The sequence below is a fragment of the Bactrocera oleae genome, chromosome 3, assembly GCF_042242935.1.
Source record: "Bactrocera oleae isolate idBacOlea1 chromosome 3, idBacOlea1, whole genome shotgun sequence".
In the NCBI taxonomy this organism is placed as follows: Eukaryota; Metazoa; Arthropoda; class Insecta; order Diptera; family Tephritidae; genus Bactrocera; species Bactrocera oleae.
The window spans coordinates 57,213,296-57,357,474 of NC_091537.1; the positions used below are offsets into that span (position 1 = coordinate 57,213,296).

General features: G+C 36.7%; 2 protein-coding genes, 1 long non-coding RNA gene and 1 pseudogene across 7 annotated transcripts in view; 1 reads left to right on the plus strand and 3 right to left on the minus strand.

Annotated features, from left to right (window-relative positions):
* Positions 1 to 7,148, minus strand: part of LOC106623909 (U6 snRNA-associated Sm-like protein LSm4) — a 15,431-nt gene extending 8,283 nt beyond the window's left edge. Inside the window, exons 1-3 of the mRNA XM_014243545.3 lie at positions 6,990 to 7,148; positions 6,892 to 6,933; positions 6,734 to 6,832 (exon numbers count right to left, since the gene is read on the minus strand). Of these exons, the coding sequence (XP_014099020.1) occupies positions 6,734 to 6,832; positions 6,892 to 6,933; positions 6,990 to 6,992 (144 nt within the window). The 5' untranslated portion in view covers positions 6,993 to 7,148. The remainder of the gene's footprint in view (positions 1 to 6,733; positions 6,833 to 6,891; positions 6,934 to 6,989) is intronic.
* A 9,704-nt stretch (positions 7,149 to 16,852) lies between these two features.
* On the plus strand, positions 16,853 to 101,647 carry LOC106623288 (uncharacterized). Of its 5 annotated transcripts, none has more exons than XM_036375830.2 (5): positions 16,853 to 17,119; positions 62,491 to 62,568; positions 64,173 to 64,707; positions 93,393 to 93,604; positions 101,468 to 101,647. In XM_036375830.2, the coding sequence occupies exons 1-5, from the start codon at positions 16,868 to 16,870 to the stop codon at positions 101,528 to 101,530; spliced, it is 1,140 nt and encodes a 379-aa protein (XP_036231723.2). In that variant the 5' UTR covers positions 16,853 to 16,867; the 3' UTR covers positions 101,531 to 101,647. The 5 variants fall into 5 exon arrangements, with proteins under 5 accessions (XP_036231723.2, XP_036231725.2, XP_014098215.1 ...); XM_036375832.2 differs by lacking the exon at positions 16,853 to 17,119 and adding an exon at positions 17,145 to 17,255; XM_014242740.3 differs by lacking the exon at positions 16,853 to 17,119 and adding an exon at positions 41,535 to 41,693.
* On the minus strand, positions 39,000 to 40,112 carry LOC118683381 (uncharacterized). Its single transcript, XR_011395358.1, has 2 exons — positions 39,336 to 40,112; positions 39,000 to 39,262 (listed from the first exon to the last, which is right to left on the minus strand). It is a non-coding gene; the product is annotated as an uncharacterized lncRNA (long non-coding RNA).
* On the minus strand, positions 48,171 to 61,876 carry LOC138856430 (uncharacterized; annotated as a pseudogene).
* Positions 101,648 to 144,179: the final 42,532 nt, after the last annotated feature.

The window sequence follows — 144,179 nt, forward strand, 5'->3', positions numbered from 1 at the left end:
CTTAAGCAAAAGAAATTTAAAATAAATAAAGGAAGAAATCCCAACCAATACACTTTAGAAATTGGGATAAAAGATGTACCAAAATTTTGCTCAACTCCATCGAACGAGAACCCTCGAATTTAAGGGCGGAAGAGTTAACACAAAACAAATTATTACAGATACAACAATTAAAGATAATTCCAGGAATCAGCAAAGTAAATTAAACCATTTAATATTTCATACTAATTAAGCAGCTGAAATATCTCTTAAATTTTTTTTGATATCTTATCTTTCGTTTTCAATGGCTTTCATTATTTTTTTGCTTTAAAAAATTATCTACCTTAGCCTATTAGCATTTTCAAAGATCTTGTGAATTCTTCACAATGGTTCCTAACATTTTTTGCTCCAATCATGTCTCTGAATTATTTCTTCAGAGCTATAGCCGCTTTTTATCAGTTTTCTTGTGACATTTTGTAGAAAAACTAATGAAAAATTAAACAAATGAAAAGGCAAAACCATTTTTTTAAATCTTTGTTTCGAATTTCCGAACCGAATTTCTCGATAAATCGTCTACTCACTCACTCTTGAGTTCGATCACTGGATTGTTAAATAAAAGTAATAATTTAATGGCTATACACTTATTTTTACTTCTAATTCTAACAACTTAACACTTATTGCTCGTTATTCGAGCTTACAACTTCTTGCTTATGTCTCAATTGCTCTTAACACGACAACAACTAACTGTGTGTGCTGCACAATCTGGCAGTCCTTATAAAGTAGATCTTTCACAAAACCTCTAGAACATTCTGGCAACTACGAATTCGCTGTATAGTAGCTTCTGGCAATTTATCGTTGATTCGATTTTGTTCTATCATCCGTATTCGTCACAATATTGAAGGTGTAGCATTGGGTGCGTTCGAGATGGCAATCATGACAGCAGTGTTGCAAATTTGTCAATGTAACACATTTCTAGCAAAACTTGCAACAGCATCACGTTTTACTGTTTTTTTGGGCGCAATTTATGCTAATAATTGGCAAAACTAAATTTTTGTCTGCACATCAGCAGAGTATCAGTAAATATGCAACACAGATATTACTGATGTCATTATTAGGTTGCCCGAACGCACCTATTCACTCGCGATCCATCAATTCTCAATAAAGATCTAAATATCACAATAAAATTTGAATGTGACTGGTACCACATCTACACATTTACTATTATTCTCAATAAGCTAAGATACTAACGGTACTAATCATGCCACACAAACAGGTGACGCCATAGATAACGGGACTCTTGTTGCCGCAACAAAGAAATACATGTGTCAAAAGTGTACACTCATCTAGTTTTAGTTCTAGTTATTGTATCGTACACACCTCGAATTTAAAGAGAAACTCGTTTTTATAGTAAAAGCAATCTAACTTTAGGCCTTTATTGTGCAATTTAATTTGCCTCCATTACTGCCAAAACCGGAAAATGTTTAAAAATCTACAAAATTAGACTTTAAAAAGATTGCGTTTACTATAAAACTATATAAAAAAAACTATACTTTTTATTTAAATTCGTGGGGTGTACGATACAATAACTAGAACTGAAACGGATGAGCGTAAACTTTTGAGACATGTATTTCTTTGGTGCGGCAACAAAAGTTTCGTTATCTATGGCGTCACCTGTTTGTGTGTCATATTATTATATATATATTGCACAATATTTACCAATGCAATTTGAATATGAAAATAATGACAAAACGGACAAAAAAAAAACGGTACCTTGTTTAGTTATAACAATATCCGTTATATAATATAATAATTATAAATATTCTTTATCTGGAGAATCTCCTCTATCCAACCATACCCGTCTTCACCCTAAAATCGTGGGATGGTATACTAAAATTTCCTCATTCAGTTATTTTATTTTATGGTTGCCTGCCTCTAATTAAAAGGCTAAGAGCTCCGAATTTTGCAAAACTATTATCTAACACATAGATAGATAGATACATAGTTGGTATGAGGTTTACACCGTGACCTAGGGTCTATTGTGCCCTCTCCTTCAGCAGTCCCAGCACCTTGACAAACTCTAGAAACCTGCTGGGTGCTATAGAGGTAATGGGATCCCTGTTCACATAAATGAAACCGAGGGCCTTGAGCCTGCATCTACAAATTTCGGTGCAGAACCGGCAGTTATCACAAGAAGCTATGCCTAAATTAGACAGATGTTTCTTGAGCCAGCAGTGCCCAGTGTAGAGCACGACAAGGAGCCGAAATTTGTCTCTGGGGAGGTTTATTATAGCTCTGAACTTTTCCCTTTTCCATACCCCCTCTGCTATCATTAGCAGCATAGTATGCTTCGCAGTCTGTTTAATAACTAAATGGAGCGGTGTGAGCTCTAGCATGACCTCAAGTGCTGCGGTGAGGCAAGAGCGCATTGCCCCAGTGGCGCAGACGCATGCAAGTCTTTGCATTTTGATAGTTGAAGGCCTATCGAAGTCTGCCTCACGATCATGGTGTACAGCCACCTGATGGTACTTGGCTTGCTTTCCCCATGATCTGCCGGCCAGGCGTCTGCACACCATGATGCCTTTGTGGCTTTGAACAGCGTTAGCTCCACGTGCCGATTCCACCACAAGGTGGAGTAGCTCTCTGCCACCAAGGATAGAGTTCTAAAGCCCGGAAGAGATCTTCTTTTAGTAAAGGGATGACGGTCGTTTTTGACGGGTTGATGTTGAACCCTACCGAATCACACCATCCCTTTGCTAGACTTAAGCCCTTTGGACTATATCGCAGAGAGTGTTCTCAAATTTCCCTCTTGCCATAATGACAATGTCATCGGCGTGGTCCTGGCGCCGGATTCTGTTGTTCGTCAGCATCTCAAAGAGTTCACCTACTACGAGGCTCCATAGAAAGAGGGATAATACCCCACCTTGAGGGCAGCCTCTCGTAGTACCATGACGTATCTTGCTCTCCCCCACCGTGGTTTCTGCAATCCTAGTATGCTATGTATGATGTCTAAGAAAGCACATATCGCAACCTCATTATTCTCCAGCGAGTTCTGGATGTCAGCCGTTAGTTGGTACAGAGCAGTGTTTATAGGCCTGCCTGATCTGTACGCGTGCTGTTTTCTAACGCATACTTTACAATAACAGTGAAAATGAAGAAAATCGGACAACTATAACATATATCTCCCATACAATTTTTTCCGGTATAATGCCTTAAGCTTTTTTTAACAATTAAATGAAGGATGTAATTTGTACCAGAAAATTTTTAAAATTGTACCAAACAATATTAAACAAATTTTAAATAAGTAAATAAACTGTGACCACTAAAAGAAACGATTCATAACACAGCGTTTTAAAATATCAGAAGTTTATTTTTGTAGAAAAAACGAGCACAATTTTTTTATATGTAAAGTTTTATCTTGGAGAACCTTAAAAACTGGCACAATGTTATTGATATTCTCAGATGTAATTATCAGATAAAGACAAACTATATCCTCGAAAGATTCATTTAAACCGGAATATAAAGATACATATGTATATGGTACCTATGTATATACAAAATGTATGTATGTACATACATATATCCAATGCAAGTAGCGTAGTAGTAGGCCAACATTTTGCCTTAAGTTATAAAATAATAATAAATTTGCAAATGAATGCATTTTCTTATAGTTTAATTAAACTTGTAATAAGCAAAGACAAGTTGAGTAACAGGAAAACAAATTCGGCTGAGGCTTAGAATAGAATCCCCCGTATCCGGGGTTCAAATGGATATGGGCGGATTAAAGTTCTCTAGATTAATATATACAGTGGCGGTCAAAATAATAGTAGTGCGCACAATGAAGAAATTAAATAAAGAAAATGTAACTTTGCTATTTGCTAAATAATTACTCTGCTTTTTATTTTGGCAAATTATTTTATTTACATGTTATACATGAAAGAAAACTTAATTTATTAATTCATTTTAACATTACTTAAACTTAATTTCGAAAGAATTTGCATTTATTTATTATTAGTTGGATTAGCATTGGCAACTGCCTCCTTTACGTCGTACCACAATTTTTCAACAGGGTTGAGGTCAGGAGATTGTGCAGGTCAGTCCATGACCTTAACAGAATATTTCTGAAACAACTGCTGAGCCAACTTGCTTGTTTGCTTTGGGTCACTGTGTCGTTGAAAGACCCAAAGTAGTGGCATTTCTTCGCAGGTCAAGGGTACCATTACTTCCTGCATAATTCAACCATGTACTGTACGATCCATTCTTCCCTTAATCCAGTATATCGGTCCGATTCCATAAAATGAAAAATATCTCCAAATCATTATAAAGAATCACCCATGTTTAACTGTTTTGGTGATGTATTCTCGATTGTACTCCGAGTTGACTGGTCGTCTAACGTATTGACGAGCCCCTAGCACCGTATAGCACAATTTTGGATTCATCTGTCTGTAAAATGTTTGCAAACTTCGGCCGTACAGCCACATGTTTTTTTGATAACAATGGCACTCTTGGGCTATGAGCTGCTGAATGCCAATCTCGCAAACTGCTACGTATTGATTCTATTCGTACCTAAAGTCCCCGTTCTTTTTTTAATTTTCGTTGCAGGTGCAAAATAATTCTGCTTTGAGAATCTTACTAAGCGCTTAACTTCTCAGCCAGTTATGTCGTCCGCCACATGTTTCAGCATTCGGTTTGTGTTTTAAAGCATTTCGATTCATCGTCGGTGAATAATTAATTAAATTTTCTTTATACGTTTTGCCCTTTAAAATAAGTTTATTTTTATGAAATCGCGCTCAGGGGCCGTGCAGTGCAATAGCAATACAGTTATAGTGGTACTTTTTTTAGTGCATAGGATCTACATATCAGTATTTTAAGAAGAACGTCAAACAAATTAGGCAACTTAAGATATTATAAACACTAAACTTTATGCCACAGTAACACTACTATTTTGACCGCAGCTGTATGTATTTACTTGTATATACCAGCTGCTGGCTTATGGTTTTTAGGAAATTTTTATTAAGTTGAAAAGTTCAACAATATCTTCTTAACCTGGAGAACTTCCTCTATCACCACATAATCATTTTAACACTTATTCTAAATTTACCCAAAAATTCAAACGATGCGATTGCGTACCTTTTGAATTCCAATTAATATTTTAATTGGCTCGGATTTAGACCCCCTAATCGAATATGGGTATGAACGGATAGAGGAGGTTCTCTAGATTAAGAAAATATATACAATTAGTTATCGCTGTTTTATTGGTTTTGAGATATTTCTATATAAAGTTAATAAATTTAAATATTTAAAGTGCGTGTTTCTTTTATTTATAATGAATTTTACACTTCTATTTTAAACTTTTATATGCACTAACACTTCACTATATGATGCAAATAACTATAATTCAATATAAAAATTTGGTTCAAATCCATTTATTCAAACAATAACAAAATGGTTGCATGCAAACAATAAATAAGTATTGCCATATCTTGCAAACAAATAAAAATAAATAAAAAAAAAGAAAGATTATACCGTCACAAAATTCATAAGCGTGTGATGAGTAACACAAACTCCTTTAGAATTTCCTTTCGCTTCATTAATCACGGTGTTGGATCGACCAGTTATTTTATTTTTTAGCGGGGTCGAAGGCCGCCCACGCCTAATGGATCAGGATTATTTTTTTTTTAAGCGCGGCCGATGGCCGCCAATGCAGAAAGGAATTGTACGCGAAAAACTAATAACGTGGTATTTCTTTCCTGCTATTGGGGTATTATTTTTTTTATTCCTTTTGGTGCCTTTGTAAAATATCTAGATAAGGTAACACTGATTATTTGTTAAAAGAAGAAGTTAAATATTGAATGAATGTTATTCTTGCACCATTTAATATAAAATAAATGTGTAAAACGAATAAGTGAAGTGTAAGTGGATATAAAAGTTAAAGTTAGGAGTGTAGAATTCATTACAAATCAAAGATGCAAGCATTATAATTAGTTGATTTTCTTAACTTTAAATATAGATATAGCCACTCGGAAACTTAGTTTTCGAGATATTTGTATTTTAAGTTGAAAATTGGACAAATTTCATCTTGCAATTTCTCGATTTATAGGTAATTTTTATTTTATATTATGCACCTATTTTTCACCAACACTTCATACTATACTCGTCTTAACACCGAGTCCGGGGAGATACTATTCTAGAATTTACCCTTTTACTTTCTATTTGGCACAGTAATATTCAATTCTAGGTTTACTCTAAAATAAAAATTTTGAGAAAACTTTCGTATACCATTCCACGATTTCAGCGTTAAAATGGGTATGGAATAAATAAGGATATGAAGAGATTCTCCAGATTAAGAATATATATTCTTATTAAAAGTTAAAAATTGTATCTTGCAATTTCTCGATTTATAGTTAACTTATTAACACACTTATTTTATGATGCAAAAATTGCTTTATTTCAATATTTGGGAAAACTTTAGTATAACGTCCCACGCTTTCGGGGATAAAATGGGTATGGGCCGCGGGAAACTTATAGTTTTCGAGATATTTGGGTTTAAAGTTCAAAATATCGACTATTTAAAGTACGCATTTTTCCCATTTCGAATGAGTTATACACTTATATTTTCCACTTTTATATCCACTAACACTTCACTTAATGTTTCCAGAAAGTCCGCCTAGAATTATTTACTGCATTATTGCATTACATCGCGAACAAAAAAAAAAAGTTAAATACTAACACCACACAAAGAACTAAATTCTATTGTTACCTTAGATGTACAAATAACATCACGCAGATTTATATTCATCCATGAATCGCAGCTAACCAAATGTCCATTATATGTTTCTCCATTCTTTAATTCTACTAACTACAATAAAACACTCAATTAATAATATTTTTAATACATGATAATAAAATAGCATTTACCATAGGATGGCTTTGAGCCGTCTTTAGAAGCGTAAGAGGGAGCTAAAAACACTATAAATAAAATTAAAGTATAAAAAAAAATATATATTATATCATACCATTAGAGTACTTAGCGTACAAAATTTGTGTTAGAATATACTGTCACTGTGCTTTATATTTTATTATAAGCAGCTGAACCTCACAGGGCATCTTGACAGGCAATTTAAGATTGTAAAAAATCTCCATGTGCCATGTAAATTGCTAAATAATTGTCAAACACATTGCCATTGGGTTGGCAATGTTCTTAAATGGGCATTTTCTATAATGAAATATTCGTTCTCAAAATGGTCTCGGTTAGGCACCATTCAAAAGTTTTGTGAAATTTTTACAATGATCCTTAAAATAAAATGAAGATATGCATGAACATGTTCCTCTTCAAAATGTCTCTGCAAGTTAAAACAGCTCTGACAAACCACCAAAGTGACAGTTCATTGCAAGCAATGTATGGCATGACAAATATTTAGGCATCAATTGCTAAACATTAATAGCGGCCTTTACACGGTCATTCATGTTTGCAAGCATGTGCGGCGTGATGAGAAGAATGAGCGTGTAAACATAATAAATTCGTGTTCGTCATACATGTGCGATGGTTTTTAAAATTTTTTAAAAACATGAAGTTGTTATGAACATGTTTTAGGGTGTAAACGCTTGCATCATGCACGCAGTATATTTTTTCAGTCTTAAGCAAACAGCTAATGACGTCACGGACAAACGAAGTACTGTGGAAGGACTTCTTTGAAATTTATCTAAGTGTTCTGGATGGCTGGATTATAAATTTTTAAAAAAATCATACAAAATAAAACAAAAATATACATAAAAAAAATTATAACAAAGAAACAATACAAGTCATAATAAAATATCATGGTTATATGATGAACGTTTTAAATTAAATTAGCAAATAAAATTTAGTTGCACGTTGTTCAAAAATATTTGTGTCGTTCCCTGAAACCAGCTTTTTTGCATCATACCATGTTTGCATACAAAAATGATCGTGTAAATGCCGCTAATGATGACTCCGGGACTAAAAACGACTCCGTTGGCAATATTACTAGCGATTTAGATATTAGCAAACTTAAAAAGCCTGTCGAGATGCCCTGTACATATTGTGACGACCATGAATGCCAGGACAAAATAGGAACCAACTAGATACCGAATTTCGTAGTTGCCACAATGCTCGCGGGTCGATGTTTTGGTAACAATCTACTATATAAGAGCTGGCGGATTTTGCAAAAGAAACCGTTCTAATTAAAGTGTTGTCGTGAAAAGATCAATTGATATAGAAGTGAGTAGTAAAACATAAAGTTGTTGGAATTAGAAACAAAGATTCATCATCATTAAATTCAGCTTTTATTTAACAATTGTTCTTAATAAATATTGAGTGTTTTAATTAAAATGTCCAAAAGTTATTAGTTTGGCTTGGCCTTTTGAGGCGCTCTCACACTGAAATAAGTTGGGCATCCTTTTATCCCTGTTTATAGGTTAGCAGTAACATATGCCAACGAAAACAATATAACTTTAGATGTGTACCAAACACTAGAAAAATTAAACTTCTGACAGATGCAAGTGAAATCTTGACATTTTTTGTCCTGAAATCGATTGCTCAAGAGATAGGTAAGATTTTGACAATTTCTAGATGTTAATGCAGATATGCATTCACGAAGAAACGAAATTATATGAGCCACCGCCAACATAACAAGGAATTAAAAATAATAAATTCATTGCGGCAGTACGATATTGACCTTGGGGAATGGAATTTATATCATGTGTTTAAAAGTAAATAGTAATCTCACGTTTCTTTTTCGATTCTTCTCTACAATGAAAACTGTACAAAAGAGTTCTGATTTGATCTTAATATTACAATCATTCGCAGCATTTGGAGAAATGATATAGCCACGTTATCGGCAACTTACAAAGGCAATCGGCCGGTCATTAATTTTAGAGCACCAGTATGATCGCCTCAATGCAGGACGACAAATACGAGGAAGCTCCCATATACTCCTTCCCCCTTATTCCTTGATTACGTTGATAACAACAACAAATTACCGACCAGACTGCGGACGTTACTGACTTCATGGATACACGCCATTCACTGTAGAGCTATTAACACCTTCACGTCTAACTTACGCCTTGCCACATAAACAAGGTCTAATAAACTATTGTAGCCTGTTTCTATATACCGATCCCGTCGGAACTACACGCTTTCTGAAGCTCAATTTAGATAATTTTGATAACAATTAACTTGCGGGTTGAGGCCCAAACAGGGTGTGGATAAGCGTTAAAACAACAAGAACAGTCACTTTCGCCAACAGGACGTAAATATTCGCTACAACAACAACGGTAGAGTAAGTATCTCAAAACGCTCCTCTCTCCTGCTTAACTGGCAACTCTTATTACCATCAGAGGCAATTCCAATCAATATATATCCTGACTACTGCACTCTCTCAAGACTTCTTTCGCAAGCCATTCTTCCTACCTGAGAGGATAGCGAAATTCCTTTGCAACTTGATTGTAACGGTTCGCGAAGACGTACAAATGGGCACTCAAGATTAAGTAATGTAAATGTTTCCTCGCTTTAAGAACAATTGTTGAATGTTAAACTTTATTATTGTTATGAGGTAAACTTAAGGTAAGTCAGAATTAAGGCTTTGACTTTCCGTTCTTCTCTCTGATATTAAACATTTAGTATTTTGTTATTTTAATATCTATTGTATATAATATTTATTATTGTGTATGTATTTATTATTATATATTGGGACTGTATAAGGCGACTTCCTCCTCAGGAAGTGGATAGCGGATCTGAGTGGGCACCCTTGCATCATGTATAGTTATGACAAAGTAAAATGAATAAAGGATAAAGGATAAGGGAGAGGGGAGGACGGAACCGAACTCAATGGACAGTCTCTCGGGCGAGATGCCATCATGGACGATGAAAACATGGCTTACCGGCACAAGGTGTGGGTTAGTGGAAGTCGGTGGGCATCTGCCCACAGAAAATAAAGGTAGGGCTGAAGCCGAACATTTTACCCTGTAAGAAATTGAAGAGATGTTGGGTTATTGCAGTCCTCACCTAAAACTGACGGGTGTCCTTGCACTGTCGCAAAAGTGGCTGTTAGTTTTGGCTCGAGCGGGTGGTCCTAATAATACTTCGGACGGAAGCCAGGGCGGCTCACCTGCTACCTACAATGGGGTCGGAGGAGAAGGGAGAGGGGACTAAACTGGAGATAGACTCCAGCCTCTCGGTCGCGGTGAGCACAGGGGGCGGATCGTCAGTTGATGAATCCATCTTCAGTCTCGAGCGCTTATTTGAAAAGGATCGGTTCGGTAATGACTTCGAAATTCACACTTCTGGGGAAGAGTTTGGAGGATAAAAGTTCTTCTTTCTCTTTTTATAGGTATATTAGTTTTGCTTGGACGCTCTAAGCTCGGATTGCAAAACTTCAGAAATACCAATTGGGACACGTATTGCATGAAGTGAAGCTCTTCCAACTTGGCCCGACAAGGACTCGCTCTTATCCGAAGGGCGATTGATGAGCTCGTCGAGGTCTTCATTATCAGTGTAAGGCTACTCTTGAAAGCTCCTGTCCTCTGAATACTTAGAAAGGTAAATTGAAACCCCTTTGCTGGACATTATTCTTCGAGCTAACGGAGATCAGGTCTTCGAGCAGAAGACTCTTTAACATAGCCAGTAGAAGTGGCTCTAGTGACGATTGGGCGCTGTATAAGGAAGGACAGGCAATACACAAGTCCAAGTTAAAAAGATATAAGAATTCCTCTAGAACCTTCTGCGGAAGTGCAGAAGCCTGTCATGAGTCCTCACGGTTTAGGCGCATACTCCTGGATGCTCACTTGGCGCAGAATCATTCCGCTGAGGGAGCTTCGGGAAGGACATTCAGCCTTTTTGGATTTTTAAATAATCGTTACCTTAACTTGGCGCTGAATTCATTCAAACCTTTCAAGCTGTTAATTGTTTTAAAATGGCAAAGTTTAACGTTATGAAGATTCACAACTTAAAAAGGAGCTGGAGCAACGTGGTTTGGCAACAAATGGAATAAAATGCGAATTGCAATCGTGGGTACGAGACGCGATGGAAGCTGAAAATATTGATATTAAATATAAGTTTCAATCGGAATTAGAGGAAGAGACTACGAAAAAGGACATAAATATGTTTTTTCCTGCAATGTCGCAGATGTCAACGCAAATATCGACATAGAGGAGAGAGTAGTCGACACAGTTGAAAGAGCGGGAGGTAGGTATATCGCAGGTGACCATACAAATAGCAAAAATGTCAACACAAATGATGGCACAACAATCACAATTGTACTCGCAGTTAGAAATGCGGTTGTCAGCACAGTTGGAGGCGCACGGGGCAATTGTGTAAAAATGTTTAAGGACGAGGGAGGAAGCAGGTCGAAACCGACCTCTGCAAAAGTGGACGGTTCCCTCAAGGGGACATCTTTATCTAGGGGGACGAAATCGTCCCCGCTAAAGGGTGAGTGCAAAAATTCTGGATAGCTTGGCTTACCGTCGCGAGGGTCGGTAGGGCGGGAATCTGCCGACTGATATCTTAAGCCAAAAGAGAACCTCTGCTAAGTTCATGAGGAGCACGGGGTTCTAAGCGAACGCTAAAGGTCCCGTGGGGAAACGTGTGACCGCAGCTAAAACGCTGAAGTCGGACCGTCTGAGGCTGAGCGACACGAATGGCGGGAAAGTGGGGCAGAGCGAGCCCCACAGGATGAATCATCCTCCAAATGAACCTCCAGTAATCGAATGCGACCTCCGCCGATCGATTGCTACGTCTAGGACGGGACGAAGCCGACGTTGTCCTTATCCAGTAATCGTGGCTTAGTAGCAACGGCAACTCTGGTTTAAGGACAAAAGCTCCTGGCGGAGAGCAGCACAGGTAGAACCATAGCCTGCTTGTTGATCAGAAACGAACTTAACGTTTTTCTTTTGTCTAATTTCAGCAACGTGAAGTCGTCACTGCTAGGCTGGAGGACAGTGCTGGAGAACTCTGGCTTGTCTCAGCCTACATGCAGCACGACGACGAGGTGGAGTCACCTCCGGACCTGCTGAAGAGGGCTCTGGCTGAGGCCAGGCACAAAGAAGCCGCAGTCTTAATAGGCTCGCGTGCCAATTCAAGGCACACCGTCTGGAGGAGCTCGGACATCAACGCAACAGGTGAGTCACTTTTTGATTTTATTTGTAGTGTAGACAATTCTATATGCGATAGAGGAAACTGTCCTACCTTTGTAACAGCTAGCAGGGCGGAAGTCCTTGACGTTACGCTAGCCTCTAGCGAAATTGCTCCCTTGATTTCGGAATGGAGGGTTCTAGACATCCATTCCTTCTCCGATCATAAATATCTTGGGTCCAGCTTGAACACCTCGAGCTCAAAACCTATAGAAATTTCAGGAATACCAACTGGATCCTGTACTGCAGGAAGCTTCGACCAGTTCTTCCAACCGCTCCCGACAAGGATTCGATCCTATCTGCGGATGCGATTGATGAGTTCGTCGAGGCTTTCAGCTCTGTTAGTAGAACTACTCTTGAAAGCTCCTGTCCTCGGAGAACTCAGAAAAGCAAAGGGAAATATTCTTGGTGGATTTTGAAGCTAACAGAGATCAGATCTTCGAGCAGAAGACTTTTTAACAAAGCCCGTAAAAGTGGCTCTAGTGACGACTGGGCGTTGTACAAGGCTGGACTGGCCATTTACAAGTCAAAGTTGAAGAAAGCCAAGAAAGTCTCGTGGAAAGCCTTCTGTAGAGGATTGTCATGGGTCTTCACGGTTCAGGCGCATTCTTGCAAAAAATCCTACTGAGGCATCTGAGAAATGCCGATAGTAGTTGGACAACGAGCAGCGGGGAGTTGGAGAGACTTATGATCTGTACATTAGGAGCAGAATACCGAGGGTAAACTGTTACGGATTCAGCATGCCTATATTACAGTTAGGTCGGTCGACTAGAAGCGGCCTAGCCGTCAACCTAAGTAAAACCGAAATGATTTTATTTAGAGGTATAAGATCCCAAATGTGCTTCTCACCTCTTTCGGGGTTAACGGCTTCAACATGTTGATAAAGTGAAATACCTACGGCTTGTCCTTGATGGAAAGCTTGCCTGGAAGCTAAACATTGAAGAGAGAGTGAAGAAGGCATCGGTCGCCTTATATTGCTGCAAAAGAGCTATAGAAAAAAGGTGGGGACTCTCACCTAAGGGGGTGTTTGTCTGGTAGAGGCGCTCGAAAGAGCGGCGCTTATCGGTATATCCGGTGCACTGCGGACCACACCAACGATAGCTCTTAATGCAATTTTAAACATTGCCGGCAAGGGTGGTCCGAACAAGGGCACGCCGAAATTCTTTCCTCCTTCAGCTGCATTCCGGAAAATTTAGATTTACTGCATCACTGGGGCCACTTGAGGTGGCTTTTTCGTTGCTCTGGGCGGCAATACTAGCCCTGAGCGCGCGAACCATGCAATTAAAGCTGGTAAAGGAGTGTTTGTCCTTCTAGCTCTAGATCAATGGACCTCGCGTGCACTCAGCAGACGTTGGTCGACGACCAACACGTTGCTCTAGCTCCTTTTCAATTGTGAACTCTTTAAATCATTAAAGTTATCCATTTTTAAACAATTCTTTCTTTGGGAGTTTATTTGACAATCCCACTTCTGACACTAATTGTAACGGATTTGTCGATATAGAAGATTTTTAAAAAAGAAAAATGGAAGTATAATGCGTAAACATGTAAATAAAAAAAAATTAAATAAATTAAAATTGAATGAGAATTTAGATTGTTTTATTTATAAAGAAAAAAGGTAACCGATGCGTTAGTTGTATTCAATAAATAACCAAACAAAAAACCCACAGAAGCGTTCGAGGTAACCGATCAACCAGTTTTCTGTAACCAATGGATAACCAAACAAATAACCTATGAACCAGTTGAAACAATAGCAATAACCAAACAAATTATTTTCAGTACCAGATGGCTAACCAAACAAATAGCCAATGAAAAGGACGCGGTTAACCAAAGAGCAACAGAGAGTTTTCCAAAATAGTTGGCAAAGTAGAGTAGTACAATTTATGTAGCATTTGCGCAGCAGCAATGAGAGAGAGCGAGTAGAATAATCACACCGACGTGTAGTGAAAGAACAAAAATAGGTGTAGATATAGATAATACTAGAAAAAAGTTACCTATCGGATAACTAATGCATTAATATCTGATAATCTTGTGAGAACTAAATACCCATACGGAACTTAGCCCACACAGCGCATGAAGACGCACCCTGTTAAACAAATACCACATAGCAAGGGTATACAAGAAGAAGGAAAACGAAACATGGCAAGCGCGGTACGATACGGTAAAATCACGCCACGTAAACCACACAACAAGTATTGGGCTGCAACGGGAAAACCACGCCACTTCTAGCAACACATGCCATCCCAAAGCAACATGTTGCGAACGCGAGTTAATATCGTTTACGCGATATGAGTAGAAAGAAATATACTTTTGAGCTGCACCGAAATGTGTGCTCATTATTGATACTCTTAAGACTAACTAGTTTACATAAATCTTAGTGCTATTTATACTATTGAGCTGTATTGATAGTTATCTGTTTACTAACAGATAAAACTATTAGTTTCTATTGTTATATTTGGGTTGTTATTGATAGTGCATTTCTATTGTTATATGTTCTTATCTCTAGTATTTATATTTTACAATGTGTGTTAACTGATAGATACTTGTATGTTTACATATGCTTATTTTGATTTTGTGTATTTATGTCTAATAAGTGATATGCTATGTCACTTATATATAAGTATCTATGATATGTATGTATGTATGTACATATGTATATGAAGAAGGGCACAATAGACCATAGGTCGCGGTGCATACCTCGAAACTAATCTAATGTACATATGTTTATGTACGATGTGTATGTGAAGTGTAGAGATCACATATTGTATACAGATATGTATGCGGTGTGCGGCTATGTCGTTAACTCGCGCGAACAAGCAACACACGGCTTGGAGGAAAGCAAGCAGGCCCATCAGCAGTGAATCAGCACAGGACTGTAAAAGCGATCACACGCATGACTAGACTCAGCAGTGAGTCGATCCTCTGGGTAGTCTTAAGTTGTGAACGCCGTTCGTTAAGGGTGAGCTCGGTAGTGAGTTGATCCGCTGACCGACTCAACCGTAAACTTTCGGTCGCCAACCCAGTCTCCTGTAGTCCGGGATCATTTTTAAACTTCTATATACGAGCGCCCGGCAGAAACATCCGGGCGTCGTCGTCGTAGCACCCACGAGCGTCAACGCACGCAGCAGGACGTCGTCATCTAAGCCTAAACGAGCGCCGGCAGAAACATCCGAGCATCGTCGTCGTAGCACACACGAGCGTCAACTCATGCAGAGGTAGAATCGCCGTCGAAGCCATCATCACCACAGGACGCAAACGTAAATCATCCTAAGCCGCTTAGCAACCCCAGAGCGCGGCAGAGTAGAATACGCTATCGTATAAAAGCTATTCAACGGGAGCGCGGAGAGGCGGATGACGCTACTGCGGTAAGGAGTAAATGCCTCGCAGTGAGTCGATCCTCTGGCAGGCATTTCACTCTTAACCGTACGGAGGCTGGAAGTCACGAGTGAAGTTGATCCTCTGACCTACTCCACGCTTGGCATCGCGGCCGCTGCCACTGCCCTCCGCAATTCTGCGTGATAGTGACGCGCTAACGGGCCACGCAAACCGCGCCTCTGCCATAGCGCTATCCTCGGGTGACTCCACTACAACGCGGAGGACACCATTTTGTATAGTCAAGTTAAAGAGAAATTGTGGATGTATGGTAATTTTTAATAAAATACGATTTGTAAAAGGCACCATCGTCTACAAATTTATTGTAACGAACCCTGGACACGGCGAGTATACCTCAGCAAATCACAAGAAGCAGGGGTAGCAAAAAGCTTCGTTACAATCTATCGGTAGCCAGTTAGCTAACTTTTACCCGTCTTGTAAGGAAGCCGGCAAAAGCGCAGTCTTGTGGATAATTTTAGCAATTAAGAAGTCGGAAATATTGTATTCACTCAAGAACTGAAACCATTGGACCACGGTAAACTTCGTAAATTTCCTGATTTTGTTGTGGAACTATTTGAAAACGATCACGATTTTTTTAAAAAAATCATCTTCTCCGATGAGGCTCACTGTCATCTGAGTGGTGCGATAAATAAACAAAATTTTCGATTCTGGTGCGAAAGAAAACCACAAATTATTCATGAACAACCATTCACCTAAATTGACAGTTTAAAAAAAAAATCTGGTTCCAACAAGACGAGGCAACGTGCCACACAGCACATGAACCACCGAATTATTGCGAGAAAATTTTGGAGACTCGATAATTTCAAGAAATTTTGACATTGAATGGCCTCCAAGCAGTTGTGATTTATTAGACTACTTCTTATGGGGTTATTTAAAGTCATTGTTCTTTAGCAATAAACCAGACCCTTTTTCAGCTTTAGAAGTCAATATTGAACGAGCTATTCATGACATACGACTTGATTTAGTGGAATAAGTACTTGAAAATTGGGTTAATCGAATTCGTTCCTGGAACGAGGTCAAAGGTAAAAAAAAATGAGTTTTTCGCGATTTTCAGCAAATTAGTGAGTTTTTCGCAAAATTACCCCAGACCCAAATTGTAGATCATAAAATTCTTTACAAAAAACATATTAAGAATTTTTTTCCGAAGAGCCGCCATTTTGAAGATATAACGGATTAAAAGTTTAAATAATTCGTAGTCGTCATAATTTGCATAAGTATGTTACGTATATACATGTCAGAGTGCCTTATAAATGAAATAGATACCGTTAGTCTTGTGCGCAACTCCGTTGTGAAAACATGTGCTTATCCTAACCTCTTTTCTAACCTATTTCGTGCTGTTTTGAGTTTTATAACAAAAATGTCAAATTATTGTTTTATTTGTACTCATCTTTTAACTGAAGGTCAAACTGTAACTGTTAATCGTGGTATGAAGACATTGATTAATGCGAGTATTGAAAGAGATGATGGATTTTCGAAATATCTTATAAAACAAAAAAGTGTAACAATACATGAGGAGTGTCATAAAAATTATACACGAAAGTGTTCTATTGCTGTACTCACCAAAAGAAAACACGAAGAACAAGAAGCCAGTACATCTACAAGGTCATCAGTAAGTCCTCCTCGTACTAGATCACGTTTAAGTGATTCAGCTTTTTCTTTTAAAAAACAATGCTTATTTTGCGGCAATGAATTGAATGAAAATTCTGAGAAAAAAATCCCTACATCGTCGCAGTAGAATTTGTGAGGTAAGTACACTTCAATTCAAAAATTCATTTTTGGAAATTGCTTGGCCTCGTTCCGATGCTATATCAAAAGCTACTGTAGCTCGAATGGAATTTGAACATGATTTAGTTGTTGCTGAAGCTAACTATCATCAAGATTGTTATACTTCATTTTTAAAACCGACCACTGGGGGTAAAGTCGGACGTCCCAAAAATGAAAGTACGAATCTGGCAATGGAGGAAATATTCACATATATAGAAAGTAGCAATGACTGTCAGTTCACTTTAAATGAATTAAGTAATGTTTCCAAAATAATAACTTTAGATAACAGGACAATTAAGGTACGACTTAAGCTGAAGTATGGCGATAAACTTATTATCACTGAAAAATCGGGAGCATCAACATTTATATGTTTGATAGACAATCATCATGTCATTTTGAATCAAGCTTGGTACGAAAAAAAAAATTAATAAGCAAGAAGAACGATTAAGAATTTTGGAAGCTGCAGGATCTATTATTCGTGAAGATAAAAAAGGGATGTAATGCTAAATGTGGTTGCAAAAAAATTGGACTGTTTTGTTCCCTGGCCTGTACACATTGTCAAGGCCGGTCGTGTTCTAATTTTGAGTCACCAACTATAGAAGACTCCTATGATACCAACGAGGAACCGCTATTGGGGAAATTTACTTGCACCCAAACTGTAGAAGAAGATGAAGAAGAAGAAGAAGAACGAGAAGAAGTAGAAGAAGCACAAGAGGAAACAGAAATATTAGAAAATTATGATTCAGATGAATAAAGTATGCTAATTTTTTTTTGTAATTACACCGCTTTTATTTTTACCAAACTTTTTTAATAGATATTATTTTGCAATAGTTCTGGAACAAACAAAATCACAACAGATCCGTGGAATAGGCCTACTGGGGAAACCAAGTTAAAAAAAACGAGCTCATAGGAGGTAGCGTGGAAACGTGTGCAAATTATGACGACTACGAACTATTTAAACTTTTAATCCGTTATATCTCCAAAATGGTGGCTCTTCGGAAAAAAATGATTAATATGTTTTTTGTAGAGAATTTTATGATCTACAATTTGGGTCTGGGGTAATTTTGCGAAAAAACTCACCAATTTGGTGAAAGTCGCGAAAAACTCATTTTTTGACCTTTGACCTCGTCCAAATTTTTTTGCACACACCGGAATGATGAGGAGTTTTGAGATTTCTTTTATAATTATATTTAGAGCAATTTTGCAGAGTTTCAGCTTTATGTGAATTTATGTAACATTCCGTCTGATTTTAGGCGTAAATTGACCGGACTACATGAGTTTAGAATAATTTTATATCTTATTTTAAGTATCATTATGCAGTTGGTTTTTTAGTGCATTCAATAATTTTGTTTTGGTTTCCATATATAATACATATGTACATATGTATATGCATGAATGTACTTTGAGGTTGCTGAACAGCCAGAAGTCTCACCGAGCCTAATTAGAATACGGTGGTTCCGAAAAGATACGAATCGAGTTTTTGGCAAAAAAATAACGGGAAGAACTAATACAGTATGACATGGGGCAATATCGTGATGAAAGAACCAAGAGTTGTTAGGCCATAATTCCGACCGTTTCAGGCGACTAGCTGGACGCAAACGCCACGCTAATTAGCAGTATGACATACCTATATTGGTTACCGAATCAGTTAACAGTCTATTAAATGTAACAAATGCATGTGTTACCGAACATGTTAGCTATATGTTACCTTGGCCTTTTACATGTGTTAGCAAATGAGTTAACTATGTGTTATTCATAACAGCAATACCAGTTACCCTTAGAATTATTGTTTTGGTCGCCAATTTGTTTCTTTAACAAACATGTTAGCGCAATTCTTACCTATTTGTTAACAATAACAAGCATATCTATTATTTTATTTTCATCGACGTATTACTCTGTTGGTTATCATCTGTTACCTCTAACAAACGCATATGCTAGTTTATGGCGAATATTTCGTTCAGTGCATAAGTTATATACTTAGAAAATTGCTTGAAAATATGTTATCAAGTATACCTAAGCAATCTCCAAATTAATGCAATTAGACCGTTTCTTTCTTTGCCCCTAATATACCTCATATCATGATTTCCGTCTTTCCACCTGACTTTAAACCGTTCATGTTAGTCAAAATGTAATATTTTATTGAAATAAAATGGTCAAGTTTTCTTTGGAATTGATATAAACCTCATATCCTTAATATAATGAATTCTGATCCTCTGGTTGACGTATTCCACATCAATTCAATATATATTAAATTCAGCCTCTTTGGTTGAGTGGATATCACACGTATCTAATTGTAACGAAGCTTTTTGCTGCCCCCTGCTTCTTATGGTTTGCTGAGGTATACTCGCCGTGTCCAGGGTTCGTTACAATAAATTTGTAAACTGTGGGGCTCTTTACAAATCGTTCTTTATTTGTCTTCCAATAACACAATATGTAGATCCACTTTCAATCACTCAATATTTAGATCCGCGTTGTAGGAGCGTCACCCGATGCTGGCGTTCATTCCACTTTCAATTACACAATCTCGAGATCCACGTTGTAGGAGCGTCACCCGATGCCGGCGTTCATTCCACTTTCAATTACACATTCTCTGGATCCGCGTTGTAAAAGCGTCACCCGATGCTGGCGTTTCGACAGGGTAGTCGTTCACGTAACCCGTTAGCGAGTCACTCTCACGTGGAATTACGGAGGGCAGTGACAGCGGCCGCGATGCCAAGCGTGGAGCAGGTCAGAGGATCGACTCACTACCAACTTCACGCGTGACTTCCGGCCTTCGCACGTTAAGGAGTGAAATGCCTGCCAGAGGATCGACTAACTGCGAGACATTCACTCCTTACTGCCGGAAAACGTCGTCTGCCTTTCCGCGCTCCCGTTGAATAGTTAGTATACTATCGCGTATACTACTGTGTCGCGCTCTGGGTGTGCTACGGGATGACTTACGTTCCGTGTCCTGCTCCGATGATGACCTCGACAGCGATTCCACCGCTGCGTGAATTGACGCTCGTGGGTGCTACCGCGACGACGCCCGGACGTTTCTGCAAGCGCTCGCGTAGGCTTACCCCGATTCCACCGCTGCTCGCGTCCTACCGTAGAAGATATTCTCCGATCACCCGTCCATCGTAGTGCTCGCTGGCACAGTCCTGTCCTGAATGCCTGCTGATCGGCCTGCTTGCTTTCCGCCAAGCCGTGTGTTGCTTGCTCGCCCGTTCGCAACATAATGCTTAGGACGGCGTGTGTTGCTAGAAGTGGCGTGATTTTCCCGTTGCAGCCCAATACTCGTTGTGTTGCTTGCGTGGCGTGATTTAACTGTTCTGTCGCAACATGTTGCTTCAGGATGGCGTGTGTTGCTAGAAGTGGCGTGATGTAACTGTTGTGTCGCAACATGTTGCTTTAGGATGGCGTGTGTTGCTAAAAGTGGCGTGATTTTCCCGTTGCGGCCCAATCCTCGGTATAGTTTATTCACGATTTCTTCGAATAATTAATGCTAAATTCTTTCGGAGTATTTTTATACTCTCGCAACCTGTTGCTACAGAGTATAATAGTTTTCTTCACCTAACGGTTGTTTGTATCACCTAAAACTAATCGAGTTAGGTATAGGGTTATATATATATAAATGATCTGAAATCCGGGTGACTGTCTGTCCGTCCGTCCGTCCGTCCGTCCGTGCAAGCTCTAACTTGAGTAAAAATTGAGATATCTTTATGAAACTTGGTAGACATGTTTCTTGGTACCGTGAGACGGTTGGTATTGCAGATGGGTGTAATCGAACTACTGCCGCGCCCACAAAACGCCATTAATCGAAAACAAATAACTTGCCATAACTAAGCTCCGCAATAAGATACAAGACTGTTATTTGGTACACAGGATCACATTAGGGAGGGGCATCTGCAGTTAAAACTTTTTTTTAATAAGTGGGCGTGGTCCTCGCCTCTAATAGGTTTAATGTGCATATCTCCTAAACCGCTAATGCTATAATAACAAAATTCACTAGAAGCAAATGTTTTTAGCACTTCTATTGACGGTGTGAAAATAGTTGAAATCGCCCACTCCCCATATAACGGTACTGTTAAAAACTACTAAAAGCGCGATAAATCAAGCACTAAACACGCCAGAGACATTAAATTTTATCTCTGAGATGGTATAAATTGGCTTTATAGAAACCGCGTTCAAAATTAGTCAGTGGGCGTGGCACAGCCCACTTTTAGGTGAAAACCCATATCTTGAGATCTGCTTAACCGATTTCAACCAAATTCGGTGCATAACGTTCCTTCTATGTCATAGTGCGAAAATGGGCGAAATCGGACTACAACCACGCTTACTTCCCATGTAACACCATTTTCAAGTCCATCTGATTCTTTTACTTTCCACTATGCAAATCAGGTAACAATGATTATATCGGGGTAAAACTTTGCGTGAATAATGCAATTAAAGTATGCCACCTTGCGGCCAAAAATTGTCTAAATCGAACCAAAACTGTTCAAACCCCTAAGTACTAAATATGTGGACCCCAGTGCCTATAGTTGACCTTCTACCGAAAATATCAGTCAATCCACAAAGAAATCTCAAACGAGTATACCATTTGACTTTGCGAGAGTATAAAATGTTCGGTTACATCCGAACTTAGCCCTTCCTTACTTGTTTAATATAAAGCTTTTCCAGCACCTGAAGGCACTCGATTTTTCCTTTTACTTGTTTGCATTATTTTGCCCACTTTTATTTAAAAAAACGTATTTACTTAAACTAATTATTAAAATAAATTATAATTAATATAATATTTATATAATATTATAATTAATATAATATTAACAATACAATTTTATAAACAATTACTTATATTACAGATATATATAAATATGAACAAAATGTATCTTGATAACTCTGTATTTGTAATATTTGCTGCTGCAACAGCACTAAACATCTCGAGAGAATTACGATATATATTCGTATATTTCTCCTGCTACGTACTTCCGACTATCTATGATATAAATACAAAAAACAGGTAAGGAAGGGCTAAGTTCGGATGTAACCGAACATTTTATACTCTAGTTAATTATAATTGAATCATGTTGTTGGGTTTTCTGCACCGTCAGGGCAAGTTCTTTTATTCACACAAAAACTAAGACTGATCACATATATATATTATAAAGTTATTTATACTATTTTATGGTACTAGTTTTTATTTGCTGTCTGCTATGCTATTTGAAGATAGACACACTATCTACGGTCGATTGTTGGTCGTTACAAACGGTCTCGAGAGGATAGCGTGTAGGAGATAACACTCGTTATGTGTGATACCATTTCTATTTGACACCATGTGTGCAGCAGATGTTGGGATTTCTTATCACTATTTGTTTATGTGTGGTTCAGCATAAACAAGAGATGTTTTGGTCATTTCTGTTTAATGAAACGTTCCTTAACTCTCCCCTGTGTTAAGATGAAATGTCCTCATTTCAAGTCATCTGGGCGTGGAGTTGACGAAGTTCGATCTCGTATGTTTGGCGGAATAATCGTTCTTTTTTATCTTCTAGGTGGGCTCGATAGCATTCACATAATTTTACAGGAGCATAAATTAATAAAGCTAAAGATATTACAATAAGTATTAGGTACAATATGAACTTTTCTGGTTGTTCTTCAATAGGAATCATGTATTTATACATGTTTTGAATATTTGAAAATGTATAATCTGAATTGGAGGTTAATATTTTCAGAACTTCTAATTGTTCACCTTGGTGGGCATGAATTACATCTTTAATTTCCTGATCGTGATTGAAATATACCTTATTATCTAAATTAGTACTATGATTAAATTGTAACAGGTTTGGACCATAAACACGTTGTCCGTTCCACAAATGTTTTCCATCAATAATTATATTTCCGTGATCTAATACAATAAGTGGTCTATTATTTTCTTGAAGAACATTACATTTTGCCTTTTTATTTTCAAGCAATGGGATCGTACAGTTGTCCAAAGACTCCTGTTTACAAATATTTAATCCCAGATAATTTTTAGTTCTTGAATGTCTTTGAGGTTTAGAGTACCAGAATAAAAGTTTCCTGTTTTTGCAAAATTAATGGTATTGGTGATTGTTTCTAATTCCTTGTAAACTTCTGTAATAATTAATTCTTCAGTAATTGACTTTGGGTCTAGAGTTTCTAGTATTTTTTCAAATTGACTGTTAATTTTCCGTTGTTGATTATTATTTTCTATCAACTGTTCGAGTCCTGTCTTGATCTCTATAAGGTCGTCATGGTCACGAGTACCGGTGACAAACTTGAGAATAGAACCTAAAAAGTTTAATGAGCGTTGGAGTCTACGATTAGAAGGTATAAGCTGTGTCTTAAGTGTCTCTATTTTATTAATAATAATTATTTCTCCTTTGTTCCCTTCTGCAACGTATTTGGATTTCATGATATTCTCGTATGGACCTAGGATAATTGACAAGTTTGCTACGTGGTACAGATAAGTCGTATTTTCAAATAGGTAGACCGGATCGGTCTCTGTTAAGACATACTTCTTGAATTTAAGATCAGTGATTAGATCGGAATGGGATACAACAAATGATAAAAATAGATTAATTAATACCGTGCCGGATTTCATTGTGTGGCTTGTTTGCGGATGCTATCTTTATGAATAATTTTCCCTCTCGCTGTAAGGATCGTGTCCCCGCGATCTTCTTTAACTTTGTGCTGATTATATCGTTTAGCAATTTTATTCCTGCGATCCGTTCTGGAATATATGATATCTCCTGGTTTATACGTGATGTTTTTCCGTCCTTTGTTGTGGTATAGCAATAGCTTCTCCTGATTGTTCTGAAGGATTTCTTTAATCTCTGGATACTTTTCGCGATTAAAGAAAACTACTTCAGGTTTGAGTCCTGTAGACGAGTGGATTGTAGAATTATACTGTCGGATGGCGTTAAAAAGTTCTTCACCCGGAGTCGTATTATTTTCACTAGCTAAACTCGTACTGATTTTAATCAACGTACTGTGCAACCGTTCTACTTGAGCATTAGTTGTCGAGTGATTTAATGGTGTGGCAGTATGTTGTATATGTAGTCGAGTATAAACGGCCTTTGCTGATAAATACATTTTCGTTATCAGTCATTAAATGTTTTGAATTTGGATACACTTGTGTAAGTATTTCTTCTATATGTTCGTGACAGTTTGCTTTGGTATGAATTTTTCGGAGATAGCAGTACTTCGAATATTTGTCGTCAGAGCTTATATACATACAATTATTCATGTGAAATATGTCCATTTGTATATATTCTCCAGTTTTTGTTGGTATTGCTGTTTTTCCAATAGGTTGTCTGTTTGGTTGTCGTTCGTATTTGTTTGTCAAACAACTTTGACATTCTATCGCTTCTTGCACATTTCTTTGATGTTAGGCCAAAAGTAGTTAAGCAATATTTCTTGCACATTGTTTTTATAATTTCGGTGTGAACGTCTGTGAGTTTTTCGTTCGTGCTGGTCGGTAATGTCAATTAGCAAGTTTGGTGCTATCACAAAGGTACAATTGGGGAAGTGGGAAAGAATGTCATCCTTAAAGTGGAATATTAACTCTTCATCTATTCTTAGCGCGTTAGTTACATTGGGTTTAGCTACTTGTTGTAGCTTTGTTAAAAAATCTTGGTTATTTTTGTAATAAAATGTGTAACGCGTCCTACCTGGAAATGTGGTTTTGGAGTCAATTGTCTCTTTTGTGGGATCTAGAATAGGTATTATTTGATTTTTGAATGAGTTCAAAGGTTGTTTCACCCTATTTATTTGGTCAGTTGGAGAGCTCTGTGCTGAATTTTGAGAACAATCTGCTGTATTGTTTATTTGTTGACGTTAGAGTGCGTCAGCTACTACATTTTGGTGACCAGGTTTGTAGACAAGTTTGGGACTAAATTCCTCAATAAAGTTCTTCCATCTTTTAAGTTTAGTATTCGGATTTTTTTCCGAAATAGAATGAATGAGTGATTGGTGGTCAGTATAAATGGTTAAATCAGTGATGCCGTATAAAAAATTGCGGAGCTTCTGTAGCGCCCACACGATTGCAAGAAGTTCTTTTTCGTTTGTGCTGTAATTTTTTTCAGTGTCGGTTAACGTTCGAGAAATAAAAGCAATAAGTTGAAGAAATTGGGAGAAAACTGCTCCAATTGCTTGGTTACTGGCATCGGTAGTTAGTACAAATGGTTTGGTGAAGTCAGGCTGATAAAGTTCTACCTGTTCCTGCAGAGCATCTTTTATTTTTTCTATTGCGGTAATTGCCGCTTCATCGAGCTTTACTTCTACTCGCGCACTTTGATTTTTTGAAATCATTCCTGAGTCACCTCGTAGGTGTATAGTTAGTGGTTTAGTGATTTGTGCGAAGTTTTTTTTACAAATTTCCTATAGTAACTAGCCAATCCTAAAAATGATCTGAGTTCTTTTAAGGTTTTTGGCATTGGGTACTCTTTTATAGCTTGAATCTTTCTTGGATCAACCGTTACTTGGTTATGTTTTAATTATGTGGCCAAGGTACTCAACGGAGTCTTTCAAAAAAATGCGACTTTTCGTCCGAAATTTTCATATTAGCTTCATGCAGTGCATTGACTATAGTTCGAATATGTTCTATGTGTTCTTCAGGCGTAGAAGAAAATATTAAAACATCGTCTATATAAACGTAAGCAAATTTACCGATATATTGTCGCAAAATATCGTCCACGCATCGTTGAAAGATTGAGGGTGCGTTCCTAAGTCCAAACGGCATCCTAACAAACTCATACTTTGCGCCATTCGCTGCAAATGCGGTTTTTTCGCGATCGGATTCCTTTATTAAAATTTGATGGAATCCTGATTCTAAATCAATGGTCGAGAAAACTTTAGCTTTACCTAAATTTTGAACTATCGTATTAATATCAGGTATAGGGTAGCGGTCGTTTGTAGTATGTGCGTTAAGTTTTTGGTAGTCGACCACCATTCTCCGTTTAGGTCTACCATTGTCGTCTAATCCTTTCTTTGGAACAGTCCAAATAGGGGAATTGTACGGACTTTTACTCGGCTGAATTATTCCATTTTCTAAAAGCCTATCTATTTCTTTATTGACAAAATCATGGTCTGCCACGGGATAAGGGTATTGCTTCTTCCAAATGGGATCTTCTGTTTGCGTCCTAATCGTAGCTTGGATAGTGGTTGTGAAGGGTAGGGTGTCACTAATATTTTCATTTGCTTTCATTACTTCCTAAAATTCCTCCTCCTACTTGGCATTATCTACAGTATAATTAATGGAAGGTTCCTTTTTTCCTGCTACTTTCTTCTGGTACTTTAAACTATAATCAAAGAGGTTAACCCTTAATTAATCTGAGGCCTTGTTTCCTAAGATCATGTCGAATTTTTAATTCGCCTATTTCAAAGAATACTAAATGATGCCCGTACATTGTGATCACTTGTTTTGAATCTATAACCGAATAGCCATGTAGAGTTTTTGTTCTAAATGGTTTTATTGATACTGACTTACCTATGTTGCAGTTCTTATTAATGTAGTTATTTGTGGATCCAGTGTCCACTAGTAAAGTCACGGGTGTGCCTGTTAGTCCGCATTTCGTCTGGATGCATGGCAACCCGTTTATTCGCCTAAAAAAGTACTCCCAGATTCAAAGTTTTCCTCGTAGTTGGAGATTTTCACAGATTCAATGTCAGCTTGTTTGGTTTGGTTGATACGCTGTAGTTTATTGTGGTTAAAGTTTTGAGATGATACGTTTCTCTCCCTTTTTAATGGATTTTGTTGGTGAGGCGGATTTCTTGTTGAGAGTTGATGCGTTTGCTTCACGTATTGGTGTGAAAAGTCCACTTCCATAGGTATAGGTTTTGGTGGCTGTTGGCCATTTCGCTGGATGTAGCTACCGGAATTCTTTCGCTCTTCATACGTTGGTTGCCGTTGAGTATTAACGCGATATGCTGGTCTCAGTTGACGATCATTTCTTTGGTGATGAAAGGTGGTCTGACCTTCATATCTCGAATCATGTCGACGATGAACAGTGCTCTCGAAGTGTAGATCCTGATTGTCATGGTAGATGGGGCAAGCAATCGCATATGCTTCACCGAGGCTCTTTGGTTTATTTGAATAAAGTATAGTTGCTCCGGAGTCCCATAATAAATGTGCGGATGGATGTCATCACTCACGTCTGATAATCTTCCAGCTCGCATATTTTCTTCCATTGTTTCTATTTTTTGTTGAATCAATGTTAAGGCCTGATGTATTTCGTCGTGGAATTCGGTGAGAGTTTTACTTCCTTGCTTTTTCTTCATCATTATTTCTTTCAGAACATGTAGTGGTCGTTTATCCGAGTAGGTATAATCTAAGCGGTTGATTATAGCATAGAAATTAAGTTGAGTTCCGTTAACTGATAGAACTTTAGAAGCGGCTCCTGTTATATTTGCTCTGACTATGCATACACAATTGTAATACTCAGGGCTGTATATAAATTCTTTTATATTCTCCATCTGTGTCCACACCAGGGTGCGCCAAGGATTATATTCGCCCTCTGCTCCGTCAAATGTTGGTAGGCATCTACAAATTTCTGTATTTATTTGGCTAGCCTGTGTGATTTCTGGTTTTAGAGCAGGCATGGTTGGTACCGTGTTCATCGAAACCTGTGGATGTGTCCTTAATGCATCGAAGTCGGTTTTTAACGAATTGAGTTGAGCCGTAAGGACATCAATGTGTGCTTTGAGTGTTGCTGCTTCAGTCATCTTAATAGCTTTCGCTTTCAATCGAAATGTATTTAGTTTTTTGTTGTCGTCAAAGGCTGCTTTCTTTATGTTTGATCGAGGTTTAAACATGTAATCTTCTTCCTTAGATTACTGTTGTTTCGTTCTTGTTGGATTCGGCGCTGTCCGCTTTTTCAGGATCTGCTTTGAATCGTACGCTACTTTTTCAAGCACTCTGTACTGGAAGTCCTACTTACCGTGGTATTTTAGTTTTATCCTTCTATAGGATCGCGGAGCTCCTGTCCTTTCAAGGATGTCTCCTGGCCTTTTTTGATAGCAAGTAAAATTTGCTATCCCGGTTGAGCCCCCAGTTAATATTAATTGAATCATGTTGTTGGGTTTTCTGCACCGTCAGGGCAAGTTCTTTTATTCACACAAAAACTAAGACTGATCACATATATATCTTTTAGTGTTATTTATACTACTTTATGGTACTAGTTTCTATTTGCTGTCTGCTATGCTATTTGAAGATAGACACACTATCTACGGTCGATTGTTTGTCGTTACAAACGGTCCCGAGAGGATAGCGTGTAGGAGATAACACTCGTTATGTGTGATACCATTTCTATTTGACACCATGTGTGCAGCAGATGTTGGGATTTCTTATCACTATTTGTTTATGTGTGGTTCAGCATAAACAAGAGATGTTTTGGTCATTTCTGTTTAATGAAACGTTCCTTAACTCTCTCGCAAAGTCAAATGGTATACTCGTTTGAGATTTCTTTTTGGATAGGCACTGGGGTCCACATATTTAGTACTTTGGGGCTGGAACAGTTTTGGTTCGGTTTAGACAACTTTTGGTCACAAGGTGGCATACTTATAACGTATTATTCACGCGAAGTTTTACCCCGATATAATCATTGTTGCTTGATATGCATAGTGGAAAGTGAAAGAATCAGATGGAATTTAAAATGGTGTTATATGCGAAGTAGGCGTGGTTGTAGTCCGATTTCGCCCATTTTCGCACTATGACATAGAAATATGAAAAGAACGTCATGCACCGAATTTTGTTGAAATTCGTTAAGCAGATCTCAAGATATGGGTTTTCACCTAAAAGTGGGCTGTGCCACTCCCACTGTCTAATTTTGAACGCGGTTCCTATAAAGTCATCTCATACCATCCCAGATAAAATTTAATGTCTCTGGCGTGTTTAGTGCTTGATTTATCGCGCTTTTAGTAGTTTTTAACAGTACCGTTATATAGGGAGTGGGCGGGGTTGTCCCTTGATTTCACCCATTTTCACACCGTAGATAGAGGTGCTAAAGGCATTTGTTCCCAGTGAATTTTGTTATTATGGCTTTAGCAGTTTAGGAGATATGCACATTAAACCTATTAGGGGCGGAACCACGCCCACTTAAAACAAGCCGCAGATGCCCCTCCCTAATGTGATCCTGTGTGCCAAATAAGAGTCTTATATCTTATTGCGGAGCTTAGTTATGGTAATTTATTTGTTTTTGATTAATGGCGTTTTGTGGGCGTGGCAGTGGTCCGATTACGCCCATCTGCAATACCTACCGTCTCACGGTACCCAGAAACATGTCTACTAAGTTTCATAAAGATATCTCAATTTTTACTCAAGTTACAGCTTGCACGGACGGACAGACAGTCACCCGGATTTCAACTCGTCTTTTCATCCTGATCATTTATATATATATAACCCTATATCTAGCTTGATTAGTTTTAGGTGATACAAACAACCGTTAGGTGAACAAAACTATTATACTTTGTAGCAACAGGTTGCGAGAGTATAAAAAGAAAAAGAACATTAATATAATACAACAATAAGAATAACTAAGCAAGCCAAAACCTATCTTGCATTTTTCGTTCTGGGACAGACTTTCGGCGGATGGAAGTTATGGTTTACTCCGATTGCGTAAATCTGACTGTTAACCGCCTACGATATATGTAAATGTTAAATTAAAAAGGAAAATAATAATAAAAGGAAATAAAAATCATTATATGCCAAAAATACATGAATTCTAATAACTACACAATAAAAATATTAATGAATAAGAAAATATAACATATTTAAATTTGTAAAACAACTTTTATTATACGTATTTAACTTAAAACTAAAATATATGCAACATATAACTACACTAAAAGTAGTTCATATATAACTTAAAATTAAACCTACTTAACTAACTTTTTTATTTTACCTTAGATCTAAGCTTGTGTTTTTTATGCTTAACCCATTGAGGCTTGAAGCCACAGAACGCCGTAGCTCCCCACAAACCGAATTTTTATCCTTTCCAGGAAATATATCTAGAGAGAAAAATTTACTAATTTAATTCATAGAGATATATTTTGGAAAAAATTGTTACAAAAAACTTATCCTATGCATTTAAGTTTTAGTATGGTTTTTTGATTTTTGCGACCCTCCAGGGTGTATTTATACATGATACATTTTCGCTTTTTGCCATCAGCAATAACCGCATATGTTACAAAATAAATTATTGTGGAAAATTTCATTAAAACCCTATTATATTTAAAAATCCAATATTTACCATAGCATCTTTAAAATTTCGTTGGAAGTGTTGTCAAACTTCAACTTTTTTTTTGATATTACGGATTTCAACCCTGTGTCGTTGGGGTTGATTAGAGTATCAAAAAATTTCGACTGCTAACAAGCAATTGTAGTTAAACATTATTGAAATTATTAAAAAAAAATATCAATAGAAAATGGGTAAAAAGAACTATTTTATTTATAATTTAAAATCATTTTAGTCAGTTACTATGTACAAATACATAGTAAGGTTGAAAATTTGTTGGGTGAACGAGGTAAGCTACAATTTGGAAATATTAACAAACATATAATTAAGGGACCGTGGGAAGTGTTTCGAACACAAAGAGTCGATACAATCTACTATTCCTAGGAATATACGTTTTGAGAAAAATTAAATTTTTGAAATATTTTGATCGTCTTCAGTTATTGGTATTTTATCCACAGCGTGTTAATAATATTTAAAAGCATATTTTGTAACAACCATAGACATCATAAGTTGCTTCAGAGTTTGTTGTAACGTTCCTTCATCTTATTTAGTAAAAAACAAAATGATTCCTCATATAAACGAAAATAACTTATGAATATGCAATAAACATTATTTGAAAGTCATTTAATTTTCAATCAAATTTTGGTTTACCTCGTGTTAACAAGTTTGAATGGATTTTAGTGATTACAAAGGGCTTATGCGCATTACATCAGTTTTGGCCCCAACATTTTTATCAACAAAATTAGTAATTAATAATCTTTTCGTGAGCATTAACTAAATTAAATTGTTTATAATTTTTCGTTCAAAAAATTTCAGCTGTTTAATTATCTGTAAAATCTTAATTTTTTGGGTTAGCAACACCAATCCAACCTCGACTGAAAATAGTTGAAAATCGTAATACCATAAAAGAGTTGGGTTGTTCTGAAGTTATATTGCTTCAACTTTAGCAACATCTACAATAACAACAACTACAAAAAACTGCTATTATTCTTCCAAATTCCAAAGTCTTTTTCACTATTGCCGCGCCGCTGGTGGTGCTAGGCGGGTGGTTGATGGTACTAATGGAAGCCCATAGTGTTTTTAAACCATACCCGTTTCGTGTTGAACGGCTCTTGCCGTCATGCCACTTAATGAACTTCGCCAAAAACGGCAATGTCCGTTAACGTATTAATCCATATGTTCATAAACAAATAGATTTCCCTGCCTTTTAATGAAAATATATGTATAATTGTAAACAAAATTATAATAAATAAAAATGGCAATAAATTATCATTTAGTAATGACATGAGTCGTGTTAACTTCTGCTTTATTACAGACTTCCTTAGCTATTTCTCGGATTACGTTAATCAGTTCCATTTCAGATTCTGCAGATGTATTTCGAAGCATATCCTTGCAATGGTTTGATGCCTGAAAAGTGAGTCTATTTCAGTTTTAAAAATGTATATGTTTTACATGTATATTTATTTTTTGAAATTTTTGGTTGTAGTACAATTGTTTTTAAGGCTTAACTACATTAGAACCATGTGCAAAATACTTGAAAATGTATGCCCTACCAAAAATTTACTTTTTGACGCAACGAACTAAACATTGTTCCAAAAATTCGTTCTCATAACGTATTTAAATAATAAAATTTTTCTTTGAACGCCAAGTCTTTGTAAATTGTTCGCTTTAATTAAGACGACTTGATTAATTTTCAATTGATTCGTTTTTTATTCATAGTCTAAACATAAAAAATTAGTGATCACAACAATAATAATAACAAAGCTTAGATTATACGCATTAGTGCATAGTTCATTTAGTCTTTTGAACTCGGTTTAAGCGTAGTTGCCCCTCAATTGGTGTACCAAAAGTGTTCAACCAATAGTATTACTCTTATGTCATACTTATAACGTTAAATTTCTAAGCGAAAATTTTTTAATTAAAATTACTTAACATTGTAAAGTAGCTTAATGCATCAAATTTTAGTCATATTTAATTTGTGTTGTGCAGTAGGTAAGTTTAATTTAGTAACGCAATGTAGGAAACAATATAACTACCATTGTAAACTACATCTTTCATATAGCAATTGCTGTATACAATCTTAGTTATAAATTATATCTTATATATTTCGTATATTATTTTTTGAATACAAGGAAGTAAAAGAGATGAACGATCACAAGTCCACAGAATTCTCATTTGTGATTTTAGAAACACATAAAAACTTTAACAGAAATGTCTGGGTGCGCGGTTGGGTTATTAAAATTGCAGGTTACATTTTCAATTTACATAAGGGCAGCTGATACACCGAAAAGGAGATTTCAGCTTTGAACACAAAGACGACTGCACCAAAATTTTCTTGTCTGCAAATGTCGTTTTGAAGCCAGCTTCTTTAACATTTTGAAGACGGTAGCGACATTTTAAACAGCTGATGTACAAAACTTTCTTGTTGTCGTACTAAAGCCTTACACTTTAAATTCAAAAATAAGTAAATTGGTCGATTAATTTGTTTTAAATTATCAATTGTTATTACAAATAATATATCAGAGCTATTTTATGTGTCTGTTGGTAAAATAACGTAAGACAAATGCAAGCCTGCTGCCGTGACGTCGTGCTGCAGTCTAAATAACTGTGCCCATAAGAACGAGAAGGAGAAAAGCAAAATTCGCCCATCTGGTGGTAGCCCCTCGGTGTGGAAACAATACCTTGCTGTACACCGCACCATAGGGTCTACTGCAGTTAGCTCGGTATTATGTATAGAAACATATTCTATCACTTATTTTGTAGATACCTTTAAAATGTTAAATTTTTTGAATTCAACAATGTCACAGTCATGATCGCCATCCAAACCATCACCCTCTTCGCTGCCATCATTATCATCTCCGCTTCCACATTCGTTGCCGTCACCGTCACCTTCATTGGTGCCAATGCCGTCAGTATCACAGTTGTCGCCGCTTGACACTTCAGCAACTAGAAGATGTAATTACAAAGGTGATGTGTTGAAGATACTGAAGCAGCAAACAGATATTTGTTATATATATTGTTGGAGCGATTCGAGAGCATAATAGCATATGACAAAAGTTTTTAACTCCTATGGAGAAACTTACAGAGAAAATTTAAATTAGTTGTAAATTTTTTTCAAAAACAATTATTAAATATACGTTTCTAGTCCAATATAAAATTAATTAAAATGTAAAGTAATACCAAAGAAATGAGTTTAATAAAAAGATACATTTATATGATTCCTTTAATGTTTGTAATTATTTATAATAATATATATAACGGAAGTGCATATGTTTTTTGGTACTCTGCTATAAATGTATATATGGATATATTACGGGACATCAATACTCACGAAAACTCAGAGCTATTGTATTTCTAATAGCCGAGGCTGTTACATTCTTTTCCCTAGCTCATGTAGTATAATGAGTTCGATTTTCTGTAGTTATTTTTGCAGCATCTTGAATCCACAAAAAAGGAATTTCATCATTTTCCATTTTTTAAAAATTGTGTTAAAAACTGCATCCAATTATAATAAAGTTAACTTTGTTGGAGCTACTGGTAAAAAGTTTGGACAAATGGTAGTTAAATATTTATTCTACCATTGGTTGATTTGGTAAATATGGAAAAGTTTTCATCATATAACGCGACAACCGAAAAGCTGAATCGCCTATAAGTAGCACAGGAACATTATCATCTGGAGTAAGGAAAAATTTCAGGGCTTTCATGACATTTCCTCAAAGAACTATTTTCCAAAATGGGGGAATCATAATTTCTTCCGATTGATCCAACATGTTGTTATGTAGGTAAATTTTGATCAATAAAAGAGTGAAATAATTTATATAAATATTTTCAACATGATATTCAATAAATTCACAGTTATTCGGAAAAAACTCTGGCGTCTGTCAATTCTATAATACTGATGATCATGTTAGTTCCAACTAGAGGAGACTCAATTGCACCATCAGCCTAATAAATCACGATGCCTAGATATTTGACTTCATACGAGATGGCTTTTCACCACCGCTTAGAGTCATGATCCTTAAGCCTGGCAGGAATCTTCTATCGGCCTGAAGTATTTTTCCAGTGAGTAGTAAGTATAGAAAATACCCAACCTGAGCGGTTTGGCTTTTGCGTAATCATTTGTGGAGTTTATTCATTAGCAGTGAAAAACTGCTTGGCTGAAAAGCGACCCTACGCATGTTTCTGGGGCCTAAATAACGCCTTAAGTTCCAGTGACAATCTGCTTACCTGAATAAGTTTTGCCACGAGTATAACCCACTTTCTGGTTTTTGATAAACCCTAGGGGAATTGAACGCTCCAGGGAAGGAAAACTGTCATGATTTGCATAAGGGAAGTTTCTCTACCTCTCCTTGTGCTTAGGGCAGGACCCGAATTTTTTCTCTCTTATCCTTATCTACCGGAGGAGTTTGTGGAGCATAGATTGAAGAAACTTTAGTATACCATCCCACGATATCAGGGTTAAAAGAAGTATTTTTGGATAGAGGAGATATTTAGATCAAGAATATATATAATAATAGCCGCCGGAAACTTATAGTTTTCAAGATATTTGCATTTTAATTTAAAAATTTTATCTTACCATTTCTCGATTTATAGTTAATTTTTCTTTTATGCACTTATTATACAATAACATCTCATACCCCTGATAGAAAAAAATGTTGCACCCGGCACAATCATTTGCACTGATTGTTGGAAGGCTTATGATTGTTTAGCAACTTACGGGTATAAGCATCGTCGCGTAAGCCATAGCGATCCTGACAATAAGATCGTGGCAGAAGACGGGACACATACGCAATCAATAGAGTCCCAGTGGCGGGTTATAAAGAGGTTTTTCACCAGCGATAACTACAAGTATAATAATCCGGAAAACTTTGCGGATTTGATTATTAAATATGTTTGGCGAAAAAATATAGCAAAAAGGTATGAGGATCCTTTTGTTAAATTGATTAAGGGAGAATACATACATATAAGCCATAAAACAATTTCGTTTTATTTTATTGGAATAATTTCTTAATATTTTATTTTTATAGGTTTTGGATTCATGTATTTGGGTAACATTCTGTTTTCATTTCTTTCAGCTCATTTACAAAAGATGTCGATAAGGTAACACCGGTTATTTGACGTTTTGCAAAATATATTAGTATGGCAACACTGCTGATTTGACATTTATATTAAATCGAAAAAATACGTACTCTAATTAGTTGAAATTTTCAACTTTAAACGTAAATACCTCGAAAACTATAAGTTTCCATACCCATTTTATCCCCGAAAGCCTGGGACGGTATACTAATGTTTTCTCCTGATAATTATTGATCGTGTAGCAATCGCTCTAGAACCACCAATCACAAATATGTATCACGACCGAAATATCACAAAAAAAAGTTAAACGCCTGAGCAGTAGAGCTGCAAAATAATTGACCGGATATCAATATTATCGTGGTTTTCTTTGCATCTCAATATAGATAGTTTATTTTGACACTATCAATAGTTTATTTATAATCACATAAGGCAAGGATGACATATTGCGAGACTCTCTCATTTTCGCTGATTTTTCTGTTATTAAGATTAGGGAATATCGAACAAAAATAATAAAACGATCATCATAAAACCATGATATTTTATTATGACTTGTATTGTATATAACAGAAAAATAAAGTATTTTATTTAAAAAATTTGGAATTGCTTATGGTAACAAAGAGGTAACCTATACGCTAACATGAATTTCTTAATAGCAAGAAATGGCTACTAAATACCATAACATATCGAGGTAATAGTTATGCGTGTTAAAGCAAACATGTTTTTATGTTAAAGGTAACAACTGCTAACCAATCAATAACATCAACAGAAATTTAGGTAACAATTACTTTAGTTATGGATAACACATAGGCAACCTATTCACTGACAGAAGTATTTGTTACCTTTAACAGACTGTAAACAGATTTGATAACAATGTATCTCATTCTCTTAACCAAGGATAAAATTATACGAAACTCTTTGAATCCAGAGAGTGCTGTCAAAGGCCACATTTTTTATATTATAACATTTGACAGTGGTGCCACTAAGGAAAGAAATACTTTTTTTAATTTTTTAAAGTATTTCTTGGCTATTTTTTGGTTTCCATATAACAGAATAATATACATAATTAATATAAGTTTAAACAAACTTAATATCCTATATGCGGTCTAAATATAGCCATATATTTTCATCACAATGATTTTAAAAATCAACTTTATAAAATATTTTAATATATCAAAACACTTACAAGTTTTAAATAACCTAAACATGAATATTACTTTTGTTTATACTCAATAATCAAATATCATTTGATAATTTATTCGCAAGTCAAAGTTTACAAAACATAAGCTGGACATTCTAACCAAAGTATGTATATACGTTGACTGGTACTGCAAAGCAAAACAATACTTTGCGACAAAATAACCGCTTTTTCTTACAATCAAAACTATATTAAATCTCTTTAAATAAAGACTAGCAACACACGTCACTAAAAAATATCTGATCTCACAAATAACCCACTGATATCGGAAATTATTTCTCCGGGATTCTTAGTGGTAGTTCGTTGTTTTGCTTGTCATCTGTTCAGTAGCTCATGAACTCGTGGTTAAAAAACTAAAAGTTCATGAGCTCTCTCAGAAGGCAAAGAGATGAGTTTCGGATCATTTTATTCATGACATCCAATATTAATGTCCAAATGGCGATGTGTTACATTTTCCCACTCTCTGCACATAAGGAAAAATAGTTTAATAACAAGTCGTTGACACGCTTGCAGCAGGGATAATGGGATGCCCAACTCTTTCCAGTGTGAGAGCGCCTCAAAATTAGCGTTTTTTATAACATTTTGCATTGTAGCCAGATCAGTCAAAATAATAATTTTGGGGCATTTCCGATATCAGTGGGTTATTTGTGAGATCAGATATTTTTTGGTGACGTGTGTTGCTAGTCTTTATTTAAAGAGATTTAATATAGTTTTGATTGTAAGATAAAGCGGTTATTTTGTCTACAATGAAAAATGTTATAAAAACGCTAAATTTGAGGCGCTCTCACACTGGAAAGAATTGGGCATCATATTGTGACGAACACGGATGATAAAACAAAATCGAATCAACGATAAACCGCCAGAAGCAATGTTTTGTTACAGATTTACTATATAAGGGCTGCCGGATTGTGCAGCAAACACAGTTCTAGCAGAGAACGTATATTATAGAGAAGGTTCAATTGCGGACCAGCATGTGAATTGTCAAAACCTAACAAGATTTTAATAGTGGACTTCACCACTTTTGGCTCGGAAGGAGAAATTTTAACAGTGGAGAGTGAACAGAGCTGAGCATTGTATGAAAATTATGCTCAGAGACTTGCTTTGATATTACAGCTGCATGTTAGCCTTTTGGCTTATATTCTTATACGCTTATATGCAAACATATTTATTGATATGAATATCATTTTGCGAATTTTTATGAATGCATGCAAAACTGATAAGACTCTAATTAATTAATAAAATCTAAATATAATAATAGAGATTAAATTTATTACAATATATGTATATGTACATATGGACATCTTTTATCATATTAACAACAACAACATTTTCATTTATGAACGCAGGCGTAGTTTTAATAAGCAACCTCGCTTCATTCATAAAAACAGATACCCTCACATCTCCCCGAGCATGCTTTTGTCTACAAGCGTCTTTTCACGACGATGGCAAAAGCTAAAAATCATAAATTGAACAAATTTCTGATATTCCCTCTAGAAGGGAAAAGTGACAGCCCCTCAAATATGAGTATTAAAATATTTTAGAATAAAAGTGACAACATAGTATATTTGTCGATTTACAATTCAAGAAACTTTTTAAAGAAAATATTCAATATTCCTCTGATTTATATATACAGTAAACCCCGGTTAAATATCACTCCTCCAATCCCTCTTATCTGCCTGTGTCTTGCTGCATCACACGTTTTTTTTTCTTAATATTTTAAGGAAAACGTTAATTTTGTTTTAAATACATAGAAATTATTTTGTTTGGTACCACTCGCTTAAGTACCACAATCGCTTATGTACTACAAAGCACAAAAAATCTCCATCTTTGGTTTTGGCACTTAACCGGGTTTGACTGTATTTGTCAAAGAATGTGCGTATGTAAATATTTCAATTTTTTGTACACACATCTGCCCGTATATATGCACATGACCTGTTGACTTTGTTTCCATTTACGCATGCCACGTTGTATATGAATAAGGGTTGATTTTGCACTTGTCATATGCGATGTATGTTTGTAAAAGTGAGTATGGTTCTGTTGGTCAAAGTTATGTAAGTTTTTTTTTGGCATATTGGCATATGCACGAAATTGTATTCCTTCTAAAGTAAAGACAACTTTATTGTTTTAAAATAAAATATGTAACTTTTATTACTTATATTTTTCTTAAAACTAACAATTGAAGGTTTTTTATAAAATTTAAATAAAAATTAAGTACAATTTTAAAATATAAAAACTGATTTACGAAATTTTCCATTTCAAATGGAAATTTCTCACACGACTTAATAATTAAATTAAGTCAATTAATTTCACCTGCTTTTTTAAACACAATTTAATCCATCTTGATTAAGTGCAATATTAATGTTTAAAAAAGCTAGGCTCAGTTGAAACAGTAATAAAAAGAAAAATGAAAAAAACCTGGAAATATAAAATAAAATTGAAATTAGAAGAAAAGCTGAAAATATAAAGGAGCTGAAAAGAAAAAAAGAACCTGTAAATAGAATAAATAGCAAAACATTAAAAAAACGTAAATATTCTCTTCATTTGGTTAGTTCATTACTCACCCGAAAGTAGAATGTTCGTTAATGAACAGGCTCTCTACTCGTTTTAGATTTCACCTATTTTCACACCGTCGATAAAGATGCTAAAAGCGGACGGACAGACAGTCACCCGGATTTCAACTCGTCTCTTCATCCTGATCATTTATGTATATATATCTTCCTATATCTTACTCGATTATTTTTATATGATACAAACAATCGTTAGACTTTGCACAGCAGTTTTAAAAAACCATGGATACTTCACTAAATATTAATGTAACACCAACAATAAATATTATTGTTTTACCATTATCGCACATCACTGTATATACTTATATTAGAAGTATCAGCAAATATACTAATGTTTATATATGTACACATGTTAATATATGTATGTAATATTGGATGTCATGAATAAAATGATCCGAAACTCATCTCTTTGCCTTCTGAGAGAGCTCATGAACTTTTAGTTTTTTAACCACGAGTTCATGAGCTACTGAACAGATGACAAGCAAAACAACGAACTACCACTAAGAATCCCGGAGAAATAATTTGTATGTATATAAACATTAGTATATTTGCTACCAAAATTATACTCTCAATATACATACATGCCTACATACACATACAACTGTATGGATGTAATATATTATATTGCTACCATACTAATAATATATTATAAATTATACACATGTTTCTAATTAAAATAAAGTTCTAAAGTTTTTCTAATCCTAATAAAGTTATCAAATGTATATTTATATAAACTACTCTATATAATTTTATATTATTGAAAGAAGAAAAACTTACCAAGGTTGAGGGTGGGCACAGCATGTGCCTTCAGTCTTCTCACGCCTACTGCACTTCGCTCGAAGTGTTTAATGCAAATGAATGCATTGTGGGCGGGTAAATCCAGCGGTGGTGGGATTTTCAGGTTTTCCACCCACTTTTGGAGGTCCTCCTCGTTTTTGGGAAACGAAAACAATCTTTCTGATTCTGCAACACATTCGCGAACGCGACACTTCCTTTTAAGTAACATATATATTATATTTATACGAAAAATAGTAAACCCACAACGGGTTTAAAACTAAAATTCCGTTGACCCTTCCTCCTTTTCATTCATTTTGGCGTAATTTCCAGACTAAAACATATATTAACTACAATTAGAAAAAAATCTAACTACTTGCGCTTTGTACAAGTACTTTTCCAATCAAAAACCACCTGCATATATTGTCAATACACATGTATTAACTTATGTGGTTCGTTTTGGCGGGATTTCCCCATTAAAACATATATTAGAAAAAGTTAAAAAAAAAGCACCTGCATATATGGTAATACATATATATATACTAGCTTTTCCCTTCATTGGCTGTCTCTCATATATATTTTTCTTTTATTAGCATTATTTTTCTCATTTAACACTCAAAATGCTCAATTCTGTTATTTTGCGCTCCGCAGGGGTAAAATTCTGGTGAAATCCCCTTATAATTTGTTTGTGGTGAGATCCTCTTAAGTCGGCGAGTAACCCTCCGTCAGGAGGAACATTTTGACAATCGGCACACCATGAACCTTCTCTATGATATACGTTCTCTGGTTCTAGTTAGAGTGTTGTCGTGATAAGAGCAATTAAGCTATAAGCAAGAAGTTGTAAGCTCGAATAACAAGCAATAAGTGTTAAGTTGTTGGAATTAGAAATAAAGATAAGTGTGTAGCCATTAAATTGGGACTTTTATTTAACAATCCAGTGATCGAACTCGAGAGTGAGTTACAGGTAGACGATTTATCGAGAAATCCGTGACAATATTATTCCTGTTTCATACAATAAATTTTTGACATCGCCACTACAATATTGTGACGAACACGGATGATAGAACAAAATCGAATCAACGATAAACTGCCAGAAGCAGCTAGTTAGCGAATTCGTAGTTGCCAGAATGTTCTAGAAGCAATGTTTTGCTACAGATTAACTATATAAGGGCTGCCGGATTGTGCAGCAAAGACAGTTCTAGTTAGAATGTTGTCGTGATAAGAACAATTGAGACATAAGCAAGAAGTTGTAAGCTCAAATAACGAGCAATAAGTGTTAAGTTGTTGGAATAAGAAATAAAGATAAGTGTGTAGCCATTAAATTGGGACTTTTATTTAACAATCCAGTGATCGAACTCAGGAATGAGTTACAGGTAGACGATTTATCGATAGTTGATTATGGCAATTCATCGTCGATTCGATTTTTTTCTATCATCGGTGATCGTCATTAATTGTCCAGTTTACCTTAAATCGATTATTTTTTTATTAACGCGTGAGCGAAGTTAAGCAACGTAGGGTGTATTTTGAACAATTGTGAAAAATATGTCGACTGAAAAAGGATATCGGTCAGATTTCAAGGTTTCGTATATACAATTTTAAAAATGTTAATAATATTTAAAGTTTAGTAACGGTTGAATTCGACTGAGAATAGAATCCTCCCGAATTCGGGGTTAAAATGTGTACATATAAAATATGTATGTATATAGCTGTAGCTGGCTTATGATTTTTGAGCATTTAAAATTTAAAAATAATTAAGTGCGTAATAAAGCTTATGTTAAGTGTAGCATCCCCTGCAGTCGGTTGTGAAATGTGTATGGGTGGAGTGAGGATGTTCCGGCCGAACAAATTTTATTTTACAATTTCTCGATTTATGGTTAACTTTACTTTTATATTATGCACTAACACTTCACTACAAAGTTTCTACATATTTATTTTATATTAAATATTTGGGTCGGCTTTAGAATAATGTCCCACGCTTTCGTGGATAAAATGGGTATGGCCGGATAGAGGAGATCCTCCAGATCAAGAATATATATAGATATAGCCGCGTTTAATTCAACTATTTAAAGTACGTATTTTCGCGATTTAAAATGAATTATACACTTATATTTTTCACTTTTATATCCACTAACACATTTATATCCACTAATCCGTTTTTAGAAATTTTTTTTATATTAGATGCTGGAAAAATAGCATTATTTCAATATTTAAATCATTCTTCAATTTTATTAATTTTGACAATAACAAAATGGTTGTGAATGTCAAAACATCAGTGTTGCCATACTGATATATTTTTTAATCGAAGAAAAATAAAATAAACAGAGATTGTACCCTAGATACAGGAAACAACACAAAAAGGAGTTCTGCGCAAAAAAACCTTGATACACCCCGGTGTTGGACCGACCAGGGTTATTTTTTTAAAACGCGTTTGAAGGCCGCCAACGCAAAAAGAAGTTCTGCGTGAAAAATATATTGATACACCCCGGTGTTGGACCGACCAGGGTTATTTTTTTTGAAGCGCGGCCGAAGGCCGCCAACGCAAAAAGAAGTTCTACAAGAAAAAAGTAATATTGCCATAGAGGGTATAACATAATACTTAACATCAATGCTTTGTAAATGTTTATTTCTCTAGGTTTTGGATTCCTGTATTTGGGGTATTATCTGTTTTAATTTCTTTCAGTTCAATTACAAAAGATGTCGATAAGGTAACACTGGTTATTTGAAATTTTGCAACCCTTTTGTTATTGTCAGAATTAATAGAATTTAACAATAATTTAATGATTGAATTAAACTATTTTTGCACTATATAATGTAAAATAAATGTGTACAAACGAATTAGTGAAGTGTTAGTGGATATAAAAGTGAAAAATATAAGTGTATAACTCATTCGAAATGGGAAAAATGCGTACTTTAAATAGTCGAAATTTTGAACTTTAAACCCAAATATCTCGAAAACTATAAGTTTCCCGTCTATATCTATATATATTCTTGATCTGGAGAATCTCCTCTATCCGCCCATACCCATTTTATCCCCAAAAGCGTGGGCCGTTATACTAAAGTTTTCCCAAATATTTAAATATAGTTTTCGAGATATTTGCATTTTAAGTTGAAAACTTCACAAATTTTATTTAACAATTTCTCGATTTATGGTTAACGTTTCTTTTATATAATGCACTTATTACACACTAACACTTCACTGCAATGTTTCTTCATGTTCATTTTATATTAAATATTTAAATATTTGCTTTAAATAAGCATTTTGTTTTTACACAATTTTCGTAATATGAACAATAACAAATGGGTTCCATGTTGCCAGTAATAAGTGATGCCATATCCAAACGAATGAAAGCAATCAAAATAAATAAAAAACTCAATCACCCTCTACAAAATATTATGAACTTAATTTTCCATTTTAATAAAAGAAAAAGGTTTTATGGCTTAAACGTATGTTTTATTGCATCTGATAATTTCACAAATGGATCATGATGCTGATTTGTTATATTTTTAAGCCATATGTATTCATATATCAAAATTTCAAAATCTTCACTGTTATTATAACTATCCTTAAAAAAAATTGAAGTTTATAGAGAGTGATATACCCTCTTTAACATTACTTTTTTTTTGTTAAGATTTCTTATTTGTACTGCAAATAACCCTGGTCGGTCCAACACCGTGGTGTTCATAATTCAATCGCGTCAAACTTCTTTCTGGCGGCCGCGCTTCAAAAACATAACCATGGTCGGTCCAATACTGGGGTGTTCATAATTCAATCGCGTCAAACTTCTTTCCGGCGGCAAATATCCAACCATACCCCTCTTAACCCTGAAATCGTGGGATGCTAAACTAAAGCCCACCCTTAAGTTTACACAATTTTCGTTATATGAACAATAACAAATGGGTTCCATGTTGTCAGATAATAAGTTTTGCTATATCCAAACGAATGAAAGCAATCAAAATAAATAAAAAACCCAATTACCCTCTACAAAATATTGCGACCTAAATTTTCCATTTGAATAAAAGAAAAAGGTTTTATGGCTTCAACGTATGTTTTATTGCATCCGACAATTTCACAAATGGATCATGATGCTGATTTGCTATATTTTTACGCCAAATGTATTCATATGTCAAATTTTCAAAACCCGTACAAGCTGTAACTTGATTAAAAATTGAGATATCTTTATGAAACTTGGTAGACATGTTTGTTGGTACCATGAGACGGTTGGTATTGCAGATGGGCGTCATCGGACCACTGCCACGCCCACAAAACGCCATTAATCAAAAACAAATAAATTGCCATAACTAAGCTCCGCAATAAGATACAAGACTGTTATTTGGTACACAGGATCACATTATAGAGGGGCATCTGCAGCTAAATTTTTTTTTTTTAAAGTGGGCGTGGTCCCGCCTCTAATAGGTTTAATGTGCATATCTCCTAAACCGCCAATGCTATAATAACAAAATTCACTGGGAACAAATGCTTTTAGCACCTCTATCTACGGTATGAAAATGGGTGAAATCAAGGGACAACCCCGCCCACTCCCTATATAACGGTACTGTTAAAAACTACTAAAAGCGCGATAAATCAAGCACTAAACACGCCAGGGACATTAAATTTTATCTGGGATGGTATGAGATGACTTTATAGGAACCGCGTTCAAAATTAGACAGTGGGCGTAGCACAGCCCACTTTTAGGTGAAAACCCATATCTTGAGATCTGCTTAACCAATTTCAACAAAATTCGAGGCATGACGTTCTTTTCATATTTCTATGTCATAGTGCGAAAATGGACTACAACCACGCCTACTTCCCATATAACACCATTTTAAATTCCATCTGATTCTTTCACTTTCCACAATGCATATCAAGCAACAATGATTATATCGGGGTAAAACTTCGCGTGAATAATACGTTATAAGTATGCCACCTTGTGACCAAAAGTTGTCTAAATCGAACCAAAACTGTTCAAGCCCCTGAGTACTAAATATGTACTGTTAAAAACTACTAAAAGCGCGGTAAATCAAGCACTAAACACGCCAGAGACATTAAATTTTTTCTCTGGGATGGTATGAGATAACTTTATAGGAACCGCGTTCAAAATTAGACAGTGGGCGTGACACAGCCCACTTTTAGGTGAAAACCCATATCTTGAGATCTGCTTAACCAATTTCAACAAAATTCGGTGCATGACGTTCTTTTCATATTTCTATGTCATAGTGCGAAAATGGACTACAACCACGCCTACTTCCCATATAACACCATTTTAAATTCCATCTGATTCTTTCACTTTCCACTATGCATATCAAGCAACAATGATTATATCGGGGTAAAACTTCGCGTGAATAATACGTTATAAGTATGCCACCTTGTGACCAAAAATTGTCTAAATCGAACCAAAACTGTTCAAGCCCCTAAGTACTAAATATGTGGACCCCAGTGCCTATAGTTGACCTTCTACCGAAAATATCAGCTAATCCACAAAGAAATCTCAAACGAGTATACCATTTGACTTTGCGAGAGTATAAAATGTTCGGTTACATCCGAACTTAGCCCTTCTTTACTTGTTTTTATTTAGATTTCTTATTTGCACTGGCGGCCTTTGGCCGCGCTTCAAAAAAACCACCCTGGTCGGTCCAACACCGGGGTGTTCATAATTCAATCGCGTCAAACACCTTCAAAATTAGTTTTGATTCCTCCTTAGTTGGGGGACCTAAACTACACATTTACCACATTTTCTTGTGAAAAAAAATACTGAAGAAATGTAACAGTCACAATTTCTTTTGCGCCGCGATCTGATGGTATGGACGAATATCGGAGATCGTCGAACTCCTTTCCGCACTGGCGGCCTTCGACCGCGCTACAAAAAAATTATCCTGGTTAGTCCAAAACCGGGGTGTTCATAATTCAATAGCGTCAAACTCCTTTCTGTACTGGCGGCTTTCGGCCGCACTTCAAAAAATTACCCTGGTCGGTCCAACACCGGGGTGTTCATAGTTATTTTGCACCGAACTCCTTTCAGCAGCGGAAAAAAAAATTAATTCTAATGTATCACAATTTTTTATTTAAATTGCATATGAATTAAAAAAACGGTTTTTTTTTTTTGGTTTTTTTTTGACAAAAAATAGAAATGTTGAAAAAATTCACTTTCTGCTCACGGATTTGTAATATTCGCGTCAAAATAAGACGATTTAAAAAAAAATTCGTTTTGAGGCCTTCTTAGTTGGGGGACCTAAACTAAAAATTTACCTAGGTATTGTTTTAATTTAAAATAAATTTTACTCTTATATACTTGACTTTTATATCCACTAGATAGATAGATTAATTTTGAGGTATGCACCGCGACCTATAGTCTATTGTGCCCTCCTCTAAGTCATATCGACTCATCTAGCCCCAGCATGTTGATAAACTCTAAAATTCTGCTGCGTGCTAGTGAAGCGATACAATCCCTGTTTGGAAACATGGATCCCAGGGCCTTGATTCTGCGTCTGCAGACTGCTGTGCAGTTCATAAGCAGATGTTCTGGGGTTTCCGGCTCCATGTCGCAGAACCGGCAGTTTGCAGCAGAGGCTTAGCCCACGTTGAAGAGATGCTTCTTGAGCCTGCAATAACCGGTGTAGAATGCGACAAGCAGCCGGAATTTGTTCCTCGGGAGATTAATTACGGTTTTAAACCGTTTGAGGTCGTAAACCCTCGTGAAGTTGTTGCCAATGTCTGTTGTGGTTGTTGTAACGGTTACCTAGTTTGGGTGATAATTTCCAGATTCGTTGTCGTCGAGGTCATCTAACGGGAGGCCCAGGAAACGAGCTGTTTCGACGGGGTCGGACCATAGGGAGAAGGGTGCTAGATGAGTGGGGTTTGTTGGGCATGCAAAGAGGTGGTTAGTGTTAGTAGGCTCCGCTACAAGCAGGCGACTACAGGGGTGGTTTCTACGAAAACACCCCAGCAGAAACTGCTTGGAGAGGAGTTCGTTGTGTTCCTTAACCGGAAGCATACGGGCCTCACTATGTAGGTGTTCGATTGGAGACATCAAGAGGCATCCCGTGATAGTCCGGAGTGCAGTGTTCTGACAGGTCTGAAGCTTCTTCTTCTGCTTGTCACTACATCCAGGCGACCATATTGGGCTGCATAGTTTGGGACCGGCCGGCCGATTGCCTTGTATGTTGCCAACAACGTTTCTTTGTCTTTGAGGATTTTGCTGCGGCTCTGTACTTTGGCAGTTATCGCGGTAGTGGGAGAGGACACCACCCTGCGGAACCCCCTGTTTAATTCTTCTCAGTTTGGAGTTTTGACCTTGAAACAGTACGGATGAATGCCGACCGCTCAGGTAGTTCATAGTCCACCGCTTCAGGTTCAGGGAGCGTAGATTGTTCAATGTCTTCAAGTAGCGTTGTGTGGTTGACTGTGTCGAAGGCGTTCGACAAGTCCAACGCTACGAGAATTGTCCTCTCGCAGGGTGGCTTCTGGTTTAGGCCATGAACTATCTGGGTGTTTATGACACTAAGTGCTGTGGTGGTGCTGTGTACTTTTCGGTAAAGAAAAGTGAAGGCGATGATATTCCAGCAGTTGCAATTTACAGACACTTGCAACATTTAGTTAACAATTTGCAAAGAACCAACCAAACAAATACTTTCCGAGATCCTGTAAAATATATACATAAATGACCAGCAGGATGAGCTGAGTTGATTTAGAATTATATACAGAGAAAAATAGTGAATTTTTCAGAAAATTTTCTGAGAAAACTTAAATTTATTGATCCAAAACTTTTTACACATATGATATCTTTTAACTTTATTTTAAGACTTAGTTCTAGTAAAATTATTTTTTTGGAAAAGAGCTACAGCTGATCTCAGGGAGCTCCTCTCAAAAAAGACGTTTTATGGTAACCACTATATCTCTGAACTGGATCATCTGAAATTAAAAAACCAAACAGATTTCGTTAAAGTAATGTAAAATCTAGTAATTAATCGAAGGAAAGCAAAATAATATTTTGTTTTTAAAAAATACCGGTTTCTCACAAAAAAAAATCGAGTTTTCACCGAAATTTCGGCCTTAAGTTGTTTATAAAACAAAAATATTTATCGGAGAGAAAAACCTTTTTTCTTTGAAATGCACTTTACATGGGATACCTTTTTTAACTTGCATGAAGTCGTCTATTCCAGGCCCATATAAGAGAACATCCGCCGATTCGGATGCTCTCACGCGCTCTGCAATCGGAAATGTTCACGCGCTGCTCATCTTCTTTTTCGGCATATAAATGCGCATTAGGCCCAAGTGTAATACCTTATTACCTTCAAAAATATAATACAATAGTCATGCCATTGCTTCATTGGATATGCCGGCAGTTATGTATGGAGCGATTTTCACAGTTTTCGAACCGTCCGGAAGAATTTTGGGAGAGATTTTCCAAATCAGTTAATTGTAGCCCTCGTTGTTGTTTTGGTTAAAATCACCTACACATCTTTCTAATAAATTCTCACTGCTGAGATCTGTAAAAATCGGACGTATAGCCTCAGCAGCATCTTCAGATATTAGCTCATAATCATGTTCGAAAGTGGGGAATTGATTGACTGCTGCAGCCCTTTGCCGGCTGCACCATGAGTCCGGTGCATCCGGCCATTTGTCGTGCTAAGGTTTTTCGTCAGTTAAACAATAATGGTAATATGTGGCCCAGATAGCATTATACATTTTTTATGGAATCACAATTTCTCCTGATTGCTAAGCCATAATAAACTGTCAACTTATGGATAATTTTTCCAGTAAGTTTGTCTTTTCTACCGAGAGTGTTTTTTTGTTTTCAACTGTTTCAACATTTTTTTTGACACAATCTTGGAGTCGCGTGCTCATTTCTGTCCGTGTCCAATACATTATTTTTCCAAGTTTTTCCAATGAACGTTGGAACATTTCAACGACTGATTCAACTTCCATTTTCCCAGAAGAATTAGCATGATTTATAGTCCAAGTATTTTCATGTTCTGCATGCCATTCATTATATTCTCCGGTATCGAGTTTCTTCCAAGTTTTACACAGTTTGCAGTAGGCACTTTTTACATCAATATATATGATTTTACCAGAATAGAATCCAATTAATGATGTCACACCGTACAAAGAAGTATACCCTCGCTTTTTTCATGTGCCATCGCCAGATACAGTTAATTCTGTCGAATGTTCGTCACCTTGATGTTCGAAAGTCAAATTTTTTTCTTCAGAACAAGCCTCTTGAATAAGTTTAATATTATTTACTATCAAATCGTAAGTGGGCTGTGATATAAAAGCTCGCATGCCGATTAATCCACAAAATTTTGCTGCACCTTTTAATCCTAATCCGAGGACTCTTATGACAAATAAAAATCGTCGATTTATTTCATAAGAGTGCGAGACACAGCAAAACAATTTTAAAACCAAGTCCTCGTTCAGAAGCAGTCTGAAACTTGACATTTCCGTCACAGATCTTACATTTCAAATATTTAGAAATTGCTGAAATTGCTGCGCTCCGGCCTTATACTTCCAAGCACTCTGAAACGCCTTTTCAAATTTGCGTGTAACTTCGAAAATAATCACCGGAACTATACAAAAATAAATAAATAAACAATTAAATTACAAAAAAGAAATTCTAACTGTATGTAACCCCTTAGCAATGTCCGTCTGTCTGTCTTTATATACGCGAACTTGTCTCCTGTTTTTAAGCTATCGATCTGAAATTTTGCACCTCTCCTTTTTTCACTAAGATGCTGCTCATTTGTCGGAATGGTTGATATCGGATCACTATAGCATATACCTGCCATAGTAACTGAACGATCGTTGTAAAGTGCTTGCATTGAAATCTCTTTTATTTGACGAGATATATTCACAAAATTAGGCGTGTATTATTGTCTAAGGAAACAATGTAATCTAAGAAGAAATTGTTCAGATTAGATTACCATAGCATATAGCTGCCATACAAACTGAACGATCGGAATCAAGTGCTTGTATGGAAAACTCTTTCATTTGACGAGGTATTTATTCGAAATTTGGCATAGATTTTTATTTAGGGCAATAATGCAATCTCCGAAGAAATTGCATAGATCGGATGACTAGAATAATTTAAAATTTTCTTGTTTGGAATTTTTCAATCACTTAAAAACGCACCACGAGATTTTCAGTGAATGGGCATGGGATAGCATTCGTTTTCCTGATCAAAAAATCGGGGGAATCTTATAGTTTTCGAAATATTTGCATTTAAAGTTGAAAATTTCTACTATTTAAAGTACGTATTTTTACAGTTTAAAATTTTTATTTTTTTTTTACTTTTATATCCACTAACACTTCACTAATTCGTTTGTAGACAATTATTTCACATTAAATAATGCAAAAATAACTTTAATTAAATCTGTAACTGATTGTTCAATTCTATTTATTCGTACAATAACAAAAGGGTTGCATACTGATAAATAACAAATGCTATCATACAAATATACCGTTCCCACGAGAGTCGGATCTACTAACTAGTTGAACATTACTGCGTTTATTTAGGAAAACTATTAGTAGAAAATGGGTAAAAAAACTGTTTTAGATATATAGAAAGATAAAACATTTGTTGAGCCTATGACGAAAAAGCTGGTCGAGGCAAGCTACATTTTGGAAACAGTAAAAATATAAAGTCCTCATATGGAGAACCTCCTTTATCTGCCCATATTCATTTTATCACCGAAATCCTGTAACGGTATTCTAAAATTTTCCCAACACCGGTTATATTTTAAAGCTCGGCCGAAGCCTGCCAAGGTAAAAAGGAGTTTTACGCAAAATAACTAATATTGAAGGCATTCACACCAATAAACAGAATACATCCCGGTGTTAACCGACCAGGGTTTTTTTTTGAAGCGCGACCAAAGGCCGCCAATACATAAAAGAATTCTGGGCAAAAATCTAATAATGTGTTATTTATTTCCTGTTATTGGGGTATAATCCGTTCTTTTTATTTCTTTCGGTTCATTTACAAAATATGTCGATAGGGTAACACTTTATATTCTAGTATCTAGGTATTCCCTTTTTTTTTACTAATTTTTGAGCAAACAAATAAAAATTAAAAATAATCATTATTTATCATATTGTGACGAATACGGATGATAGAACAAAATCGAACCGACGATAAATTGCCAAAAACCACTAGACACCGAATTCGTAGTTGCCAAAATGTTATAGTGGGGACATTTTTTTTAAGATTTACTATATAAGGGCTGCCGGATTGTGCAGCAAACACAGTTCGAGTTAGAATGTTCTCTTGTTAAGAGCAATTGAGACATAAGCAAGAAGTTGTAAGCTCGAATAACGAGTAATAACTGTTAAGTTGTTGGAATTAGAAATAAAGTGTATAGCCATTAAATTGGGACTTTTATTTACCAATCCAGTGATCGAACTCAAGACTGAGTTACAATGTAGACGATTTATCAAGAAATCCGTTACAATATATAATATAAAACTCATTTTTAGATTACAGGCTTCTTATGAAGGTTTTTGCTATGTAGGTAGGTAGGTAGAGTGGCTGTCTTTCGACAGATCTAGGCCTTTAGGAGGCCTATTGCACCGGGACTAAAGTCCCCTCTTCTACCTCCTGACAGCTTCTACAGTAGTCGTTATATGGCGTTCCAAGTCTACTTGAATGTCTGCCTATTAGACAGTGCTCTCTTGGTACTCCTACTAGAGTTCTTCATGCCCCGTGTGCCTGCTTGTTGAGTAAGTCAGGGATTGTAGGATTTCGAAAATCCGTGGTTATGGTGAAAAACGGGATCTTCCTAAGTATCATAGAATGCCCCTTTTTACTGGCGACTAGTAGAAAGGATTCTCTCAGTCTAAGAGCAGACTTCGCTGCCATTTGCTTGCAAAACAAGTCTGTTGGCAGTAAGTGTAAAATTAAGTTTAGTGCCTGGCTTGGCGTTGGAGAGTTTCGCTCATGCAAATACTGGCTGCTTTTTGTATGCTTTCCATATTTCTAATTTCGTATTTCTTTTCCGTTATTGGCCAATATACCGAAAGTCATAAGCGGCCTTACAATTGCTGTGTAGAACCAGTGAGCTAACCGAGGCGTTAGTCCCCATCTGGGCTCCACCATTCTTTTACACGTGTAAAGTGCTGTAGCTACTTTCTTTACCCTAGATTAGTCCCAAGTAGCTTGCCTTATCTCCTAGCCTGGTGCTACTTAATAATGGTAACGTGTTTTCTGGAGTACTGTGTTTCTTAGTGAACAATACTAGTTCTGTCTTGTTAGCATTTAGGTTCAGCGATACGGCCCATCGATTATTATCATTTATTATTTTTTGCACAACGTTAGTGAGGGTATTCGGGAACTTGCCTCTAACCGAAACTGCCGCATCGTCAGCGTAGGCCACAACATGTACCGCCTTCTTTTCCAGATCCACCAACATTTTGTTCATTGTTAAGATCCAGAGAAGTAGGGACAATACGCCTCCTTGGGGTGTACCCCTTCGGACAGATCTGCACATCGTTGAAGCTCCCAGCGTTGAAATAATTGACCTGCCCGAGAGCATCTAATCAATTCATTTCCTGAGAGGCTCAGATATGCCCAAATATTTAGGCACGCTCAGTATGGCCTTCGCATACTCAGCGATAGTCAGGCGGCACTAAAAGCAATCTCGGCTTTTGAGGTCAAATCGCTACAGTCCATCAAGCCACAATAGAATGCACTTCATCTGGGTGCCTGGTCAGGTATAGCAGGGAATGAACTGGCTGACGAGTTTGGCCCGCTCTGCAGCCTCCACAAAAATTATAGGCCCAGAACCGTACATAGCGGTTGGTCCACATGCCATTAAAGAGCTGCTGCGTAAAGAGTAAAGAGCAGGCAGGAAGAGACATTGGCAACATCTCCAAGGCATGCGCCATGCCAGGTTGCTGATGGGGTGTTATGACCTCAGACGGCTTAAAACCGTAATCAATCTCCCTAGAAATAAATTCCGGCTACTTGTCGCGTTCTACACCGGACATTGCAGGCTCAACAAGCATTTATATAACATGGGCTTAGTCTTTTCTGCAAACTGCCGGTTCTGTAAAATGGAGTCGGAGACCCCAGAACACCTGGTAGTGGTCTGCACAGCAGTCTGCAGATGCAGAGTTAAGACCCTGGGATCCATGTTTTTAAACAGGGATCGCATGGCTTCACTAGCACCTAGCAGTATATTGGATTTAATCAATATGCTGGGGTTTGATGAGTCCTAGGGGAGAGCACAATAGATCATAGGTCGCGGTGCATAGCCTCTTCAGCTGACCTTTGTATTTTAGCTGCCGCTGCTGGCGCATCCAGCTTATAGTTAGGCAAGACAGCTTTCGCGCAATCAATGGATTCCAGGAGCTCCTCATTGGTTGGCAGTTGCAGTTCTACCTTCCTCAGCAGCTATGCAGCGCACGGCTTCTCTGCATACTTTGCCTTTGCTGGGTATTCTGTTATAAAAAAGAGCCATTCTCTGGCTGACGCACTACTAGCAGCAGCACTTCCCCTGCTTAGCAACCAAGCCTTGGCCTTGCTGTTGCTTTCTTGGAGTCAGCTTTAGCTTCTGTTCCTTTACTAGTGCTTGCCTTTGCTCCAGGACCAAGCTTCGCTCCTGCCCTGGCCCCGACTGTTGTCGAGCTCGTACCATTCCTGCTCTCTTCTGGGAACAACTCGCTCCCTCCGGCCTCTTTACAGGAGATCCGAACTCCTTTTTGTTTTTTGTATTTTTATTTAATCGGTTCATAGCTTGGAACCACGAGTGTAAGGGATAGTATGTCCGCTTGCGCATAGCCCCCGCTACCCAAGTAAGGCTATCTTATTAAGGAGAGTACCAGGTATCCGTAAGCTCCTTTCGAGACTGGGCTATTTAAGGGCTCCCAGTCAGATTGATCCTCAGCACGGGTCGCATGACACCTTGATCCAGCCCTTTATGCAGTAAGACTTCCTATCTGGATGCTGTATTTTTGAGGAGCAATGAACACCCTGGTAGGAAGCATGAACTTAGATACCTCACTACTACAATAGTGGCGAACTGCTGCCAGCTAGTCCTTGCCTACGTCGTGAAACTTTGGCATCTATTACCAGTTGGCACCCTCGGAGGGTTATGCGTGGGATTTTTGCCGACCAAGGGTTTGCTTACTTTGTTGCATGCTCTTTTAGAACATCTGTTCTCTTTTGTAAGTAATACAAAAATTTGGGAAAAACAAACCTACAATGCCGACAGTAATTACTTTCTGAATAACTTTTATGTTTTGAGTTCGATAGCGGTGAAATTTACGATAGTCATGCAAACCAAGACATGTATATCCTGTATGTGAGATTTCGTAGTAATACTATAACATAAATTTGATCCTTGAGGTGTGTTCAAATTGACCTGCAACGAAGTTAGCAAAAACCTGCATAAGAAACCTGTGATCTAAAAATGATAAAAAAAAAAATAAAAATCGAATAATGATTATTTTTATTTGTTTTTTGCTCAAAAATAATGATTATTTTCGATTTTATTATTGCGGGTGGACCACACCGACTTTTAGTCAAAAACACCATTCTCTACTGTGATTCTGGAGCCTATTATAGTTTTAAACACAAGTTTTAAAAATGCCAACAAACTCATTGGTCATACCTATTATTGAGCAAAACAAAACTGATCGATTCTTTATAATTAGTAGATAAACTTCATTCAAAAACAAAACATTTTCTAAACACATAAACATCGTCTGAGCATATTTCAGCCTTACGTTTTGAGAAGGAAAGAAATTGTTGCACTTTTTTCAGGTTGGAAGGCAACATTTTCAGAAATGAACATGCAACTTTGACCGCCCGGACTTAGGGTAGAATAAATGCAACATATTTGTGAGAAAAGAAAACTCCAACTGATATCGTAGGTTGCGTCTGCGGCTGATGGTCAGCTTAATATTAAAATCATTCAAAATGCATTCTTGATAACTACCGTCAGCAAGGAAACAGAGAGTAGTAATAGGCGTGTTTTATTTGACCAGCGTGTACCCACTCTCTCCTACGTGCGGAGCAGTTCCTTTATGATGTGGGACCCCATGCATGGTTCTGGCTCCATCATCGTAGAAGCCGCAGCAGAGCGGGCAGCCAACTCGTTGCCGGCTACTCCTTTATGCCCCGGCACCCAGATCAGCTGTACACGGTTGCAAACTGATAGGCCGTTCAACCTTCCTATTCACTTCTCCACTAGTAGCGATTTAATCTCATAGGCTGAGATTGCTTTTAGCGGAGCTTGACGTTTGAAATTAATTTCTGCACACTGACTTATGGCAAATACTTCTGCTTGAAAAATGCTCGGAAAACATCCCATGGGTATGGAAAGCTTGGTATGCGGTCCCGCAAGGCCTGCTCCAATGTCCTCCGGTGTTTTCGAACCATCAGCGCAACACTGTTGTGGAGTCACTCCAGTCCGCCTTACTCCCGAGAGTAATTGTAAACCTCTCAAGTTGACCCTCCTTCTATTCCCGTCTCTTGGAAGATGTTGGCTAGTGGTGTATTTTCCTCTAAGACCTTAATTTATTCGGACGAGATTAACTTCCTTTTTCCATACCCCCCTACTGTTATGAACAGCATGGTATGCTTTGCAGTCTGTTTAATTACGAGATGGAGCAGTGTAAGCTCTAGCATGACCTCTAGTACTGCGGTTGGGCAAGTACGCATTGAGCCAGAGGTACAGACGCAGGCAAGTCTCTGCAGCTTCGATAGTTGAAGACCTATCGAAGTCTGCGATGCTTTCGATGCCCAAACCAGCATATGTAACAGTACGCCTCACGATCATGGTATACAGCCACCTGATGATACTTGATTTGCAGCCCCAAGATCTGCCGGCTAGGCGTCTGCACACCATGAGTGCCTTTGTGCCTTTAGACAGTTTTAACTTCATATGATTATTCCACCGCAAGGTTGAGTCTCATGTGAGACCTGAGTAAATAACTTCTTTAGACACCTCTAACTCTCTGCCACCAAGGGTGAGGGTCCTTTCGCAAGGAAGAGATCCTCTTTTTGTGAAAGCGAAGATGGTTGTTTTTGACGGGTTGATGTTTAAACCTACCGTATGGCAGCATCCCTTTGCTAGGCTTAAGTCACTTTGATCCATATCGCAGACTGTTCTCAAATTTTCCTCTTGCCATTATGGCTACCCTTGACACCGAATTCCGTTTGTTCGTAAGCAGCTTAAGGATTTTATCGACTACGAGGCTCCATAGAAGGGGGGTACAGTACCCCGCCCCGAGGACAGTCTCGTAGTACCAACAGTACTCTCTCTCTCCCACTATTATTTTTGCGATCCTGATACGCAGTACAACCTCCATCCATCAGCATATATAAGCTGCCACATTTTTTTTCTTCAGTGCTCTGATCACCCTTGCGTAGGACACATTGTCAAAAGCACCTTCAATGTCTGGGAAATCACATATCGTCGCCTCACTATTTTTCAGCGAATTCCGGATTTCAGTCATTAGTTGATACAGAGCAGTGTTAGTAGACCTACCTGCTCTGTATGCGTGCTGATTTGCATGTAGGGGGGCGACTTTCAGCGCCTTCGATCTTATATAGTTGTCTATAATCTTTTCTACCTATAGGCCTGAAAGATTTTGGCAGAGAATAGTCTTTCTTTCCTACCTTAAGTGTGATGATTACCTTTGCATTCGAAAGGCTATCTCTCAGCCCCAAAACTTTTGAAAATAGAGCTTGCTCTCCTTGCTGCAGAAGTGCTAGGAAGATGCCATCCGCCCCTGGTGACTTAAATTGCGAGAAGGAAGCCAGTACCCACTTTATTGTACCTGCAGTGAATAAATTCTTTACAGCTGTCCAATCCGAGCGATCTGGCTTGTGTGCGACCACTGGTGGTATTTGATGGTCCCGAATAGTCCCCGGGAAGTACGCAAGCAAGATTGCCATTGTTCTTTCATCTGCTCTGGTCGTATAGGTCCCATCAGATTTTTTTTATGGCAAATGCTGTGTCCTCTGGCCAGAGTCTTGTGCAATCTGGCTACCTCTGGGGTCACATAATTTCTTGAAACTATTAGTTTTTGCAGACCAAATTTTTTTATTATAAGTCAGGTGCTGATTATATTCCTACCAGTTGCCAGAACGTTTGGCTTTGTTGAAAAGCCTGCGAACTGATATCCTGAGCATTGAGAGTTTACTGAACCATCACAAACAGCTTTGTTTTCTTGTGGTTGTCTTTAGTGGGCAACCGAATGGTACGCATCTATTATGAATTGGTTTGTTGCAGTCAGCATGCTCTCTCGTCCAAGCGACGTAGCATCGCTCCCTACCTGCCTCACTCTACTTATGTTTAACTCTAAAGTATCTGTAAAAGTATCCCAGTTTGTGTTTCTAGGAATACGAGTCGGCAGAAGGTCCCTGACCTCCACTTTCAGTGCGAACCGTTTGATCCTGTGATCTGACATGGAAGGATCTTTCGATACCCTGCATTGTTAGATCAGCCTAGACATTGGCTTATTGCACAAGGTTTGTTAAGGACGACCTCTCTTCTAGTACTGGTGACGACTATGGGTTTGCAATCCATATTCTCAATGCTTAAATTACTACCTAAAATTAATTCAAGGAGAGACTCACCCCTCGCGTTGTAGTCCGTGCTCCTTCATTCAGTGTGGTGCGCGTTGGCGTCGCACCTTAGTATATAGGAGAGCTTACTCCTCCTACAGTATTCCGTTAGTTGGTGAATCATTGGACACTTATATTGTCCTCGTCCTACGGCAGCGGTCTCTCCATTCGGTGTCCTCTATGCTGCTGCTGACTACGCTCCAAGCCGAGGTATTGAGGCCCTCAGTTTGGTTTCTGGTGAAACCAAGTGCAAACTTGTAAGGTTTACCTGCGCTCCTGGGAAGAAACACTGTCATGCTGTGAATGGGCGGTATTTCTTCACCCCTCTTCACGCATAGGACCGGGCCTCTCCGACCCTCTAGCTTCGGAGCGACTTCCACAAGCCAGGTAGCCGTCTTTTTGTCCTTACAGTCGACTTCTAGCATACCTGATCTAAAATAAACACCATGGAATGAGCCGGCGTACCACACCCATTATAGATCTCAGCTCATTTGTTGCATTCAGTCGTGCAGCCCTTTCGCTGCCTCATCTTCATGACATGGTTTCGTTAATCTGGCTGCGCCTTTGATTTCCGCATACAGCGCCGGTCGCGGCGTTTGCTCCTGCTCGTCTCTTTGCGGCCAGAGGTGGGTTTCTCCTGCTTGAAGAGAGCATCAATACTTCCTGTAGAGATTTGCCATCCTGCAAGTGCCTAAGATACTTTTTTAGAGTGGCACCGCTCATCCCCTTCATACGTGGATCGCCAGGACCACCGGGACATCCCGCAGCTGGTTCTGGGATCTTTTCGCCACCCCGTTTTCTCTTCCTCTTACGCGCACCCTCGGTCCCGTTCCGTTTGTGGTCTCCTGCCTGTGAACAGCTGCGCCTGCTTGAAGGGGTTGTTGTGGGGCCGAAACTGCATTACCTGCATCAGTCGTAGCACGCGCGCTTCTCTGTCGAAAGAGCGTCCTGAAAGCTAAACTTGCGCATAGCTGTTGTTGTTACGGTTATCTAATCTCCGCTTGGGTGCTAATCTAACCGAAGGCCCAGGAAACGAGCTGTTTCCACGGGGTACGACCATAGGGAGAAAGGTTTTAGATGAGTGGGATTTGTTGGCATGGAAAGTGGTGGTTAGAGTCATGCGGGTGCTAATTGCACGCGTAACATATAGTTGGTATATCGGGGGGGTCGATTCTGGATAGGTATGAGTTTAGCTTGCTACAATATCCAAAAAGAGGTTGCGCAAGGGTCACTCTAGATTCTCGTGGCACCTAGAGCTCTTCGTCTGCGATGGGTAGTGGTTTGACTCCAAGTACGCCATTCACTGAGAGGGAGTCGGTGAAGGTGTTAATGCCTTCACTGTGAATGGCGGTCAGTGCATGTCTGAAGTTAGTTGCTTTCGAAATCTGGATTTAGTGGGGAAGTATTAATCTTCTTGCAGCGAAGAAGCCTTTTGGTCTTGTCTTTTGAAGGGTGCAGTGTGAACTACCGGCTAAAAAGGCCAAGGCTTTGACAGTAGACCAAAGCTTACTTACACCCATGGAGAGGTTAAAATACTTCAGGTTTTCTTCCCATTTAGTCCGCTTATGTTGATTACCATTAGCCGAATCTCCAAGTTGAGCATCCTTATTCGGGCACAACAAGAATCAGTCGGGATGCAGAGAGCGGTACCACCTGCGATCTCCTTGCGGAATTGACGTTCCCCAACAATTACTTCCATAGGAATGGGTAGTGCAGTGAAGATGTCATCATAAGCGATAGTAATATCCGTTGAGTTGCTACAGTTGCTCATAATTCTGGTGGGGGCTTCGTCATTCATTGTGCAGAATGTCGAATTGGCTATCTGTTCCGCTATCTCCACCCCCCTATGATTTGACAGGTAGGAAAGCCTAAGATCGTAGGGCGCTTTAAAGTCGCTTAGTATCAAATGGTTTTACCACCTATGTAACTGAGAAGATGTACATATACCGGATAGCTATGCCCTGAAAATCAAGGGTAGTATCCGTGATGTCGATGTCGCCATCGATACGACGATATTGCACTGTGTTGTGCAGTATGAAGACTAGGCCTCCACCATTATATCACTCAAACTAATTTTTCAACATTAAAAGATTATAAATTTTCTTTGCTCTACACATATGTAAAGTACGTAGCGTTCTTTATTCTGTCACTTCACCGTTACAAACGTAAAATACTAAACAAAGAGAAGCCATCATATGGTATAACTACTATTTATACTTTTGACTAAAACTACATAATGGGTGCGTTCGAGATGGCAATCACGACAGCAGTGCTGCAACTTTGTCAAAGCATCACGTTCGGCGTGAGTTTTTGGCAACATTTGCAACAGCGTCACGTTCTGACTCACTTTTTGCACGCAATTTATGCAAATAATCGGCAACACTAAATTTTTGTTTTGCACATCAGCAGAGTATTAGCAAATATGCAACACAGTAACTGTACTGATGCAATTATTACGTAGCTCGAACGAACCCAATATGTTGGACGTTGGCTGCTACATATTTGTGGTTATGTAGTAGATTCAATCGTAGCGTGATATTATCAGGTATTAACCCTAGCGGCCCTTACGTACAATGTTCAAACCTGCATAGCTTAGAAGATCTAAGCGGCGATTTAACTTGGTTTCTAGGACCACAGCTGTCGATACGTGTTCCCGGCTCATGTCTCATTTCTTCGATCTTACTCTGAAGTCCGTTGCAGTTGAATTGTAAAAGTCGAGTTTGTCGCGGGTGTCTAGGGGTGATCCTGGGAGTGAGAGAGTGGGTGGTGGTTGTTGCAGTTGTAGAACCCGCAGGGGGCGGTTGTCGCACTGTGTTGTCGTTTGGCGAAGCCACTGCAGGGTGTTGTGGGGGCGTAATTCTGCAGCACCGAGTAATGTACGCCACGCTCCACTCACACGTGGTGAGCAGTCTAGAACACGTAGGGAAATGACAACAGCTAGTACAAGAATCGCACTTGACTGATATGACATTCGAGGTATGACTGTCTGATACACGGAACAAACTATGGGAGGAACCAGGAGTTGCCGAGTGGTTCTCGCACGAGGATTGGAGTGGGATGAAGTTTCGGGGACTGGTCAGACTGGGAGTCATGCTGCCTACTTGACCTCCTTGGGACCGTACAGGTCCTTTGTTGGCCACTCGACTGAAGTGGCCGCGCGCCGGATAAAATCCGGCTCAATTCCGGTAACGTAGAACCGGCTGTTGTGGGAACCTACCTCCTGGGTCGCTCTTACCGGCAACGGACATTGTCTGTTTCGTCGCCAGTTTTGATAGTGGTTGGTGTTTGGGATTTGGGTTTTGTTAATTTTGTTTGTTCGTGCTAATTCTGTTTCTTACGACCTTTGGCTCGGCATGGTGAGCTTCCAGGTCTTGCATATGTCAGAGGGAACACAAAGGTCCCCCGCGCCAGAGCCCCTGGACTGCTAAAGCCACCGTTATTTCCCAAGGCGGCCCGGTGTTGGGAAGCCTTCCTTAAAATACAGTCGAATTTACCTCCTGTTTAAAATCATCCAACTGGTACGAGAAAAACATAAATCCCTGGATTAGGAGGTGGCAGCTCGTGGTCATCGTACGCATGCAGCCTCTGGCGACCCGTCCGAGGAGTGCTGTACGGTACCCCTCACACCGGTTGAGAGGGACTGCAAGACCTTGCGATTAAACCCCTGCATCAAGGTACCTACCAGTCGCAGGAGGTGGAAGATTTAGCCAACATATATATGTATGTAGATTGGTTTGTCAAAGTTTTTTTTTTTTTTTTTTTTAAAGTAGGGGGAAGCACCGAAGTGCGGAACTTTAATCCGCTAAACCCAACCTACTCCAACCTCAAGACTCCCACGGAACCACCTGATTAAGTATTACTTCGTGGGAGACGTGGTTTGTCGAAGTCTATCTTAGCTTATATGTTGAACTAGAGTCATTGTCAGTTCATCTTTTTTTTTTCTTTCATTTACAATAGATACATTTTTTCAGAAAAAATAAGTTGGCAATAACGATAAATCTTATTCTAACAGACTAAAATGTAAACAAACCAAAATCACAGATATTTGTGGATGGGTATTGAGTTAAAATTAAGACAAAATAAGAACATTTGTTTTCAGTTTTTGTATTATAGACCTCAAATGAACAAAATAATTATATTTGTATAGTAAATTAATATTCTTTTTACAAATTTAAAAATTCAAACTTACCTATTCGCCATATCAGACATTTGAAAATAAATTGACTGTTCTGTTTAGTTTTTAAGCGAAAATATGGAATAAGCTAAGTGAGTTTTATTTGTCAAAGAATAAGTTGCTAACTTATGACGGTCAAAAAAAACACGCCTAATGTTTCTTTATCTCATTTAGTAAGAAACAAAATGGTTCCTATTTAAACGTAATTGTCAATAAAACTTTGGCTTATTTGGATTTAGGAAGTTCCAATGTATTTGAGTGGTCACGAACGATTTTAACAGATATTATTCTTTACGTGAGCATTTGCTTCAACTTTAATTCAACTGAGCGGAGTTGAAAACCGTAATAGCGGTATCTATATATCTCAAAATTATGTAACTAGTAACACGTTCTACCACTAGATTAACTATTGATGCTGTCATTTGAATAACATACAATACCATAATACTTGCGTGCTAATAAAGTCAAATATATTTGCCAATTAATTTATTTCATCTTCGTTTTATTTGAAGTAAAAGTTCTATACTTCTATGAAACTATTAAAAGCTTGTATAAGCAATATATTTATTCAATTCATTTGCATGCGTGGCTGAACTCCTAAATTAAAAAAAAAATATTTTATTTTTCTTTGTATTTACAGGGTGTTTTAAAGTTTTTATTGGATCATACGAAAAATGAAGATGTTGAGGGGCCGAAAAGCCAAGAAATGGATGTAGAGGTATGATATACATTTACTATTAATTTTTCAAACTTATGGGTCAAATTAGATTATAGAGTAATAACTTTGAATATTATTATATTTACTCCATAAAGATTTAGTAAGGCCAGGATTCAACCCACGTATTACGCATCTATAATTGCGCGAGTACAACTTTGCGAAATCTTAAGTATGAGTATCTTTTAAGAAAATATGTTTACTTTATTTTCTACGAACGTTTCTAATTGAATAATTCACCAAAATTTATTTTCAAACAAATCGTTCCTCTTTTAACACAGGGTTGTTATCTGCGTTTTCAAGTAGATAGATTCAAAAATGTTTTAGTATTCAAGCAAGCATAACGACAACTAGAATCCACTAGTCTTCTGCATTGTGTGTAAATTTGTACACATAATTTTTGATTATTTATTTGATTTAGACTGATGGCTAGAATACATAATTACGACCATGACTACATGGGCTGACCTCTAAATTGCCACAAAAAAAATCTATTTCTTTGCCCTAGAGGACTGGTCTTAATTAGAATACTATTAAAGTGACTTTTCATAAATTGTATAAATTAACGCCACCTCTAAAATATTTGTTCAACATACTCGTACAATGGAAAAAATTGAATTTGATAAAACCTTGTTTTATAAGTGGAAGAACAGTGTTGATTCAAAGCAGTAGGTGATTAACATAAGTGTCATCGTATCAACGTAAATGAGGAACCCTGTTCAAAAAGACCACAAGAGATCTAAATAAAAAATATATATATGTATATAAAAAATTTGACAAAATTAAAAAAGTTTACAAAAACCTCGCGAAAATTCTTGAAATTTTGTTAGGTGACAGTAAAATGAAATGGTGTGAGGTAGACGGAACGGAATAATCATATAATTCATGAATTTTTGCATATGAAAAAGCTTTTCACGGATGTAGACCGCATTTTCTATTCGCCAAATTTAGTCCCAGCGACTGCTTCCTGTCTCTCAGACTCAATTAATGGTTCACTGGAAAACGATTTTATTGAAATGAGACGGTTAAGATAGAAATGTTTTACGACTCTTACATCAAATACATTATTCTAGATGAAGATTATGTAAAGAGTAAACCCATATTTTAATTTAAAAAAATGTACAATGAAAGCACTGTCTCAAATAAAATGTACAAATTTAACAACTTTAAATCAAAATCGCGCAAATGAACCGCTACGTGAGGCGTTTCCGGACACGAAATGTCCTCACACTCCGGATAGGCTAAGTACTAAATCCTTCTCTCAAATTTTTGTTGAACTATAAACGTTTATACAAATTGGTTTTTGTTTTTGTAAACAACCCATTTCAACAAAATTGATTAAAAATCTACGATATTAAATTAAAATTCATTGATCGATTAAAAAACAAAAACGATTTAAAAAAGGGCCGTACTAGGTCTGGTGCACTGCTTCGAGGTATTTCTTCTGCTGTAGAAAACCGTTAGGTACTAGTTTATTTTATTTCGATCTTCTATCATTGGTTAATCTTATAGAAGTAATGCGGGTAAAGTCTGCGTGCGTCAACTCAAAATTTATCATATATGCAACATTTGCAGTTATCTATTTTTCATATTTTTTCTTTTTTCAGAAAAAACAGTTTCTTGAATCAGCTTTAAATACTATGACCACAGACGTAATGAAAGAGTTTCAGATGGCAATATTTATTTTAGAAAACCAAGAATCAACAGTTGCTGACAAAGTTAAGGCTTTGCATATAATCAGGGAGAGTATTGACGACATAGATTTTGCAAATAGTTTCGTGAACGCTGGTGGTTCTGTATATTTAGTTCAAAACCTAAATCACATAGATTGTGAAATAAGGATCTTAACTGCCTACATAATTGCAGAAATGTCACAAAATAACCCAGTATGTCAAAAACATTTTGTTGATGCAAAAACAATTCCAGCGCTTATAAGATATTTGAATCAATCGAATGAAGTTGCAAACAGTAGCTTACATGCAATATCATCTTTATTACAAAATTTTGAACCTGGTATAGTGGAGTTTCTGAACGTAGATGGAATACAAATATTATTATCCTGTTTGGATGTAAGCAATGCAAAAATGTTTGAAAGAGTTTGTTTTTTAATCGGAAAATTAGCAGAGCGAGAAGATTTGCGAGGTAAGGTTTTTGTAATAATAGGTTTAATTTGATTTTCTATATATTATCTAGATTTAGCTATACTTTCGATAGGGTGCAACGTTACTTTTTCCTAGCCCCAGTTACTGCCGGCTAGCGACTTGAGGATCTTATTACGACTCTGTACTTTGATAAATATCGCAGTGGTATGAGAAGTGAAGAAGTACAGATTATCAAACGTAAGACCCAATATTTTTGGGTTATTAACTGTCGGGATTTTAAAGTCATCGACAAAAATTTTGAGATCTAGTTTGTATCCTTCGTTCCCCCAGTTCCATCTCCATACGATCATTTCACAGTCTATAATCCCTAGGATCGTGGTGCGTGTTAAAGTCTCCTAGTACCAAACGGTTCTCAACACGAAACTAATTTCGGGTGATATTCTGTTGAGCTACTTGTAACTGGGGCTGTACATATCTAAATTTCGAGCTCGACATGCCTGACCAGAAATGACACCAGCCGGAGCAGGAATTGCACTTAACGGATGTAGTATTCCGACGTATTTCGGTATTATCGTGCCAGTGCTTTATGATTATCACACGAGGATTGGAGTGGGATTAAGGTAGAGGTGGGGCTGATCAACCTGGGAGTAATGTTGCGGAGTACAGCACTTTGCGACCGTGAACTTGGTTGGCGTCTCGGGAGTGGCGGTACAATGCCCGAACTAGGTGCAATTCGCATAGCCGTAGAAACCATATAACTTGTGGTTTACTCATTGTGTATTAAAGTCAAAACAGGCTTTAAGATGGCTCCATCGCATACACCTAACCGAGGTCGAATTGGAATGGAGCGTTTTGCGCAAACGTAGGACAAAAATTCTTCCGGGCCTTGGTTGGGCTCAATACCAGCACGGATCAAGAGAATATAGAGTAGCCCAGCTGCTAAGAGTTGCACTGACAATGCTAATTTTTTACTTACCGATCCAAACAGGATCACAATAACAGCCCATGGCGGGATAAAACCCGAGTTTATTTTATAACGTAGAGCCATGTTGTGCAAATTGAATTAAATTTTTGGTCAATCAATTTAGCTTAACTTTGATCTAGACGCCCAATCGAGATGCTAAAACCTGGTTGCGTGGCACTTTCGACGACTTTCATCGGGCAACAATCATTAAGCAGACTGGCGATTAGATACCGATGTTTAATGATAATTTCATGTATCATTTATGTTGAAGCAACGATATGTATTGATTGGACAAGTTTGCCCCAGCACGTTCAACATACAGTTCTGTCTGAAATAATATTAAGGGGGTTTTAGAATTGGTTTAGAAGCCCAAATTTTAAGTTTTTTTTTCGGACCCGATAAAAAAAGAAAAGAAATATTTTTTTTATTCATTTTCTTTTATATGTTTTTTATTAATATTTAAAGTGTACAAATCATTTATAATATATAAAAAAAAAAATTAAAAAAATTCCAGGCCGGCAAGTGGGGACTGATAAAAAAATGGTGTGTCCTGGTGTGCGGGATATCAGGATTCCCAGTAACCCGAAATAGAAATGGTTGAGTGATTCTTAAAGAGGAAGGATTTAGTTATAGCACATGAGATATCATGCACACCGTTTTTAAAAAAATAGTTCAGAGAAAAACGACTTTAAATCTCGCGCCGAGCTGCCAGTCGCTTTTGTCGGCGCATAACAAATTGAGCTGTAGCTCCGAAAATAATTGAAATTTGAAAACACCTTTTTAGAGACATATTCTTAAAGGGTTATACTACAATAATATGCACGAAAAAAATCGATTTTTTTAAATTTCTAAACCAGAAAACCCCCTCAAGAAAAATCAAAGTGAACGTAGAAACACATGCATAAAGTTTTTTGTTTCAACTTGTCTAACTTTCTACCCGATATGTTAGGGATTATACCAAACTTTGTCAACACTCACAGCTTGGACGATTGTCAAAAAAACTGAAAACGAGCGTTCGTTTGGTAGCAGAATTTAGTTAATTTTTCGAGTTTCATTAGTACAATTTTGAACACTAAATTCCAAAATGTATACATATGTAAATTTACATACGGTAATGTGGCGCTCCGAATCGTTGAGGAATAGATCTGTGGTTGAATGTGGCGTTTCTGGTGTGGGGACAATTATTTTGGTTGCTTGGTGGTGTGGGGTGTCGTCGGTTTGGTGACATCTTTCTGAGTGTGATGTGTTGTAGTAGGGTGCTCCAGATTTTTTCCGATTATAGTGATGTATAAGTACGAGGCTTAGCTCATTTAAACATCCTGGGCCCCCTAGGAAAATGTTTTGTCTAGTATTTCACGTGTATGTGAATGTATTTTGGCGCGCTGAGGGCCCAGATTATTAGCTGTGAAGCGGTTTTGGTTGTAAGTGCATTTGATATATTATGATGTAGAATATGCGGCTTGAAAAAAGCAACTTTACCTATCATGTTTATTGAATTTGCGGCTTTTTTTTTCTTTTATTGCTTTATTATTTGTATAGTTTATTTTTAAATTCTTTACTGTCGGCTCTGACTCAGATGTGGCCAGGATGGATGCTTCTTTGAAAACATGCCCTGTGAAATCGGAGGGATCTTGCGAGAGTACAGTGATTGGCCGTAAATAGAGACGGCTTCGATTCGGGTTAATAATGTTTACAATTTTTTATAATTAATAAAAGCTTTTTACCGCTGATTCCCATAAACCACCAATATTAGGAGCGCTTGGGGGGGTTAAATTAGAAATTAATGCCTGGAGACTGCTGAAATAGCGTGCTTAAGTGGATACGGTAAGGGTGACTTTTACTTTGTAAGTAGTCTAGGTGCGTTTCTGTATCGCATTGTGGGAGTACGGTTTGTTTAACTTTATTTCTAAATTTGTTCTTTTTAGCGACAATTATGAGTTTGTAATTGTTATCGGGGGAGGGAGTTTTTCTAACTGTAAAACTTTCTTTAATTGTGAACTACGGGTTTTGTTTAAATCTCTTCAACTTGCGTTGTTAACATGTAAACTTTTTCTTTGACCTATTCACTTAATATCCAACCGAAAATTGTATTTTGCGCCAATAGTGTGTTTGAGATTTTTTAAACACCTTCAAGTAATATTTGTGGTATGATATAGCTTCTGCTTTAACTCGCTTATTCGCTTGGGGGGGAATTACAGTAATGGGACATATTGTATTTGAGTTTTGGATTACTCTTCCACTCATTCCCATAATTTCAAAATCTGATTGTTTTGTTGGTAGTTTTAGCTTATTTTGTGTCCTAGACGCTAGGAATGATCGTTGTGATCCGTTGCTTATTAAGGCTCTGGTCTAAAGAGTTTTCCTTGGTGTTCGATGGAGACGACTGCTGTGGGTAGTAATACCCTACTTTCAATTTCATTGTGTAGCTTTAGAATTTTTAATGCAGCATGGTGCTTTTTGGTAATTTTCGCAGTTGAAACTAAACCCATGGTTCTTTCTGTGCTGTAAGCGGTGTTTTGGGGTGAGCTGGGGTATGTGCTGCAATGAAGCATTGAACGATGTCTTTTTGACAATAGATGTAATTAGATTTGCTTTTACAATTATTATGACTATGCGCATCTGACAAGAATTTTGTACAAACTTGACGAAATTGCTTCTTTCGTTCATTTATAATTATTTAAACTTTTCGCAGGATTTCAATTTATCCACTCTTGTACATAGTATGCATGACGTATTTTTATTTTTGTTCGAAATTAACGATTGCGTTTTGTAAAAGCTTTGGTTTTAATTGTTTTTGCCACTAATTTGGGGTCTATTGAAGTTTCGATTTTGATCGTGTTGAATACTGAAATGTTGAACGTCTATCCTTTTCGCTATTTTATATTGGGTAGTCAGAAAATCTTTCATTTATTGCCATGTTGGGTATTTTTACCGAGATGAGAGCGATTGCTCCCACAAATACTAAATAAAAATAAAAATATTTACCAATATTGGGTCCCAGCTGTCTGTGGAAATACTTTGTGTCAATAGAACCGACAAACAATTAGAAACAGTGGATTGTAGTCGTATAAATTCTTCGCTTGTTCTTTTTGAATTTCAGACAAGTTTATTAGTGTCGTTACTGGTTTATTGACCAATATTCTTTTATTTTCTCATTAAGTGCGAACGGTTTGACTACAACGCCTGCTTGACATTTTTTTTTATATCGGAGGTGATACACGTTTTGTGCATTTAATATTTTTGGGTGCTTGATGTGAACGGCGGTAAACATGTCCCGGAAGGACGGCCATTGTTCATAACCACCATGAAAAATTTCTGTGTCACGTGCGAGCAACTCGAGGTCTGAACTTGTCTCCTGAGTTTGTATTTGTGGCAGCTGTAGGGCAGCTGTAGCCGTTAGGGTTAGGTACAATTGATTTTATTAACTTTAATTGATCGTAAACCATCGTTTTTGTTTCTTCATACTGGTCTAAGCAGTTTTCGTATATTGCGTAAGCCGATGATTTAAAATTTTGTGGGAGATCTGAGTTATCAGTTTCTACTACTGCGTCATGAGCCGCTTGCAGACAAGACAAAAACTGTCGAGATTTTTAATTTTGATTTCTAGTACCGATTCAGAGTAGTCTTGACGGTCCCAGGGGTAACCTACAGGAATGTTTCTAATACTTTATTAACTATCTTCCTACTTAATACTTCAAAGTTTTTGAAGATTAAGCCCAGGGGTAGGTAGGTAGGTAGGTAAAGCGGCTGTCATTCGACACAATTAGGCCTTTAGGAGGCCCATTGTGATACCACTGGGACTGTGATCCCCTCACTCTATTGGCTCCTCTCTGAACCACCCCGTACTTCTGATGAACTTCATCAGTGAGACAAGTTTTATCTGTGCAACCTCCGAGACGTCGTCAAGAAACCCACGACCGATGGTTGCGATTCTTTTCCTATATAGTGCTGCGCAATCGCATAGAAGATGTTTAATGGTCTCCTCCTCTTCTACTTCCTGACAGCTTCTACAATAGTCGTTATATGGCGCGTCAAGTCTATTTGCATGTATGCCTATTAGACAGTGGCCTGTTAGTACTCCTACGAGAGTTCTTATATCATTCCTCTTGAATTTTAACAGTCGGCATGTGCGGCTCATATTCCATTATTGCCACGTTTGCCTGCTGGTTAAGCAGGTCAGGGATTGATTCCACTGACACTCGGCTATATTAATGACATGTTTGTCGATTAGGTATCTACACGTAGCCAGAGGCATATTTATGTCCACCTTACCAGGATCTAGTTGTAGGGTGGTGCCTGTTCTGGCTAGTTCATCTGCTACGCAGTTCCCAGGGATGTCACTGTGTCCTGGAACCCATTGCAGATTTACCGTGAAATAGGGTGACAGATCCGCTAGAAGATCATGGCAATCCTTAACTGTCTTCGACGAAATCCTATGAGACATCAGAGATTTCAAAGCCGCCTGGCTGTCTGTATATATAAATACACTTCTTGTTGTGATTACGCCTTTTGTTAGTACAAGAAGGCTTTCTTTAATTGCAGTGACCTCTGCTTGGAAGACACTGCAGTGGTCTGGTAACCGGAAGGCGATTTTGGTATCTAGTTTAGCCGAGAAGACACCGCCGCCTACTCGGTTATCCAGTTTGGAACCATCCGTATAGAAGCTTATCCCTGCTTCCTTGTCCACTACATCCCTTTCCCACTCCTCTCTGGAGGGAAGGCAATATTGAGGACCGGATTTAGGGTCAGCTCCCTAGGATTGCGAAAATCCGTAGTTATGGGAAGAAAAAGGGAACTTCCTAAGTATCATAGAATGCCCCTTGTTGCTGGTGACTAATAGGGAGGATTCCCTCAGTCTTAGAGCTGACTTTGCTGCTATTTGCTTGCAATACAAATCTGTTGGCAGTAAGTGTAAAATTATGTTGAGTGCCTGGCTTGGCGTAGTTCTTAGAGCTCCACTGATGCAAATACTAGCTGCTCTTTGTATACTTTCCTTGCTTCTAATCGCATATTTCTTTTCTGTAATTGGCCACCATACTACTATCCCGTAGGTCATGATCGGCCTTACAATTGCTGTGTACAGCCAGTGAGCCACCCGAGGTGTCAGTCCCCACCTGGGCCCCACCATTCTTTTACATGTGTAAAGCGCTGTAGCAGCTTTCTTTACCCTCGCTTCCAAGTTTTGTTTCCAAGAAAGCTTCCTGTCCAAAATTAGTCCCAAGTAGCTTGCTTTATCTCCTATCGTTAGCCTGGTGCCATTTAAAAGTGGCGGCGTGATTTCGGGAGTACTGTGTTTCTTAGTGAACAATACTAGTTCTGCTAGCTAGCATTTAAATTCAGTCCGCATGATACGGCCCATCGATTAATCTCATTTAATATTGTCTGCATAAGACTAGCGAGGGTGTTCGGGAACTTGCCCCTAACCGAGACTGCCACATCATCAGCGTAGGCCACAACATGTACCCCCTTCTTTTCTAGATCCACAAGCATTTTATTCATTGTCAGGACCCAGAGAAGTGGGGATAACACGCCTCCTTGGGGCGTACCCCTTCGGACAGATCTGTGCATCGTTGAAGCTCCCAGCGTTGAAATAATTGACCTGCCCAAGAGCATCTGTTCAATTAATTTCCGGAGAGGCTCAGATATGCCCAGATCTTTAAGCGCGCACAATATGGCCTTCGGCTGGATGTTGTTGAAGGCACCTTCTATGTCTAGGAAGGCTACGAGGGTGTATTCTTTTATTTCCAGAGACTTTTCAATCTCTGCTACCACTGAGCTTAATCCCGTTTCTGTGGATCTACCCTTCGAGTACGTATGCTGCGAAACTGCCATTTTTCTTGGGTTTAGTATGTCCTTTATATGTATTTCTATTAGTATTTCCAGCGTTTTTAAAAGAAATGATGAAAGACTAATTGGTCTAAAATCCTTTGGATTAATATGTGAGCTTTTGCCAGCCTTTGGGATATATATCACCTTAACTTCCCTCCATATCGAGGGAATATAGTTCAATTTCAGTGCCCCTCTAAACATGGTTGTTATCCAGTTTGTTGTGTAGCTCAGGGACTGCTGTAACTGAGCCGGGAATAAACCGTCTGGTCCCGTTTATAAGGCTTGAAGCTGCCTATTGCCCAATAAACATTGTCATCTGACACTATGTCTAGCGGAGGGGACTCTGAGCCTACTTCACTCTCCATTATATGCTCCCCTATGAGGTTCTCGGAACTGTCTGGGAAGTGAGTATCCATTAGTAGGCCCAGAGCCTCTTTACTGGATTCCGTCCAGCTGTGATCTGGCTTCTGAAGGTATCCGATGCTATGTTTCGACTGTGTCATTATCTTTCTCAGTCGGGACACTTCTGCCGTATTTTCGATGTCATTACAAAAAGATTTCCACGAATTTCTTTTTTGCTTTTCTTACCTCCTTTTTGTATGCCCGAAGGTGGTTATGATAGTTATCCCACTCTATATCTTCTTGGGATAGTTTGGCAAAATTGAATTGCTTCCTGCAATTTTCCTGCATGTTCTTAAGTATTGAGGACCACCAAGGAGGTCTAATTCTTCCCCTACCGTACGTTAATGGACAAGCTACCTCTAGTGCTTGACGACAAGAATCTGTGAATCGTTTAACGAGGATGTCTAGGTCCTCTTTCTTTTCCGGTTGGAATGGTGGAATCATAGGAATACGCTTTTTTAGCTCCTGCATGTGCATCTGCCAGTTCGTTTTCCTATGATTCCTAATTTCTCTTCCCTAACTACATTTTCTTCAATTATACACTCAATGTAGCGGTGGTCTGAGAAGGAGTGTTCTTCCAATACCCTCCAATGTGTTATTTTATCCACCAGTTCTTCCGATACCAGTGTTATATCTAATACTTCCTGTCGGTTTCTGGTTATAAATGTTGGCGTACTACCTTTGTTACATAACAAAAGCTTACTTCCTATTAGATAATTAAAGAGCAACTCACCTCTTTCATTAATATCCTTGCTTCCCCATAGAGTATGGTGCGCATTGGAGTCGCACCCAAGTATAATCGAACACTTGGATGCTTCGGCGTCTCGTACCAGCTCTTTGAACAGCTGCGATGGTACTGCTACCTCGTCGTACGGCATGTAGCATGATGCCAGCCGGTATTTATTCTTGCCCGTCTCCCAGCTTACCACCGTAGTGTCGTTAGTACTGTAACTGTGTAATAAAAAGACATTAAGCTTTTTGCTAGCCAATATACATGTCCTAGGCTTACCTACACAATCATTCGCGTATAGATTATATCCTGGTGTCCTCAGACCGCAAATACGCCCTCCGTTAACCCATGGCATCTGAATGAGGACAAAGTCAGGCCGTTCTTCTGCCATGCGGTTAACTAGGGCTAGAAGAGCTAGTTTGCTGTGGTGTAGATTAATTTGGAGAAGACGCATTAGTTATTGTCTTCTCTGCATCATCATGAGAGTCGCTTAAAAGCTCACTCTTAGTGTAAAGTTTAGAGAGTCTGTCCGCAAGCTCAGACCCCGAAGTACACTCACCTTGATCTGTGATCTCTGCGTCGCTCGAGGACTCCTCTGGATCTTCCTCGACTTCGCACTCCGATTCCGATGCCAAGTTTTTTCCTGCATCGGCGTCTGATTTGTAGGTCATGACCTTTACTTTTGTGAATCCGTAGTTGATCTCTCCGCCACTTTTCGCTAGCGGTTCTACGGATTCTTTTGTTAGAAGCAGCAGAATCTGCATTGTGGCTCGTTTCGTCTCCACACCAGATTCCGCTGCGGGGTCGTCAAAGGCCTTGACGAATCTCCATCCCCCAGTTGGCAGATTTGGGTTGCAGGCTCTTATGAGCTGCATTATTTGGTCCGGCTGCGATGGTGTAGCCGGGATCCATACCCTTGCCCTCGGTCGGGATGGGATATCTTTCCTGTATACCGTTACTAATTTGGCTCCGGGGTAGACCTCCCCTACCTTAGCTATTGCTGTTTTATATAGCTGGACCGATCTCTCGTCGTCACACGCTATCATCTTTATCTGCCCTTGATACCATCCGGCATCCGCACATGACGGGGGTGGCTGTTGTCGAGCTGTCCTCGCTTTGGCTGTTGTCGAGCTCGTGCCAAACGTTGCTCTTCTCTGGGAACAACTCGCTCCCTCCGGTCTTTTTAAAGGAGGTCCGGACTCCTTTTTGTTTTTGTTATTATTGTTGTTAATATTTTGGCTCATATTTTGGACCCACGAGTGTAGGGGAAAGTATGTCCGCTTGCGCATAGCCCCCGCTACGCTAAGTAAGGCTATCTTATTACGGAGGGCGCCAGGTATCCGTAAGCTCCGTGCGAGACTGGGCTATTTAAGGGCCCCCACCCAGGTTGATCTTCGGCACGGGTCGCATGACACCTTGATCCAGCCCTTTATATACCTCCTACCATGGTAAGACCTCCTATCGGGATGCTGCACTATTGAAGAGTACCGAACACCCAGATAGGAAGCCTGACCTTAGCTAGATACCTCACTACTAACGTCGTGAACCTGTGGTATCTATTTCCAGTCGGCACCCTCGTGGAGGGTTCATCGGAGGATTTTTGCCAACCAAGCCCAGGGGTAACCTACAGGAATGTTTCTAATACTTTATTAACTATCTTCCCACTTACTACTTCAAAGTTTTTGTAGATTATGTCAAATACGCAGTAGTGTTCTATGCTCTGATCACATCTGTATTAAATTTGCTTTCATGCTGATGTTGGGTGGAAAAAATTTATTTTGTACGATTTTGAAAATCAATGATGTACAAATCAGTTTATACATAGATTTTCAGTCAAAAATATTTGTATACTCTCGCAACCTGTTGCTACAGAGTATAATAGTTTTGTTCACCTAACGGTTGTTTGTATCACCTAAAACTAATCGAGTTAGATATAGGGTTATTTATATATAAATGATCAGGATGAAGAGACGAGTTGAAATCCGTCCGTCCGTCCGTCCGTCTGTCCGGACTTGAAACTTGGTAGACATGTTTCTTGGTACCGTGAGACGGTTGGTATTGCATATGGGCGTAATCGGACCACTGCCACGCCCACAAAACGCCATTAATCAAAAACAAATAACTTGCCATAACTAAGCTCCGCAATAAGATACAAGACTGTTATTTGGTACACAGGATCACATTAGGGAGGGGCATCTGCAGTTAAAACTTTTTTTTTAAAAAGTGGGCATGGTCCCGCCTCTAATAGGTTTAATGTGCATATCTCCTAAACCGCTAATGCTATAATAACAAAATTCACTAGAAGCAAATGTTTTTAGCACTTCTATTGACGGTGTGAAAATAGTTGAAATCGGGTGGCACCTCCGCCCACTCCCCATATAACGGTACTGTTAAGAACTACTAAAAGCGCGATAAATCAAGCACTAAATACGCCAGACATTAAATTTTATCTGGGATGGTATGAGATGACTTTATAGGAACCGCGTTCAAAATTAGACAGTGGGCGTGGCACAGCCCACTTTTAGGTGAAAACCCATATCTTGAGATCTGCTTAACCAATTTCAACAAAATTCGGTGCATGACGTTCTTTTCATATTTCTATGTCATAGTGCGAAAATGGACTACAACCACGCCTACTTCCCATATAACACCATTTTAAATTCCATCTGATTCTTTCACTTTCCACTATGCATATCAAGCAACAATGATTATATCGGGGTAAAACTTAGCGTGAATAATACGTTATAAGTATGCCACCTTGTGACCAAAAGTTGTCTAAATCGAACCAAAACTGTTCAAGCCCCTGAGTACTAAATATGTACTGTTAAAAACTACTAAAAGCGCGGTAAATCAAGCACTAAACACGCCAGAGACATTAAATTTTTTCTCTGGGATGGTATGAGATAACTTTATAGGAACCGCGTTCAAAATTAGACAGTGGGCGTGGCACAGTCCACTTTTAGGTGAAAACCCATATCTTGAGATCTGCTTAACCAATTTCAACAAAATTCGGTGCATGACGTTCTTTTCATATTTCTATGTCATAGTGCGAAAATGGACTACAACCACGCCTACTTCCCATATAACACCATTTTAAATTCCATCTGATTCTTTCACTTTCCACTATGCATATCAAGCAACAATGATTATATCGGGGTAAAACTTCGCGTGAATAATACGTTATAAGTATGCCACCTTGTGACCAAAAGTTGTCTAAATCGAACCAGAACTGTTCAAGCCCCTGAGTACTAAATATGTACTGTTAAAAACTACTAAAAGCTCGGTAAATCAAGCACTAAACACGCCAGAGACATTAAATTTTTTCTCTGGGATGGTATGAGATGACTTTATAGGAACCGCGTTCAAAATTAGACAGTGGGCGTGGCACCGCCCACTTTTAGGTGAAAACCCATATCTTGAGATCTGCTTAACCGATTTCAACCAAATTCGGTGCATAACGTTCTTTTCATGTTTCTATGTCATAGTGCGAAAATGGGCGAAATCGGACCCACAACCACGCTTACTTCCCATGTAAAACCATTTCCAATTCCATCTGATTCTTTCACTTTCCACTATGCAAATCAGGTAACAATGATTATATCGGGGTAAAACTTTGCGTGAATAATGCAATTAAAGTATGCCACCTTGCGGCCAAAAATTGTCTTAATCGAACCAAAACTGTTCAAACCCCTAAGTACTAAATATGTGGACCCCAGTGCCTATAGTTGACCTTCTACCGGAAATATAAGTCAATCCACAAAGAAATCTCAAACGAGTATACCATTTGACTTTGCGAGAGTATAAAATGTTCGGTTACATCCGAACTTAGCCCTTCCTTACTTGTTTTTTTTAGATTATACCAGAATATATGAATATAGGCAGTTAATAAGAAGACATCTCATTCAAACATTTATCGATCTAGTTAATGAAAAAACGGTTCTTTTGAAATCTGTTGACTATCATGATTAAGTTTTTGAACATGCAATCTTCAATTATTTGGAACTTAGAAGTGAGCTTTTCGAACTATGTCGGCAGCGAATGCGTCGATAATTTTCTAAAAATCCAACTTCTTAGCTAATTCTGACTCTAGATACAGTGTAGCTAGTAGTGAAATCCTGCCCTGTGACGAGCATGATCGATGAAATTTTTGATCCTTGCTAAAGCACTAAACGAACGTACACCACTGGAAACAGAAACGGATAAATATTCTCGAAGCAATGCAAATGTGTGGGAAGTCTTCTTGTTTTTTAAGCATTGATTGAATTCAATAAGTTGTATGTGTAAGACGGGATTCAAAATTGTCTGAGGTGGATAGCTTCATTGGACAACTTATCAGATACATTAATGAAATACTTTTGTGCAAAATTTTTTGCAGCTGCGTTAAGTTCATCTTTCATATCAAGAAACTGCCATAGAAATGAGAACGATTACTTTTTATACTCTTGCAACATGTAACTACAGAGTATAATAGTTTTGTTCTCCGAAAGTTTGTTTGTATCACCTAAAACTAATCAAGGTAGATAAGGGGTTATAAATATATAATTAATCAGGATGACGAGACCGAGTGACCGTCTGTCTGTCCGTCTATCGGTAGCAGTAACTTGAGTAAAGGTTCAGATATCTTGATGAAACTTGGTACACGTCTTCCTTGGCACCCCAGGAACCTTGGTATTGCGGATGGCCGAATTAGACCATTGTCACGCCCACAAAACGTCTTTGATCGAAATCCTATAAAGTGCCATAACTAAGCCCCACAATAAGATACAAAGCTGTTATTTAGTACAACGAATTGCATTAGGGAGGGACATCTATGGCTTAAAAAAGTAAAAAAAAGTCGACGTGGCCAAAATGCATATCTAAACCATTCAAGCCATAAAAGGCTTTAAGGGCCCACATTTAGGTGGAACCCCATATCTCGGGATGTACTCCACCGATTTCAACCATATTCGATAGGTAATATAATCTTGACATTCCTACGTTACAGTGCGTAAATAACGTGATGAAGGGATCTTGGAGTAGTCTATGATATTGAGTATTTTCCTCATATTTTTCTTTTTCTTGTATAGTTTCATCATCATTTTCCATTTAAATGGTTGTAATGCACGGCGGAGCCCATATCTTATTTTTCTTCCTATCATTTTTAAACTACAAATCCAAGATGATTAATTATTTATCCATGTTTTGATTCGAAATTTTACGGCGAGTGTTCCTATTCTTTCAGCCATTTTCAAACGCTGTCGACTTAAATAAATTATCATTTACGCCCACATTCTTGAAATAATATCTTTGTTAAAATCTTACATTTTGATACAATTAGGTATTATTTCTAAAATAATTGGGCCGAGGAAAGCACTGTACAGCAGCAGAGCTATCTCTTTGGATAGTTGTCCTGGAAAGACAAAAAGACAGCGGAACAATCGGATTGCTTTTGCTTCATCGCATGTCAATTGGACCGGTGATGAAAATGTAGAAAAGTAGGTAGCGATGGAGAAGTTTGGGTTCGACGTCCGAAGAATGCTGAAATGAATCTCCGATACACGACAAACACTTTCAAACACGTAGGTAGGTGGTAATATCATGATATGGAGATGTTTTTCGTAGTACGCAGTCAGTCCGCTGTTTTGCATTCGGGAAATCATGGACCGTTAGACCTTAGAATTTTAGAAGATGTAATGTTTTTTTATGCTGACTGGAACATGTCTTTAGCTTAGCAGTTCCAGCTTGACAATGACTCGAAGCATGCCTCAGGTGTGGTTAAGACTTGGCTACAGTATCAATGAATCGATGTTATGACTTGGCCGGCGTACTAAAACCTGTGAAAGAGTGTAAAGGAAAAGTTGGGACCCATTAAACCAAGAAATAAGAATTACGTTAAAAAGTCCAAGAAGGGTGGTATTTAATATCGAACTCAGCTGTACTCGTAAATAAGGGTTTTTTCACAAAATTCTAACTTATATGCATTTTTAATTATAATAGTCTGCTATTTACGAGTTTTGGTACCATGATTCCATTTTATTGTCAATTGAAATTCCTGACAGTTTCTTTAAAAGTTGTCTGCTGAAAATACTTTTAAAAATTTCAACGCTCAAAAAAAAAATACCTTTAAACATTTGCATATACAAAAAAAAGTATTTCATTATAATAACAAGTAAGGAAGAGCTAAGTTCGGATGTAACCAAACATTTTATACTCTCGCAAAGTCAAATGGTATACTCGTTTTAGATTTCTTTATGGAAATCTCCTGGCGCCTTGTTTTATGTTGACCGATATTTTCGGTAAAAAGTCAACTATAGGCACTGGGGTCCATATATTCAGTATCTAGGGGCTTGAACAGTTTTGGTTCAATTTAGATAATTTTTGGTCCTAAGGTGGCATACTTTAAACGTATTATTCACGCAAAGTTTTACGCCTATATAATCATTGTTGTTTGATTTGTATTCTGGAAAGTGAAAAAATCAGATGGAATTTAAAATGATGTTATATGGGAAATAGGCGTGGTTGTAATCCGATTTCGCTATAACATAGAAATGTGAAAATAATATTATGTGCCGAATTTGGTTGAAATCGGTTAAGCACTTTAGTAGTTTTTAATAGTACCGTTATATAGGGGGTGAATGGCGTTTCATCTTTAAAATTTGTAAAACTTTTACCGAAAAGTTTATGGCGATGATTGCCTATCCCGTAGCAGAGTGCACGAGTGGTTTAAACGTTTTCAAAGTGGTCGTGAGGACATAAATGAGAAATGAGCCGAAACTCAAAAAATCGCGCCTGGAGAAGTCAAAAGTGAAGACAATGCTGTTTTGTTTTTATGATTCCAAGGGTATTGTCCACAAAGAATTTGTTCCACCCGGCCAAAACATTAATGCGGTATTCTACGTTGGAGTTTTGAAGCAAAATCAGCAGCCAAAAATCACATTTGACCTATCAACCACTCCCCGTATTCACCTGATATGGCACCGTGCGACTTCTACCTTTTCGGAAAAATGCATATGCCGATGAAAGGAAAGCGTTATGCAGACGTGGAGGCCATTCAAAAGGCTTGCACCGGCATACTGGCGGCCATATCGGGCAACGAGCTAAAACACTCGTTCGACATGCTTTTGGATCGTGCAAAAAGCTGTATTAAAGCAGATGGAGACTATTTCGAATAAAATTAATTGATTTTGCCGACGAAACCATTTGTTCTGTCTTTTATTAAAAAGTCTTTTTTACTTTGGAACGCACCTTGTATTATACTCTGTAGCAATAAGTTGCGAGAGTATAAAAACCCTAATTTTCAATCAAAATTTAGTTTTTGAGGTCAATAGGTTTTATGTTTGCTAAAATCTATACTTTCTGATGGTATAAAAAATGTATACATTACTATCGTAAAGTTGCTCAGAAAATGGAAAAAAAGACCCCACTAAATGATACAAAGCTCCCTTTTTTACAGCTGCTACTACGAAATAATAAGTGGGTGAAACAAAAAAAAAGCAGCTTTTAATCGATTTTCAGCTGTTTAGTAGGTCGTCTTGTGAGAAAATTTGTCGTAGTGCCGTATACAGGTAGGTTGTTGAATTTCTGCGCTCGAAATGAAAAAAATACATACTTTTGGTACGAAATATATATTTTTATTCAATATAATCTCCTTTAACTTCAATACAATTATTCCAATGATATCCAAATAATTTTATGCCATCCCTATAATGACTTTTCGGAAGTTCTGCAAAATACCCGTCTACGGGTGTAATAGCTTCTTCATTCTGGGGAGCTAAATCTGGGGAATACGATGGGTGCTCAGCAATTTGTACTTTAATTTTTTGAATTTTGTAATTATTAAAACACCTTTGTGAATAGGTGCATTGTCTTGATGAAAAATTATATGTTTGTCTTTTCTTACGAAGTTTTTCATTCAGCTGATCCAAAAAGTTGCAATAATACTCAGAGTTGATTGTTTTACCTTTCTGCAGATAATCAATCAACAAAACTCCTTTTGCATCCTAAAAACCTGATGCCATAGCATTTTTTGCTGATCGCTGTGACTTCACCTGCTTTGGAGCTGAACTACCAGCTTCAGTCCACTGTCAAACTTGGATCTTGTTTCCATTTAGGATCATAGTGGTAGATCCAAGTCTCTTCCATAGTTATAAAACGACGCAAGAAATCGGTTTTATTCTGCTGAAAACTTTCCAAATTATGCTGAGACATTTGTTTTCGATCCAGTTTTTTTTGAATTGTTAACGTGTGCGGCACTAACTTTCCAAACAGATTTTTCATATGTAATTCTCCATGTAAAATATGAAGTACTCTTTCGTCTTAGTCAAACTTGGATCTTCACTAACAATATTATGAACTTGCTCAATGATATCTGATGTGGTTGCGGTTTTTGGTCGTCCTTCGCGTGGATCGTCGTCAAGCCTAGTGCGACCACGTTTAAATTCACCAGCCTAAAATTTAACAGTGCGTTTTGAAGGTGAGGACTCCTTATACAAGGTACAATTCAAAAGTTCTAGTGGCGCCATCTGTCTGAAATTGTTATCCCTTAATTGTGTATTCTTCAGTGTTGTCGTATAAAATTTATATAACAGCTGACTTGTATAACTGCTGAGATATAGCGCTACATGTGACATTACATTTGTAGTGTCGGTCAAAAAATGAGCATCGAACAAAGAGCCAACATTAAGTTTTAAACTTGGTAAAACTTTTACCAAAACTCATCAAATGATGAAACAAGTTTATGGCGTTGATTGTCTATCCCGTAGCCGTATTCACGAGTGGTTTAAATATATGGAATCGGAATTATCAATATCCGCAGCGTCGATTTATCGTATTTTGACAGAAAATTTGGGCCTCAGAAAGGTTTGTGCTCTATTTGTCCCGCACACTTTGAAACAACACGAAAAAGACCTCAGAATCCAACATTCAAGAGACAAAAATCGCATTCATATCATCAACCATTCACCCTATTCGCCTGATATGGCACCCTGCAATTTTTATTTGTTCGGAAAACTACATTTGGCCATGAAAGGAAACCGCTATGCTAACGTTGATGCCATCCAAAAGGCGACGACCGCCATCCTCAACGCTATACCGACAAATAATATTCGTTTTTTGATAAAAGTCCTGAAACTTTTGAATTGCACCTTGTACACTTTTAAGAATCGTTCATAAATTTCCTTTGCTTTTAAAACTTTTAAACATTTCAAAACAAAGAATCACTGCGCGATATTAAATTGTTTCCATATTTAGAAAATACGCTGACACGTCAACATCAAATGGCTTGTAAACAAAGAATTAATTGACAGAATGACTTGTAACTTTGTATGTGTTCTCACGACAGATGTACCAACTTGAGAGAAAAAAAAATTGGAGCTAGTAGTGCTAATTCTTGGTGAGACCAACCAACCTGTATGTTATATATCATATGTATATGTATGTATATAGGTTATATATCATATATCAATACCATCAGAAAGTAGGGACTATCAAGAAATCAAAGCCCGAACTGACTTTAAAAAAATTTGATATTTTGACTTGAGATTTTTTGATTGAAAATTAGGGTTTGTTTCGATATTAGGTTAATATAAGGAGAAAAAAAAAATATTTTAAATAGAAAAAATATATATAGGGCTTGGGACGTAAGAATTAAGTTTCCACAAAATTTCGTGAAAGAAAAAAAATTTTCTATAGAATAAAAATAAAAATTCCGAAAACTGGTTATTGAAATTTTTCACATCAAATTTGAGGTTATGTGAAAAAAGTCTATATACAAAAGTTATAGACCTATTCATTAACTACAACACTGCCAAATAACCTTTTCCTATAGGAGTCATAGTTTATCCGAGATAAACAATTCTTAATATTATATCATATATTGTATTGATGTGAAAAACGTCAACCAAAGGATCGGAATTTATTATATTAGGGAAAGGACCAAGACCAATTTTATTTATATTGGGCGCCAAACCATTAATATAAATTTATAACTTTTAAGAAAACTTGTTCACCTGATTTCATTAAGATATGACACATTTCGACCAACTTAAACGGTTTGAAGTCAGGTGGAAAGTTAAAAATCATTATATAGGGTATATTGGAGGCAGAGACATGGAAGATATGATTGCATTAATTTTTGACATTGTTCATGTATACTAAAGAACTTATTTTTCAGCAATTTTATGAATATATAAATATAAACATATAGATGAAGTAAAGTCAGCCGAATGTTTCAAAATCCTGAATATTATATGGAAACTAACTAAAGTTTTCTCCCAAAGATACATTGTTATTAGAAAAATACGCTATAGGGGCTAAGGGAAGTATTGACCCAATCCACCCAAGGGTATATTATTATCAAAGAAATGTTTTCCCCCGAATTTCAAAAACATTTCTCTGAGATTGGTTGATATTTTCATCATATTTGATATGTGAGGACTTGAATAGTTATGGTCCGATTTCGTCAATTTTTAGACTCGAGGCGTTCTTCAAAGGTACTATTTGTGCGAAGTTTTATCCAAATATATTCATTAGTGCTTGATTTTTATACTGGAAAGTGAAAATAATTAGATAGTGTTATATGGGAAGTAGACGTCGTTGATGTCCGATTGCGTCCAGTTTTACAATATGATAAACGATCGTCATAGAGTAGGTTCGGAGTTATATGATTTCACTTAAATGTGGGTGGTACAATGCCCATCGTCCATTTAGTTATTGATTTATTGCACCGTCATATGTGGAGTTTTAGTGGTGAAGCAGATTAGATTTACTAAAGTGAACGGTCTCGAGATTGTTGACATCAAATAAGACACCGGCAGTAATCATTAAATAAACATTGCGTCGAATGATTGGCTAAAGTCAATAATCCCCAGACTGCTGACCTGAAATATGACACCCACAATAAACAAATAAGCGGATGTCATTGCATAGCCGGCAAACACAGCACTTTGCGTGGCCGCTATACTACAATTAAAAAATTCTATGTTCCGCTGGGGTAACTGGAATTAAGATATCAATAAGTTCGTAATAATTTGCACAGGAGACTAAGCACTTCGGCCAGCTCCATCAATAAATAATTAAAGCAAATTTAATTCAATTATTTTGCTGCTAAGGCTCCGCCTAGCATGACTTGAAATATAATAATCGATGAATAGCGTTTTGTGAACGCGGCAGTGGTCCGATTAAGCTCATCAACGCACTTTTAATCAGTTTTTTGTGAAGGAACACGTGTACCAAACTATTATACTCTGTGGCCACATGTTGCAAGAGTATAAAAATTATGAATAGATACTGTTTAAATGCGATAAGCCTCCCCTACACACACCACTCTACTCGGCAAAAACTGGCGCACCCTAATAATCCACCACAATACACCAACCACACTCATACATCACAACACGGGACAACACCACACACCACATCATCGCGCCTGTACACCACCTCAGCAAACAAAAAGGATGGTCTCTGCAGCAGATCCTTCACATTCGATTGTACACGTCAGTCAACACGGTTCCTGCTGGCTGCTTTTATTCGATTTTTTCGACAACTACATCTAATTCCTTTCGTCAACGCGCCTGAGCACCACTTGGATCTCAGTTTGGCTCACCTTTGCGTCTAATCGAATTCATAGGTTATCTATGACAATGACATTAATACCTTTGACACAGAACCACTCCTTGACTAGCCGGTTCGTATGTTTCGGGTCATTATTCTGCTAGAAGACTTATATCAGATGCATTTCGTATTCTGCGTATGGTAGCAGTGTGTTATTCAAAATATCCGCGTAAACATGTTGATCTATGACAGTGTTAATACGATGTAAGGGCCGAACACCATAAAAAGAAAAACATGTCCAAACTAATATTTTTGACCCGGTCTTCGGTAGATGACGCACATACTGTCGGGAACCCTTGCATTCAAAAAAGACGATTTTACTTTCGTTCGTGCATAATATATTTCGCCACTTGTCCAATGTGGAGTTGATATGATTTCTGGCGAATGCAATTCGTTTAGCGACGTCTTTTTTGTTTTGTTAAAAGGAGCACTTTTCGAGGGCCTCGAGAATGTAAATTTTTCTCTAATAGTCATACTCAAATGGTCACTGCACATACGGGTAATTTAAGTTGTTTTTGGATGTCAAACGAAAATGCAGCAGGATTACTTTTACTATAGCGATCTATGCATCGATCGGCTACTGTAGTTGTTTTTCTTTTCCTGCCTCTGCTTTCTGACTCTGACATATTTAATGGTATTGACTATCATTAGTGCAGTACATCCCAGAATTATTCCCTCATTTCTAAATTTTAAATTAAGATTGCGTTTCTCGCCGGTGCAATGTTTTCCATACCATTAATAAATAAATAATAATTATTATAATAAATTTTAAATTAAGAAAACCATTTTATTTTTCTAATAATTATGACGTAGAATTCTATGCTTACTGTTTCGTTTGCAAAAATATCAACAAAATGGAAATATAACCACCACTGATGGACTCGAAACTGAATTTCAATAATATGATTCAAACTCACGCACTATTATTATTTTTAACACAACTGTATGTACATTTTAATTTTTTCTACCGCTCTTTTTCTCAACGCACTGTTATGTACATTTTAATTTTTTCTACCGCTCTTTTTCTCAACTCACTGTTATATGTATATATGTGTATGTATGTATGTATGTATGTATGTATGTATGTATGTATGTTTTTTTTTTTTTTTTTACGAGTAGGAAGCATCGAAAGCCTGAACCCCACGTCAGTGTGGAACTTTAATCCAACTAAACCTCCTACCGTCATGTACCTTTCCCCCCGGTACCACCGTCAAGTATTCCGTCGGGAGGATGGTTGAGTTGAGTGCTCATACGTTTGTAGTAGTCTCAATGCATTCAGTAACAAGTTGCATTTACTTGGCCCCACCGCTGTTGGTATTAAACCCGCCCCGTGCAATGTTTGTCGCCAAACCCTTCCCCTTTAGTGCGTTTGTTTGGTCCGCGTTCTAGTGGTCCGTTAAGTTTTGGAGTTCTCTTCTCCGCTGCTGCTCTCGGGCTCTTTGGGTTTTCATGATTTTGGCGGCTATTTCGCACACCGCATCCCACTTAGCTTTTGATTCCACCATTTGGTCTACTAAGTTTTCGGGGGTTGGGTCTATACCGAATGCACTCTTGAGGAATCGTCTCTCTTGCTCGTATTGCGGACAATGGAACAACGTATGTTCTACATTCTCAATTGTCTCGCCACCGCATTTATCGCATATATCATCATTTTCGTGTTGAAAGCGTTTCAAATATGCTTTGAAACAGCCATGCCCTGTCAGGATTTGAGTTAAATAAAAGTCTACCTCGCCGTGTGGTCTTTTTAGCCATGGGTCAATGTTGGGAATCAGTCGGAAAGTCCAACGTCCTTTTTGACTGACTTCCCATCGTCTTTGCCAACTCTCCACCGTCTCCGCTCGGGCATTTTTACGGTTCTGGGTGGTAAGTCCGTTACAGGCTTTTTGGTCTCTTTGGCTAAGAGATCTAATGGGTGTAAGCCCGCAATTACAAGGGCAGCATCTTCTGACACTGTACGGAAAGCTGAGCATACTCTGAGTGCGCAAATGGTATAAATGGAAAAAAGGCCACGTCGGTAAGATTTTGTTTCGAGTGCTTTTCCCCAAACCTCGGCGCCATATAGAGTGACGGACTTCAGAACTCCAGCCAGGAGTCTTCTCCTATTTTGCTTCGGTCCACGGGTATTGAGCATCATTCGGGTTAAGGCTCTACATGTTTTTGAAGCTTTTTCGCAGGTGTAGGCTAAATGCTCTTTAAAGGAAAGTCTTGCATCAAGAACAATTCCTAAGTATTTCAACGCTGGTTGTGTAGTTATACACGCACCTTTTATTCTGAATGTAGCAGTCTCTCGGGTTTTTCTGCCAGTAATAAGCACGGCTTCCGTTTTGCTCTCTGCTAGGGTAAGTCCATTAGTTTCAAGCCAATCATTAATTAAAGATATTACTGCATTGGTTATTGCAACAATATCTTCTATGTGCTTAGCTGTCACCACAACAGCAATGTCATCTGCAAATCCTATGATGTGAACATTTTTGGGTACCTTTAGTCGCAGTACTCCGTCGTACATGATGTTCCAGAGTAACGGTCCGAGTACAGATCCTTGTGGTACACCACCGGTGACTTTATATTCCTTATAGCCGTCGCTTGTGTCGTAGCTCAGAATTCTTTCATTAAAGTAGCTTACGATTATGTTGTAAAGGTATTGAGGCACGGAGAAACTTTTTAGGGCAGTTAATATGCTATACCAAGATGCTGAGTTAAAAGCATTTTTAAAGTCGAGTGTTACGACCATGCAATATTGTATTGTGCCGCCTTTCCATCTTTTTCCACTAATTGCCTTTTCGGCCAGTGTCTTTACTAGGGTCACCGCGTCGATGGTGGATCTTGCTTTTCTGAATCCAAATTGATTCGGGGATAATCCGCCAGCGTCATCGATTGCTTTGTTTAGGCGTCGGTATACAATTCGCTCAAGGATTTTTCCAGCGGAGTCCAACATGCAGAGTGGCCGGAAATGGGACGGGTCTGTCAAAGGCTTGTTTGGTTTTGGCAGTAATATTAGATGCTGCTTTTTCCATAGCTTAGGGAAGCAACCTCCCTTAATGCATGTGTCATACATAATTCGGAAGGGGTCTGTGTTCTTAGATATCGCTGTTTTCAGCGCTAAATTAGGTATTTCGTCTGGGCCCGGGACTTTAGATGGGTTTAACCGGTCACATGCTTCTCGGACCTCTTCGTTCGTAACAGACGGTATATCTGGGGCTACTTCTATAATCGCTTGATGAAGTTGGGAATGCAGGGGTCGGGTTGGGAAAAGTACCGATACTATTCTTTCCAGCATTGGGGGGGAGGTCGGCATTTGCCCACGAGAACGGAGTTTTGCCATTACCACCTTATATGCTAGCCCCCAAGCATTATCTTCAACGTCGTCGCAGAGTTTCAGAAAGCATTCTCGTTTGCTTTTCTTAATGGACTGCTTTAATAGCTTCCTCTTGTCCTTGAAAAGTCTTTGGAGGGGTATATAGTCAGGGGTGCCACGTGACCTTTGATATGAACGTCTTGCCTGCTGGCATGCTTTTCGCAGTTTGTCAATTGTGTCATTCCACCAATATACTGGAGGGTGATGATTGCGTCGTGTATGTTTGGACATTGATGCGTCACATGCTTTTTTAAGATGGGTCATAATTATGGACGCGGAACTATTTGCCGAAAGCGGGTTCTCTTGTAGCACAGTGGGCCTAAAGGTCTCTTCAAAGAGGTCAGGGTCGAACGTTTTAGTTCTCCAGGAACATCTCACTAGGGTCGGTACATTCTGCCGTATGTGTGCGACATTTATTTCAAATATAATGGCATAGTGATCGCTAAAGGTATAATGATCACTTATTTTCCATTTAGATCTACGGACAAGATTTGATTTGACGAAAGTCAGATCTATCACCGACTGCCGCCCAACTTTGTTGAATGTGGGTTGGTTGGTGTTTAAGAGCACAAGGTCAAGGGAAGCAAAGGCTTCTAGTAAGGCTTTACCCCTACTATTAGTTCTTTTGCAACCCCATTCAATAGCCCAGGCATTAAAGTCGCCGGCTATTACTAGATTAGTTTTACTTCTGGCATCAGTCACTAGACAGTCGATGATGTTCTTAAATTCTTCGTCATTGATACTGGGAGGCAAATAGCAACTATAGATATTAACATCACTAATTGTTGCTCGAACAAAGCCATTTGAAGGGTAAGGGTTTTCCAGCTGTGGAGAGTTAGGGTTGCATTTCCATATCGCCGCTTTATTCCTCGAATCGCACGTCAAGTTGGCACCTTCAACGGTTTTATAGGGTTCACTGAGTAAGGCCACATCGATCTGCTTCTCAAGCACTGACTGTTTTAATAAGTCATGTGCTGCTTGACAGTGGTTTAGGTTAAGTTGTAAACACCTCATATTAATTTTTGAGTTTGAGCCGCTTTCTTGTATACCGGGCATCTGACGCTCCCAGTAAAGTGATCAGTTTCACTGGAGCCAGCTTTCAAGCAAAGCATGCATTTTGGCTTCTTGGCACAGTCCGTAGCCTGGTGTTCACCCTCACCACATCTTCTACATAGTTTAGACCTGTCCTCGTTTTCGCAGCTTTTCGCTGTGTGGCCATAATCGAGGCATCTGTAGCACCGTTGTGGCTGCCTATATTCTCTGATACGGCATATTACCCACCCTACTTTTAATTTCTTGGATTGAAGTAGTTTCCTGGCATTCTCAACTGGGAGTTTAATAAGCGCTGTTTGAGTGTCTCTGTAGGACTTTCTTAGGCTCTTTATAGCTGAAATCGTCAGATCGTTGTTACCCAACTCTCTCTGTAGAGCATAAAGTACTTCTTCCTTGGTTGTAATTTCATCCAAGTCTTTACACTCTATAAGTGTCTCCTGGGTCAGAACTTTTTTATTTGCTTGGTCACCAAGGCATTTCCTCATTGTTTCCTGCGAGTCGGCTGACATTGCTGAACCACTTAGTTGCAGCAGCATTTCACCGCCTTGTGTTTTACGAATTCGGGTAACTTTCTTTTCGAATTCGCTGAGAGTAGAATCGGACTTAATTTTCCTAAGAATTTCGGCATAAGTAAGATTTCCATTCTTAGAAATTAATATCGCCTGGGGTTTTGTTTTTGGGGGTTTTGCGGTTTGCGGTTTAGCTTTTCTAGCTTCAATATTCCACGGCAGTGTTTTTGGACTTTGAGGGTCATTTGGGTTATTACCTTTATTTTGTTGGGTTTCCTTAGGTCTCTTTGATGGTGGATTTACAGCGCCTTCAAAAGTGTGAGGTATAGCGCGGTCATTTGTTATTATTGATCGCTTAGCTTGACCAATCAAATTTGTATTTGCGCGAGTTTTTGGCGAGTTTGTGCATGTTCGCTTAATTTGTTGCTGCGTGTGCTCATCTTCTATTGGTTCATCAGTGTGCATAGTGCGGCCTCTTTTCGGCTGAATGATTGAGTGGGTGGTTGACTCTTTGAATTCAGCTAGTGCTTGTTTTTGTAGCTGCGATATCCTATCAATGATATTTTTCATATTCTGGTTCACATGTCTTTGTTTTTGGCCATGTGTGAGAGCAATTAGTTCATCTATGAGCACTCCCAATGCAGTGAGCACGTTCTCTCCTTCGCTCATGTTTATGATGGGGTCAGTTTTAGTGTCGCTTTGTGTTGATGGCAGATTGACTACGATCAAATTATCAGCTGTTCGCGTTGGTTTATTGCAATGGGTCATATCAAGCGCAGTTGGCGTTGCAGTGTTGACCGATTGTACGCTGGGCGTTATCACCCGTCGCTCGGGTGATCGGGCAGTTTTGCTGCTCCGTGTAAATGGACTAATTCCAGCCATTTCACTTTTCTCCTTGGTGTCTGCTATGGGATTTGCTGTTTTTGCTTTAGTTGACATTTTTTAGCCACATAAACAGAAATCCTCTAGCGCTGGTGTTGAGCAGAGATTCCTCAGGATCAGGCCTCAGGAATTTCTCTCAATGTGGATTGTGGGTTTCAAGAGGGTGTAAAAAGAATTAAAAAAGGGAGACGACAATATGAGCAGCTGAGAGAGCGCTCTTTGCGTATTCCCTTTTGTGCGGACCTTTGCCCGACAATAAATAAATATTTTGAAATAGAAATAGCACTTACCGCTTGTACAACTTTTCTGTCGATTCAATTTAGTGCCGGTTTGCTAGTTGCGTTTGCAGTCTGTTTTTTCGCGCACTTGCGGACTTAAAACACTTTTGTAAAACTTTGTTTATGTTCCATAGGTTGGGACACTCACAAAACACGTCCGTACTTGTGCACTTCAACTATCATATGTATGTATGTATGTATGTATGTAGATGTTGCCTTAGGTTTTTGTCACCGCTCTTATGTTTATGAGTTTATTTTGAGACAAAACCAATAGTGCACTCACAGCTTGCACGATTGTTAAAGAAACTGAAATTGCGCTATTATTTTGTTGCGCAATTTAGCGCAGGACTGATATCGTATTCGAATGTGGTGTGTCTGTTGTGGGGACTGTTATATTTGTTGCTTGGTGGTGTGGGGTGTCGTCGTCATGTGTTAACATCTTGCTCAGTATGGTGGGGTTCTCAGGTGTAGTGTGTTGCAATAGGGTGCTCCAGTTTTTATTGAATAGAGTGATGTATAAGTACGCGGCTTAGCTCAAACACACACACTTTTTTTCGACAAACATTTGTACATGGTTGTAATTTTAAGAAATGATGCAAAAATTTGTCGGACGTGCTCATCACAAAAATCGTTAAAAAAAGCCCTTTTATAGTAACTTCCAGGCTGGTAAAAAATTATTTGCAGATTTAAATTTGAGTCTGGTAAGGAAAAACTATTTATTAGACGACCCCATTATCAGCAATTCAACGCACATTATATTGTACAACGAAGACTATAAAGCGTGGAGGTCTGAAGCTGATGTTATGAGGATGGTGTGGTGTTGGGCCTCTAGTAAAAATCACCAACTACAATTATTTGCCGAAAAAAGTATAAATAAAATATTTTTCGCAAAACGTTATTCATGGATTTCTATGTTCGCTTTGTTGTTCTTAATATTTCAAACACGTCTGCATATCAAATGGTTGTTAATGTGAGGTTAAGTTAGGCCAAAGACTCGAGCATAGAAACTGACAGTATTGGGAAGAAAATTTTTGTTTGTGCGTCGATCTCACCAAAGGCAATATATTCTCGCAAATATCAGTATCAAATAATTAATTTATATCCATTTTTAAATAACAGGTGTTAAATAATTTACTTTGAATTTAAGTTATTGTTCTGAAGAATTTTTACTTATTAATCAAATTGTAGTGTTTAGTGGTTCGATAACTATTTATTTTTATTATTTACACTTACAGGAAAAAATATTAAATACCACAAGAATACATGTATTGATCACAATAATAACATTCGATTTCTGTACCCACTTATCGAGCCAATTGTGCTACGCATTGCATTTCTCATATTTCACGGTGCCCACCCGACCCTTTTGGGTTGATAATAAGTTTTGTTTCTATTTATCCGAAGGATATCCTAGTTCATTTTATGAAGGTAGGTTAACTCAGTTCCGTTCGGTAGTCAGTGGTATTTAGAAGAGATGAAGATGTTTTTTTATGATGCCATTCTGGTTCCTATATGTCGATGTGTTAATCTGTACTGCCGCAATGTAAAAGTTGAACACAAGTTGGAACTGGAAATACACAAAAATGTTGTGCCAGTAGGATCGCAGTCTCCAATAGCAATAACATTATTCTCACATTTTGCGACGATTGCAAACTATTTATTTCCACAAAATCATCGCAATCAGGAAGCCTATAAATAACTTTCACGACCCAAAAAAGTTATATTTGTATGCCTATGGTATATAATAACTTTTCAAATAGCTCATATCTCTTGCCAAGATTTGCCTCTTATGTGATTGTGGTATCTGTCGTAAATTCTAAGTATGTTGTCAAATTTGTGGTTTAGACTAAGAATCGAAGTGTTTAATATATAATATATGGTCGTTCATTTTTGCCGTACAATCGTCATTAAAAAGGGTACTGAAAACCTAGACAAAGTAACAAAATCAATGATGGGTAAATGCGCGGTTTCTGTTTACACCGATTATTTTATGTATGGCTCACCCTGCGTTTGTGAGAATCTTGCTTCCCACATATTTTATTATTTATACCATAATATTTTATTATTTATTCACATATTAGCAGTGTTGATTCTTTAGTCCACTATAAGTTGTGGTCTAGTTGGGTACTTTTGAAATAATAACTTTTACAATTTATTTTCCTTAAGACTAGCCCTAACTTCCTGAGCGGATGTGTGTCCAAACGTTTAGTCAGCATGTTTGGTTGCTGTCGAAACCCACCTATTAAGCTAACTGTGCTACAATGTATGAAATTTACAATTTTTGTTAGATAAAATATTATTTATTTATTTTTCATATATTCATATTAACTATTTATGTATACTTGAACTGAAATGAAATTTTTCGAATTTCGAAAAATCGTCAAAGTTTAATTTTTAATTTGTCGTTTAGAACCAAAAACGATTATTTTACGAGAAAAGCTTGAGTATCGAAAAAATGCAGGTACACTTGAATTATTTGTCTCAATTATACTACTTTATTAACTACCATTGACATCAATAACGTAATAATGCTTCCTCGGCATTAATACAATTAAATTCGTAAGGTCGGACTGATTTCAGTTTTTATCTTTCTTGATTAATTCTTTTGGCCAAAGAGTTTGCAGCTGTACTTTTAGAGCACGTATATTCTGCACAATAGAGCTCGGGGTTTCGATGAAATCTATTGGCACAATTTGTACGTAATTGTTGTAACTTGGGGATCACGAAATTCAAATTCGTAGACGAAGAATATCCTTATTCTTTTTTCCCATTTTGATAAAATGCATTCCCATACCATTACTGACTGCTTTCAAAATTTTACAATTTGGATTGGCAATTTTTTGGCTCCAACTCTTCTACGTAAATTGTAGTACGCATACCTAGTTTCATTAAAATATCTCTTCTTATGTACGATATGTAATTTTAAGTTAACCGAATTAACAATACGTTTAAGTTAAACCCTTAAACGTTTTGGATTCGGTTGCTGTTATTGTAACTGCTTAAATGTAATTTCCAACACCATAATTTATTTATTTTCTTCTTCAAGTTTATGTAGAGCGAAGGCTAACCTTAACCTTTTTGGTCACGATTTTATAATCAGATATATAGTTGTAGTATAATTTGTTTATTTTCAGATGAGTTGATCGAAAAATCAGCAATTATTCGGTTGATAAAATGTTTACCTGTGAGTTTTGATGCATATAATAGCAGTCTGGAGACGGCGCTTTATGCACTTTCTGAACTTTCAAAAAGTAATAAGTGGATGATTGAAGAAAGTCAAGAAGGAAAATTGAAAGAATTAGCTACTAGTGTTACTGAAAATATTACGAGTGTAGAAGAATATGGGGTAAGTGTATATAAAATTTTTTGAGAAAAAACAAATTGATTAAAGCTTCTTTACGGTTTCCAACTCAAATGTATTTTTTTTTTTTAAAGTTATCGATATCAACCGAATTCGTTAAAGAGACCTCAGTTAAAGGACTGTCAAATTTCAAATCTTTAGTGATATTAAGTTTTTGGGCGTTTTTCGGCAATCGTTCTTTTTATTTTGATGAATTGTTATCGGTAGCATTCACCATTTATAGTTTCACACTGTTTTAGAAGCTCGTAACACCAGGTCTTTCTGATCCCACCAAACACAGAGCGTTACTTTGGCGTTATGGATTTTTTTTTTTTGCATTTAGGGTTGTCATATTGAAACTTCTCTTCATAATGTACTTTTTGAGTAAAATTAAATATCTGTGACTAACAATTGATAGAGACGTACATAAAGAGATCACGTGCAAATTAAGAAAACCCCGTTCAGGTTAAGGTTTGAGCAGCTGTACTGGCTCCTAAAGTCAAGATCCCGTCTCAGTCTAAAGAAAACGCTACTCATATATAAAGCAATACTCAGCCCGCCCTGGTCGTATGGAATTCACATCTGGTTGAGCTCAGCTGATTCAAATTTTAAAGTTAACGTACAACATCATTATTTTTGTCAGCAAATTTAGTTATTGTTATTTTAATGATAAGACAGATTCTAAATAAAACTAAATCCCATACTATAAAAAAATTAACTTTTTGAAGCGTTTTGCTCCTTTTCAGTCATTACTTCGTGTTAGGATTCCAATCACATCACATCAGTTTTAACCCCAACATTTCCGTCATTGTTAAAAAAAATCTAAACTACTTAATGTTCATTATATTAACTCATCCTTTCGTGTTTTAATTTTTCGTTTAAAAATTTTCAGCTGCTGAACTATTTGTCAAATCTTTAATTATTTAGGTTGGCAACATCAATGAAGCTTCGAAGAAAATTAATTGTAGCTTGTAATACAAAAAAAGAGTTGGGTAGATTTGAAGTTTATTGCTTTAACCAATTTAACTGTGTGGAGTTGGAAACTGTAATAGGGGTATAAACAGGTTTGCTTGCTATGCAAATAAAATGAGCATGTAAATATATAGGACTATTATAATAGAGCATTTATCAATAAAGTCAATAAAGAGGCTATGTCCACTTGCAATTCAGAAAAAATGAGCTTTTTTGTGATATTTTTTTGAGGAGGCATTTTATTTAACAAATAAATAAACAAATGTGATTTCATGTACTTAAAAATCGCCGATTAAATTTTGGATTCCTTCTTATAGCCGATCTCCAAAAATTAAAATTATCTGAAATCCAAAAAAAAAAAAATAAAAAGGTCGAAGAGACTAATCAAAATATTGATTTTTGACAAAAATGCATCTCCCTAAAAAAGTGTTTCAGAAAAGAATTTCTACTTCTCAGAGTGGAACAAAAATTCTTGTTAAAATATTATTGCTTCGATCATTACCTTAAAACTATAGCTAAGGAGATAGTGTGAAAATTTCATCCGAAATTATGCTCACCGCCTCGCGTCAAAGAAAAAATCTTTCCATACAATCACTTGATTCCGATTGATTCGGTTTGTATTACAGCTATATATAATATATATATGTGGCAATATCATACACTACCGACAGGCTACAACTATGTTGTACTATGTTACCGACCGTCAAAACGCACAACTCTACCGACCGGCAACCCTTTACTAGATTTTTATATGTAAATTCATAAGCAACCCCATCCCTCATCCTGCAGTCCCTTTTCTCACGGACACCGAGCTAATCAGACGTGCTAGCAGCAACAACCATTAAAACTGGTGACCCCGAAGATTCAAAGAAAATATTTCAGATGGCACAACAAGGTGAAAATAACGCGCATCGTCACCCCATAACGTTCGACAGGCAGTGCAACCGCAAAGCATTTCGCCTAGATCATCAATCAAGGTGCATCAGCCTGAGTTTCACGTGGACGCAGCTATGGTACCACGCATAAGCCCACCCAATATGAACGAAACAAACATCGCGTTGTATTTTTTGTCATTGGAGTTCTGGTTCGCAGCTACCGGTGTGACACACGACACAAGGAGATACAACCTGGTCATGGCACAAGTTCCTCCAAGCAATCTAATGGAGCTTAACCGCTACGATCTTTCGGATATGCCCTTGGGTGATTGAAAGCCAAACCAACTTTTCAACGATATGCGACGAGTGGCTGGCACCGCGCTCTGTAAAACAGTACTTATCGATCTGTGGGCCTCACGTCTACCATCCCACGCTCATGCTGCGGTAATCGCATCAAAAGGTGACGTCGCAGATAAAATTGCAATTGCAGACGCCATCGCCGATTCTATGAATTTTAGACAAATTAACGTAGTAGGTAATCAACAACCAGCAATAAGCGCCGCCCAAGCAGGCCAAGAAATCCGAAACGAAATCGCTCAGTTCACGAAGCAGATGGAAGTTATCAAATCGCGACGACCAAGGAGCCGCAGCCAAAGCCGACAGAGCCACCACCGATATGTGCACCAGGAGCCTACGTACACGAACGAGTTATCTTGGTATCACCATAAGTTCGGCACCAACGCTCGAAAATGTAGGAAACTCTGCTCATACAACAACCTGGAGAAAAGCAAATCGCTGACGTTACGTGCGGAATTATAGGAGCCGACTTTATAAGCCACTATAAGCTACTGGTCGACTTAAAAAGGAAACGATTAGTCGACAACTTAACATCAGTAGCATCAATAGGAAAACTTGTCAGTAGCGAAGTCTTATCAGTAAAAACATTTGACACGTCCTGCGAATATACGAGCTTACTTAAAGAGTTTGGTAACATAACACGGTTGGCTCAACTCGGAAGCCCAGCTATGTCTGAAGTGGACCATCACATCGAAACTCGCGGTGCGCCCTTATCAGTCTTTTTCCAGATAAACTGGCAGCGGCTAAGGCAGAATTTGACAGTCTAATAAAACTGAGCATTTGCCGTCCATCGAGCAGCAGTTGGGCTAGCTCTCTTCGCATGGTAAAGAAAGCAGACGGTACATGGCGGCCAAGTGAAGATTTCAGAGCACTCAACACCGTTACAGTCCCAGACAGGTATCCAATACCATATCTTCAGGATTTCACTAACAATTTAAGAGGTAAGACGATCTTTTCCAAGATCGATCTACAAGAAGCCTTCCATCAAGTTCCTGTAAATCCAGAAGAGGTACCGAAAACGGCTATCATCATACCTTTCGGCCTATTCGAATTTTTGTATATGCCCTTTGGTCTTCGTAATGCAGCGCAGACATTACAAAGGCTTATACACAAAGTCCTACGAGGACTAGAATTTGTATTTCCGTACATGGAGTATTTCTGTATAGCATCATCATCTCTAGATGAACATCTATTACACCTTCGCCGACTTTTTGAACGTCTACAGAAGCATAATTTAAGGATCAACGCTACCAAGTCTGTCTTCGGAAAAATGGAAATAATCTTTTTAGGTCATACTGTCTCAGCAGAGGGAATAAGACCACTAAGACATCGCGTACAAGCTATTATAGATCTCGAAAAACCAACTACCGTCAATGGCCTCAAGCGATTCTTAGCCACAATTAACTTCTACAGACGATTTATTCCACACGCCATCAAAACGCAAATACCACTGTTAGCCATGTGCCCTGGAAACAAAAAGAACGATCGCTCTCAGCTCTAATGGACTGATATTACGACAGCAGCGTTTGAAAAATGTAAAACCCAGATTGCAAATGACTCTCTTTTGGCACATCCCTCAAAAAACGCAGCTATGTCACTATGGGTCGACGCCTCGGATACAGCCGCAGGAGCTGTTTTGCACCAGGTAACAGGAAGCAACTTTGAAACGTTAGCATACTTCTCCAAAAAATTCGACAAAACTCAGAATCCTGAAAAATGCTCGCCAGCTTGATTACATTTCTTAAATAACCACAGATATTCGCCACGTACAGGGGAAAGCCAATTTAACAGCTGACATGCTTTCAAGAATAGCACAAATTCACGCAACCAGCATAGACTACTACAAACTTGCCGAAGACCAGCAAGTTGATCAAGAGATCAAATTCCTTCGCTAGAACAACAGTAATTCATCTCTTCACCTAAAATTTTTCACAATACCCGGATGCGACAAACAAATAGTCTGCAACTCGTCAACTGACAACATTAGACCATTCATTACAAAGAAGTTTCATTCTGAGATGTTACGAACAACTCATGGGCTATGCCATCCAGGTACACGTGCTACAGCTAAACTCCTAACCAGCAGATTCGTCTTGCCTGGAATCCAAAAAGACAGTGTAGCTTTCGCATGAGCATACGAGCAATGCCAAAGAGCTAAAATAACTCGACACACATTTACGCCTCTTTAACGCTACGAATCGGGAGACACGCGATTCGATCATATTATGGACAGGAAAAGATGGTAATCACGTGGTGCCAGGTCCGGACTATAAGGTGGGTGCATTAGGACCTCCCATCCGAGCTTCCGGAGCTTCTGGCGCGTCACCAAAGACGTGTGTGATCTGTCGTTGTCCTGATGGAACACAATTCGGCCTCTCATCAAAGATGGCCTCTTCTGGATGAGTGCTGCCTTCATGCGGTCCAGTTGTTGGCAGTAGAGGGCCGAATTGAGCGTTTGGCCATAGGGGAGCAGCTCGTAGTAGATGATTCCTTGCCAATCCCACCAAACACACAGCAAAATCTTCCTGGTCGTCAATCGGGTCTTGGCCACCATCTGGGCCGCTTCCCCGAGCTTTGACCACGACCGTTTGCGCTCGATGTTGTCATAAGTGACCCATTTTTCATCGCCAGTCACAATCCGCTTCAGAAACGGGTCGGGTTATGCAAATGGTTCCAAACGCTTTTCTGGCTTATCTTTAGTTCCTCAGAAATTAAATAAGTGCTCACGTGACGGTCTGTTTCCACTATTTCCATGATTTTATCGCAATTTTCGATGACAGGCCTCCCGACGCGTGGTGCATCTTTGACATCGAAATTACCGGAACGGAACCTAGCAAGTCACTTTTGTGCTACACGTTCGCTTACAGTATCGGGCCTATAAACTGAATTAATGTTTTCAGCCGCTTTGGCTGCTTTTTCGCTTTGATCGAAGAAAAATTGTAAAATATAGCGAATTTTCTCTTTGTTTGTGTCCATCTTTGACGAGCGCTCACAACGAACTGAGTAAATCAATCGAAAAACTGTCAAAGACAAACTTTTAGCGCGAATAAACACGTTTTCAGCGCCGTATAGTATGACATGATGCGACACGTAACACAAGTACTATGGACAATAACGCAATCTTTTAGATAAAAACCGAACGAATTTTTTACTTGACCTAATATTAACGTCGACGTCGTAGGTCCCTTTCCTTTACATGCCGGTAACCGCTACTGTCTCACAAACATTGAACGTTTCTCAAAATGGCCAGAGGCGGTTCTCATATCCGACATGACAGCGCCAATCACCACCTACAGGCAAAGGGAATAGTAGAAAGATGGCATCGAACCTTAAAATCATAAATTTTATGCATCAACTAGGAACGTTGGACCGACTTCCTGTTTACTATACTCCTAGGCTTACGAACCGTCTACAAGCAAGACTTAGGAGCATCACTGGCCGAACTAATTTACGGTACGACATTGCGAATTCCTTCACAATTTTTCATACATGACAGCCGACTTAAAACGCAAACAGAGTTCGTTACCCAACTCAGAGACGTAATGAACACAATCAGACCATCGAAGACAGCATGGCATGGACAGAGGAAAGTATTTGTGCATCCCGACCTTGCTACTTGCCCAAATGTCTTCGTAAGAAACGATTCAGTTCGTCCATCATTTTTGAAACCTTACGAAGGACCGTACACAGTTTTATCTCGCGCGGAAAAATATTACATAATTGCAATAAAAGGCAAATCAGAAAACATTTCGATAGACAAATTGACGAATAAAAACTCGAGAGATTGCTCAAAGAATAAATTTGTCTAACGCCACCATTCACAAGACCATGAAACTTCTAGGACTAATTTCGAAGCTGGATATATGGGTTCCTCATGTTTTTACCGAGCGAAATTTGTTTCGTCGCATGCACGACTGTGCTTTGCTTATCAAACGTCAACGAAGTCATCCATTTTTAACCACATTGTAACTGGCGATGAAAAGTGGATTGGTTACAAGAATGTAAAGCGCAAGAGATCATGGTCTAAAAGGATGAACCAGCTCAAACCACTTCGACGGCCGATAGTCACTAAAAAAAGGTTATGTTGTGTGTTTGGTGGGATTTCAAAGGGATCGTTTATTTTGACCGTTTACCCGACAAAACCACGATTAATTTTGAAGTGTATTGTGATTAACTGGACAAATTGAGTAATACACTCAAACAGAAGAGGCCAGAATTGGTCAATAGAAAAGGTGTAGTGTTCCACCAGGATAATGCGAGACCTCTTACAGTTTGATGACTCGCCAAAAGCTTTTGCAGCTTAAATGTGATGTACTACCACATCCACCATATTCTTCAGACTTGGTACCTTCGGACTATTACTTGGTCCAGTCTCTGCAATATTTTTTGGATGGAAGAAGCTTCACCTGAAATCAGGACGTCAAAAACCACTTAGACCAGTTTGTTTGCCGGCAAGGACCAAAAATTTTATGAGCGTGGAATGAATCTCTTGCCCGGAAAATTGCAAAAGGTATTGGATCAAAATGGAGAATATATAATTTCATAAAATATTTTACACAATAAAAAAATCGTGTTTAAATTGCACTAAAAAAATGAAATTACTTAGTGAATGACCCAATACGAGGTGTGTTCAAAGGAAAAGCCGAATTTGTGATTTTAAGAAAAGTACTTATTTATTCAAAAATATCTATTTTGTCCCCCTCGGATATAATACACTTGTGCCAACGCTTTTTCTAATTTTCGAAGCACTTCTGAAATGCGCTTTTTGGTATGGCCATCAGCGTTTTCTTCGATTTTTACATGATCTCATCAATTGTGGCAAAACGCTTTCATGATTATGGTTTTTTTTTGGCCGAAGAATAACGAATAAGCATTAATATGTGAGCTGTTGCCACACGTTTCATGCCAGAAACATTCGAGAAAATTGAATGTCATGAGCCGATTGATATGCCACCAACCTCTGCAACTTCCCTAATAATGATTCAACGATTGAATCGATGAACAATTTTTTTTCCATATTTCGATGTTTTCTTTGCTTATTGACGTAGTCGCGCCTCCAAGATGGTCATCGTCATCAACATCACAGTTAACATTTCAAGTGCCTTGGAGCACTTCATTCTATTTTTAACGCAACATTTAATAAGTATTCTTTGATCCATTTTCTGTTGTCAAAATCAAACTACTAATCGAAATTGGCTCCTAATGCAAGCACATGATAAACATATGTGTCCGATTATAACAACACAAAATAACGATAATCGAATGTACACAGCCTGCAAAAATCAAAATTCACCTTTTCCTTTGAACACACCTCGTATGTATCTTTTATAGGGTCTTCGACGTTTTCTTTTGGACTAACTTGGTGGCAAAATTTTTATAACCTGTTCAGGATATAAAAATCTTACGAATACTTCATATCTTCGAAACTATTTGCCGGGTCAACTTCAAATTTTCGAAGAATATTCTTAAATATATTTACATTCGATATGCAAAAAGAAAATCGGTTTTTTGAAATTTACAGGTGGATATAACCCCTTAAAGAGTGAATTCATAAACACAACCGTACTAATTGTACACTATGACTTTTAAAGATAATTAATTATGCTTGTATTTTGATAATATTAAATCTTGAAACTTATATAAACAATTTGTATTATATTTTAAGGAAGTCTATCGACATTCATGCGCAATTCTTCGGAAATTGGAGACACATACGAATTCAAGATGAAATGGTCCCCACTACTAAAAATTCAAAGATGAAATGGTGTCACTTATAAAATTTTAATTAGTCATTAAAAGAGTTGTAATAACTTAAATATATTTGAATATACATGCATAAACTCAATATTTTGTATTTCAATAATTTTAGCGAATAAGTAGATAGGGGATGTACGAGCAAGCAAATAACTGCATCAATATTGCGACATTGTTCTTTTTCTGCACATACTTAAATAATTATACTGCAACATGTTTGCATCAAATATGATGCCTTGCTATACCGCCGTAGTAATTGAGACTCGAATCTCATCGTCATATTTTATGATACTCCTAGTGGCAATAAAGTTAAAAAAATTGTCTACCTCTTATTACATTAGTTTCATAAAATTACACCACAAACTCATCCTCCCTGTCAGAAACTTTGTTTAATATCAAACGGTTCGCTAAGATTCTCCCCGATTCTTACTGAGCTGCTGCAGTTGTTAATCTTTAATTTCAACAGCGTGAACATTTACGACGACTTGGGTGAGTATAGCAGCAATATATAATCATCATTAGCCATTTTTGTGTGTTATGTACAGAAATATTAAATACTGTAAGTTGATCAAATCCAGTTGTCTTTATTATTATGAATTAATAATTGAATATGTTGTAATTGCGGAGAAATCCGATAATGGTCGGGCTAAGAATTGAAACTGATAAAATATGTCATGAAATGTCATGAGTTCTGATATTATTGGTGTCAGAATTTTATGGGTTATGCTATCAAGAAAGAAATCAAGACATGACCGACAGATTCGAAATATTAAGTTTTAATTTATTTCGATTTGTCGTTAAGATAGTTTGAAACATTTTAAGTAAGCAAATTTGTATTCATTAAGATAAGACAAGGTTCGTGAAATCCCAGAAAGGGATATTACTGGGTGGAAAATAAATAACTTTGCGTAAGTTGTTACTCTTGTAAACTTCTTCTTAGTTTAGATCATTATTGAAGGTGGGTCATTCACGAAATAACAACCAACTGCAACAGCAAAAACCATCCTCAGATTAAGGGTTTTCGGTAATGCAAACTGCGCAGTATGCATGATGCAACCAGTTCGAAAAAGTAAACCTGGCATCTTTGCCGAAATTAAAAGTTCGATTTGAAAAGTAGTTGCACAAAAAATTACGCCAAACCCGACTGTGCTAGCTAAAATATTATGGTATGATTTATGTTAAATATAATTTTAATATTATTGCTCTTTTATATTCGAGGATTTTTTTAAATTTTATAACACATGTACTGAAAAGTCCCGGGCCAGAAAACATGGTTTGTTTTTGTTCAAAATTGACTTTAGTCATCAATATAATTTCCATCAACATCCTTACGATGTCACCTATATCACGCAACTTCACACCCGATCATTCAGAATGATTTTGTGGATTTCCCCATTACTACTAATACTAAAGATAAGTAACCGCTACGATTTCTAAAACTTAAATCACTTAAATGTAGCTTTCCTTTGCCGGTACTCTCGATGTTTTCTTTAAGCTGTTTAAGCATTTTGTTGTTGATATTTCTTAACACATGGGCTAAGAAGTTCCGGGTCTAACAGAGAAAATACGTATATTTTGTTCCAAAATTGGCTTTATTCAACAATATAACAGGGAATAAGGTGGATGCAGTAGTAATTTAAAGTGCAATGCAATCGATGTTTTCTTTAAGCTGTTTAAGCATTTTGTTGTTGATATTTCTTAACACATGGGCTAAAAAGTTCCGGGTCTAACAAAGAAAATACGTATATTTTGTTCAAAATTGGTTTTGTTCAACCATATAACAGGGAATAAGGTGGATGCGGTAGTAATTCATTTTTGTCATTTTTTTCTTTGCCATATGCGGTCGGTTTTTTACAAGCCACACTGTTTTGCATTGGTGTCTACCACCACGTTTGAAGTCAGCAAACCAACGTTTTATTGTGGATTTTGATGGAGCTGAATCAACATAACACTTTTTAAGTCATTGCTTCGCTTGAACGGTATTTATTTCCATCAAGAAGCAGTGTTAAAACAAGAAATTGCTTATCATCCATTGTTCTTAAAATAACAATAGTAGCGTCACTCTTAGCACAATAACTCGCAGTTAGTACTAATTGAAAATTAGGTGAATCCAATAAAACTAGCGCCATCTATTTCTGAGGCCCGGAACTTTCCAGCCCATGTGTTATTTGAAATGTAGTTATTTGGTCTTCTGATATTTCTGTTATAGTTTTCACGATTGGGTACACCTTCGGAATGATGTCGCTCTGCTTTTTAAATATTATTCCTTATGCAATCCAATATGAGTTTTGCTAATTTACTGTCCAAAATAAATCCGCGAGTTTCCATTAAATTATATGCATCTCCGAGTTGTGTGTTGGTTAGTTGTTCAGGTATTAAAAGCTTTGCTGGCAGTTTGGCATTATTTAACATCAATTCTTTTTGTAATTGTGTAGGAGTTAACAATGTTGGATTTATTCTCCCGTGATTCAAATTTATCAGTAATTCTATGACTGCCTTTTGTACTTTTTCACATTCGCTCATCAATATTGTGATTATGTCACTAACAATTAAAATTGAATGGCAATTTTGTCACGGTTTATGTCTTTTATCATCTCGGATTGGCATTTGTTTATTTGTGTTTTGATTTTGAGGAACTGTAGATTGACTTTATTCAAATTTTTATTTACAATGTTTGCTGTAGAATTTATCAAAGAAATTTGAGATTTAAGCTTGTTCTTGATTTGATGTTAATTGTGAAGTAACGTTTTGAAAGTATTTTCACTTCTTGGTCATCGGTATCCACTAAACCAAACAGCATGTTATTAATAGAACCAATCCATTCTAATGAAGCTCTTTTCTGCCTTTATTTCATCAGAGAATGTTGAAGAATAGAGAAGGAGCAAATGTTAACTGAAAACTTTTTGAGTACTAATTTGTAATTCCACATGAGGGAACATCGAAAAATATAACTTCGAAAAAGAAAAATACACCACACAATGTGCGAAATGCTATAAATAGACACAACGAATATTCCTATATGAAAAATCGTTGCGCATACCTATTTAGATTTATGTTTTCAATTTCTATGATATGACAAATTTATAATTATGAAAAGCCTTTTGAATTAAAAAGGAGGATTACTGGCAAAAACCCCAGAATTCATAATAAAATAACCTTTGATATGCAATTTTTCCAACTTTTGCATATATGTGTTGCGTAAGCAATATACTTATCAAACAAAAGATAACAATAAAACAGTGGCTAAGCGGCCGCGTTTCCATTTATATAGTGGCTTAGGTCGTAGGCGTGAAGGAGTTAAGCTCAATCCGAATACGAGCATATACGTTCGAATCGTAAAATACATAAAACTCAAAATTTTATTTAATTTTGTTATTTTATTAATTGGAGTCTAAGCATATCATAATTCAATTTCTTTAATAGCATATTTTACTTCCTAATATAATTAAAATATATCAGGAAAATATGTTCATATGATTAGATTTATTGAATATTTTCTTATTATGCGTATTTACACAAATGTGATAATCACACATACATTCTTAAATACACGTACGCAGATGCTTGCTTCTTCTTGCCCCGCACAAGCAATGACTTTTGTCTACGCTTTTTGCTTTTTGCGGGTTGAACGATCGCAGGCAAGGAGGGATTGGGGCGCACTGCCACATAATTATTTCAGATATATATTTTATTTATCGAATTTAGTTTAAAAACGATTATAGGTATGAGTTTATGTGTATTTATATATATATATAATATATATTATAGTACGAAAATAATTCATAAATGCATCAGTATTTTTCAATACAAATTAAGCAACATAATAATATACTAAGAGTCCTCAGTTAGAACGCCTCTGTGTATAGTGGCAAGCCAACGAAATAACGTCGAGTTCGCGCAGACATTGTGTTGTTGAAAGTAACCAAATGACGACAACCATACATATATACATATGAGCTCGCATACATATTGACGCCGAATTTTGCGCATCGCGGCGGAGTTGACAAAATTTGTTTCAATCGACAATTTTACGACAATGTCGATCGGCTATGTTGTCTCGTTTGCCCTTTTTGCAGGGCTTTGCTGTTGAAAATTGACTTATGCTCTTTTGAAATATTGCGATTACCGATTGGGCTGCATTTTCATAGCGTCGTATTTAGATAAAATGGGCTAAATCGACAAACTATGAAATAATGATAATAAGTAAACATATAAAAGAACTATATGGAGGGTGCTTAGAATATATAGAAGTAGTTAATGATTTCATATGAATGGCAATTTTATATACATTTTATAATTTAATACCATAAATAGTGCATAATATGAAAAAAATTAAAATAATATTTCAAATCGCTAAGAGGTCATGTTGCCAATTCTCCTTTCTGAAGGGAACACCAGACAAATTCTTCAATTTCTGATTTTTAGCAAATGTTGTGAAGCAGCAGCTTGTGGGCAACATACAAATGCGAGGGGAATGGTAGGATCAGTTGTAAAATTGAAACTTCTTCAATTTTACTGAAGACATTCAAAATTCAATTTCATTCATTCATTTTTTATAAACTTTTGCGTAGGAATTCTATATGCAAACCAAATGTGGTTTACCAGGCGCACAAAAAAAATAGCGCGGCGCAGAGTTATGAACGAACGCACTTTGCTTTGAAGCAGACGCACGTTCCTTATGAATGAATTTGTTGTCGTTGTAATATGAAATACTTAGAAAATAAGCCGCGAGTTCGCTTGAATATTATTGGCCGATGGTGGTGTGTCTACGTTTTTTTGTCACTTGCGCGAATGTTTGATTTTTTGCGAAAGACATATTGAGGGACATACATATGTATATGTACATATGTGTACATATATGCAAATATATTTGGACATGCGAATGAAGGAAGGCAATTTCAAGAATATTCACATATCGACATATGAACATTTGAAGCAAGTAAACAGCAATAGCTGTTTGAGTTCACAGATTAGACAATTTTGCTCGAATATCGTCTGTGGTGCTGCTTGTATAGCACACTTCCTTATGGCAATGTAAAATATTTTGCCTCAGTTCAAATCCTATCGGATATTTTTTTATACTCTTTTTTTATTTTTATAACCCTTTTTTATTAAATGATATTTGAATTCTAATTTCATTATTATTTCCCTCATTATTTACATTTTCTTTTCATAAGTCAATTATTCTCCATTTTATTACTTTAATTTTTGTTTATGCGCATATCAAAGAACATCTCTGCATATGTATGTATATACATTTTGCTTATAGAGTGGTGTAGTTCGTTGCGTAAATTGACAGGTGTGGTGACATTTTATTTTCGAACTTGCGCGTTTTCGATGTTCCTCCATCGTAATTAACATTTTAGTACTGCTAACATTTGCTCCTTCTCTATTCATTAACATTCTCTGCTATTGTGACAAAACTTGCAAATGGATAAATTTGGAGGTGTTTGATAAATTTGAATTACCGAATAAAGTCTACTAAAGTTAACAATGAGTTCAGCTATTTAAGTTTTTTTTTATTGGAAGAAAAAAACAACGAAAAAATTAAAAAGAAGATTTTAAAAGATCAAAGTAACCCTCAAGGCAATACCTATATTATTTTCTCGAATATTTTAGCAAGGTTAGAGATTAGAGAAATAGGCCGATAGTAATTTGCTAAGTGTTTGTCCCCGGATTTATGTATAGCTTTATTTATACATATATTGAAAATTTGCTCTAAAGGTATACTAATATCTTTGGCTATAATTTTTAAAATCGATTTATCTTTCATTTCTTTTATGATTTTCTCAATTATGCTTAACATTTTTATTTATGTCAATCGATATTTTATCAATTTAATAGCTAATTCAACTCCAATATTACTAAAGAAAGTTATAAACTCATCAGCAATAACCTGGTGATCGGATATGATTTCATCATTACATACTAGATAATCCAGTACTGGCGTTACTTTAGTTTTTTATTTACCTATTTTCATGCTAACGTATTGCCACATTTTTTTTACTATCTTTGGATATTTTTTTTAACATATTTACTTTCGTAGTTATTTTTGGCAAGTGTTTTAACTCTCTTTAGTATTTTACAGCACGCGTTATATTCAGATTTTAATTTTACATTATTTCTATCCAGGTTCCATAGTCTGTATAAAGTTTCTTTTGTTTTACATGATTTTATAATACCTTTAGTTATCCATTTACTCCTCGGTTTGTTATTGTTTTTAGTTTTATTTACTTTGGATCTTGAAACATTAATAATATTCTTTATATTTTCAATCAGAAGCTTAAAAAAAACTTCTGGATCTTATATATTGAGCATATGAGTTCAATCGTATAAACTACTATTTACTTTTATAAGATTGTGGTTAATGAAATAGGTTTCTTTAAGCATAGACTTTATAGGGAACAAATCAAGAGCAACAAAAATAGGATAATGATCTGTAAAAACATTAGCATAAGTAAAGGATCTGATTTTTTCAATATTTGATTTAACAAAAATGTTATCGATACAAGTACCCCCTAAGTCATTAGGTCTGCTTACACCATTCAAACATGGTAAATACCCACGATCTAATAGATTATTTAAATATTCATTTGTAGCAATATCAGAATTTAAAAAATTGATGTTAAAATCCCCAACTAGAAAATGATTGTTCCCATGCTTGTTTACGTCTAAAAATTTAAATATTGCATCTATAAAGTTTTCTTTAGGAATGTCATGACATCTATATAAACCCGATATTTTAACATTTTTATTACCTTTCAAGTTTATTATCGTTGAGATAACTTTCACGTTATCAGTTACATCTATCTCAACATCATGTTTTAAAGATTTTTTAATATATAATACATTGCCATCAGCTCTATTAATATTGCTACTATTATAGAAAATATTATAATCATTCATTTCAAAAAAAGTATAAAAATTAAGGAGTCAAGTCTCCGTACAGACAATAATATCTGGTTTTATACAAGATGTTCAATAAATAACTCTAATTTGTTGAAATTTGTATTTAGACGTCTAACATTTAGGTGAACCATCAAGAAAATGTTACTAGATAACGTATTATTTAAATTATATAAATCAGTATAAATTTCTTCAATCTGCATTTCTTCTTTATCAATCATCGGTTGTTTGTAAAGACCAATTTCCAATTTTACCTAGTGACTTTGGTATCGATGGTTTCACCGGATAATCAGTATTGTTTATTATTTTATTTAGACTATTAGAGATATATTCACAACATGTATCCATAGCACAATGATTAGTTGGGCGTTTTTTCCGATATTTTTCATTTTAGTACACGCAATTGAGACAGTTTATGTTAGTACTTTTACATGTGTTAGTTAAATTATCACCAGCACACCTTAGACATATGACCTCATTCGTACAATTTTAGTGTTTGTGGTTTGATCTTCCGCATTTATAGCATAAATTAAAATTAAAAAAATCATATACTTGGCAGCATTGATAACCAATGTATAATTTAAATCCGCAATTTTTTAGATGTAGGTATGACTCAGAGGTAAGCTCCAGTATCAATGACCGGATTCCAGCCTTGTTCCTGTAGTCCGCGATGATGTTGAAAGCTCCATCAATATCTAGGAAATTCCTATTACATATATCCCCGCATAATTCTTCTCTGTTTAATTCATTTTCCACATTAGTGATTTTTATTTTAGGAAAATTAAGATGCTCCAAGTCAACATAATAATCACCACCCAGTTTTTCACTTAAGACTGAAGAAACAAGCTCGTCATTGTTTTTACGAACGTTGTTGATTGGTATTGTTAGATGATTTCATTTTTACTTTTTTCAGAGTTTCACCATTATCATTATTTTTAGCTTTAACTAGTATTTTAGGTACTCTTTCATTAATATTGCTAAAGGACATACTAATATTAATGAAAGAGCTCTACTTTCGGAATTGATTTCCGATTTTTTAGCGGATTTACTTTTGTTTTTGCTGTTAAAGGCTTAACATCGTTACCTTGTTTTATGTATATGACTGCTGCATAAGTTTTTTTGAAGCATCACAGAATCCATGTATTTGTATTTAAGAATTCGTACATGTTTCTATCTATCGTGGAAGCCTCACGATTTCTATTAAGCACAATTTTTCTTTGAAATTCATCCATTCCTTTGTATGTCTTCTAATAGTTGATCATCGCAGCTGGATTGTAATGTTCAAAGTTTTTGATTGTATACATTTGCAACTATAATCATGGGAGAAAGCCAGCCCAATGGATAAAAATTTGCGCACGCTGAGAAAGAACAATCCTTTTTGTAATATTTTTGAGTTTTTCAACTTAATTTTAAATTGAAATTTATGTTTCTGTGGGTTCCAATGTAGTCCAAGGGTTTTTACAGCTTCATTTTCCTTAATTTGTATGATTTCGTTGTGCCCAGCATTTAAAATGTTTTAGTGAAGCTGTTGTGATTTGATAACTACTTCCTGCGATAAAATCCAAACTCTGGAAGGTGTTTGCTGATGTTTTGCTGGATGTCTTCACATTCATGCTCTCACTTATTGAAGAGAAGCAGGTGGAGATGAACAAAGGCAGGACAATTTCTTATAAGTACAGGCGGCAACCCATCAATCAATTGATCAAATCAATTTTGAAAGAAGCTTTGGCAATATCATCTTGTAAAGGACACATTGTGCCCAAATTTACAGACAAAAAATAGAAGTAGTCCAAGCACATGTATAAAGACGAAGCAATGGCCGGACATAAACTCCGCGTCAATAAACTTTTTTAAAGCAATTTATTCAAATTATTAAACAATTTTGCACAATGTTGAAATTGAATGAAAAAGATATGAGCTTTTGTTAAAGAGAATTTTCTATAATATTTATTTTAAGATTCTTCAACAGTTTGGGATTCTTAGTATACCAAGGGAGCTTATTAGGCTGTAAATTTTTAACGGGGACGAAATGGAAAAAAAAATGTATTTAATCCAGAAAATAAATCATCCCATTTAAACTCAAAGAGCAGATCGTTGAGTTTTGTAAAATCACACAAAGCAAAATTAATATAAAATAGGTTTGACAGACGCGAAAAGATAAGTATCGAGCTCAAACTTTAAAGGAGAGTGATAAATGGTAGCTGGACTAATGAAAGAAAGACCATCATGGAACCTAAAGTTTAAGTTATAACTAGACTAAAAGAGGACTATTAGTAGAGAAGTAGAAAACAACAATGTACAGAGACTGATTGAAACAAACACATAGTTGGTCCAGAATAGAATCATCATTATCAAGTGACACTAATTCATTTGTTGGCGACGCAGGCGGCGGGCGAATTGAATTTCTCCGAGCTACAGCACAAACTTGCAATAAAATGCTTTACTGGATTTAAACAAAAAATCTAATCTGTGATAAATTGACACATGCCAAATAAAAAAATTCGTTGCATTTGTGGCAACTAATCTTACGCTGAGCACGATCCACTTTTAGGCCACCTAGCACACGGCATTGACGCAAAATAGAGTTTGAATTACGGATAAAAATAAGCACGTAAAATTTTTTCTGTGCTTGGTAATTGCTGGTTGTTATACACCATATCTTGAAACACATCATAAAAATTGGCCCATTCTTTAACCTGGCCGTAGAACATAGAATTTTTAATTTTTCTATTCCAAGTTAGCTCTATAGCTAAATTTTGGCTCTTCCGATAATAACGTTTTTAATTGCGTAATTTTTTGGTAGTATTCCTTTGTAATTTCATTGTACATATCATCAATTTCTTCATTAAGATGCCTTTGACAAATTTAAGTTCCGCTTCTCGGGTATCTTCAATCGGTATTAATGATTGTTCGGTTTCCTTTGTTACCTTTTCTTCCGAAATGCTTCTCTTGAAGAACTGATACTTTCTTTTATTTTAGCAGGTGTTTAGCTATCGTCATTGTTTTTGAAGTAGTCTTCTGCTCCTATGCCATCTGTCATTAACTTCTCATGATTGACATTCAACTCTTTTTGTAATTTACAGAGGGATTTTATTGTTTCTTCAATTTTTTGTCGTCTCTGTGGTTTACTGGATATAAATCCGCCTGGTTATCAAGGTTTTTTTTCCTATTTAAACCCATTTTAAATTTATCCACAACTCACAGTTTTTAACTGTTGTGTATTTTCTAAGAGATCGTTGTGGGTAATTGTTTTTCTTCGACTCACAGCCCCTGAATATCTCTTTAGATAACAGTTAGGACACTGCGTTTAATTTCTTTCTAAAACGGTTTATGTGGTCAATTAACTGCGATAATATACACCGATCCTACTGTTTTTTTTTTAATTTGCCTTAATTTTTAACAGGGGTTATTTTGGCCGAGCTCTTTATCTATATTCGAAGGACCAAGCTTAATAACGCAAATAACTAAAAAAAACATGCTAAATGTCTTACCGCTGGTGGGGGACAGAAAATAATTTATTGAGCTGAGAATATTTCATTATTATAGTTTGTTTGACTCCCCACTCTCTACCGTTGCGTAAAGTGCAATAGGCGTTCCCAATTTTGACAATAATACGGTAATGAGCTCAGTAAGCAAACAAATCGACTATGCAGTGCTCCGATAGTTCGTTCTTCATTATTACGCGCAGATTTATGCGCCATATTAAACTTATGCTCTTTGGAGTTAAATCGCGGATCGGTATTAGTAAAAATGGTTTTATTCCATATCTGTGATACCCCCGCAACGATTACCGGTCACTTCTCTCATATTGTCTTTAAAAATGTTTTGTATCACCAGTGTTTCAAGCATCGTGACTTAAATCGTGTTAACTTGCATCTATTGTTAGTATTTGCATGTCGTGGTCACAAATCTTTGGAAAAGTACGCTTGTAAAAGGGTAAATATAAATATCTTTACAATTTATTTCTAATATTACATATAAGTATACTAAAGTGTAAATTTCGATAAAAATACAAATGCTCATTGACATTCGGCTTTATTACTCTTAACCTTATATTTTCATCTCCATTCATGGAATTTTTACGAACTGGCTGCAAATGTGAAAAGACATATGTATGTATAGCATGGGTTAAATTTTGAAATATGATGCTTCTTGCTAAATTGCCGTTGGCCTAAAACCGCAACTTCGCTGCTAACTGAATCGGATATTTAGGAAAGCGTTTTTTATTTAATCTATAACGAGCTGAAAGATAATTTGATTCGATGTCATAAATATTGTCATATGTATATATATAATCATAATATTTAAAAGCAGATTTTGTAATAACCATAGATATCGTAGGTTGCTTCAGCCCATAGTTAAAATCATTTAAAATTCATTCTTTATATCTCCCTTCCTTACTTACCGCCCGTATCAAACCAAATTTGTCAAAAGTTATGCCCGTAATGGTAACGCAGAAATCAGTTATTGTCTTTTGTTTTCATTTCACCAATGTTGCCATTGTTCTATTTGTATACACAATTTTTACACAGTTAGTTTTTTAGTTATAATTTTTCATAATGTAAAAGCTCAAGACAAATGCAACTATAAAGTTTAACTAATTATATTATAAATACTGTGATTTTGAGTTGTCTTAAAAATATTTCAAATACATTCAAGTTAATTTTTTAATTACTACAAATAATCGAGATTGGCAGCCCTGTGTTGCAAGAGATTGCTCTCTCACTCGTTGCTACGGGAAAACCCAATTTTCGCGGATATCCTACCTTATGGTCTGTTGAAGCGGACGGTAGAAGCGGTGGTGACTGATCATTTACATTGCGCTCTCATAAGATAGGTCGTATCAGCTAATTCGGGACACGGTTTTGCGTCGGTGACTGTTTGTGCCTTGACGATAGGACAAAGCGACGATAAAGTCTGTCTGAAATCAGCAGTTGACTGATGCTGGAAGCAGTCACCGACGCAAAACCGTAGACTGAATCAGCAGATGCGATCTATCTTATTAGAGGGCTTCTACCACAGATGACATGATAAGAGAATCTCTCATTTTCCCTAATTTTCCTATCATTCTCTTTCCCTGATTATGAAGATTGCTGATTTCAAAAAGGCGGGAACCCAGAAATAAACCCGCTAAAAGGATCTGACAAAAGCAGTGCGAAACGAAATTTCAAGGAACAACACAAATACTTTTAAATAACGCGCAATTAAATTTTGTTTGCTATTCTTTGTTATAAATTCGAAATATTTGAATTTAAAACGTTAGTCATAAAATCATGATGTTTTATTATGAGTTGTATTGTTTCTTGGATATGGTTTTTGTTATTCATACATTATTTTATAATGTTATATGATGTTTAAAAATTTTATAATATGAAATATTTTCAATAGTTGACATGATATGAGAATCTCTCATTTTCCCTAATTTTCCTATCATTCTCTTTCCCTGATTATGAGTTGTATTGTTTCTTTGATATAGTTTTTTCATTCATACATTATTTTATTATGTTATATGATTTTTAAAAAATGTATAATATGAATACACGTTTTTAGGCTGTATATGAGTGGTCGTGACCATCTTTTTATGTTAATAATATATAGTAATGCCACAATAGATAAAATGGGGTCAACACTAAACCTATATCCCATATACCTAATATAAGATTTTCAAACTTCCGGTTGGCTTTATTCCGTATATATCAGTCCGTATGGACGATATCGTTAGAAAACTTAAGTGGAGGTACAATATTGGTTACACTATAGTCTTACACTGAATAAATGTGAATTTAGCATACGAAATACCCAAATCCCATATGTTACATATGTACATAAAATGATTTTTGTTATTTTTACAAACCTTATGACGAATATGTCGGTCATAGTAAATAGAATTAAGCCAGGTCGCAACAGATAGGGACACACCTAGCTTAAGATCATTAGTATTGGTCACTTTTTTAATAAGTTTAACAACGAATGATATAATCTCTTCCTCAGTAACAGAGTTCTTAAAGGCAAACAAGTGAATCTATTTCTTGGATACGACGACATCGAGATCACATAGGCATGAACACCAAGAGCAAGCAAGAGTTGAAGCAGTCGTAGATTTTTTGTTCCTAGTACTGTTGATTTCAAAGTACCATTAGCATTAACAGAAGTCGAAGAGTTCGGATTAACAGAATCACCCACGGCATCATCAAAGGCTTAGCAGCAATGATTGAATTGTTTATGGCACTGGCTTGCAAGTGAGCGTTGACATTCCTCCAATTGCAGCGGCTGCAGAAGTATTTGTACCAGCAACAGCAGCAGTGGTGAGAGTGGAGCTGGCAGCAGATGAAGCGGCAGGGAAAGCATTCGATACTGATGCAGAGGATTTGCCGTTGTCAGATAATTTGCTCTGAACATTGCAGATCTCAGATTTTAATTCGTTAAGCTTTATGAACAAGGAATTCCGATCATCATATAGTTGGATTAATGAGAGCGCCTTCGAGTTTTCACTTCTTAGTGAAGTAACTTCAGCAGATTTTAGAAACCAATTTACCTCATTAAAATAATGATGCTCCAAAAACTGTTCTGTGAGTTCCTTTTGTAACTGATTAGCACTTTGTTGGTGCAAATTTATAGTAAAAGTACTGAGAGCCTGAAAATTGCGCTCTGTTGGCGCCGCAGGCGGCGGGCGAATTGAACTTCTCCGAGCTACAGCACAAACTTTGCAATAATATGCTTTACTGGATTTAAGCAAAAAATCTAATCTGTGATAAATTGACACATGGCAAATAAAATTTGCAACTAATCTTAGGCTGAGCACGATCCACTTTTAGGCCATAAGCACACGGCATTGACGCAAAATAGAGTTTGAATTACGGATAAAATAAAGCAGGTAAAATTTTTTCCGTGCTTGGTAATTGCTGGTTGTTATGCACCATATCTTGGAACACATTATAAAAATTGGCCCATTCTTTAACCTGGCCGTAGAACATAGAATTTTTAATTTTTCTATTCCAAGTTGGCTCGATAGCTAAATTTTGACTGTTCTGATAATAACGTTTTTAATTGCAGAGTTTCTTGGTAATATTCCTTTGTAATTTCATTGTACATATCATCAATTTCTTCATTAAAATACATTTGGCAAATTTAATGTCCGATTCTCGGGTTTCTTCAATCGGTATGTTGCCTTTTCTTCCGAAATTCTTCTTTTTGAAGAACTGATACTTTCTTTTATTTTAGCAGGTGTTTAGCTATGGTCATTGTTTTTGAAGTAGTCTTTTTCTCCGATGCCATCTGTCATTAACTTCTCATGATTGACATTCAACTCCTTTTGTAATTTACTGAGAGGTTTAATTGTTTCATCAATTTTTAGTCGTCTCTGTGGTTTACTGGATATAAATTCGCCTGGTTATCAAGGATCTTTTCCCTATTTAAACCCATGTTAAATTTTTCCGCAACTCACAGTTTTTAAATGTTGTGTATTTTCTAAGAGATCGTTGTGGGTAATTGTTTTGCTTCGACTCACAGCCGCTGAATATCTCTTTAGATAACAGTTAGGACACTGCGTTTAATTTCTTTCTAAAACGGTTTATGTGGTCAATTAACTGCGATAATTTACACCGGTCCTACTGTTTTTTTTTTTAATTTGCCTTTATTTTTAACAGGGGTTATTTTGGCCGAGCTCTTTATCTATATTCGAAGGACCAAGCTTAATAACTCAAATAACTAAAAAAAAACATCCTAAATGTCTTACCGCTGGTGGGGGACAGAAAATAATTTATTGAGCTGAGAATATTTCATTATTATAGTTTGTTTGACTCCCCACTCTCTACCGTTGCGTAAAGTGCAATAGGCGTTCCCAATTTTGACAATAATACGGTAATGAGCTCAGTAAGCAAACAAATCGACTATGCAGTGCTCCGATAGTTCGTTCTTCATTATTACGCGCAGATTTATGCGCCATATTAAACTTATGCTCTTTGGAGTTAAATCGCGGATCGGTATTAGTAAAAATGGTTTTATTCCATATCTGTGATCCCCCCGCAACGATGACCGGTCACTTCTCTCATATTGTCTTTAAAAATGTTTTGTATCACCAGTGTTTCAAGCATCGTGACTTAAATCGTGTTAACTTGCATCTATTGTTAGTATTTGCATGTCGTGTTCACAAATCTTTGGAAAAGTACGCTTGTAAAAGGGTAAATATAAATATCTTTACAATTTATTTCTAACATTACATATAAGTATACTAAAGTGTAAATTTCGGTAAAAATACAAATGCTCATTGACATTCGGCTTTATTACTCTTAACCTTATATTTTCATCTCCATTCATGGAATTTTTACGAACTGGCTGCAAATGTGAAAAGACATATGTATGTATAGCATGGGTTAAATTTTGAAATATGATGCTTCTTGCTAAATTGCCGTTGGCCTAAAACCGCAACTTCGCTGCTAACTGAATCGGATATTTAGGAAAGCGCTTTTTATTTAATCTATAACGAGCTGAAAGATAATTTGATTCGATGTCATAAATATTGTCATATGTATATATATAATCATAATATTTAAAAGCAGATTTTGTAATAACCATAGATATCGTAGGTTGCTTCAGCCCATAGTTAAAATCATTTAAAATTCATTCTTTATATCTCCCTTCCTTACTTACCGCCCGTATCAAACCAAATTTGTCAAAAGTTATGCCCGTAATGGTAACGCAGAAATCAGTTATTGTCTTTTGTTTTCATTTCACCAATGTTGCCATTGTTCTATTTGTATACACAATTTTTACACAGTTAGTTTTTTAGTTATAATTTTTCATAATGTAAAAGCTCAAGACAAATGCAACTATAAAGTTTAACTTATTATATTATAAATACTGTGATTTTGAGTTGTCTTAAAAATATTTCAAATACATTCAAGTTAATTTTTTAATTACTACAAATAATCGAGATTGGCAGCCCTGTGTTGCAAGAGATTGCTCTCTCACTCGTTGCTACGGGAAAACCCAATTTTCGCGGATATCCTACCTTATGGTCTGTTGAAGCGGACGGTAGAAGCGGTGGTGACTGATCATTTACATTGCGCTCTCATAAGATAGGTCGTATCAGCTAATTCGGGACAATAATAAAGTCTGTCTGAAATCAGCAGTTGACTGATGCTGGAAACAGTCACCGACGCAAAACCGTAGACTAAATCAGCAGATACGATCTATCTTATTAGAGGGCTTCTACCACAGATGACATGATATGAGAATCTCTCATTTTCCCTAATTCTCCTATCATTCTCTTTCCCTGATTATGAAGATTGCTGCTTTCAAAAAGGTGGGATGCCAGAAATAAACCCGCTAAAAGGATCTGACAAAAGCAGTGCGAAACGAAATTTCAAGAAACACCACAAATACTTTTAAATAACGCGCAATTAAATTTTGTTTGCTATTCTTTGTTATAAATTCGAAATATTTAATTTAATCATAAAATCATGATGTTTTATTATGAGTTGTATTGTTTCTTTGATATGGCTTTTGTTATTCATACATTATTTTATAATGTTATATGATGTTTAAAAATTTTATAATATGAAATATTTTCAATAGTTGACATGATATGAGAATCTCTCATTTTCCCTAATTCTCCTATCATTCTCTTTCCCTGATTATGAGTTGTATTGTTTCTTTGATATAGTTTTTTCATTCATACATTATTTTATTATGTTATATGATTTTCAAAAAATGTATAATATGAATACACGTTTTTAGGGCTGTATATAAGTGGTCGTGACCATCTTTTTATGTTAATAATATATAGTAATGCCACAATAGATAAAATGGGGTCAACACTAAACCTATATCCCAAATACCTAATATAAGATTTTCAAACTTCCGGTTGGCTTTATTCCGCATATATCAGTCCGTATGGACGATATCGTTAGAAAACTTAAGTGGAGGTACAATATTGGTTACACTATAGTCTTACACTGAATAAATGTGAATTTAGCATACGAAATACCCAAGTCCCATATGTTACATATGTACATAAAATGATTTTTGTTATTTTTACAAACCTTATGACGAATATGTCGGTCATAGTAAATAGAATTAAGCCAGGTCGCAACAGATAGGGACACACCTAGCTTAAGATCATTAGTATTGGTCACTTTTTTAATAAGTTTAACAACGAATGATATAATCTCTTCCTCAGTAACAGAGTTCTTAAAGGCAAACAAGTGAATCTATTTCTTGGATACGACGACATCGAGATCACATAGGCATGAACACCAAGAGCAAGCAAGAGTTGAAGCAGTCGTAGATTTTTTGTTCCTAGTACTGTTGATTTCAAAGTACCATTAGCATCAACAGAAGTCGAAGAGTTCGGATTAACAGAATCACCCACGGCATCATCAAAGGCTTAGCAGCAATGATTGAATTGTTTATGGCACTGGCTTGCAAGTGAGCGTTGACATTCCTCCAATTGCAGCGGCTGCAGAAGTATTTGTACCAGCAACAGCAGCAGTGGTGAGAGTGGCGCTGGCAGCAGATGAAGCGGCAGGGAAAGCATTCGATACTGATGCAGAGGATTTGCCGTTGTCAGATAATTTGCTCTGAACATTGCAGATCTTAGATTTTAATTCGTTAAGCTTTATGAACAAGGAATTCCGATCATCATATAGTTGGATTAATGAGAGCGCCTTCGAGTTTTCACTTCTTAGTGAAGCAACTTCAGCAGATTTTCGCAACCAATTTACCTCATTAAAATAATGATGCTCCAAAAAATGATCTGTGAGTTCCTTTTGTAACTGATTAGCACTTTGTTGGTGCAAATTTATAGTAAAAGTACTGAGAGCCTGAACATTGTGCTCTGTTGGCGCCGCAGGCGGCGGGCGAATTGAACTTCTCCGAGCTACAGCACAAACTTTGCAATAATATGCCTTACTGGATTTAAGCAAAAAATCTAATCTGTGATAAATTGGCACATGGCAAATAAAATGTGTTTAGCTATCGTCATTGTTTTTGAAGTAGTCTTTTTCTCCGATGCCATCTGTCATTAACTTCTCATGATTGACATTCAACTCCTTTTGTAATTTACTGAGAGGTTTTATTGTTTCATCAATTTTTAGTCGTCTCTGTGGTTTGCTGAATATCTCTTTAGATAACAGTTAGGACACTGCGTTTAATTTCTTTCTAAAACGGTTTATGTGGTCAATTAACTGCGATAATTTACACCGGTCCTACTGTTTTTTTTTTAATTTGCCTTTATTTTTAACTGGGGTTATTTTGGCCGAGCTCTTTATCTATATTCGAAGGACCAATCTTAATAACTCAAATAACTAAAAAAAAACGTCCTAAATGTCTTACCGCTGGTGGGGGACAGAAAATACTTTATTGAGCTGAGAATATTTCATTATTATAGTTTGTTTGACTTCCCACTCTCCACCGTTGCGTAGAGTGCAATAGGCGTTCCCAATTTTGACAATAATACGGTAATGAGCTCAGTAAGCAAACAAATCGACTATGCAGTGCTCCGATAGTTCGTTCTTCATTATTACGCGCAGATTTATGCGCCATATTAAACTTATGCTCTTTGGAGTTACATCGCAGATCGGTATTAGTAAAAATGGTTTTATTCCATATCTGTGATACCCCCGCAACGATGACCGGTCACTTCTCTCATATTGTCTTTAAAAATGTTTTGTATCACCAGTGTTTCAAGCATCGTGACTTAAATCGTGTTAACTTGCATCTATTGTTAGTATTTGCATGTCGTGGTCACAAATCTTTGGAAAAGTACGCTTCTAAAAGAGTAAATATAAATATCTTTACAATTTATTTCTAACATTACATATATACTAAAGTGTAAATTTCGATAAAAATACAAATGCTCATTGACATTCGGCTTTATTACTCTTAACCTTATATTTTCATCTCCATTCATGGAATTTTTACGAACTGGCTGCAAATGTGAAAAGACATATGTATGTATAGCATGGGTTAAATTTTGAAATATGATGCTTCTTGCTAAATTGCCGTTGGCCTAAAACCGCAACTTTGCTGCTAACTGAATCGGATATTTAGGAAAGCGCTTTTTATTTAATCTAAAACGAGCTGAAAGATAATTTGATTTAAAAGCAGATTTGGTAATAACCATAGATATCGTAGGTTGCTTCAGCCCATAGTTAAAATCATTTAAAATTCATTCTTTATAACTACCGTCAGAAAAGAAACAGAAAGTTTGTTTTAGTGCTCCTTAGTCTCATTTATTAGAAAATAAAATTATTCCTCATTCACACGAAAATAACTTATGAACAGGGATGGTCAAAACCTCAGCATGTGCTAAAAGAGCGTAAATGATCGTTTACGTGTACACACGGATTGTCCCTAACACGCACAAACGAAGAACGTAAAACCAGCACTTAGTGCCTAAACAGTCACCGACATTCCTCCATTCCTTACTACCGCCTGTATCAAACCAAATTTGTCAAAAGTTATGCCCGTAATTGCAACGCTGAAATCAGTTGTTCTCTTTTGTTTTCATTTCACCAATGTTGCCATTGTTCTATTTGTATACAAAATTTTTCACACAGTTAGTTTTTTTGTTATAATTTTTCATAATGTAAAAGCTCAAACTATAAAGTTTAACTATTTATAAATAAGTGTATTCGACTGTGATTTTGAGTTGTCTTAAGAATATTTCAAATATATTCAAGTTAATTTTTTAATTACTACAAAATATCGAGATTGGCAGCCCTGTGTTGCAAGAGATTGCTCTCTCACTCGTTGGTACGGGAAGATCCAATTTTCGCGGATATCCTACCTTATGGTCTGTTGAAGCGGACGGTAGAAGCGCTGGTGACTGATCATTTACATTGCGCTCTCATAAGATAGGTCGTATCAGCTAATTCGGGACACGGTTTTGCGTCGGTGACTGTTTGTGCCTTGACGATAGGACAAAGCGACTATAAAGTCTGTCTGAAATCAGCAGTTGACTGATGCTGGAAACAGTCACCGACGCGAAACCGTAGACTGAATCAGCAGATACGATATATCTTATTAGAGGGCTTCTACCACAGATGACATGATAAGAGAATCTCTCATTTTCCCTAATTTTCTTATCATTCTCTTCCCCTGATTATGAAGATTGCTGCTTTCAAAAAGGCGGGATGCCAGAAATAAACCCGCTAAAAGGATCTGACAAAAGCAGTGCGAAACGAAATTTCAAGGAACAACACAAATACTTTTAAATAACGCGCAATTAAATTTTGTTTGCTATTCTTTGTTATAAATTCGAAATATTTGAATTTAAAACGTTAATCATAAAATCATGATGTTTTATTATGAGTTGTATTGTTTCTTTGATATGGTTTTTGTTATTCATACATTATTTTATAATGTTATATGATGTTTAAAAATTTTATAATATGAAATATTTTCAATAGTTGACATGATATGAGAATCTCTCATTTTCCCTAATTTTCCTATCATTCTCTTTCCCTGATTATGAGTTGTATTGTTTCTTTGATATAGTTTTTTCATTCATACATTATTTTATTATGTTATATGATTTTTAAAAAATGTATAATATGAATACACGTTTTTAGGGCTGTATATGAGTGGTCGTGACCATCTTTTTATGTTAATAATATATAGTAATGCCACAATAGATAAAATGGGGTCAACACTAAACCTATATCTCATATACCTAATATAAGATTTTCAAACTTCCGGTTGGCTTTATTCCGCATATATCAGTCCGTATGGACGATATCGTTAGAAAACTTAAGTGGAGGTACAATATTGGTTACACTATAGTCTTACACTGAATAAATGTGAATTTAGCATACGAAATACCCAAGTCCCATATGTTACATATGTACATAAAATGATTTTTGTTATTTTTACAAACCTTATGACGAATATGTCGGTCATAGTAAATAGAATTAAGCCAGGTCGCAACAGATAGGGACACACCTAGCTTAAGATCATTAGTATTGGTCACTTTTTTAATAAGTTTAACAACGAATGATATAATCTCTTCCTCAGTAACAGAGTTCTTAAAGGCAAACAAGTGAATCTATTTCTTGGATACGACGACATCGAGATCACATAGGCATGAACACCAAGAGCAAGCAAGAGTTGAAGCAGTCGTAGATTTTTTGTTCCTAGTACTGTTGATTTCAAAGTACCATTAGCATTAACAGAAGTCGAAGAGTTCGGATTAACAGAATCACCCACGGCATCATCAAAGGCTTAGCAGCAATGATTGAATTGTTTATGGCACTGGCTTGCAAGTGAGCGTTGACATTCCTCCAATTGCAGCGGCTGCAGAAGTATTTGTACCAGCAACAGCAGCAGTGGTGAGAGTGGAGCTGGCAGCAGATGAAGCGGCAGGGAAAGCATTCGATACTGATGCAGAGGATTTGCCGTTGTCAGATAATTTGCTCTGAACATTGCAGATCTCAGATTTTAATTCGTTAAGCTTTATGAACAAGGAATTCCGATCATCATATAGTTGGATTAATGAGAGCGCCTTCGAGTTTTCACTTCTTAGTGAAGTAACTTCAGCAGATTTTAGAAACCAATTTACCTCATTAAAATAATGATGCTCCAAAAACTGTTCTGTGAGTTCCTTTTGTAACTGATTAGCACTTTGTTGGTGCAAATTTATAGTAAAAGTACTGAGAGCCTGAAAATTGCGCTCTGTTGGCGCCGCAGGCGGCGGGCGAATTGAACTTCTCCGAGCTACAGCACAAACTTTGCAATAATATGCTTTACTGGATTTAAGCAAAAAATCTAATCTGTGATAAATTGACACATGGCAAATAAAATTTGCAACTAATCTTAGGCTGAGCACGATCCACTTTTAGGCCATAAGCACACGGCATTGACGCAAAATAGAGTTTGAATTACGGATAAAATAAAGCAGGTAAAATTTTTTCCGTGCTTGGTAATTGCTGGTTGTTATGCACCATATCTTGGAACACATTATAAAAATTGGCCCATTCTTTAACCTGGCCGTAGAACATAGAATTTTTAATTTTTCTATTCCAAGTTGGCTCGATAGCTAAATTTTGACTGTTCTGATAATAACGTTTTTAATTGCAGAGTTTCTTGGTAATATTCCTTTGTAATTTCATTGTACATATCATCAATTTCTTCATTAAAATACATTTGGCAAATTTAATGTCCGATTCTCGGGTTTCTTCAATCGGTATGTTGCCTTTTCTTCCGAAATTCTTCTTTTTGAAGAACTGATACTTTCTTTTATTTTAGCAGGTGTTTAGCTATGGTCATTGTTTTTGAAGTAGTCTTTTTCTCCGATGCCATCTGTCATTAACTTCTCATGATTGACATTCAACTCCTTTTGTAATTTACTGAGAGGTTTAATTGTTTCATCAATTTTTAGTCGTCTCTGTGGTTTACTGGATATAAATTCGCCTGGTTATCAAGGATCTTTTCCCTATTTAAACCCATGTTAAATTTTTCCGCAACTCACAGTTTTTAAATGTTGTGTATTTTCTAAGAGATCGTTGTGGGTAATTGTTTTGCTTCGACTCACAGCCGCTGAATATCTCTTTAGATAACAGTTAGGACACTGCGTTTAATTTCTTTCTAAAACGGTTTATGTGGTCAATTAACTGCGATAATTTACACCGGTCCTACTGTTTTTTTTTTAATTTGCCTTTATTTTTAACAGGGGTTATTTTGGCCGAGCTCTTTATCTATATTCGAAGGACCAAGCTTAATAACTCAAATAACTAAAAAAAAACATCCTAAATGTCTTACCGCTGGTGGGGGACAGAAAATACTTTATTGAGCTGAGAATATTTCATTATTATAGTTTGTTTGACTCCCCACTCTCTACCGTTGCGTAAAGTGCAATAGGCGTTCCCAATTTTGACAATAATACGGTAATGAGCTCAGTAAGCAAACAAATCGACTATGCAGTGCTCCGATAGTTCGTTCTTCATTATTACGCGCAGATTTATGCGCCATATTAAACTTATGCTCTTTGGAGTTAAATCGCGGATCGGTATTAGTAAAAATGGTTTTATTCCATATCTGTGATCCCCCCGCAACGATGACCGGTCACTTCTCTCATATTGTCTTTAAAAATGTTTTGTATCACCAGTGTTTCAAGCATCGTGACTTAAATCGTGTTAACTTGCATCTATTGTTAGTATTTGCATGTCGTGTTCACAAATCTTTGGAAAAGTACGCTTGTAAAAGGGTAAATATAAATATCTTTACAATTTATTTCTAACATTACATATAAGTATACTAAAGTGTAAATTTCGGTAAAAATACAAATGCTCATTGACATTCGGCTTTATTACTCTTAACCTTATATTTTCATCTCCATTCATGGAATTTTTACGAACTGGCTGCAAATGTGAAAAGACATATGTATGTATAGCATGGGTTAAATTTTGAAATATGATGCTTCTTGCTAAATTGCCGTTGGCCTAAAACCGCAACTTCGCTGCTAACTGAATCGGATATTTAGGAAAGCGCTTTTTATTTAATCTATAACGAGCTGAAAGATAATTTGATTCGATGTCATAAATATTGTCATATGTATATATATAATCATAATATTTAAAAGCAGATTTTGTAATAACCATAGATATCGTAGGTTGCTTCAGCCCATAGTTAAAATCATTTAAAATTCATTCTTTATATCTCCCTTCCTTACTTACCGCCCGTATCAAACCAAATTTGTCAAAAGTTATGCCCGTAATGGTAACGCAGAAATCAGTTATTGTCTTTTGTTTTCATTTCACCAATGTTGCCATTGTTCTATTTGTATACACAATTTTTACACAGTTAGTTTTTTAGTTATAATTTTTCATAATGTAAAAGCTCAAGACAAATGCAACTATAAAGTTTAACTTATTATATTATAAATACTGTGATTTTGAGTTGTCTTAAAAATATTTCAAATACATTCAAGTTAATTTTTTAATTACTACAAATAATCGAGATTGGCAGCCCTGTGTTGCAAGAGATTGCTCTCTCACTCGTTGCTACGGGAAAACCCAATTTTCGCGGATATCCTACCTTATGGTCTGTTGAAGCGGACGGTAGAAGCGGTGGTGACTGATCATTTACATTGCGCTCTCATAAGATAGGTCGTATCAGCTAATTCGGGACAATAATAAAGTCTGTCTGAAATCAGCAGTTGACTGATGCTGGAAACAGTCACCGACGCAAAACCGTAGACTAAATCAGCAGATACGATCTATCTTATTAGAGGGCTTCTACCACAGATGACATGATATGAGAATCTCTCATTTTCCCTAATTCTCCTATCATTCTCTTTCCCTGATTATGAAGATTGCTGCTTTCAAAAAGGTGGGATGCCAGAAATAAACCCGCTAAAAGGATCTGACAAAAGCAGTGCGAAACGAAATTTCAAGAAACACCACAAATACTTTTAAATAACGCGCAATTAAATTTTGTTTGCTATTCTTTGTTATAAATTCGAAATATTTAATTTAATCATAAAATCATGATGTTTTATTATGAGTTGTATTGTTTCTTTGATATGGCTTTTGTTATTCATACATTATTTTATAATGTTATATGATGTTTAAAAATTTTATAATATGAAATATTTTCAATAGTTGACATGATATGAGAATCTCTCATTTTCCCTAATTTTCCTATCATTCTCTTTCCCTGATTATGAGTTGTATTGTTTCTTTGATATAGTTTTTTCATTCATACATTATTTTATTATGTTATATGATTTTCAAAAAATGTATAATATGAATACACGTTTTTAGGGCTGTATATAAGTGGTCGTGACCATCTTTTTATGTTAATAATATATAGTAATGCCACAATAGATAAAATGGGGTCAACACTAAACCTATATCCCAAATACCTAATATAAGATTTTCAAACTTCCGGTTGGCTTTATTCCGCATATATCAGTCCGTATGGACGATATCGTTAGAAAACTTAAGTGGAGGTACAATATTGGTTACACTATAGTCTTACACTGAATAAATGTGAATTTAGCATACGAAATACCCAAGTCCCATATGTTACATATGTACATAAAATGATTTTTGTTATTTTTACAAACCTTATGACGAATATGTCGGTCATAGTAAATAGAATTAAGCCAGGTCGCAACAGATAGGGACACACCTAGCTTAAGATCATTAGTATTGGTCACTTTTTTAATAAGTTTAACAACGAATGATATAATCTCTTCCTCAGTAACAGAGTTCTTAAAGGCAAACAAGTGAATCTATTTCTTGGATACGACGACATCGAGATCACATAGGCATGAACACCAAGAGCAAGCAAGAGTTGAAGCAGTCGTAGATTTTTTGTTCCTAGTACTGTTGATTTCAAAGTACCATTAGCATCAACAGAAGTCGAAGAGTTCGGATTAACAGAATCACCCACGGCATCATCAAAGGCTTAGCAGCAATGATTGAATTGTTTATGGCACTGGCTTGCAAGTGAGCGTTGACATTCCTCCAATTGCAGCGGCTGCAGAAGTATTTGTACCAGCAACAGCAGCAGTGGTGAGAGTGGCGCTGGCAGCAGATGAAGCGGCAGGGAAAGCATTCGATACTGATGCAGAGGATTTGCCGTTGTCAGATAATTTGCTCTGAACATTGCAGATCTTAGATTTTAATTCGTTAAGCTTTATGAACAAGGAATTCCGATCATCATATAGTTGGATTAATGAGAGCGCCTTCGAGTTTTCACTTCTTAGTGAAGCAACTTCAGCAGATTTTCGCAACCAATTTACCTCATTAAAATAATGATGCTCCAAAAAATGATCTGTGAGTTCCTTTTGTAACTGATTAGCACTTTGTTGGTGCAAATTTATAGTAAAAGTACTGAGAGCCTGAACATTGTGCTCTGTTGGCGCCGCAGGCGGCGGGCGAATTGAACTTCTCCGAGCTACAGCACAAACTTTGCAATAATATGCCTTACTGGATTTAAGCAAAAAATCTAATCTGTGATAAATTGGCACATGGCAAATAAAATGTGTTTAGCTATCGTCATTGTTTTTGAAGTAGTCTTTTTCTCCGATGCCATCTGTCATTAACTTCTCATGATTGACATTCAACTCCTTTTGTAATTTACTGAGAGGTTTTATTGTTTCATCAATTTTTAGTCGTCTCTGTGGTTTGCTGAATATCTCTTTAGATAACAGTTAGGACACTGCGTTTAATTTCTTTCTAAAACGGTTTATGTGGTCAATTAACTGCGATAATTTACACCGGTCCTACTGTTTTTTTTTTAATTTGCCTTTATTTTTAACTGGGGTTATTTTGGCCGAGCTCTTTATCTATATTCGAAGGACCAATCTTAATAACTCAAATAACTAAAAAAAAACGTCCTAAATGTCTTACCGCTGGTGGGGGACAGAAAATACTTTATTGAGCTGAGAATATTTCATTATTATAGTTTGTTTGACTTCCCACTCTCCACCGTTGCGTAGAGTGCAATAGGCGTTCCCAATTTTGACAATAATACGGTAATGAGCTCAGTAAGCAAACAAATCGACTATGCAGTGCTCCGATAGTTCGTTCTTCATTATTACGCGCAGATTTATGCGCCATATTAAACTTATGCTCTTTGGAGTTACATCGCAGATCGGTATTAGTAAAAATGGTTTTATTCCATATCTGTGATACCCCCGCAACGATGACCGGTCACTTCTCTCATATTGTCTTTAAAAATGTTTTGTATCACCAGTGTTTCAAGCATCGTGACTTAAATCGTGTTAACTTGCATCTATTGTTAGTATTTGCATGTCGTGGTCACAAATCTTTGGAAAAGTACGCTTCTAAAAGAGTAAATATAAATATCTTTACAATTTATTTCTAACATTACATATATACTAAAGTGTAAATTTCGATAAAAATACAAATGCTCATTGACATTCGGCTTTATTACTCTTAACCTTATATTTTCATCTCCATTCATGGAATTTTTACGAACTGGCTGCAAATGTGAAAAGACATATGTATGTATAGCATGGGTTAAATTTTGAAATATGATGCTTCTTGCTAAATTGCCGTTGGCCTAAAACCGCAACTTTGCTGCTAACTGAATCGGATATTTAGGAAAGCGCTTTTTATTTAATCTAAAACGAGCTGAAAGATAATTTGATTTAAAAGCAGATTTGGTAATAACCATAGATATCGTAGGTTGCTTCAGCCCATAGTTAAAATCATTTAAAATTCATTCTTTATAACTACCGTCAGAAAAGAAACAGAAAGTTTGTTTTAGTGCTCCTTAGTCTCATTTATTAGAAAATAAAATTATTCCTCATTCACACGAAAATAACTTATGAACAGGGATGGTCAAAACCTCAGCATGTGCTAAAAGAGCGTAAATGATCGTTTACGTGTACACACGGATTGTCCCTAACACGCACAAACGAAGAACGTAAAACCAGCACTTAGTGCCTAAACAGTCACCGACATTCCTCCATTCCTTACTACCGCCTGTATCAAACCAAATTTGTCAAAAGTTATGCCCGTAATTGCAACGCTGAAATCAGTTGTTCTCTTTTGTTTTCATTTCACCAATGTTGCCATTGTTCTATTTGTATACAAAATTTTTCACACAGTTAGTTTTTTTGTTATAATTTTTCATAATGTAAAAGCTCAAACTATAAAGTTTAACTATTTATAAATAAGTGTATTCGACTGTGATTTTGAGTTGTCTTAAGAATATTTCAAATATATTCAAGTTAATTTTTTAATTACTACAAAATATCGAGATTGGCAGCCCTGTGTTGCAAGAGATTGCTCTCTCACTCGTTGGTACGGGAAGATCCAATTTTCGCGGATATCCTACCTTATGGTCTGTTGAAGCGGACGGTAGAAGCGCTGGTGACTGATCATTTACATTGCGCTCTCATAAGATAGGTCGTATCAGCTAATTCGGGACACGGTTTTGCGTCGGTGACTGTTTGTGCCTTGACGATAGGACAAAGCGACTATAAAGTCCGTCTGAAATCAGCAGTTGACTGATGCTGGAAACAGTCACCGACGCGAAACCGTAGACTGAATCAGCAGATACGATATATCTTATTAGAGGGCTTCTACCACAGATGACATGATAAGAGAATCTCTCATTTTCCCTAATTTTCTTATCATTCTCTTCCCCTGATTATGAAGATTGCTGCTTTCAAAAAGGCGGGATGCCAGAAATAAACCCGCTAAAAGGATCTGACAAAAGCAGTGCGAAACGAAATTTCAAGGAACAACACAAATACTTTTAAATAACGCGCAATTAAATTTTGTTTGCTATTCTTTGTTATAAATTCGAAATATTTGAATTTAAAACGTTAATCATAAAATCATGATGTTTTATTATGAGTTGTATTGTTTCTTTGATATGGTTTTTGTTATTCATACATTATTTTATAATGTTATATGATGTTTAAAAATTTTATAATATGAAATATTTTCAATAGTTGACATGATATGAGAATCTCTCATTTTCCCTAATTTTCCTATCATTCTCTTTCCCTGATTATGAGTTGTATTGTTTCTTTGATATAGTTTTTTCATTCATACATTATTTTATTATGTTATATGATTTTTAAAAAATGTATAATATGAATACACGTTTTTAGGGCTGTATATGAGTGGTCGTGACCATCTTTTTATGTTAATAATATATAGTAATGCCACAATAGATAAAATGGGGTCAACACTAAACCTATATCTCATATACCTAATATAAGATTTTCAAACTTCCGGTTGGCTTTATTCCGCATATATCAGTCCGTATGGACGATATCGTTAGAAAACTTAAGTGGAGGTACAATATTGGTTACACTATAGTCTTACACTGAATAAATGTGAATTTAGCATACGAAATACCCAAGTCCCATATGTTACATATGTACATAAAATGATTTTTGTTATTTTTACAAACCTTATGACGAATATGTCGGTCATAGTAAATAGAATTAAGCCAGGTCGCAACAGATAGGGACATACCTAGCTTAAGATCATTAGTATTGGTCACTTTTTTAATAAGTTTAACAACGAATGATATAATCTCTTCCTCAGTAACAGAGTTCTTAAAGGCAAACAAGTGAATCTATTTCTTGGATACGGCGACATCGAGATCACATAGGCATGAACACCAAGAGCAAGCAAGAGTTGAAGCAGTCGTAGATTTTTTGTTCCTAGTACTGTTGATTTCAAAGTACCATTAGCATTAACAGAAGTCGAAGAGTTCGGATTAACAGAATCACCCACGGCATCATCAAAGGCTTAGCAGCAATGATTGAATTGTTTATGGCACTGGCTTGCAAGTGAGCGTTGACATTCCTCCAATTGCAGCGGCTGCAGAAGTATTTGTACCAGCAACAGCAGCAGTGGTGAGAGTGGAGCTGGCAGCAGATGAAGCGGCAGGGAAAGCATTCGATACTGATGCAGAGGATTTGCCGTTGTCAGATAATTTGCTCTGAACATTGCAGATCTCAGATTTTAATTCGTTAAGCTTTATAAACAAGGAATTCCGATCATCATATAGTTGGATTAATGAGAGCGCCTTCGAGTTTTCACTTCTTAGTGAAGCAACTTCAGCAGATTTTCGCAACCAATTTACCTCATTAAAATAATGATGCTCCAAAAAATGATCTGTGAGTTCCTTTTGTAACTGATTAGCACTTTGTTGGTGCAAATTTATAGTAAAAGTACTGAGAGCCTGAACATTGCGCTCTGTTGGCGCCGCAGGCGGCGGGCGAATTGAACTTCTCCGAGCTACAGCACAAACTTTGCAATAATATGCTTTACTGGATTTAAGCAAAAAATCTAATCTGTGATAAATTGACACATGGCAAATAAAATTTGCAACTAATCTTAGGCTGAGCACGATCCACTTTTAGGCCACAAGCACACGGCATTGACGCAAAATAGAGTTTGAATTACTGATAAAATAAAGCACGTAAAATTTTTTCCGTGGTTGTTATGCACCATATATTGGAACACATTATAAAAATTGGCCCATTCTTTAACCTGGCCGTAGAACATAGAATTTTTAATTTTTCTATTCCAAGTTGGCTCGATAGCTAAATTTTGACTCTTCTGATAATAACGTTTTTAATTGCAGAATTTCTTGGTAATATTCCTTTGTAATTTCATTGTACATATCATCAATTTCTTCATTAAAATACATTTGGCAAATTTAATGTCCGATTCTCGGGTATCTTCAATGGATATTAATGATTGTTCTGTTTCCTTTGTTGCCTTTTCTTCCGAAATGCTTCTTTTTGAAGAACTGATACTTTCTTTTATTTTAGCAGGTGTTTAGCTATCGTCATTGTTTTTGAAGTAGTCTTTTTCTCCGATGCCATCTGTCATTAACTTCTCATGATTGACATTCAACTCCTTTTGTAATTTACTGAGAGGTTTAATTGTTTCATCAATTTTTAGTCGTCTCTGTGGTTTGCTGAATATCTCTTTAGATAACAGTTAGGACACTGCGTTTAATTTCTTTCTAAAACGGTTTATGTGGTCAATTAACTGCGATAATTTACACCGGTCCTACTGTTTTTTTTTTAATTTGCCTTTATTTTCAACAGGGGTTATTTTGGCCGAGCTCTTTATCTATATTCGAAGGACCAAGCTTAATAACTCAAATAACTAAAAAAAAACGTCCTAAATGTCTTACCGCTGGTGGGGGACAGAAAATACTTTATTGAGCTGAGAATATTTCATTATTATAGTTTGTTTGACTTCCCACTCTCCACCGTTGCGTAGAGTGCAATAGGCGTTCCCAATTTTGACAATAATACGGTAATGAGCTCAGTAAGCAAACAAATCGACTATGCAGTGCTCCGATAGTTCGTTCTTCATTATTACGCGCAGATTTATGCGCCATATTAAACTTATGCTCTTTGGAGTTAAATCGCGGATCGGTATTAGTAAAAATGGTTTTATTCCATATCTGTGATACCCCCGCAACGATGACCGGTCACTTCTCTCATATTGTCTTTAAAAATGTTTTGTATCACCAGTGTTTCAAGCATCGTGACTTAAATCGTGTTAACTTGCATCTATTGTTAGTATTTGCATGTCGTGTCACAAATCTTTGGAAAAGTAAGCTTGTAAAAGGGTAAATATAAATATCTTTATAATTTATTTCTAACATTACATATATACTAAAGTGTAAATTTCGATAAAAATACAAATGCTCATTGACATTCGGCTTTATTACTCTTAACCTTATATTTTCATCTCCATTCATGGAATTTTTACGAACTGGCTGCAAATGTGAAAAGACATATGTATGTATAGCATGGGTTAAATTTTGAAATATGATGCTTCTTGCTAAATTGCCGTTGGCCTAAAACCGCAACTTTGCTGCTAACTGAATCGGATATTTAGGAAAGCGCTTTTTATTTAATCTAAAACGAGCTGAAAGATAATTTGATTTAAAAGCAGATTTGGTAATAACCATAGATATCGTAGGTTGCTTCAGCCCATAGTTAAAATCATTTAAAATTCATTCTTTATAACTACCGTCAGAAAAGAAACGGAAAGTTTGTTTTAGTGCTCCTTAGTCTCATTTATTAGAAAATAAAATTATTCCTCATTCACACGAAAATAACTTATGAACAGGGATGGTCAAAACCTAAGCATGTGCTAAAAGAGCGTAAATGATCGTTTACGTGTACACACGGATTGTCCCTAACACGCACAAACGAAGAACGTAAAACCAGCACTTAGTGCCTAAACAGTCACCGACATTCCTCCATTCCTTACTACCGCCTGTATCAAACCAAATTTGTCAAAAGTTATGCCCGTAATTGCAACGCTGAAATCAGTTGTTCTCTTTTGTTTTCATTTCACCAATGTTGCCATTGTTCTATTTGTATACAAAATTTTTCACACAGTTAGTTTTTTTGTTATAATTTTTCATAATGTAAAAGCTCAAACTATAAAGTTTAACTATTTATAAATAAGTGTATTCGACTGTGATTTTGAGTTGTCTTAAGAATATTTCAAATATATTCAAGTTAATTTTTTAATTACTACAAAATATCGAGATTGGCAGCCCTGTGTTGCAAGAGATTGCTCTCTCACTCGTTGGTACGGGAAGATCCAATTTTCGCGGATATCCTACCTTATGGTCTGTTGAAGCGGACGGTAGAAGCGCTGGTGACTGATCATTTACATTGCGCTCTCATAAGATAGGTCGTATCAGCTAATTCGGGACACGGTTTTGCGTCGGTGACTGTTTGTGCCTTGACGATAGGACAAAGCGACGATAAAGTCTGTCTGAAATCAGCAGTTGACTGATGCTGGAAACAGTCACCGACGCGAAACCGTAGACTGAATCAGCAGATACGATATATCTTATTAGAGGGCTTCTACCACAGATGACATGATAAGAGAATCTCTCATTTTCCCTAATTTTCTTATCATTCTCTTCCCCTGATTATGAAGATTGCTGCTTTCAAAAAGGCGGGATGCCAGAAATAAACCCGCTAAAAGGATCTGACAAAAGCAGTGCGAAACGAAATTTCAAGGAACAACACAAATACTTTTAAATAACGCGCAATTAAATTTTGTTTGCTATTCTTTGTTATAAATTCGAAATATTTGAATTTAAAACGTTAATCATAAAATCATGATGTTTTATTATGAGTTGTATTGTTTCTTTGATATGGTTTTTGTTATTCATACATTATTTTATAATGTTATATGATGTTTAAAAATTTTATAATATGAAATATTTTCAATAGTTGACATGATATGAGAATCTCTCATTTTCCCTAATTTTCCTATCATTCTCTTTCCCTGATTATGAGTTGTATTGTTTCTTTGATATAGTTTTTTCATTCATACATTATTTTATTATGTTATATGATTTTTAAAAAATGTATAATATGAATACACGTTTTTAGGGCTGTATATGAGTGGTCGTGACCATCTTTTTATGTTAATAATATATAGTAATGCCACAATAGATAAAATGGGGTCAACACTAAACCTATATCTCATATACCTAATATAAGATTTTCAAACTTCCGGTTGGCTTTATTCCGCATATATCAGTCCGTATGGACGATATCGTTAGAAAACTTAAGTGGAGGTACAATATTGATTACACTATAGTCTTACACTGAATAAATGTGAATTTAGCATACGAAATACCCAAGTCCCATATCTTACATATGTACATAAAATGATTTTTGTTATTTTTACAAACCTTATGACGAATATGTCGGTCATAGTAAATAGAATTAAGCCAGGTCGCAACAGATAGGGACATACCTAGCTTAAGATCATTAGTATTGGTCACTTTTTTAATAAGTTTAACAACGAATGATATAATCTCTTCCTCAGTAACAGAGTTCTTAAAGGCAAACAAGTGAATCTATTTCTTGGATACGGCGACATCGAGATCACATAGGCATGAACACCAAGAGCAAGCAAGAGTTGAAGCAGTCGTAGATTTTTTGTTCCTAGTACTGTTGATTTCAAAGTACCATTAGCATTAACAGAAGTCGAAGAGTTCGGATTAACAGAATCACCCACGGCATCATCAAAGGCTTAGCAGCAATGATTGAATTGTTTATGGCACTGGCTTGCAAGTGAGCGTTGACATTCCTCCAATTGCAGCGGCTGCAGAAGTATTTGTACCAGCAACAGCAGCAGTGGTGAGAGTGGAGCTGGCAGCAGATGAAGCGGCAGGGAAAGCATTCGATACTGATGCAGAGGATTTGCCGTTGTCAGATAATTTGCTCTGAACATTGCAGATCTCAGATTTTAATTCGTTAAGCTTTATAAACAAGGAATTCCGATCATCATATAGTTGGATTAATGAGAGCGCCTTCGAGTTTTCACTTCTTAGTGAAGCAACTTCAGCAGATTTTCGCAACCAATTTACCTCATTAAAATAATGATGCTCCAAAAAATGATCTGTGAGTTCCTTTTGTAACTGATTAGCACTTTGTTGGTGCAAATTTATAGTAAAAGTACTGAGAGCCTGAACATTGCGCTCTGTTGGCGCCGCAGGCGGCGGGCGAATTGAACTTCTCCGAGCTACAGCACAAACTTTGCAATAATATGCTTTACTGGATTTAAGCAAAAAATCTAATCTGTGATAAATTGACACATGGCAAATAAAATTTGCAACTAATCTTAGGCTGAGCACGATCCACTTTTAGGCCACAAGCACACGGCATTGACGCAAAATAGAGTTTGAATTACTGATAAAATAAAGCACGTAAAATTTTTTCCGTGGTTGTTATGCACCATATATTGGAACACATTATAAAAATTGGCCCATTCTTTAACCTGGCCGTAGAACATAGAATTTTTAATTTTTCTATTCCAAGTTGGCTCGATAGCTAAATTTTGACTCTTCTGATAATAACGTTTTTAATTGCAGAATTTCTTGGTAATATTCCTTTGTAATTTCATTGTACATATCATCAATTTCTTCATTAAAATACATTTGGCAAATTTAATGTCCGATTCTCGGGTATCTTCAATGGATATTAATGATTGTTCTGTTTCCTTTGTTGCCTTTTCTTCCGAAATGCTTCTTTTTGAAGAACTGATACTTTCTTTTATTTTAGCAGGTGTTTAGCTATCGTCATTGTTTTTGAAGTAGTCTTTTTTTCCGATGCCATCTGTCATTAACTTCTCATGATTGACATTCAACTCCTTTTGTAATTTACTGAGAGGTTTTATTGTTTCATCAATTTTTAGTCGTCTCTGTGGTTTGCTGAATATCTCTTTAGATAACAGTTAGGACACTGCGTTTAATTTCTTTCTAAAACGGTTTATGTGGTCAATTAACTGCGATAATTTACATGAGAATATTTCATTATTATAGTTTGTTTGACTTCCCACTCTCCACCGTTGCGTAGAGTGCAATAGGCGTTCCCAATTTTGACAATAATACGGTAATGAGCTCAGTAAGCAAACAAATCGACTATGCAGTGCTCCGATAGTTCGTTCTTCATTATTACGCGCAGATTTATGCGCCATATTAAACTTATGCTCTTTGGAGTTAAATCGCGGATCGGTATTAGTAAAAATGGTTTTATTTCATATCTGTGATACCCCCGCAACGATGACCGGTCACTTCTCTCATATTGTCTTTAAAAATATTTTGGTATCACCAGTGTTTCAAGCATCGTGACTTAAATCGTGTTAACTTGCATCTATTGTTAGTATTTGCATGTCGTGTACAAATCTTTGGAAAAGTAAGCTTGTAAAAGGGTAAATATAAATATCTTTATAATTTATTTCTAACATTACATATATACTAAAGTGTAAATTTCGGTAAAAATACAAATGCTCATTGACATTCGGCTTTATTACTCTTAACCTTATATTTTCATCTCCATTCATGGAATTTTTACGAACTGGCTGCAAATGTGAAAAGACATATGTATGTATAGCATGGGTTAAATTTTGAAATATGATGCTTCTTGCTAAATTGCCGTTGGCCTAAAACCGCAACTTTGCTGCTAACTGAATCGGATATTTAGGAAAGCGCTTTTTATTTAATCTAAAACGAGCTGAAAGATAATTTGATTTAAAAGCAGATTTGGTAATAACCATAGATATCGTAGGTTGCTTCAGCCCATAGTTAAAATCATTTAAAATTCATTCTTTATAACTACCGTCAGAAAAGAAACGGAAAGTTTGTTTTAGTGCTCCTTAGTCTCATTTATTAGAAAATAAAATTATTCCTCATTCACACGAAAATAAATTATGAACAGGGATGGTCAAAACCTAAGCATGTGCTAAAAGAGCGTAAATGATCGTTTACGTGTACACACGGATTGTCCCTAACACGCACAAACGAAGAACGTAAAACCAGCACTTAGTGCCTAAACAGTCACCGACATTCCTCCATTCCTTACTACCGCCTGTATCAAACCAAATTTGTCAAAAGTTATGCCCGTAATTGCAACGCTGAAATCAGTTGTTCTCTTTTGTTTTCATTTCACCAATGTTGCCATTGTTCTATTTGTATACAAAATTTTTCACACAGTTAGTTTTTTTGTTATAATTTTTCATAATGTAAAAGCTCAAACTATAAAGTTTAACTATTTATAAATAAGTGTATTCGACTGTGATTTTGAGTTGTCTTAAGAATATTTCAAATATATTCAAGTTAATTTTTTAATTACTACAAAATATCGAGATTGGCAGCCCTGTGTTGCAAGAGATTGCTCTCTCACTCGTTGGTACGGGAAGATCCAATTTTCGCGGATATCCTACCTTATGGTCTGTTGAAGCGGACGGTAGAAGCGCTGGTGACTGATCATTTACATTGCGCTCTCATAAGATAGGTCGTATCAGCTAATTCGGGACACGGTTTTGCGTCGGTGACTGTTTGTGCCTTGACGATAGGACAAAGCGACGATAAAGTCTGTCTGAAATCAGCAGTTGACTGATGCTGGAAACAGTCACCGACGCGAAACCGTAGACTGAATCAGCAGATACGATATATCTTATTAGAGGGCTTCTACCACAGATGACATGATAAGAGAATCTCTCATTTTCCCTAATTTTCTTATCATTCTCTTCCCCTGATTATGAAGATTGCTGCTTTCAAAAAGGCGGGATGCCAGAAATAAACCCGCTAAAAGGATCTGACAAAAGCAGTGCGAAACGAAATTTCAAGGAACAACACAAATACTTTTAAATAACGCGCAATTAAATTTTGTTTGCTATTCTTTGTTATAAATTCGAAATATTTGAATTTAAAACGTTAATCATAAAATCATGATGTTTTATTATGAGTTGTATTGTTTCTTTGATATGGTTTTTGTTATTCATACATTATTTTATAATGTTATATGATGTTTAAAAATTTTATAATATGAAATATTTTCAATAGTTGACATGATATGAGAATCTCTCATTTTCCCTAATTTTCCTATCATTCTCTTTCCCTGATTATGAGTTGTATTGTTTCTTTGATATAGTTTTTTCATTCATACATTATTTTATTATGTTATATGATTTTTAAAAAATGTATAATATGAATACACGTTTTTAGGGCTGTATATGAGTGGTCGTGACCATCTTTTTATGTTAATAATATATAGTAATGCCACAATAGATAAAATGGGGTCAACACTAAACCTATATCCCATATACCTAATATAAGATTTTCAAACTTCCGGTTGGCTTTATTCCGCATATATCAGTCCGTATGGACGATATCGTTAGAAAACTTAAGTGGAGGTACAATATTGGTTACACTATAGTCTTACACTGAATAAATGTGAATTTAGCATACGAAATACCCAAGTCCCATATGTTACATATGTACATAAAATGATTTTTGTTATTTTTACAAACCTTATGACGAATATGTCGGTCATAGTAAATAGAATTAAGCCAGGTCGCAACAGATAGGGACATACCTAGCTTAAGATCATTAGTATTGGTCACTTTTTTAATAAGTTTAACAACGAATGATATAATCTCTTCCTCAGTAACAGAGTTCTTAAAGGCAAACAAGTGAATCTATTTCTTGGATACGGCGACATCGAGATCACATAGGCATGAACACCAAGAGCAAGCAAGAGTTGAAGCAGTCGTAGATTTTTTGTTCCTAGTACTGTTGATTTCAAAGTACCATTAGCATTAACAGAAGTCGAAGAGTTCGGATTAACAGAATCACCCACGGCATCATCAAAGGCTTAGCAGCAATGATTGAATTGTTTATGGCACTGGCTTGCAAGTGAGCGTTGACATTCCTCCAATTGCAGCGGCTGCAGAAGTATTTGTACCAGCAACAGCAGCAGTGGTGAGAGTGGAGCTGGCAGCAGATGAAGCGGCAGGGAAAGCATTCGATACTGATGCAGAGGATTTGCCGTTGTCAGATAATTTGCTCTGAACATTGCAGATCTCAGATTTTAATTCGTTAAGCTTTATAAACAAGGAATTCCGATCATCATATAGTTGGATTAATGAGAGCGCCTTCGAGTTTTCACTTCTTAGTGAAGCAACTTCAGCAGATTTTCGCAACCAATTTACCTCATTAAAATAATAATGCTCCAAAAAATGATCTGTGAGTTCCTTTTGTAACTGATTAGCACTTTGTTGGTGCAAATTTATAGTAAAAGTACTGAGAGCCTGAACATTGCGCTCTGTTGGCGCCGCAGGCGGCGGGCGAATTGAACTTCTCCGAGCTACAGAACAAACTTTGCAATAATATGCTTTACTGGATTTAAGCAAAAAATCTAATCTGTGATAAATTGACACATGGCAAATAAAATTTGCAACTAATCTTAGGCTGAGCACGATCCACTTTTAGGCCATAAGCACACGGCATTGACGCAAAATAGAGTTTGAATTACGGATAAAATAAAGCACGTAAAATTTTTTCCGTGATTGTTATGCACCATATATTGGAACACATTATAAAAATTGGCCCATTCTTTAACCTGGCCGTAGAACATAGAATTTTTAATTTTTCTATTCCAAGTTGGCTCGATAGCTAAATTTTGACTCTTCTGATAATATCGTTTTTAATTGCAGAATTTCTTGGTAATATTCCTTTGTAATTTCATTGTACATATCATCAATTTCTTCATTAAAATACATTTGGCAAATTTAATGTCCGATTCTCGGGTATCTTCAATGGATATTAATGATTGTTCTGTTTCCTTTGTTGCCTTTTCTTCCGAAATGCTTCTTTTTGAAGAACTGATACTTTCTTTTATTTTAGCAGGTGTTTAGCTATCGTCATTGTTTTTGAAGTAGTCTTTTTCTCCGATGCCATCTGTCATTAACTTCTCATGATTGACATTCAACTCCTGTTGTAATTTACTGAGAGATTTTATTGTTTCTTCAATTTTTAGTCGTCCCTGTGGTTTACTGGATAAAAATTCGCCTGGTTATAAAGGATCTTTTCCTATTTAAACCCATGTTTAATTTTTCCGCAACTCACAGTTTTTAAATGTTGTGTATTTTCTAAGAGATCGTTGTGGGTAATTGTTTTGCTTCGACTCACAGCCGCTGAATATCTCTTTAGATAACAGTTAGGACACTGCGTTTAATTTCTTTCTAAAACGGTTTATGTGGTCAATTAACTGCGATAATATACACCGGTCCTACTGTTTTTGTTTTAATTTGCCTTTATTTTTAACAGGGGTTATTTTGGCCGAGCTCTTTATCTATATTCGAAGGACCAAGCTTAATAACTCAAATAACTAAAAAAGAACATCCTAAATGTCTTACCGCTGGTGGGGGACAGAAAATACTTTATTGAGCTGAGAATATTTCATTATTATAGTTTGTTTGACTTCCCACTCTCCACCGTTGCGTAGAGTGCAATAGGCGTTCCCAATTTTGACAATAATACGGTAATGAGCTCAGTAAGCAAACAAATCGACTATGCAGTGCTCCGATAGTTCGTTCTTCATTATTACGCGCAGATTTATGCGCCATATTAAACTTATGCTCTTTGGAGTTAAATCGCGGATCGGTATTAGTAAAAATGGTTTTATTCCATATCTGTGATCCCCCCGCAACGATGACCGGTCACTTCTCTCATATTGTCTTTAAAAATGTTTTGTATCACCAGTGTTTCAAGCATCGTGACTTAAATCGTGTTAACTTGCATCTATTGTTAGTATTTGCATGTCGTGGTCACAAATCTTTGGAAAAGTACGCTTGTAAAAGGGTAAATATAAATATCTTTATAATTTATTTCTAACATTACATATATACTAAAGTGTAAATTTCGGTAAAAATACAAATGCTCATTGACATTCGGCTTTATTACTCTTAACCTTATATTTTCATCTCCATTCATGGAATTTTTACGAACTGGCTGCAAATGTGAAAAGACATATGTATGTATAGCATGGGTTAAATTTTGAAATATGATGCTTCTTGCTAAATTGCCGTTGGCCTAAAACCGCAACTTTGCTGCTAACTGAATCGGATATTTAGGAAAGCGCTTTTTATTTAATCTATAACGAGCTAAAAGATAATTTGATTTAAAAGCAGATTTTGTAATAACCATAGATATCGTAGGTTGCTTCAGCCCATAGTTAAAATCATTTAAAATTCATTCTTTATAACTACCGTCAGAAAAGAAACGGAAAGTTTGTTTTAATGCTCCTTAGTCTCATTTATTAGAAAATAAAATTATTCCTCATTCACACGAAAATAACTTATGAACAGGGATGGTCAAAACCTCAGCATGTGCTAAAAGAGCGTAAATGATCGTTTACGTGTACACACGGATTGTCACTAACACGCACAAACGAAGAACGTAAAACCAGCACTTAGTTGCCATTGTTCTATTTGTATACAAAATTTTTCACACAGTTAGTTTTTTTGTTATAATTTTTCATAATGTAAAAGCTCAAACTATAAAGTTTAACTATTTATAAATAAGTGTATTCGACTGTGATTTTGAGTTGTCTTAAGAATATTTCAAATATATTCAAGTTAATTTTTTAATTACTACAAAATATCGAGATTGGCAGCCCTGTGTTGCAAGAGATTGCTCTCTCACTCGTTGCTACGGGAAGATCCAATTTTCGCGGATATCCTACCTCATGGTCTGTTGAAGCGGACGGTAGAAGCGGTGGTGACTGATCATTTACATTGCGCTCTCATAAGATAGGTCGTATCAGCTAATTCGGGACACGGTTTTGCGTCGGTGACTGTTTGTGCCTTGACGATAGGACAAAGCGACGATAAAGTCTGTCTGAAATCAGCAGTTGACTGATGCTGGAAGCAGTCACCGACGCAAAACCGTAGACTGAATCAGCAGATACGATCTATCTTATTAGAGGGCTTCTACCACAGATGACATGATAAGAGAATCTCTCATTTTCCCTAATTTTCCTATCATTCTCTTTCCCTGATTATGAGTTGTATTGTTTCTTTGATATAGTTTTTTCATTCATACATTATTTTATTATGTTATATGATTTTTAAAAAATGTATAATATGAATACACGTTTTTAGGGCTGTATATGAGTGGTCGTGAGCATCTTTTTATGTTAATAATATATAGTAATGCCACAATAGATAAAATGGGGTCAACACTAAACCTATAACCCATATACCTAATATAAGATTTTCAAACTTCCGGTTGGCTTTATTCCGTATATATCAGTCCGTATGGACGATATCGTTAGAAAACTTAAGTGGAGGTACAATATTGGTTTCACTATAGTCTTACACTGAATAAATGTGAATTTAGCATACGAAATACCCAAGTCCCATATGTTACATATGTACATAAAATGATTTTTGTTATTTTTACAAACCTTATGACGAATATGTCGGTCATAGTAAATAGAATTAAGCCAGGTCGCAACAGATAGGGACATACCTAGCTTAAGATCATTAGTATTGGTCACTTTTTTAATAAGTTTAACAACGAATGATATAATCTCTTCCTCAGTAACAGGGTTCTTAAAGGCAAACAAGTGAATCTATTTCTTGGATACGACGACATCGAGATCACATAGGCATGAACACCAAGAGCAAGCAAGAGTTGAAGCAGTCGTAGATTTTTTGTTCCTAGTACTGTTGATTTCAAAGTACCATTATCATCAACAGAAGTCGAAGAGTTCGGATTAACAGAATCACCCACGGCATCACCAAAGGCTTAGCAGCAATGATTGAATTGTTTATGGCACTGGCTTGCAAGTGAGCGTTGACATTCCTCCAATTGCAGCGGCTGCAGAAGTATTTGTACCAGCAACAGCAGCAGTGGTGAGAGTGGAGCTGGCAGCAGATGAAGCGGCAGGGAAAGCATTCGATACTGATGCAGAGGATTTGCCGTTGTCAGATAATTTGCTCTGAACATTGCAGATCTCAGATTTTAATTCGTTAAGCTTTATGAACAAGGAATTCCGATCATCATATAGTTGGATTAATGAGAGCGCCTTCGCGTTTTCACTTCTTAGTGAACTAACTTCAGCAGATTTTCGCAACCAATTTACCTCATTAAAATAATGATGCTCCAAAAAATGTTCTGTGAGTTCCTTTTGTAACTGATTAGCACTTTGTTGGTGCAAATTTATAGTAAAAGTACTGGGAGCCTGAATATTGCGCTCTGTTGGCGCCGCAGGCGGCGGGCGAATTGAACTTCTCCGAGCTACAGCACAAACTTTGCAATAATATGCTTTACTGGATTTAAGCAAAAAATCTAATCTGTCATAAATTGACACATGGCAAATAAAATGTGTTTAGCTATCGTCATTGTTTTTGAAGTAGTCTTTTTCTCCGATGCCATCTGTCATTAACTTCTCATGATTGACATTCAACTCCTTTTGTAATTTACTGAGAGGTTTTATTGTTTCATCAATTTTTAGTCGTCTCTGTGGTTTGCTGAATATCTCTTTAGATAACAGTTAGGACACTGCGTTTAATTTCTTTCTAAAACGGTTTATGTGGTCAATTAACTGCGATAATTTACACCGGTCCTACTGTTTTTTTTATACTCTCGCAACCTGTTGCTACAGAGTATAATAGTTTTGTTCACCTAACGGTTGTTTGTATCACCTAAAACTAATCGAGTTAGATATAGGGTTATATATATATAAATGATCAGGATGAAGAGACGAGTTGAAATCCGGGTGACTGTCTGTCCGTCCGTCCGTCTGTCCGTCCGTCTGTCCGTCTGTCCGTCCGTCCGTGCAAGCTCTAACTTGAGTAAAAATTGAGATATCTTTATGAAACTTGGTAGACATGTTTCATGGTACCGTGAGACGGTTGGTATTG

Excerpts from the sequence above, each read along its gene's own strand:
- LOC106623288 (XM_036375830.2), top strand. The coding sequence starts at position 16,868 with ATGTCAAATTATTGTTTTATTTGTACTCATCTTTTAACTGAAGGTCAA. Across the intron at positions 17,120-62,490 it reads GTACATCTACAAGGTCATCA|GGTGTTTTAAAGTTTTTATT; the intron begins GTAAGTCCTCCT and ends TTGTATTTACAG. Across the intron at positions 64,708-93,392 it reads AGAGCGAGAAGATTTGCGAG|ATGAGTTGATCGAAAAATCA; the intron begins GTAAGGTTTTTG and ends GTTTATTTTCAG.